This window comes from Barbatula barbatula (assembly GCF_947034865.1).
Source record: "Barbatula barbatula genome assembly, chromosome: 17".
In the NCBI taxonomy this organism is placed as follows: domain Eukaryota; kingdom Metazoa; phylum Chordata; class Actinopteri; order Cypriniformes; family Nemacheilidae; genus Barbatula; species Barbatula barbatula.
Genome location: NC_136780.1, coordinates 14,946,283 through 15,071,338, shown reverse-complemented (window position 1 = coordinate 15,071,338; position 125,056 = coordinate 14,946,283). Strand labels below are relative to the sequence as shown.

General features: G+C 40.3%; 6 protein-coding genes across 9 annotated transcripts; 3 read left to right on the top strand and 3 right to left on the bottom strand.

The window, feature by feature from the left end:
• The first annotated feature begins 22,628 nt into the window (after positions 1-22,628).
• Positions 22,629-49,526, top strand: LOC306906930 (alpha-2,8-sialyltransferase 8E-like). 3 transcript variants are annotated; one of them, XM_079478685.1, is made up of 7 exons: positions 22,629-22,774; positions 38,817-38,888; positions 42,153-42,236; positions 44,774-44,918; positions 45,642-45,754; positions 46,101-46,181; positions 47,209-49,526. In XM_079478685.1, exons 1-7 carry the CDS (start codon positions 22,641-22,643, stop codon positions 47,669-47,671), a joined length of 1,092 nt encoding a protein of 363 aa, XP_079334811.1. In that variant the 5' UTR covers positions 22,629-22,640; the 3' UTR covers positions 47,672-49,526. The 3 variants fall into 3 exon arrangements, with proteins under 3 accessions (XP_079334811.1, XP_079334810.1, XP_079334812.1); XM_079478684.1 differs by having other exon boundaries at positions 42,150-42,236; XM_079478686.1 differs by having other exon boundaries at positions 22,662-22,774; positions 37,973-38,888; positions 42,150-42,236.
• Positions 49,527-58,982: 9,456 nt separating this feature from the next.
• On the top strand, positions 58,983-67,974 carry LOC306906373 (alpha-2,8-sialyltransferase 8E-like). The gene is made up of 7 exons (XM_079477719.1): positions 58,983-59,185; positions 61,431-61,502; positions 61,807-61,893; positions 63,752-63,896; positions 65,007-65,119; positions 65,481-65,561; positions 65,800-67,974. Exons 1-7 carry the CDS (start codon positions 59,085-59,087, stop codon positions 66,260-66,262), a joined length of 1,062 nt encoding a protein of 353 aa, XP_079333845.1. The 5' UTR covers positions 58,983-59,084; the 3' UTR covers positions 66,263-67,974.
• A 4,579-nt stretch (positions 67,975-72,553) lies between these two features.
• On the bottom strand, positions 72,554-81,272 carry tgm1 (transglutaminase 1, K polypeptide). Its single transcript, XM_079477947.1, has 15 exons — positions 81,137-81,272; positions 80,468-80,546; positions 79,737-79,975; positions 79,465-79,653; positions 79,096-79,347; positions 78,897-79,015; positions 77,840-77,947; positions 77,160-77,337; positions 76,784-76,922; positions 76,438-76,630; positions 75,596-75,749; positions 74,590-74,871; positions 74,093-74,253; positions 73,735-73,871; positions 72,554-73,301 (listed from the first exon to the last, which is right to left on the bottom strand). The coding sequence occupies exons 3-15, from the start codon at positions 79,972-79,974 to the stop codon at positions 73,157-73,159; spliced, it is 2,295 nt and encodes a 764-aa protein (XP_079334073.1). The 5' UTR covers position 79,975; positions 80,468-80,546; positions 81,137-81,272; the 3' UTR covers positions 72,554-73,156.
• Positions 81,273-85,032: 3,760 nt separating this feature from the next.
• On the bottom strand, positions 85,033-98,518 carry rabggta (Rab geranylgeranyltransferase subunit alpha). The gene is made up of 17 exons (XM_079478471.1): positions 98,343-98,518; positions 97,968-97,991; positions 97,681-97,791; positions 97,479-97,603; positions 96,710-96,897; positions 96,376-96,624; positions 96,205-96,288; positions 96,034-96,116; positions 95,866-95,961; positions 94,590-94,695; positions 94,444-94,495; positions 89,898-89,986; positions 89,695-89,783; positions 89,341-89,457; positions 87,135-87,248; positions 86,915-87,002; positions 85,033-86,636 (listed from the first exon to the last, which is right to left on the bottom strand). Exons 2-17 carry the CDS (start codon positions 97,968-97,970, stop codon positions 86,488-86,490), a joined length of 1,743 nt encoding a protein of 580 aa, XP_079334597.1. The 5' UTR covers positions 97,971-97,991; positions 98,343-98,518; the 3' UTR covers positions 85,033-86,487.
• Positions 98,519-99,515: 997 nt separating this feature from the next.
• stxbp3 (syntaxin binding protein 3) lies at positions 99,516-110,271 on the bottom strand. 2 transcript variants are annotated; one of them, XM_079478469.1, is made up of 19 exons: positions 110,144-110,263; positions 109,026-109,075; positions 108,620-108,701; positions 108,225-108,301; positions 107,881-107,953; positions 107,537-107,637; positions 107,314-107,459; positions 107,134-107,227; positions 106,295-106,419; positions 106,073-106,168; positions 104,320-104,377; positions 104,132-104,197; positions 103,919-103,999; positions 103,674-103,809; positions 103,480-103,586; positions 102,308-102,412; positions 101,570-101,655; positions 100,137-100,285; positions 99,516-100,041 (listed from the first exon to the last, which is right to left on the bottom strand). In XM_079478469.1, the coding sequence occupies exons 1-19, from the start codon at positions 110,187-110,189 to the stop codon at positions 99,941-99,943; spliced, it is 1,779 nt and encodes a 592-aa protein (XP_079334595.1). In that variant the 5' UTR covers positions 110,190-110,263; the 3' UTR covers positions 99,516-99,940. The 2 variants fall into 2 exon arrangements, with proteins under 2 accessions (XP_079334595.1, XP_079334596.1); XM_079478470.1 differs by lacking the exons at positions 99,516-100,041; positions 100,137-100,285 and adding an exon at positions 101,021-101,180 and having other exon boundaries at positions 110,144-110,271.
• A 606-nt stretch (positions 110,272-110,877) lies between these two features.
• On the top strand, positions 110,878-121,400 carry LOC306906398 (fibronectin type III domain-containing protein 7-like). The gene is made up of 13 exons (XM_079477770.1): positions 110,878-111,076; positions 111,414-111,677; positions 114,511-114,771; positions 115,838-116,095; positions 116,195-116,446; positions 117,254-117,508; positions 118,123-118,380; positions 118,468-118,725; positions 119,017-119,271; positions 119,368-119,628; positions 120,163-120,192; positions 120,338-120,387; positions 120,748-121,400. Exons 1-12 carry the CDS (start codon positions 111,016-111,018, stop codon positions 120,358-120,360), a joined length of 2,436 nt encoding a protein of 811 aa, XP_079333896.1. The 5' UTR covers positions 110,878-111,015; the 3' UTR covers positions 120,361-120,387; positions 120,748-121,400.
• Positions 121,401-125,056: the final 3,656 nt, after the last annotated feature.

Here is a 125,056-nt window from a genome sequence, read left to right as displayed (position 1 = left end):
GATAGGCTGGATCATTGTGGTCTGTAATAAAAAATGTGTTTTTTGAAATCAAAATCAAAAAATGATTCTAACGCTGCCTCAGCCTCGTCGTTACAGAATACTTCGCCCCCAATGAATCCAGCGGAAGTTTCCAACCTGCAAGCAGCATTCGCCTATCAAAGTGAAGTGTTAAAGGGCTACCAAGATCAACTCACTAAGCTCCAGTCTGTCAACGAACACCTGACTCATTACATCCAGTCTCTTCCATCTGCCACGCCCAAGACGGTAAGCTTTGCAACACCAGAAAAATTTGATGGATGTGCAGAGCAGTGTAGAGGCTTTATTCGTCAAGTAAGAATTTACTTTGATAATCAAGAGGACAAGTTTGTGTCAGATGGAAAGAAATGTGCTTTCATGATGACGTTATTATCTGGCAGAGCTCTAGACTGGGCTGCGGCAGTTTGGGAAACGGATGTACGATTTAGAGCATCCTTTGATTATTTCATCCAACAACTGCATGAAGTGTTTGAATATCCTGCTGGGGGTAAGGATATATCAGCACAAATTCTACAAATGTCACAGGGTAACCGCACTGCTGCTGATAACGCCATCCTGTTCAGAACACTCGCTGATCAAAGTGGATGGAATGATATTTCACTGAGAGCTGTGTTTCAACAGAGCCTCAACCCTGATCTGCAAACAGAGCTGGCTTGTAAAGGAGAGAATTTATCATTTTCTGACTTACTATAAAGATTGATAATCTGATGAGACAAGCACCCAAACGAAGAAGTGTGAAGGAATCCCAACGCTTCCTATCTGCTGTCTCGCAAGCGACAACATCATCAATCACCAAGCCTAGTGACGAACCAATGCAACTCGGTCTATCTAGATTATCTGAGGAGGAGAGAATGAGAAGACGCCAACTTTGTCTATGTTTTTACTGCGGTGAGGCCGGCCATCGCAGTCAAGGGTGTCCACATAAAACTCAAACGACTTCTCGGGTAACTATAGAACATTTCTCACTTCTAAGTAACAAATCATTCAGGTTTCCTATCAAACTAAAGACTGAAGATGCATCTATTTCATTAACAGCGATGATCGATTCTGGGGCAGCTTTGAACCTCATACATAAAGAACTTATCAAGAAATATGACATTCCCATCCAACCATGCACTCCTTCTATCAAGATTAAAGTCATTGATGATAACACAATTGGAGACATCAGACCAAACCATTAACACTCCAAGTGGGTTTGTTTCATCAAGAATTGATCTCCCTGTATGTCATTGACTCCCCTAAACATGAAGTGATCCTCGGATTTCCATGGCTATACATTCATGACCCCATTATTTCATGGCATCATGGTGAGCTGACTAATTGGTCAAATTTTTGTGTAAACCACTGTTTCTCCCAAGTCCCCCAACCATGTTTCACAACTAGCATTGAAAACCTAGAGACTAACAAGACTGTTAATATCGCCAATTATTATAATGACCTGGAATCAAAGCAATGCAATTACCACCTCATCGCCCTTGGGACTGTGCAATTGATTTACTTCCCAATGCCATGCCCCCTAAAAGTAAAGTCTACCCCCGGTCCAGGAGGGAGACCCAAGCCATGGAGGAATATATTGAGGAAGCACTAAGCTCAGGGTTTATCCGACCCTCCACATCTCCAGCTGCAGCCGGATTCTTCTTTGTTGGGAAAAAAGACGGAGGTTTAAGACCTTGTATTGATTATAGGGGACTGAACAACATCACAGTGAAATTCCGCTACCCCCTTCCATTGGTTCCCTCAGCCCTGGAACAGCTCCGGGAGGCCACTATCTACACTAAACTTGACCTACGAAGTGCCTATAACCTAATCAGAATCAAAGAGGGTGATGAATGGAAAACTGCCTTCTTCACCACTAGAGGGCACTATGAATACCAGGTTATGCCATATGGACTTTCCAACTCTCCAGCTGTTTTCCAGTCGTTCATAAATGAGATCTTCCGAGACCTTCTGAATCAGTATGTAATAGCTTACATTGACGATATTTTAATTTACTCAAAATCTGAGAATGAACATATCAACCATGTCACGACCGTCCTCTCTCGTCTACTCGCAAACCAACTATACGTCAAGGCAGAGAAATGTGAATTTCACGTTAGACAAACTTCGTTCCTGGGTTACCACATCAGTCACCAAGGAGTAAAAATGGATGAATCCAAAGTCAAAGCAGTCACAGAATGGCCACAACCATCTACCCTGAAAGAGCTTCAAAGATTTCTGGGGTTTGCCAACTTTTATAGACGCTTCATCAGAGGTTACAGTATGATTGCTTCACCCCTGACATCCCTCTTGAGAAGGAAACCTTCGAAGCTGAAATGGACTGAAGAGGCCAGCCAAGCATACAACACTTTGAAGGAAAGGTTTACAACAGCCCCCATCTTAAAACATCCAGACCCTGATCTCCCGTTTGTGGTGGAGGTAGACGCTTCAGACTGTGGAATTGGAGCTGTACTCTCCCAACGTCATGGCCAACCCGGTAAACTATATCCATGTGCATTCTTCTCAAGAAAGTTAACCTCAGCAGAAAGAAATTATGATGTGGGGAACAAAGAACTTTTATCCATGAAAGAAGGCCTCGAGGAGTGGAGACACTGGCTCGAGGGAGCAATACACCCCTTTCAAGTAATAACTGACCACAAGAATCTAGAATACATCAAGAGTGCCAAACGACTCAACCCACGGCAGGCTCGTTGGTCCCTGTTTTTCACACGGTTCCAATTTACAGTGACTTATCGACCAGGCAGTAAGAATGGCAAGGCAGATGCCCTATCTAGGCGGTTTCGACCTTCCCACTGAAAACCGCACACCAGAATGCATTCTCCCACCTTCTGTTGTCATCGCTCCAGTCACCTGGGACATAATGGAAGAGATACAAAGAGAACAATTACAAGAGCCCGCACCTGACAACTGCCCTCCTGACAAACAGTATGTTCCACAAGATCTACGTCACAGAGTAACACAATGGGTCCACACTTCTGTCAGCTCTGGCCATCCAGGTATATCACGCACTCTTCACTTACTGAAAAACTCATTCTGGTGGCCCTCGATGACCTTATGTTAAAGCCTGCCAAGTCTGCCCAATCTAAAACCCCAAAGAGTTACCTTCTGGTCTTCTCCAACCACTACCTATCCCACAGCGTCCTTGGTCCCATCTTTCCATTGACTTTGTGACCGACCTACCACTTTCCAATGGCTTCACTACTATCCTTGTCATAATTGACCGCTTCTCCAAGTCCTGTCGTTTGGTCCCTCTAAAAGGTCTCCCCACAGCAACGGAGACTGCTCAAGCGTTATTTCATCATGTCTTTCGAATTTATGGTATACCTGAGGATATTGTCAGCGATAGAGGAACTCAGTTCACGTCCCAAGTTTGGAGAGCTTTCTGTAAGCATCTGGATATTAACATCAGTCTCACGTCAGGATAGCACCCTCAGTCTATTGGACAAGTTGAACGATTAAACCAAGAAATAGGCAGATATCTTCGATCATACTGCAGCCGAGAACAATACCGCTGGTCGGAATTCCTCCCCTGGGCAGAATACGCACAAAATTCACTAACTCACTCTTCAACTGGCCTGACTCCCTTCCAGTGCGTCCTTGGGTATCAACCTCCTTTGTTCCCATGGTCTGGCGAACCCTTATCGGTCCCTGCAGTGGACGATTGGATTCAGCGTAGTGAGACGGTGTGGGACAGCGCACACGTCCGGCTTCAGAGAGCTGTAAGAGTACAAGAACTCCAGGCCAACAGACAATGTCACCCACATCCTCCCTACCAACCAGGACAGCGGGTCTGGCTTTCTACCAGGAACCTCAAGCTACGGCTTCCCAGCAGGAAGCTCAGTCCAAGGTATGTTGGTCCATTCAAGATTCTAAAGAGAATAAACGAGGTCACATACCAATTAGAGCTTCCTGCTAACTATCTCATCTCTCCATCCTTTCATGTTTCCCTCCTCAAACCAGTCCACCCGGGGGCTGACCCCAACGCTGAGGCTCGAGAGCTGCCACCACCATTGAACATTGATGGGGCTCCAGCTTACAAGGTGAATAAATTACCCACGATATCCTGGATTCTTCTCTCATCATGAATTTTCATCGTGCCAGACCCGATCGACCAGCGCCACGACCACGGGGACGTCCACGTCAAGCGCCAAGAGATGCTCCTAGAGGAGGGGGTTCTGTAACGCCACGCCAGCAGAGGGAGCCCTCACCGGAGTATTGACTGTATACCGCTTCTACTTTCATTTCCTGTTCTGAAAAGTATTTAGGAAGAGATCTTGTGTCTGCACGTTGCGAAGTATTACCAGTTTCATCTGCCTTACCAACCGTATCTATTGTTTTCTGTCTGATTATTCTGTGTATGATTCTGCCTGTTTTTCTGATCACGCCTGTTGGATTACCCCTCTGCTTTGGTAGCCTGTTTTGGATTGATGATTGTGTTTGGACCTCTTGCCTATTTGCACACTTCTGCCTTTTGGATTACCCTCGTATATGTCGCCTGATTGGACTGCTACTGTGACCTTGACCAATTGCCTGGCTTAACGATTCTGTCTCTAAACCCTAATACTAATAAACATCCGCAAATGGATTCTAACGCCGTCTCAGCCTCGTCGTTACACTGTTATAATTGCCATAACAAACAGCTTATACAGACTTGATATATAGAACAAGCCTTTAAACAACTTTCCTCGCCTCCTTTCTAAAAAAAACATACGTAAAAAAATACAACTTCATATCGTTCTCCCAACAAAGGAAATAACGTAACTTGAACAAAGCAAAAGAGTGCATTGTTTTGAGTATACTGAACAAATTAGTCTAAATGTGGATAAAAGAACAAGTACATATTTACATTATATCAAATATAATATTTAGGTAGTTAGGTCAACTCAAAGTCCAAAGTTGAGTGAACTCAGAAATTTTGTTGGTTCAACTACTTTTTTTTTCAATTGACAATCACGTGACATTGTCGGAGCCGATAGCCTTGCGGTTAAGTGCTCAGGCATAGAGCTCTGTTGCGCTCCGGGCGACCAGAGTTTGAGTCCCGGCTCGAGGTCCTTTACTGATCCCACCCCCTCTCTCTTGCCAACTTCACTTCCTGTCCTCTCTACATAACAGGTGTTCAAATAAAGGCAAAAACGCCGTTAAATAAATCTTTTAAAAAATCATGTGACATTACTCGGTTAATTGAGTTAAGTGAAATACTTGGCCAAAAATGTAACCAAATGTAACTGTTTTTTGATGTATCGTCTTTTGGCAGGGGAAACAAAATTATTTTCACAATGAAACACACATCGTCTCTGCGACAAACTAGGGGTAACTTCAAATCTTTCAAATCAAGAGCTGAAACCAGGGCAAGTCTATCTTATGAGCTCTATATGTTTTAAAACATTTAACCCCCATTTACAGCGTTTCGCAAGACACATTGTCTGCATAAGATATCCATTTCCCTGCATGCTATAGCCATTTTTATTTTATTTGTATGGGTCTTATAATTTTAAGTCTTTGTTTGTGTAAAGTTAAAATCTGAAGCATACCATTTGTTTAACTCTTACAAATCAATGCCCTTAATGTAAAACGGAAACACCTACTGCTTAGCATTCTTGGGTTTTGTTGCTATCGGATGTACAACACGAAAAAATGTCTATGAAGAGGTTTGAAATAAAAAGGCAGTTACTATAGCCTCAGTCTGTTGCAGGCTCATGAGTTAAGCTGTGAAAAGTGGATGTGGGGGGTGTTTTCGAGTCCCCCCAAAAACTCTTCAACCTATTACCATAAACACATCCTTAGCTACAACTCTTTAATCAGAAGCTACGTTTAAAACCCCAACACTGTGAGACAGTCTGCACTCAACAGGATACGTAGAAGTTATTTCACAATTCGAAATTTTTTAAAGAATACGGTAATCAATCTTGAATTTGGAAAAGAGTGTTACAGTTTTTTACAAGACGAGTACCGGGACAAGGGAGAGGAGTGGGGCAAGGGAGAGGAGTGGGGCAAGGGAGAGGAGTGGGGCAAGGGCAAGGGAGAGGAGTGGGGCAAGCGCAAGGGAGAGGAGTGGGGCAAGGTAGAGGAGTAGGGCAAGGTAGAGGGAGGGGAGTTTCGAATGTGTGGTGGCGCTCAAAGAAGGACCAGAGCTAGGGTAACTGATCAAATAAGAGCTACTATCATTGATCATGTCATAAACCACGGGCTATCATACAGAGAGGCTGGTGAACGAGTACAGGCAAATCTCAGCCGGGACACAGTGGCATCCATTGTCCGTATTTTCAGAGAAACCAACATGTAGGATGTGCTTCTAGTAAAGTGTAAATAATTTTACCATTTAGTAGAGTGATTCTATGCCTCCGATCTCTGATATGTAACTGTATTTTGTCCCTCTAAGGATTCAACGTCTACCTCCCTCGGGGCAGAGGAAAGCTCCTAAATGAAGAACAGGAACTTGCTATTGTCAACATGGTGATTGCTGAAAATGAATTAAAACTGAAGGACTTTCAGTCCAGTGTTGTAGAGGACAACCTTGTCTTTGGGAACATTGCAGCAATCAGCATAACATCCATTTCTCGGACTCTAGCTAAACACAGAGTCCGAATGAAGCAACTATACAAAGTTCCTTTTGAAAGGAACAGTGAGCGCATCAAAGAACTCCGTCACCAATATGTCCAGGTAAGGTTATGTAATACAGTCATTACTGTACTATACATTGTGTGTTTTGCAGTAAACTACTCTATAAACCTGGAGAACGTTAGGACATACAGTAAATATACAGCACAGCATTTACATAAACTGTGTAATTACTACACTGTGTAATTACTCAGAGAGTCATGGAGTTGGAGGCCAATCAAGTCCCACATGAAATTTTATATGTTGACGAGGCTGGCTTCAACTTGCCGAAAAGGCGTCGCCGTGAGAGAAACATAATTGGCAAAAGGGCCACAGTCACCGTGCCGGGCCAGAGAGGAGCCAACATCACCATGTGCGCCGCAATCTCCAACAACGGTGCACTCCTGCACAAATGTGAGATTGGCCCCTACAACACCGACCGCCTTCTCCTGTTTTTAGAAGACCTTCACGAAAGACTGGTGCCAGAGGTAGAAAGGGGACAGGTGGAAGACCACTTGAGAATATATGTGATCACATGGGACAATGTGGCATTCCACAATTCCCGTGCAGGCACAGCCTGGTTTGACGCCCATCCAAGGATGATGTCCCATTTCCTTTCTCCTTACTCCCCTTTCCTCAACCCCATTGAGGAGTTTTTCTCAGCCTGGAGATGGAAGGTTTTTGACCATCGTCCACATGACCAAATGTCCCTCCTGGATGCAGGATTCTTCCCAAGATGCCTTGCCAGAGAATATATCAGGTGTGATGTGGATGAGAACATGTGGCCAAATGCAGAAGGCTAACAAGCACTTACCCATACTTCAGATACTTTTTCTAAACTCTTAACACAGACTCACACCTACAAAACACAATTGGCCAAATGGATAATTTTTTTCTCAAAAACACATTTGGTTAAATATATACTAACTCTTCATTTCAAAACGGAACACATCTTTCTCTGCACACACGAACTTTACCAAAACACTGGAAATCTGACTCAAAATGAAATTATTCTGTCAAAGAATAACACTTGTTTTCACTTCACAAGGTACATGGAGTCAATCAAAGTACACCAGGTTTCAAAATACTGGCTATTGTTGACATTACATAAACTGCATAGACTTTTATGTTTTAGTTTTACACGTATTTGCATGCAAACCATGCAATCCACCAATTTCTTGGTTGGGAACTGTATGTCCACATGTACAGTAATGTTCACATTCAAATGCATTCCAGTAAAAAGAAAGTCATGTTTTTTTCATTTACTGTTTACTACAGGAGGTACAGTAGAAACATGGTATGATAGAACAGAAAAAGTTTTAAAGTATTGCTTACAGAACAAAATATCCATGAAACACACAAGAGCATTCTGAACAAAAAAACAACACCAAAAAGCCCAGATAAATGGGCAGGAACTAAAAAAAGCAAAAAATTACTGTATCTAATCTCTGCGATCTTCAGGGTTAGGCCACATGTTTTCATCAACATCACATCTTATATTATCCAAGGCGATGCATCTGGGATAAAACCGCTTGGTATGTCGGATCCACCCTTGGCAAATAATGAACTGTGATGTCCCTGCAGCCAGCATCCATGGCTTCAAGGAGGGACATCTGGTCATGTGGCTGATGGTCATAAACCTTCCACCTCCATGCAGAAAAGAACTCCTCTATGGGGTTGAGGAACGGTGAATAGGGTGGAAGGAAGACACTTACCAGTCTTGGGTGGACTTCAAACCATGTTGTTATCGCTCGCGAATGATGGAAAGCCACATTGTCCCAGGTAATTACAAATGTCCTCATGTTTTCAACCTCCTGATCCTGCTCTGGAACCAGGCGCTGGTGGAGATCATTGAGAAAGGCAAGGAGGCGCTCCGTATTATAGGGTCCAACCTGACATCTGTGAAGGAGTAATCCTGCATTTGCAATTGCTGCACACATGGTAATGTTTGCCCCTCTCTGTCCTGGCACAACAACTGTGGCCCTTTTTCCAATTACATTTTCGTCCACGTCGACGCCTTTTGGCCAGATTGAATCCTGCCTCATCTATGTATACGAATTCATAAGGGGCCTGGTTGGCCTCCAATTCCATAACTCTCTGAAACAAAAGTTTATGTAAATCAAGTCATTATTGTATACCATACTGTACTGTAACCTATTACTGTGTAGGTTACCTACTTGCAAAGTGCAAAGCTTATAGAAATGGATGTTGAATTGAATATACACTATACCTGGACATATTGTCGTCGTAGCTCCTTGACTCTCTCACTGTTCCTCTCAAAGGGAACAGTGTAGAGCTGCTTCATCCGCACTCTGTGTTTGGACAATGTCCGCGTAATGGTTGTGAGGCTGATGCTATCAATATTGTCAAATATCTCATGGTCCTCCAGAATTTTAGTTTTAATTTCATGCAGTTTTATTGCATTATTTGCAACAACCATTTCTACAATGGCAAGCTCTTGATCATTATTGAGGAGCTTTCCTCTTCCCCCAGAGGGTGGAAGACGTTGCATTCTTTAAAGGGGCAAAAAATGTGACATATGCATTACTGTATGGCCTTATTGACATGTGAAGTGATAATAGAAACAATCCATTCTTACCTGTTGGTTTGTTGAAAGATGCATATAATGGAGGCAACCGTTGACCGCCTCAAATTGGGCTGCACTCTTTCACCAGCCTCTCTTAGTGAAAGACCGTGGTTGATTACATGGTCAATGATAGTGGCACGAATTTCATCACTGACTACTGTTCTTGCAGGCCTTGGAATGCCACCACCACCACCACGCATTCTTACACCTCTACCTTGCCCTCTCACTGGGCCTGCTCCTCTCACTGCATCTCTCACTGGGCCTGCTCCTCTCACTGCACATGCACCTGCTCCTCTCACTGCATCTCTCACTGGGCCTGCTCCTCTCACTGCATCTCTCACTGGGCCTGCTCCTCTCACTGCACCTGCACCTCTCACTGCATCTCTCACTGGGCCTGCTCCTCTCACTGCATCTCTCACTGGACCTGCTCCTCTCACTGCACCTGCACCTCTCACTGCATCTCTCACTTGGCCCCTTGCTCTTGCTCTTCCTCTCCCTCTCCCTCTTCCTCGTCCAGACATTACAGTGTTTGTCTGTTTCTGTTTAAAAACATAACTCCTTAAAGTTCTGCTTTTACTGTATAAGTAAAAAACAACCCCTGCCACCGAGTCTAAACCAGACTGGAATCAGCTGTGGTTGGCCCAATTTACCCAACATACATCACCTGTGTGTCAATTATTCGATTGTTTGTTTATTATCAGCTGAGATATATTGTTTTTGAACTGATATCATTGTAGAAGCAGAGGTTTTTATCTTGTTTCTAAGGTTTGGAATATTGTTTTTGCTATTGTGGGATGTTGTGTGTTAGCATTCGTAAATACTACAAAAACAATCCATAATTTTGTTGGAGGTATAACTTGTCTGTTACGAAAATGTAAGCATTGTGAAAATTTGTTCACTGACTGCATATTGTGTGAAAACGACATGAAATGTGTGAGTGGTATGGCCACAAAAGACCGATGCTGTGCTAGTTGTGTTTAGTGTCATGATTCTGCCTAATCTTGTCTTGGTTTTCTGGTCTAGGGGCAGACCCACGTGTTTTATGTGGAGAGAAACATATTATTGTCAATCAGGACATAATATGTGTTCTCTCCAGTCTCGTCATTGGCCCCGCCCCTCTCGTTCCTAGTATTGCTTTCCTCCTGTGTCTCATTACCCACACCTGCCCATTGTTATCTCCTTTGTTAGTCTCCCTATTTAATGCCCTCCTGTCTATTGTCTTGTGCTGGTTCGTTGTACGTGTACCTTGGATATATTTGTATGCCGTTCTTGTACCTCTAACCTGCTAGAGTCAAGTCAAGTCAAGTCAGGTCAGGTCAGGTCAGGTCAGGTCAGGTCAGGTCAGGTCAAGTCAGGTCAAGTCAAGGTCAAGTCTTAGTGTTTTGTATTAGTTAGTCTTTGTGAGTGTTAGTTCTAGTCTGTTTCGGTTAAGTCCTTCTTCGGTTCTTGTTTGTTCTTTTACCCCATTGTGGGCTTTTGTTTTCTGTTTTATATATTCTGTTTTAAGTCTTGTAAACCCCTTCATCTCCGTTTTTGCTGCCTGCACTTGGGTTCTCCTACACAGTTCACAACAGAACGAACCAGCCAGAACTGAACCCAGTAGGCAGCCAGCATGGACGGCTCAGCATCGTTCCTGTGATCTCGCCTTGCCCACTTGCTGTTTGGGTTCCATCAGGGGGATCATGGGACGCGGGAGTTCGCCAGGGCTTTTTCTTCGGTGGCGAGGGATACAGAGTTCGGTGATGCGGAATTAAAGGTGATCTTTGATGGCTGCCTCACCAACCGTCTCACGCCATCGGAGAAGAGGATGCTTAAGCCCCTGGGGTTCGACGATATGGTCAGGTTCGTGATCAACCGGGACGAGGCCAGCGTTCCAATCGGGGTACCCGCCCCATTGGCTAGCGTCCCGGAGGATTGCGCCCTGACTGTAGCCGCCCCGGGGGACTCAGCTCCGCCCGGCTCGAGCTCCGCGGCTCATGTTCCGCCTGGCTGCATCCGTGGCGAGTGGGGAAGGGGAGATTCGGGGACGATGTCCGCTGACTCCTCGGGTCGTGCCCTGCAGGTCGGGGTTCTGGGCATCCCCACACCCTCCGCTCCACCACCTTCAGCCTCCCCACCCGTAGTCAGCCTGGGTGGCAAACGGGGAAGGCGTGAATCCTGGGGGTCCTCTTCGGAGGCCTCTAATCCGGAGCCAGACCTGCCCTTCGTCTCCTTCCTTCAGCCAACCACCGGACGGGTGGCCCGATTGAGAAGGAAGAGGCAAAGAATGAGGGCACGGAAGCAAGCCCAGATGGCGCTGCAGCCCGTGTACAGTGCCCAGTCCAATCCTGCCCAGGCGTCAAGTCCGGTGGTCCCAAGTCCGGTGGTCCCGGTGGTCCCAAGTCCGGTGGTCCCGGTGGTCCCAAGTCCGGTGGTCCCGGTGGTCCCAAGTCCGGTGGTCCCAAGTCCGGTGGTCCCAAGTCCTGCCCTGCCGGCCTTCCAGCCGGCGTCTAGTCCTGCCCTGCCGGCCTTCCAGCCGGCGTCTAGTCCTGCCCTGCCGGCCTTCCAGCCGGCGTCTAGTCCTGCCCTGCCGGCCTTCCAGCCGGCGTTAAGCCCTGCCCTGCCGGGGACTTCGCGCCCTCGAGCGCCGCCCCCCAGGGTGTCCCCTAGGTCCCCTGGGACTCCGCTTCCGAGCGCCAGGGACAAGAACTGTTTCCCCATGTCCCACACCCTTTGGACTTCCTCCCATGGACTCTTTTGTTCCCCCCATGAACTCTGTTGTTCCCCCTCCCCCCCCTCCCTTGTTTGTTATTTTTATTATGTCACCCCAACCCCTTTGTAATTCTTGCTTGTCTGCCCTTAGTTTTGTTTACCATGTTTTGTTGGTTGTTGTCTGTTTCCCAGTCGGTCTTGTCTTGTTAGTGTTCTCCCTTGGTGAACGCCAGGGGGCGTTCATTAAGGGGGGGGGTCTGTCATGATTCTGCCTAATCTTGTCTTGGTTTTCTGGTCTAGGGGCAGAATCATGACAGACCCACGTGTTTTATGTGGAGAGAAACATATTATTGTCAATCAGGACATAATGTGTTCTCTCCAGTCTCGTCATTAGCCCCGCCCCTCTCGTTCCTAGTATTGCTTTCCTCCTGTGTCTCGTTACCCACACCTGCCCATTGTTATCTCCTTTGTTAGTCTCTCTATTTAATGCCCTCTTGTCTATTGTCTTGTGCTGGTTCGTTGTACGTGTACCTTGGATGTATTTGTATGCCGTTCTTGTACCTCTAACCTGCTAGAGTTTAGTAAGTCAAGTCTAGTCTTAGTGTTTTGTATTAGTTAGTCTTTGTGAGTGTTTGTTCTAGTCTGTTTCGGTTAAGTCCTTCTTCGGTTCTTGTTTGTTCTTTTACCCCATTGTGGGCTTTTGTTTTCTGTTTTATATATTAAAGTCTTGTAAACCCCTTCATCTCCGTTTTTGCTGCCTGCACTTGGGTTCTCCTACACAGTTCACAACAGTTTAGAGTTTTGAAAATGTGACAACTGGTTAGACAAACGCTTGTTAGTGACTGAAAAAAACTGTATTATTCCGGTGCTTTTTCTGTTTATATCTTGCAGTAATGTCCTTTTTCAAATAAAGTCTTTACTGCAGCATTTCTGTCTCTGTATTTTTTATCATAAACTATGCATTCTATAAAGCTACGCTGAGATGGTCATTCATTTTTGTATTATATTTCTGCAGCAAAAGAAACAAAATGCATGCATTTACTAAACCCAACAAAACTAAAATGTAGAGAGGCTTCAAAAGAAACTACAGTGCAAAACCCAATCTATGATCAATACAATAAACTGTCTATTGTATAAGGGCAGACCTGACACATAAAATAATGCAGTTTCTGTAAATTCAGCTGATGTTAGTGTTTTTTTGTCATTGTTATGATTGACTAAATGTTCCTGTTGGAAGAGAACATGTGTTAGTGTTTTGAATAATTATTTGATTTTGAAACATGTTTGCAATGTTTTGTTAGACATAGTGTATTGTGTTAGTGAATTGTATTTTGAAAATTAGTTTTGGAGTTTAGTTTACAATGTGTGATTTTGAGCATGAAATTAACAGTTTTGCCAATTGTGTGTTTTAGGTGTGTTGGTGCGTTAAGAGTTTAGGAAACTTGTTAAATGTATTTGAAAAAACTGTCATAGCGATTGTAAAAAAACTGTAAAGTTTTTGCCTGTTGCTTGAACACTATAGACCCATGCTTAGATTAAAGTAACACAACTTGAAGCTTTTGTTACCATACCTCAAACACATGTACCCATACCTTAAACAAAAGCACTGCTTTGCACTTACTTGCAAATCTGAACACCAATCAGCCAGCTACAAAAAGCCCTCAGTTTAGCCATTTCAAGAACTTTGAGAGGAGGAATAGGAGGAGGCAGAGTATTTTTTTTAAAACATACCATGATTACTTATATTGAGATGTTTCAGAACAGTGGATGATACAGTATATACAGTAAAGTACTGTAAGAAAAAGAAGCAAACCGATGAAAATGTGTGGATGTATTTCTCTAGTATGACTAGAAGACCTTCTGGGGGAGAACGCCAACGCCTGTTCACAGAACAGCAGGAACTTGCCGTTGTGGACCTAGTTATGGCAGACAATGCCATCCATCTCCACCAGCTACGACAGAAAATACTGCAGACCGTCAAGTGTTCAACAACATAAACCTGGTGAGAATAACCACCATCAGACGCATCTTCCATTTACAATACAGTATTGGTGAAATCCAGTAGCAGCATATACTCACATTTCTAAATTCTCTCCATGATATAGTTGTACAGAACAGACCAGATCAGGCCAGGTTTGTGGTGGTATGGGATAATGTCAGTTTCCATTGGGCTGCTCTAGTCCAGGCCTGGTTCACCAACCACAATCAATTTAAAGTGGTACTTGCCCCCTTACTCACCATTTTTAAACTCTATAGAAGAATTATTTTCGGCTTGGACATGGTGTGTATATGACCGCCAACCACATGCCTGCATGCCTCTTCTGCATGCAATGGAACAGGTCTGCGGCAACATTCAGGTGACAGCAATCCATGGATGGTTTCGACATGCAAGGGGATATTTTCCCCAGTGCCTAGCGGGAGAAGACATTGCTTGCGATGTCGATGAGGTCCTGTGGCCCAAAAGAACTCAGTGCAAGGCACAAAAGTGAAAAGCGGTGAGTCAGATAGATTTCTAAACAGTCTGGTTAAAAAGGGGAGACTACTCAGCCAAAAAAACTGGTTAAGGAGGGGAGATTACTCAGTCTGGGGGACTACTCAGAAATTATATGGATAAACCAACGTACAGAGAAATGAGAAAAAGGGTATTGGGACGGAAAGTTTAGCAGGGTACCCTATTTAAAAGAAAAAGCTAACTTTCCAGAAAACAGTACATTCGGTACCAGTAAATTAGAGAAAGAAAAGACACATTTAAAAGGTCTAGAAAAGAAAGCGAAAAATATGACAAAGCATGTAAATGTTTAGAATTATGAGAGAGGGAAGAAGTGTTTAAATTTGCCAGTCTAAACTAGCTGTGTTTTCCCTAAATGCTAGTGGCTCTAATGTAAAATAATTTATGTCAAAAGGGTGCAATGCGAGTTGGGGAGTGTCAAATTCCAACACAGGTTTCTCATGTCTGACTGCTGCCAGATAAATTTGCTGGGCAGAGACATAATGTGTATGATGACAGATTGAGCACGATACCAACACGACCCGTGTGCAGTGCTTGTAAAGCTCACCGCGCACCAGTGGTCTCTGTCTGATGTAGAGAATGTAGTTTTTGCTGACAAATATGCGCACGCCATAGAATGTGTTAAAAGGGATGACGTGCAATATTCAAATTATTTGCACGCCCATCGTGAGAATCATGCCTGTCTGTCAGCAACAAGGGGACTTGAAGTGTTTTCACACATGAGTAGTTTAATGATGCATGTTGACATACCAAAAATTTTGGGAAGGTGCCCGTACAACTGTGGGTAATTTTCGTCCATGCAAACAGCAATGCCCCCTCAAATCAGAAGCCATCACACCAGAAGCCCTCAATGGCATAAGGCCAATATTTAACGAGTTTCTCAAAAAAAGGAATGGTTGTGCCATGCCCAAATTTACCGGTGCGCAGGCCTTTGTTTCCAGTTAAAAAGATAAGAGAAAAGAAAACAAAGTAAATGCCTTCAAAGTCCAGCTGGCAAAACAATTTGTTCATTTTTTGGGTCACGAAATTACTGACCGCGGCAGACAGCTGTCTGAAAAGCATGTAGGAGGAAGACACGCCTTCCACTGCAAAAAGGGGTATCCAAGGAGTGGCAACCCCAACCATAGGCCCATAACAATGGCATCCACATGGCTCTTTGCAATGGTCGTGCTGTCTCAAGTGACAGGAGGAGCGGCACTGCTGGTGCTCACAAAGGGAATCAACTGTTCCAGTCTGGACGCATCGAACCCCGAGAAATTAGAGAGGAAGAAGGAAAATACATTTGGTTTCTCTGTGACCCTGTATTCCGAGGTTTTATAAAATGGTATGCGGAGGGACAGTGGGACCCCAAGTCTGCTAGGTACTGGGGAACGAATATGTATTTGTGTAGAGGTACGTGTACCTCATTTGATGTGGTGGATAAGGCAATTCATTTAGAAAATGTGGGCAATTATGTCCCCTGGGACGGCCAAATATACCAATGCAAAGGCAATAAGGCATGTGCATTGGCACTGATGCAAAAGAAAGAGGTTGGAGTGAATGACAGTTGTTGGTGGTGTATGCAACTCGGGCAGGCATGGAAAGTCAGTCCTCTGAGATTAGAGCACCAGAGGAGGCTGAAGGGTCAATTACCCTACAAAGTCACAACCCTGTTGACAGTTGCAAACAGCACCAACAAGGCTGAAGAAAAGACAGAGAACCAGGTGGTAAGTAAAGTACAAAATTGAACAGTTTGGAAGTAAGGAAGTAGTATTACAGAGGAGGTGAGTTTTAGACATGCTCACCGCAGAGAAAAGCGGTGTGCAAAATGCTAGGTTCAGTTGTTGTTTCTACATTCAGGGAGCTGGATGATATGACTAAAGTGGTGGAATTGCCAAGGTTGGGGAGTGGGGCTCAAGCAGGTGGTGTTGCCGATTCTTGTAGGGTTGTTGTTGGTTATGATTATGTTACTATGTTTAATTCACTATTTTAAGAACTGTTTAGATAGAAGAATGAAACCTGTAAGAGAAGGTGCACTGCTCATCTTACAGGTCAAAGTATAAAAATTTGGGTTATCATATATGATAAAAGGGGGGAATGTAATGGAAATTTTCTAGTCTTGCTTCTTGATGTGTCTGTCTATATGTTTATGAAGTTTTTATCTTTGTTTTCTTTAGAATGTTATCATGTTTTTCTCAATACGCGTAATACCACTCTGCCTTTGCCCTCGAGCAGGGGCCAAGATGTTCTGTTTGGAATAACGGGCATCACTTCTCGTAAACTAGCTCGGGATTCTTGCTGGGGCAAAGGGAGGGGGTGTCACGTTTGAATCATATATAAACTCTGTGTGCAGAAGGAAAGAGGGCCTTCTCTCTGCACCATCTCATTGCTTATGATGCAGATTAAACAACAATAAAATACTTTGCAAAGTACCTGATCTCTCTGTGCATCGCGTTTGTCTCGGCTGCCTCACCTAGTTTAAAGAATATGAAAATTCATGAAAATGTGTTCAAGCAACGGGCAAAAACTGTAATATCTTCATCTTCAATTTGTTAAATTCTGCACTGTTTTCTATAATAAATGTTTAGTCTCAAGATCTACAAAATGGTTAGTGCTACCACCTAGTTTAGTTAAAATACAATTGTTTACAGTTTTTTACAATCGCTATGACAGTTTTTTCAATACATTTCACAAGTTTCCTAAACTCTTAACGCACCAACACACCTAAAACACACAATTGGCAAAACGGTTAATTTCATGCTCAAAATCACACATTGTAAACTAAACTCCAAAATTAATTTTCAAAATACAATAATTCACTAAAACAATACACTATGTCTAACAAAACACGGCAAACATGTTTCAAAATCAAATAATTATTCAAAACCCTAACACATGTTCTCTTCCAACAGGAACATTTAGTCAATCATAACACAATGACAAAAAAAACACTAACATCAGCTGAATTTACAGAAACTGCATTATTTTATGTGTCAGGTCTGCCCTTATACAATAGACAGTTTATTGTATTGATCATAGATTGTGTTTTGCACTGTAGTATCGTTTGAAGACTCTCTACATTTTAGTTTTGTTGGGTTTAGTAAATGCATGCATTTTGTTTCTTTTGCTGCAGAAATATAATACAAAAATGAATAACCATCTCAGCGTAGCTTTATAGAATGCACAGTTTATGAAAAAAAAATACAGAGACAGAAATGCTGCAGTCAAGACTTTAAGGACATAACTGCAAGATATACAAACAGAAAAAGCACCGGAATAATAATAATAAAAGTAATCTTCTAATCTGCTCGGTCTTCTGCATTTGGAATTGTTCTCATCCACATCACACCTGATATCTTCTCTGGCAAGGCATCTTGGGAAGAATCTTTTGGCATGCCTTATCCACCCCTGGCAGTGTTCAGCTGTGATGTCTTGGCATGCAGCATCCATTGCATCCAGGAGGGACATTTGGTCATGTGGACGATGGTCAAAAACCTTCCATCTCCAGGCTGAGAAAAACTCCTCAATGGGGTTGAGGAAAGGGGAGTAAGGAGCAAGGAAATGGGACATCATCCTTGGATGGGCGTCAAACCAGGCTGTGACTGCACGGGAATGGTGGAATGCCACATTGTCCCATGTGATCACATATATTAGCAAGTGGTCTCCCACCTGTCACCTTTCTACCTCTGGCACCAGTCTTTCGTGAAGGTCTTCTAAAAACAGGAGAAGGCGGTCGGTGTTGAAGGGTCCAATCTCACATTTATGCAGGAGAGCACCGTTGTTGGAGATTGCGGCGCACATGGTGATGTTGGCTCCTCTCCCTTGCCCTTGCCCCACTCCTCTCTCTTGCCCTTGCCCCACTCCTCTCCCTTGTCCTGGTACTCGTCTTCCTCTCCCTCGTGCAGGCATTTTCTTTCTTTCTCTCTCTCTCTTTCTCTCTTTGTGTTGCTCTATATTGTTCCTTTTCCACACAAGATCAGCCCAAAGAGTCCTCTTTTATAACTTATGGTCATGCAATTGAAAGAAACTCAACACCTGAGTGTGCTTCCTAGATGGGAATCAGCTGTGATTAATATATTTGCATAACTTCAATAAGCTTTTTCTCATTAGCAATGGAATAAAATACAGGGAATATATTTGTGTTTCAATTCACAATACGAACAGCTGTTTACTTTGACTTTAGCCTATATAAGTATTGTTTAGAACATGATGTTATCTGTTCTGACATACAGTGTGAAAGCATTTGGAAATTTGGCTGTAAAATTACATTGTTTTTTTATTGGTTGAGCTTGTGTGTAAAAGAAGTTCAAGCATTTTAAATTTGTGTTAACTGTATGCATTTTGTGTCATAGCAACAAGAAATGTGTTAATTGTATAGCCTAAAAAAGACGGATGTTGTGCTAACCGTGTTAAGAGTTTAGGAAACTTGTTAAATGTATTGAAAAAACTGTCATAGCGATTGTAAAAAACTGTAATACATTTCGTTTTATATAATGAATTGAATGTTGGTGTTTGTTTAGATTTAAGGGCAGTGATGAAGGCCTTTCCAACTGTCCCAGTCATAAGCTTTGGGACTTCCAAAAAATAAATGGCAATTGAAAGAGAAGGAATTGGGTACCCAGAAACTGTAATCATCAGGGCTGCGTTTCCCGATAACTTTGTGTCTTAGTGCTTAACTCCAGTTATACCTTTTCTAGGCGTGTTTCCCGAACTATACCTTAGGAGGCTACTCCGTTTGAGACACAAGCACTGGTCACCGGACCACAATTCTTCGGCGCTGCTGCCAACGCTAGCACACTCAACGCCATGTTCACATTGGTGTTCTTCGGCTTTCTACGATGCTCAAAGATCTCCACTACATCCAAAATCGACTCTTCAGTTCACTCCACCGTGTCCGACCTCCAAGTGCTGGATTTGGAGACAATTTCTTACTCGATTAAGCAGAGTAAGACGGACCAGACCAGGAGAGGCTATTGCCTCAGTTTTCAAAATCCAGTCCAAGGCTACGTCTTCAACCTCCAGTCCAATCCCCTCTTCGTCAACAAATTGAATCGCCCGACCTCACGTTTCTGGTTTCAGAAGCACCTCAAAGCCGTCCTGCTCCAATCTGGCATCCCAGCAGACAACTTTTCCAGTCACTCCTTCCGCATAGGCGCAGCCACCACAGCCGCCCAAAGGGCCTATCTCAGCCACAGATCTAAGCCCTAGGCCGATGGTCATCGGAGGCTTTTAGAAGCTACATTCGGACGGACCTGTCGCTCATCAGGGAAGCCCATTGAACACTCCTTTCCTGAATCGACTGTTAGTTTAAACTTCCTTCACTTTGACGCATGACTCCCCGAAGGTTGCATCACCTTCGGGGTTACCGGTTGTCCAGTTTTGTCACTCGGGACACCTGATTGCCAAAATTCAGGCCCGGTGACTCTCACGTGATCCTGAGACCCCGGCCGGCCTACGTGCCCAAAGTTCCTGCCACTCCCATTCGGAAACCAGGTGGTGAACTTGCAGGCACTCCCCCACTGGGAGAAAGACCCGACCCAGTACATGTTGTGTCCAGTAAGCGCACTGCGCCTCTACTCGAACCGCACGGAGAGCATCAGGAGCTCTGAGCAGCTCTTTGTCTGTTTCGGAGATCAGCAACGGGGAGTTGCTGTCTCCAAACAGAGTTTGGCACTCTAGATCGTGGACGCAGTCGCTACGGCACACTCCACTCAGGGTGTGGCTTCCTCGTGGGCACAGGCTCAGAGCGCCTCTCTGGCAGACATGTGCAGAGTTGCGGGTTGGGCTACGCCAACCCCTCACTAGGGATTTCAACCTCCGCGTTGAACCGGTGTCAGCTCGAGTCTTGCCTGTTACCAACAGGTGAGACCGGCGGCCGGTAGGGCGGATGCCTAAGAAAAGTGTCATCCCCCTTCTTAGGTGGGTCAGTGCGCTATTGGCTACCTCCCTTCTTTCTCCACTGGTGAAGAATAGGCAGTCCATCCATCACTAAGCACTCAGGGCAGCGGGATGGGCGGAGCAGCCCTGTCGCATATGGCCGGGTATGAAGCCGAGGTATCCACATATAGCTCTAACTGGACCTAGTGCCCCACACGTAGTAACCCCTCAACAGGTTGGTTTCCGTCTGAGATATCCTCATGAGATGGTTCCCCTCATGGCAACCCATGACCTCCCCCAGGTGGACATCCACCTTGCGTCATTTCCGCACATACCTCTCATGAGTTCTCCCCTACCGGTGAGACCATGTTGGTGTCTCCACTGTACTCCCCCCTACGGCGGGAAGTGGTCCTCGTAGCGCACATCCCCATTGAGGGAACAGCGCTTATCCAGTGGCCCTGCGGTACCGGACGGCTTCTCACCATTAGAGAAACAATGCCTCCGTCTGTGGTGGGGATGTTATATATGAGCTGCGCACGTGCGCGGCCGCGAGGACTTGTTGAAGCTGAACATCCATTCATGCAGCAGAAGCAATAGAAGAAAGTTTACAACTGCTTCACCGTCTCCCTTCCGATAAGGTCAGAGTTACGCATGAAAGGAGTTAAAGCTGTAAATGTGTTAAAGCATTAATTTGAGTCACGCATCTTCTGAATTGTTTAAAGTAAAAAAAAGTCAAACAAGTTTCCCTGACAAATAACGAGGCCTTGTTGCATGTTGCATTCCTTATTCTCGGCAGAAAAAAGTCGATAATTTTCATTTTGCTTATTCACGAGAAAGACAAAGGATCTCAGAATTATACAGAATCTCTGCAACACAGAGAATAATAAAAAAATAATAATTCGATAATCTTGCAATTACCATAATACCTTAGAAATGGCCCTAGCAATCACCCACAATGCCATAGAAAGGCATTGCAACACTCTTACAACTACCAGAAAGCCTTAGCAATGGCCTAGTAACCACCCAACACACCGCAAGACACTGCAAAGCAACACTTTAACAACCACCAGAATGCCTTAGCAACGGCCTAGAAACCACCCAGAACACCACACAAACTGCATAGTAACACTCTTACAACCACCTGAATGCCTTAACAACGGCCTAGCAACCACCCAGAACGCCACACAAACTGAATACGACACTCGTACAACCAGCCAAATGCCTTAACAACGGCACAGGAACCACCCAGAAAGCCACATAAAGCCATATATAAACATTCTTACAACCACCTGAATGCCTTAAAAATGGCCTAGCAACCACCCAGAACAGAAACTACATAGCAACACTCTTACAACCACCAGAAAGCCTTAGCAACGGTCTGGCAATCACTGAGAAGAACACCAGAGAAACTGCATAGCAACTCTTTACCCAGCACAGGTGCGTCAGTAAAACGTGCTAAGGATCTGGAAATCTGGAAAACCTCTAACATCTGAGAAAGAGAAGTTTCACATCCATTCTAAATCATAAACATTTCATAAACATATCCTAGATGCCCATTTGAATTTAGGACCCTATGATTTCCGCGATGCAGAAAACACGGACGGAATCGCTGAATACAGACATAAAAACGAAATTTACTGCATAACACGGATTGTCACGGAATTTGGCAAATCTTTTATTAAATAATTTTCAAAACCCATTATAACCAATTTACAAATACCTGTTCTTTGCCATGGTTTCATTAACTGACAAATAAACTGACATAAATGCATATTCCCTGTTTGTATGGGGCGCCGTATATGTGTGATATGTGGCGGAATTACGCCATATTTATAAACATTTATTCAAAATTGAGACGATAATTTCGGACAGACCATCTGAGACTGTGATGTCTTCCAAAAACTGAAAAAAAGTTCTCTCATAAAGTAGGCTACTGCAAGCAAGGATGCAACCTCAAAATGAAAGCATCCTTCGTCAAACCCACTTACCTCGCGTCTTTGAGCAACACACACATAAAAGCATCACTTCTCACCGGAAAACCACAAGCAACTAAAAACTTAAATTTGTCTTTTCGGGCTCCTACCTTAATCTCTAATATATGCGCGCACGAAAGACCAACGTTAGGGCTGGCCGGCCGGCGTGACAGTCTTTTTCAAAGTGATCAGTTGTGGATTATAATCCATGCAAATATCTGGAAATGGTTCTATCACCCGTGTCAATCCCATACGAACAAGCGCAAACAGTACTGCACATTTAGCACATGTAACACGGTCAAATCTGTTGAATCGCTCCGCCTATCTTCTGTTGGTTGCTCTGGTGATGTTATCTTTTTCACATTGCCTTCAAACTGTCACTCTGCTATGCTGTATGAGTATCCACCCATTCTTCACTGCAAAGTTTCAGATGGACAGATTGTTTCTTCAACGGACCTTCGCACTGCTGACGCTTTGCATAACCTTTGCAAGTCTATTTTTCATCTTCGAAATAAACAGGACAAGCAGGTAAGAGATAAATGTATCATGTATGTCTTATTTATTAGTTCAATATTTGGGAAATGTGCTTGACTTAGCCTGGTTCTCACACAAATTTAGCACAAAAATGACAGCATATGAAATTCTAGGGTCATGTTCAAATTCATGTTTCTTTAATATTATAATGTATTGATGTATAAATATAATATGTAATATTAAAAAGAACACGCTATTTTTACAATTGCGTTCAAGTTCGGCACCATATCATGCTACACTAAATGCTCTCAAACCGCCATGAATCTCGTTTGGTTTGAATATATTTTCCGTTCTACACTACTTTCTTTATATTTATTTTCAGAAGTTCAGTCTCGCTATAGAGTAACATTTTAATATGTTCCATTGGAGATCACCAAGTAAAATGATAAATGAGTGCATTACTAACGCTCTTGAAAATAAAGGTTATTTAATTTAAAGAACCATCTCTTTCTTGACATTTTATATCTAAAGAACCTTTTTTATCACAACCTTTTTTTAAACAGAAAGGTTCTTTAGATGTTAGGGTACTTTGTGGAACCATTTAGACAAAAAGGTTCTTCTTTTGCATCGAATAACCGTTTGAAGCACCTTTATTTTTAAGAGTGTAGTGTGTAGTCATGCAAAAAAAAGACAACCCATGTCAGGTATTTTGCAAAGGAACTTGTTTGTTGGCATGGAGGAAGACTGAGAACTAAAACCGTAAAACCAACTTCCCGTAATTAAGTTACTTCTGCTTTTAAAAGACATTATTTAATAACGCTCTTTATGTTGCCTAAAACAGAATATTTTACGTCACGAATAAAACTCTTTATTGATGTGCAGTTTGGTCTCCTATGATCCTGTGTTTGCCAAAAGTTTGATTTCAATCATTCATTTCACCATGATTTCACATTTGACACGGCCCTGCTGGTTCTCAGTCATATCAGAACGCATGGCAGGGAAACATCAGTTGACTTTGACATTTATTATATGGACTTGTGGCTGTTGTTGTCACTTTGTTTTAATTGAAAGATTAATGTAATATACATTTTAACAACAATAACTTGTCTTTATTCTGCATATTCTTTCTTATTTATTTATTTTAGAAATAATTACAATAGAGAGTGGATATATATTGGAGATTGAGCCCCCGTAATATTGAAAACAGCTGAACTTCGCGAACATGGTGGTGTTCTCTCTCTCTCCCACGCACAAGTGAAAGAGACCTTTGCGCATGCTCCTTCTCCCGGGTTGATGCGCGGGCGTGCTGCGTGCTTTTGCGGGAGAATTGTCCAACAAGCAGACTTAACTAGAAAAAAACCTAACTGGTAAAACGAGCCACCAATCACAGTACATCACGCGCTTAGTTTTGAACTTGTTATGCCCCTGTTGTCGCCTTGGTAACATTATCTTTTTAGCGCAAACATACGATTCAACATCATCAGATTCAGTGCAACTGTCTGCAACAGCATCACATTTTGACTGCCAATGTCTTTATAAGTTCAATCATGGAAGAAACTACCGAGTCTAACTTGCCACAACACCCATTTTTTTATTGTTGAAAAGAAGAACTAGTCTTTCATTTATAAGTCTGAGTGAAAAGAATGAGAGAGGAGGAATACACCTGTCTCATTTATCAGGAATGAAGATGAGCTAGATACTTACATAACCAACAGTCTGCTTTCAAGAATTAAAGTTGGAGAAATGTCTAATGACTTAGCGAGAACGTACTGTAATATGGTTAAGTGAATCCACTTAGATTAGTACATATGTGTTTTTATGATCCTTTTGTTCCATTGCAAGTTTAAGTTGAAATAAAAACTTGGATTAGTGTTACAAATAAATGTTTAACCGAAACTGCTCTCAAGTCCTGTTATTTCATTTTGTTCTAAAGGAAATTGTTTGGCTTCAAGGTTTTGGCCTTATGCAAATTTAAATAGACATCAGTGTCTGTCTGACTAATGAATGTAATTTTATTAATAGATTGGTGTGCCAAGAGTGACATTAGAGTCTTCACATAGACTGGGTTAGGCAAGAGTCTTGTGACAAAAATGATAATAGGAAATTATAGCCAAAAAAAACATTGTACTTGGATACTTGAGTACATTTGAAGGCAAATACTTTTGTACTCTTACTCAAGTGAAGGTTTAAAGGCAGCACTTGTACTTTTACTTGGGTAATATTTTACCTTGGTTTGTGTAGCCTCCTTCATCCACCACTGCCAACAAGGGACTAGAAACATGATTTTTCAAGTTAAAAAAAAACTTTCCAAAACCTGTACGAGCTCTGGGTGAGTGTATCAAGCACAGCAATACAACACGTTTAACAAAGAAGTCAGAATGCATGACACACTGTTGCGAAACACCTTTAAAATTGAGCTGCGTGAGCTGTTATATTAATATAATTATGTTATAATATAAATAAAACGTATTGAATGTGCATGTGCAGGGCTCAACGCTAAGAATTTTTTCTACTGGACCTGTCGGGCAAGTGATTCAAATTTTTACTGGCCCAACCACAAAAAAGTATAAAATAATGTCTAGTTATAATTGTTTTACCTATGTAATCTTAATAAATATGGGTGTAATACCATAAAAACTTTAAGCCTACAACCTTTATTTAGATTAGATAAGAATCACTTCATGACCATTGACCCAAATTAAGACCAAGTTAAATCTGTACCTTTTTTGATATGTGGCCAGAATTGTTTTTTAAAACTAACAGAACATACCTGTTCCTCATTATTTGACTAACTAATAACTGTCGTTGATATCATTGTTTTGAAGATACAATTCAAATTAGTTGTAGCTTCTGAATCATTTGGTCATTTAATACACTCGTAATGAGTTTACAAACTGTATCTTTCTTTTTGATTTCCAAGATGTAGGGTGGGATATGGTCAGACACATCTCATATCCCTGTGTAGAAATTTCATAATTTTGTGTCTGAGTTATTCATAAATATATAGCCAATTTTGAGTGCATGAGTCATGAACTGCTCTGAATGTGAGATCCAAATGCAGCTTTAATTGTGGGCAATCCAAAGGCTTAATCAAAAGCAAGGATTCTGAGCAGAACCAGAAAATATGATCATATCACACCAGTCCACAGGTCTTTACACTGGCTACCAGTTACATATAGGATAGATTTTAAAGTTTTATTACTGGTATATAAATCGTTCAATGGCCTAGGACCTCAATACATTGCAGATATGCTCATTGAATACAGACCCAAAAGAACACTCAGGTCATTAGGATCGCATCAGCTAGAAATACCAAGGGTTCTCTCCAAGCAAGGAGAGTCTGCATTTAGCTATTATGCGAGCCGCTGCTGGAACCAGCTTCCAGAAGAGATCAGATGTGCTCCCACAGTAGCCACATTCAAATCCAGACTCAAAAGACATCTGTTCTTTGCATTTGATTAATGTGCCACTGTGCCTCTGACCGTCCGACTGTTTGTGCTGTACTTTATCTTATTTATTTTCTATTCTAAACTATATTTTATTTTATTTTTATTCTTAACTGGTTAATTTTTATTTTTCTTATTTCTTCTAAACTATGTTATTTTATGAATGTACTTTTATTTGTCTTATTACTTAACTGTTTTATCAAATTTATATTTTTAATTTCTTCTATGTAAAGCACTTTGAATTGCCATTGTGTATGAAATTTGCTATACAAAATTAACTTGCCTTGCCTTGCCTTGCCTTGCCTAATCCAAAGAACAGGCATGGCTCGTACACAGACAGGCAGTCCAAACAAAGAAACAAACCAACAAAGAAACAAAGAAAACAGGCAGGGACCTGAGGCAAAAGGGCAAGGTAACAAGGCAAGAAATCCAAAAACTTTAAGGCAAGAAATCCATAAACCAAAAGACACAAGACCAGGGAGCTCAGAGATGCAGTGTGACACTAAACAAAACTTCGCAGTGTGTGAATAAGTGAGCATGGCATAAATAGACTGAGACTAACAGGGTGATGAGACACATGAATGCAATCAGTGATAATGAGCCCGGGCAGTGAGTTAGAGGTCTTCACGGGTCCACTTAGATCCGAAAACCCGAGGTCCGGCCCGAGACCCGAGCGGGTTCGGGTCTAAAAGATTCATAGGAGCTTCGGACACGGGTCGGGTATATTATTAGTGTCTTCGGGTCTCGGGTAATATAAAGTAAAACATTGTTTTGCTTAATTGACCCGAGGAAGACCCGAACTATCCTGTACAATAACAGCGTGTCGCTTGTGTGTGTGCGTGTAGTTACCAACTCTCCTCCAACCCTCAGCCGATCGGTTGAAAGCCACGCAAATCTTCCGAAAATCGCGGTGATCTGAAATCACCTTAGAATTGAAATCCCGAAGTTTCCAACGCTGCAGGGGTTTGCACTCGATGTAGATACCATCGTATTCAGGAAAAACATACTTCCACCAGGCGGCCAGAAGTAGATATTAAAAGACTCGCACATTTCAGTACTACGCAGTTTGGGACACATTGTTGAGACAGAATGTTCGCGCGAGTGGTTGCCATGTCGTCATACCTACTTATTTAGATTTGATTCAGCTAAAACTGGCACAACCCATTTAGCCTCCGTTCGCGCAATTTGCCAGAGCAAAATAAGAGTATCAACGTGTTCATTGCCATATCAATTTCATTAATACACGTCGGTTTACATTCAGGTCTAGTCGGGTTTAAAAAATATATACGATGGGTCGGACACGGGTCTAACGTTATCGGGTCTGTCTCGGGTCGGGGCTTTAAAATAAAAACGTTATCGGGTCTGTCTCGGGTTCGGGTAAAAAAGTGATTAGGGTAATTTCAGGTCGGGTAAAGATCTTTGGACCCGAGAAGACCTCTACAGTGAGTTATGGGAAATGTGGTTTGTGAGTGATGTGGAGTGCCCTCTGATGGTTCTCAAGGGCACTCCAATTGGTGACCGTTACAGCATGCGTGGGAGGCTGAATAAAAAGTAAATAGCTGGTGGCAGTGTTTCCCACAAAAGTTTGTTAAATTTGTGAGACTATGGGGGCTAAACTTATTTTCCTCTACGGGGTCAGGGACATTCTCCCCCGTAATATGTATTTAGCATATTTTAAAGTTAAATGATACAATCTGGTGCATTTTAATAGCAAAATTAAGTGACTAAATCTATAAGAATACAATAGCTATAGTAGTAATATAATAATTGGCTCCATAGATACAAATGTGGATAATAGGGCACAACACATGGAAAAATGGGAGTTCACAAACAGTCCAAACATGTAGAGCATGAGCTATCAAAAAATTAATTAAAAAATTAAAACAAAGTTGAAGTTTATTTATTACCACACTGTAAAAAATTCACTTAGTCAAGTCATCTTGTTGTTGCATTTAGCAAACATTAGGTTTTAAGTTGACTCAACTTATATGTAGTTGTCGAAATAACATGCAGTAAATTGCGTCAATGTACTGTATCAATTAATGAGCATTTAGAATTTTAAGTTAAGTCAACTTAAAATCAGAAATAAATTTTTCATGTTCTCACAATTGACGTGAAATTTTTATTTTTCTTCAACACCATAACTTTACTATTTGAGTTTACTGGACTTAAATTGTTTTGACAGGAAGTTCTACCTGGAACCAGATTACTAAATTGAAACTCTCAGCATTTATTTTAAAAACAGATATATTACATCCAAAAACAGATACAATACAAAGAAAAATACATTGCAAATATCCATCCAGTAGGCATCCGTAACAGATGCCCAAGCCACGTCAGCTGACCCCTCTCGATGTGGAGGAGCAGCGGCTCTACTCCGAGCTCCTCCCGGGTGACCGAGCTTCTCACCCTATCTCTAAGGGATCGCCTAGCCACCCTGCGGAGGAAGCTCATTTCAGCCGCCTGTATCCGGGATCTTGTCCTTTCGGTCATGACCCAAAGCTCATGACCATAGGTGAGAGTAGGAACGTAGATTGACCGGTAAATTGAGAGCTTCGCCTTGCGGCTCAGCTCTTTCTTCACCACGACGGACCGGTACATCGACCGCATTACTGCAGAAGCTGCACCGATCCGTCTGTCAATCTCCCGTTCCATCCTTCCCTCACTCGTGAACAAGACCCCGAGATACTTAAACTCCTCCACTTGAGGAAGGAACTCTCCACCAACCTGAAGTGGGCAAGCCACCCTTTTCCGACTGAGGACCATGGCCTCGGATTTGGAGGTACTGATTTTCATTCCAGCCGCTTCACACTCTGCTGTAAACCGTCCCAGTGCATGCTGAAGGTCCTGGTTTGAAGGGGCCAACACGACAACATCATCCTCAAATAGCAGAGACGAGATCGTGTGGTCCCCAAACCTGACACCCTCCGGCCCCTGGCTGCGCCTAGAAATTCTGTCCATAAAAATTACGAACAGAACCGGTGACAAAGGGCAGCCCTGCCGGAGTCCGACATGCACTGGGAACAAGTCCGACTTACTGCCGGCAATGCGAACCAAGCTCCTGCTTCGGCCGTACAGGGACCTGACTGCCCTTAGTAAAGGACCACAGACCCCATACTCCCGAAGCACCCTCCACAGGATGCCACGAGGGACACAGTCGAATGCCTTCTCCAAATCCACAAAACACATGTGGATTAGTTGAGTAAACTCCCATGAACCCTCCAGCACCCTGTAGAGGGTGTAGAGCTGGTCCAGCGTTCCACGGCCTGGACGAAAACCACACTGTTCCTCCTGAATCCAAGGTTCTACTATCTATTCTACTATGCCGTATTCTCCTCTCCAGTACCCTGGCATAGACTTTCCCAGGAAGACTGAGAAGTGTGATCCCCCTGTAGTTGGAACACACCCTCCGGTCCCCCTTCTTAAAAAGAGGGACCACCACCCCGGTCTGCCATGCCAAAGGCACTGTCCCCGACCGCCATGCGATGCTGCAGAGGCGTGTCAGCCAAGACAGCCCCACAACATCCAGAGACTTGAGGTACTCAGGGCGAATCTCATCCACCCCCGGTTCCTTGCCACTGAGGAGTTTCTTGACTACCTCAGAGACTTCGGCTTGGGTGATGGACGAGTCCACCTCTGAGCCCTCAGCCTCTGCTTCCTCAATGGAGGACGTGACGGTGGGATTGAGGAGATCCTCGAAGTACTCCTTCCACCGTCCGACGACATCCCCAGTTGAGGTCAACAGCCTCCCACCTCCACTGTAAACAGCGTTGGTAGGGCACTGTTTCCCTCTCCTGAGGCGCCGGACGGTTTGCCAGAATCTCTTCGAGGCCAGTCGATAGTCCTTCTCCATGGCCTCACCAAACTCCTCCCAGGCCCGAGTTTTTGCCTCCACAACCACCCGGGCAGCAGTCCGCTTGGCCTGCCGGTACCTTTCAGCTGCCTCAGGAGTCCCACAAGTCAACCAGGCCCGATAAGACTCCTTCTTAAGCTTGAAGGTTTCCCTTACTTCCGGTGTCCACCACCGGGTTCGGGGATTCCCGCCTCGACAGGCACCGGAGACCTTACGGCCACAGCTCCGAGTGTCCGCTTCGACAATGGAGGCGGAGAACATGGTCCACTCGGACTCAATGTCTCCAGCCTCCCTCGGGATCTGGTTGAAGCTCTGCCTGAGGTGGGAGTTAAAGATCTCTCTGACAGGAGACTCGGCCAGGCGTTCCCAGCAGCTCTTACAGTACGTTTGGGTCTGCCGAGTCTGTCCAGCTTCCTCTCCTGCCATCGGATCCAACTCACCACCGGGTGGTGATCAGTTGACAGCTCCGCCCCTCTCTTAACCCGAGTGTCCAAAACATATGGTCGCAGGTCAGATGAAACGACCACAAAGTCGATCATCGACCTGCGGCCTAGGGTGTCCTGGTGCCACGTGCACTGATGGACACCCTTATGCTTGAACATGGTGTTCGTTATAGACAAACTGTGACTAGCACAGAAGTCCAATAACTGAACTGCAAATATATATATTACAAAAAAAAGATCCATCTTAAAGTCAAAATAGTGCAGATAACTCTTGTCATTAGCAGACAGGTTTTTACACACTGACAATGGTCATAAGTTAAATGCTTCTTCAGATACGGTTTACTCCTAAATGTGCAAACACAATCTCTAAAAATGCATGGGAGTGGACAGTGAGTTGCCTGATGGCAGTGTATCAGCTTTTAGTGTGTGATTAGGGCACGATGGTTGGCCGAGGAAAATCTGTAAATCTTGCAACACCACCTCATTGCATGGAGTTGTGCTTCCAATCTGCTTGCACTGTACAGATCCTGCAAATAAAAAACAAACAAAGTCAAACTCCAGCCAAGTACACATACTCATGGTACATGCAGAAACAATGTTTATACGTAGCAACCACGTATAAATAAAAATACATATTTGCCTTCAGATCCACATAAGTACACAATATAAAGTTAACTTCCGCTACATAAACACTGTTATTTTTACATATATCAACATTTACTTAACGTACAAACTTACAAAGATGACTTTGTTTTCTGCTTATGTCTCGACAGCCGCTCTGTGTTTAGCAAGCAATATTTTAGTGATCCAAAATTTTAGGTGATAATTCACTTTCAGACATTCCTTCCTGTCCCTGATACTCAAAATAAACATATAATTAGGAGTATGAATGCAACGCAAGTAACATTAACTTAAAAAGTTCACTAAATTGTGTAACATTGTGTGACATATACTTTGACATACAAATGAAAAAAAAAACCTACACTAACCCTCTTCTCTCAACAGGTAGTGGTCTAGCTTTTGTTGAAACTTTGTATTAGCACACTATTGCTCTTTGTATGACATATCGCTTATTGCTCCACGTCGCTTTGGATAAAAGTGCCTGCTAAATGACTAAATGTAAATGAATTGAGACATGCTGTGTCTGGGCATGAGTGTAAATTACCATTAAAGAGAGCAGAAATACTCATGGTGGTATAGTCAAGTGAAGTGAAGAACTTTATGTATATAGGGCTTTTATATATTTTTTTGTTACAAAGCAGCTGTACATAAAACACATTGACTATAAGCAAAACATTTATAGTGATACAAGTAAAAACAAAAAAGGTAAAAACACAGAAGACAGACACATAAACACCGGCTCAAGCACACCCACATATAAAACTGGACTTACAACTCCACACACACAATATACACACATACAAACACACACACAGACACACACGTGGACGCGCACGCACACACAGGCACGCACACACATGCACAGTGGTTATCACAGAGAAAAACACATTTAAGATAAAGGAGAGAGAAAAACAGGTAAAATATTAAACAGACCATAAATTCAAATCATATTTATTATCAAATAAAATATACGTTACTCATTTAGTTATTTGCAGTCCACAAAGTCCATCTTTAATAACATTTCAAACGCGGGCTCTTCATCTTCTTTCAGGATTAGAATGTAGAGTATGGGCCACGTGCGCATTGCACAGAAAATGTATAGAACCTATGTTTTGTTGTTTTTTGAACACGTAATTTTAAGTTTTCCATTTCAAGTTGACAAGTTGAGGTTGTTATAACTCATCAGATTGTGTAGTGACACACTGCAATTTGAGAGGAGATGATTTTACTTGTCCACCTGACTAAAACTCAGAATCATTTTTTAAGGCCTTAATATGAAAACGCGGCCCGGGCAGGAATTTATCACAGTGCCATTGTCCCACTACCCCGCATGACAGTATCACTTTTAAATCCCGATTAGAGCATGCATACATTATTAAGAATGCGGAAACTGTTTAGAGTTAACGTGTAAGAAAAGAACTCCAGCACAGAAGAGTAATGTTAAGTTTGCCACAAAACCAAAAAAATTTCCTGTGATACAGTTTCTAAGGTATGAGCTTTGTTAATACAAAAATAAATAATAAAGTCATGTAATGCAATGTTTTATGTTTTATTATTTTAAGACTTTATTTTTACCTGACAAATATGTTCTATAAATGTTGGTTAAAAATAGAATGCATTTGTTTCCAGTTGAAAAGTGTTTGTATATGCAGACATTTGAAAATAAAGCATTTTAGTTATGTAATTGCAATATTGTGAAACTGTGACAAAGCATTTTAGTTATGTAATTGGAATATCGTGAAACTGTGACACAGTTGCTAAAGGTCATCATACGTATAATATAATACCTAACGGTGACACAGGCAGCATGTATTCATGTTGCGCGCACACTTATATAATTTTTCTTAAGGCGACAACCAAAGTTAAAGGAGGAATTTAAGCAGACTCATGCCCATCATGCATTAAAATCCCCAAAATTCGCGCGGTTGGCAACCAAACTGTGTTCTGTGCCTAAGCAACAAACAAAAATACTAAAATCTTTCTTCTAAACTAGCGTAATGAAACCTAACCTAATAATTTACAATTAAAGACAAAAATAAGCAATTTTTAACATTTTATTTTATTCTAAATTAAAAATGATTTATTCTAAACTATTTTAACAGTTTAAACAATTTCATTCACCTCACTAATTCAAATCTGCGTTCCAGTGGCTGACCCGAGTCCGGGCACACACCGAGCCCGGTGCCCTCTCCCCGGACAAGGGGTAGGCACTCTGAGTTTGGAGGAACCACAGAGCTCTTAACCCTCTCCCTTGGAAAGCACAGCAAATACGCATAATATCGCCCCCCCCCATCTGTAGTTGTTATATGAGAGGCAAACTCTTGAACCATACATTAACATTCTTAACAACAAGAACAAACTTTATAACTAAAAACAACAGACTTCCAAGTCCACGGTTTAACATGCAGCCTTCCATTCGAGAGGAGGTCCTTTAGTCTGTCGAGGTCCTCTCTTCAGTGCAGTAGAAAACACTCTCAGGTGTACAGAGCACTATAATGGTTTCGGAACTGTTCCCATTCAATCGGTTTCAAGATTCAACAAGGTTCAGAAAATAATAATAATCATACATCAATAATCGAGAGAATCTAGATTAAGCAAGCATTGTCCCAAGTAGGGATGTGCAAGTAATCGCAATCGCAAAAAGATTGCGATTTAAGCACATGCGATTTCTAAACCGCACAAAGCTGCGATTTTATTAATAATTTATAACTCAGAATAGCAAAACTGTGTTGTGCGCATGTTTAAGATGTTAACCTATCAGAGCACATTCTGCGAACTGCGCAAAATACGAAAAAAGCAGAGAGGGACAAGAACAGAATAGGCGAATGGGAGGAATCGATAGAAAATATGGATGCAGGTCAGAATAACAATGATTTGCTGTCAAAAAGAAATTCAACATCAGTCGTTTGGGAGTCTTTTGGATTTAGGAGAGAAGATGTGTCAGAGAGCAAGGTAATCTGCAAGATCTGTGAAATGATTATTGCAATGAAATGGGGCAATACAACAAACCTGTTCCAACACTTAAAACAGCGGCATAAAAAATTATATGATCAATTCATGTCAACAAAGTCTGTCGAACCTAACATAAGCACACAAAAAAGCCAGGCATCTAGATCACCTATCACATTTGCAAAAACATGATGCCTGCATACATCGTCAGTAAAGACGGTTTCAAACACTCGACAAAATATACCAGCTGCCCTCGCCGCACTCATTTGAGACGTGTTGTTATTCCCGAAATGTATGTGAACTGCATAGGCAGGCGTTGAATGCGAATTTAAGCAGGTAAATACGCCAAGACCACAGATATGTGGTCCAGCAGAACGATGGAGCCGTATATGGTGCATTATATTAATGACAACTTTGAAATGAAAAGTCGATGCTTGGAAACAGCATACATTCCAGAAGATCACACTTTTTGTGACAAGTTTATTTTAGGAATTTAGGTAAGTTAACCAGAATTTATTTTATGTTGTCTGTATTAAAGACATTTATTTAAAATTGTATTACTGTTAATACTATGTTATTTCATTGTGGAATGTTTTGTTATGCACTTCAGGTACATTTAGAATGGTACATGCTTGAAAAAAGTAAAACAATTACCCAAATCGCAAATAAAATCGCAATTGCAATATTCCTTATAAAAATCGCAATCTGATTATTTTGTCCATATTGCACAGCCCTAGTCCCAAGATAGAGCGTAGACATTCTTACAACGATTAGACACCAAGGGCCCTATTTTCATGATCTAAGTGCATGGTTTAAAGCGCACGGCGCAATTGCACTCAGGACGTGTCCGAATCCACTTTTGCTAGCGGCAGAAAAAGATAGGGAGAGGAAAGATTTTCTAGAAAAGAAACGGTTCTGCTCGTGCGAGAGGTTAAAGCATGCAAGCAGACCTACAGGACAAGCCGGATTTTTATCTGTATGTCAACAATAATAATCTTCTACATTGAATTCATTTTTATAAGTATTTGGCATTATTGTGTGCTTTTGCGCGTCCCTCTGTGTGTTATAAGTAGAATGTACGAGCGCTGTGCACCCGCCTGTAGGCTCACATTCCTAACATGCTCCTGTAATAACAAAAATAATATTGGGGCATTACTTTATGACCAACTTTAGACCAGGTTTAAGTTTGGTCTATGGCGCATTCTTTTTTCAGTTCCTCAAAATAGCAAGGTGCCAACAATGCACCTAAGCACACCTCTTTTTTAGACCAACACGCCCCATGGGCGCAGAAATGAGCAAAAATGCATTTGCTATTTAAACAACACAGCTCAGAATGGGAAAATTAGATCTGTGTCGGGCGGAAACTAGCAAAAACACTTGCGCTGTGCCTTGCGTCGGGTGTAAAATAGGGCACGAAGACATTCCCCCAACCCTGTATCACTCCAAAGCATGTAACAGACACGCTGTTCCACTCGAAATGCGTGTCAATGTCAAGCTTTGCATCCTTTAGGCGTTAATATGTCCAATTTCTCCATTTATAGCAAATCCCAAAGTCTGTCTGGTTATTTATATTATCAGTCATATTTATAGTGTCATTCATCAAGGTTTATATTATAAAGGACTATGTCTTCTATCACTTATCTTGTTAGGTACAAATGCACTCTTATTTCACTCATCAGCACCCAAAGACCCAGTGTTGTGAACGTGGTGGAAGATGGAAGAACTGAAGTGCAAGGCAGCGGGGATGAAGGGGTTAACAAATAGACTTTAATAACAAACAAGAACAAAACAAACACCCACGATGGAGAAAACACTAACTAAACTAAATACAAAAACAATCACTTCACAAAAGGGGGGCAAAAATAACCAAAAACAAAACGCATTAGATAATTTAATATATACATACAGCAGACCGGCACATGCACAAAGGAACTCTAAGTACAGGGCAGGAAACATGTAAAACGAACAAGCACAAGCCAATAGACAAGAGGTCATTAAATAGGGAGACTAACAAAGGAGATAACAATGGGCAGGTGTGGATAATGAGACACAGGAGGAAAGCTATACTAGGAACGAGAGAGGGGGGTGCCAATGACTGGAGAGAACGCATATTATATCATGATTGACAATAATATGTTTCTCTCCACATAAAACACGTGGGGCTGTCATGATTCTGCCACTAGACTAGAAAATGAAGAGGCAGAATCATGACACCCAGGCCTAACCCATTGGGAGCTCTGTCATTTTTCCCTTATCCGATATAGTGTAGTGCAGCGTCGATCTGATCCTACCCGCTTTCATGTTGCTATGTTCTGCTGTTCTCTGTATCAGAAGAGTCCAAGTCTTTAACATTTTTCACCGGAAGTCAGCAGTCAAAGCAGCATATTGACTGATCACTGTAAAATGACTAACAAGGTAATAGACCAGATAAGGGAGATCTTAAATGCAGAGAGATAGCAGAGCTTCATTTGAACATTTACTGCAGATAACTATTTAACAATGTTTATAGCTCTTCGATAGAAACTTTCTAAATCTGCTTCTGTGTGTTTGGCTGATCTGTATCGCCTTCCAGATGGCAACAGTTCAAACAGTCCATGACCAGAGTGGGAGCAGTCTCTGGAGATTCTTGTGATTATGATACCTAACAGTAATCCTTTATTGTACACACTCACTTTGCTTATTTGTACAATCTCTTAGTAGTTTTAACTTTTTATCAAACTCAGCTAGCCTACAATGTAATATGCAATGGTAAGAACAGGTTTTGATTAACTCAGGTACATTTTTCAAACACGGCTATTATGCATGTAGAGTTGTCTTATATGTGTAACGTTTTTATGAACTTTACATTTAACAATTTAACATTTCTAGTGCAAACAAAAGTGCAACATTTTATCAGAAGTGCAAAACAAGCTGCCGTCATGAAGTGAAATGGGGGCTATGGTCAAACCTCTCTTCCTGTCAGCTGCGCACACACACATACGCTTTTTTCATAAAACACTTTTTTTCGTATTGGTTTTGTTGTATATTCTTTTTGATGCATTTTAAGAAATATTGAGGGAAACAAACCAAAAATATGTCTCAGATTAGTTTTTTACGCACGGACCATCTGTCTTCACTGTCGATGTCTTTGTTTTTTTTTCTTTTTCATGTTTCGATACTGTTTTGCTTTTACAGTTTTTGCTTCTCCCCTTCCATGATCACTTTCAATCTAATTGAACTTTCTAAATGTATTTTCCAAAGGGATTTGAGTCAACCGATTCAGAGGGACTCTTTCAAGCAGCTATCTGTATTAGCACCATACCGGAAGTCTGTATGTGCAATAGTTGAACTATTCATGTACTGTGTTTAACCTTTTTGTGTTTTTCTTATTTTCCCCTGTAAAGCTGCTTTGGAACAATGCAAATTGTGAAAACCGCTATATAAATAAAATTGAATTGAATTGATGCATGGGCGTGCTGCTTGCTTTTCCGGGAGAATTGTCAAATAAGGGACTAAGGAAATTTGTTCTGTAATGATTTGTTTTGTTCTAAAAAAACTTTCTGAAACCTGTAGGAGCACTGGGGGAGTGTATCAAGCACAAAAATACTACTTTATACGTCCAACTCGTCTTTTGACAAGTTGACCATGTTAAGCATGAGAAGACAACACGTTTAATATTGCAAAGAAGTCAGAATGCATGAAACACCGTTGCACCACCCCTTTAAAAAGTTTGCTCGCCTGCTGTTAGTGAGCGTGCAGCGTTTCTTTAGCCTGAGTTACTTTCTTTTCTGAACAAGAACATGACAAACATGTTTAAACATGTTAAACATATGAACAGTGGAGTGTTTGTGTGTTTTGTGCATCCGTTAATATGGACAGGCTGCTTAGTAGCTGCATTTTAATTTTCGTTTTTTGTGAGGGGAATAAACTTACATTGCATTATCCTATACATTTTACATAGGTTTCTGCAATCCCCTGGGATCGAACCCACAACCTTGCATTGTTAACGCAATGCTCTTTACCACTGAGCTCAAGGGATGCGAGGCCAGTGCGTGAGTGTTAATGAGTGTCAGCCAGTGTGCGCCTGGGTCGAGGTGGGGTGGTTGCCGTTGGAGCCATCACCGGCCGCCAGGGCACGAAGACCTCGCTGCCATACTTCTGGGCCTAGGTGGGGTGGTGGCCGTAGAAGAGGGAGCGGAGTAGTTTGGGCCGTTTGCCGGAGCCTTCTGCTGTCCACCAAGGAAAGGTGAGGAGCAGGGTACGGAAAAGTTCCTGCAGGCTGCCCTCAGCCAAAGAAGTGGAGGCGGAGGAGTGGGATCTTCCCCCGGCGTCCAGCACCACCGCATAGCACAGTGAAGAAGATCCTCTCGGCTGGGCTGAGGACCGAGCGACAGCGTGTCTGGGAACCGGACCAATTTTCTTTCTTTTCCTCTGTCCCCTCTCTCGTCCCTGTCGCTCCTGGTGCTCCCACTCTGTCCTCCCGTCTCGTCGGTGCATACCCCAGGCACTGCCAAGGCCGAGACTGGCTCCCCGGGGGGAGTAGGTACAGTCTCGGTGGTGCCCCCCGGCCTGAAAGGGTCGATAGGGGTATGTGGTGAGGATTGGAATCCAGGCCTGGATTTTATGTTGTGTTTTATTGTTAGTTTATTTAATTAAAAGTTATTTTATGTTCGCCCGGTTCCCGTCTTCTTCCTTTCCTTTTATGGATCTTGTGTTTAATTGGTATAATGGTCCTTTTCTTTCCTTTACTACTGAGAAATAGATTCTGCTGCTGTGAAATACATAAAACTTTTTTTATTTTACAGAGTGTTATATGGCATCCCATCAGTGCACTGCATGGAGCTCCGTCAGAAGTTTTCAATCATCGCTTCAGATAGGTTTGTGCATTAACACAATAATTCATCAATATGGACAAAAGTTTAACATCAGTTCCCTTTCAGTCGGTCTCTCGACGTTGTTTTGAGAGACTGACTGGGGTTTGATCTTGAGAACCTATCATCTCAGAGAGCAATTTTAAAATGCCAATGGGTCTGGCAAATGGCACACGCACGCCAGTCTTCGCCCCGTACATACGGGTATAAAAGGAAGATGGCGGCGGTCATTCATTCATCAGCAGACTTCCCCTGGTTTCGGCAGCGAGCTGCAGACCAAAATTAGCAAATTTCTCACGGCTGTTTTGGTGGTTTCGTTGATCTGGGTTTCGCGGCAGTAGACTGTCCCATAGCGGGCAGACCTCACAGAGGGATGAGGACAAACTTTTTGTCATTGCATCGGACAGCTAACTTCTGGCATCTCTCTGAGCTCCTACCTCCGGGCGGTCAAACTCAAGATGAGACTGAGATGTCAACCATGCTTGCCCGGGCAGCCACGAGTATTGGGTGGCAGGGCGTTACTCAGGGGATACAGGGGTAATCCCTCTCGGGTTGATGCACATGCGGCCGCTTCAGCAATGGCTTTAGAGTAGGGTTCCCTGGCACCAGCACCAGGCGGATTACGGTAACGCCTCAGTGTCTGCGCACCCTCAGACCCTGGTCAGATCTGACCTTTCTCCGAGCGCGGGGTCTGCTCAGACAGGATTTGAGGTGCGTCTTGGAGACAACGGGCACCTCCCTGAAAGGGCGGGGTGTAGTGTGCAATGGGCATGCGGTGTTTGGTCGGTGGACGAGTCCCCGACCGCAGTTGCACATCAACTGCCTAGAGTTGCTGGCTGTCCTTCTGGCACTGAGGAGGCTCTGGCCCTACCAGACTCGACTCTAAGACCTGATGGGTCTGACGACAGCTCCCCCTGACCAATTCCCCTGACAACCTTCTGTCCCAGGGGAAGGCACGGGTTGGCACCCCAAACCAGGCTTCGGGAATCTCCATGACTGGCCCTGAGGAGACCTTGAGTGGCTTGCCACCAGCGGTCGGAGCCCGTCCTACAGGCTAGAGCCCCGCCCTAGGCATTTTACGCTTATAAATGGCACCTCTTCTCGTCTTGGTGTTCTTCCCAAGGGGGCAACCCACGGAGTTGCATTTAGGTCAGTGTTGACCTTCTTACAGCAGAGGCTAGAGAGTACTTCTCCCCATCTATGATGAGAGTGTATGAAGCCGCTATTGTTAATAACCTCGGCTTGTACCCTCTCTGGACCTTATGTAGTCTTACAGGGCCTACGGGCCCTGTTGAGCCCCTCAGTGTGCCAGTCTTCCTCATCTGAGATGAAGGCCATGCTCTTGATGCCGCTCGTTTCAACAAAGAGGGTGGGGGACCCCCAGACATTGTCCGTGTCCCATGGGTACCTTGAATTCGGGCCTGTTAACTCTCGCGTTATCTTGAGCGGCCCAGCTACATGCCCAGTGGTTCCCACCACTCCCTACCTGTCCAGTTTGCACACTACGCCTCTATTTGACCACACGCAGAGCCTCTCTGGCAGACATTGCAGCGCTGCGGATTGAGCTATGCCCAGTACCTTCGCAATGTTTTACAACCTCCAAGTGGAACCAGTGTCAGCCCATGTCTTAAACGCCACCAGCATATAGGACAGGCGTCTGGCTTGGACATACGTCTGCAAAAGCGCCTTTTCTTTGAAAACGGTCTAGAGCTATATAGCCTCCCTACTTCCCACTTAGGGCGAAGTGCAGGCATCCCATCCATCACTAGCATTGGCATTTTTGGTAAACAGACCGGGCGGAGCAGTCTGTTGAAACCGAGTTCATTATTGGAAGAGTCGCCCCTGCTCAGGTGGACCCCGATACTTGAGCTATTGCCCCATACGTAGTAACGCCCCTGCAGGGTCGTCCCGTATGTTGACCCCGTCACTTTTGAGCCCATTTGCGTTTTTAAATTCCTCTAGGAGGTAATTGTTACGACAAGGACTGGAGTCAGATGCAGGAGTCAAGGGTTTCTTTAATTCCAATTAAATCAGGTGCAATCACAGAACAGTATTCAGACAATGTAGGCAGTCAATGAAATAATATTCAAAAGGGGATCCCCACAGTAAAGATCACAATGACCGAGCGCTCAGTCAAAAAACCTTCCAGTCTGTCAGCAGCACCGGACACACCTGACTCGTAAATAATCCACCATATAAACACACGGGAAAGAGTTCACGCAAAGAGTCAGGGAAATGTAGTCCCCGGAGCAGAGTGATAGTTCAACCTCTCGAATGTGCCTGAGAGGGATAATCCATTGAACGCGAAACGCGAAAATCCGAGGAATGCTCGGGTCTCCTCAGCGCTCAGCAACGCAAGTCCCGTGCAGAGGGGAAGAGAAGTAGTCTCCTCCGTAGAACGGGAGGTGATGATCAGTGACACCCGTCCGAGTGGCGCGGCAGCTGTCGGCAGCGGAGATCCATAGAGAAGATGCGTCTGGGCAACCAGTACACAGGGAGTAATACCAAATACTAGATAGCGATCTAATGGGATGACGGGTCACGAAACATGGTTAGTAAACTTCTAGACAAGAGTGATCCTCAAAACAAGACTGATATCCAAGACTAGACAAGACAAGACTGATATCTTAGACAAGACGAGATTTCCTAGACAAGAGTAATAATTCAAGGAAGGTGACTAACAGCCACGGGTCAATAACGCTAGAAAAACGAACGATCTGACAGTGAGTGCGAATCTTGGCGGGGACTAAATAGTAGGTGAGTTAATTCGTAGAGTGGAAGCAGGTGTGCGAGATGAGTGGAAAAGAGTACCAGGTGTGTAGGGAGACAGAGGAAAACACTGGGGCGGGGCAGTCACGGACTCCAAACATATGGTGAGCTGACAGCTCTCCCATGCGATCGACAAAAACAAAGACAAACGAACGCCACCAGTGCAGATCAGACCCGAGTCCTGACAGGTAATAGGTTATCAAGAGCAAACTCAAGTCAGTCTCTCAACACAATGTCTCGTTCCCTTCATTAGGGTTTGCAGTCGTAACCGAGACGTTTGTGCAGGGCCCTTTTCTATTCCAACATGACAATGCCCTTGTGCGCAAAGCAAGATTCAAAGAGAAATGCTTCATTCAGTCTACTTGCGTTGAAAAACATGTTCTGCATAAAGCCAAGAGCTACACCCATCTGAAATTCTTTGTCCCAGACATTCTTAAGAGGGAATTATTAAAAAGAAATATGTATATATAAAAAATATGTATGTCTTTACTGGCTCAGCAGTGATATCATGAACTTCACTGAGGATCTTTCAGCATTGATGAACTGTCCACCTCTGCCCAACATCACCGCTAAAGAGTTACACAGGTTTGTTTCACACCTTACACCTTCTCCCACAGCATAAAACTGATGTACATTTATAGAAAAAATATGAACAATTACTTTCCTTGTATTTAATAAGCTATATTACACACAATTGGTAATATGTTCCCAGTGTGAACCACAACATCATAATTTGCCATTTAATATATATCGTACACAAATTACAAGTATTTTGGCAGTCAGCCTGCATTTAAAGCTTTAATCTGTTTTATTAATTTTTCACCAAAAAGTAACAGATTAAGGCTTTAGGCTCCTGCGAGGCTGATCAGCATTACAGGCTCAGTGTGTTAAAAGGATCCTTGGGTATATACATTATGTATGGCTTAATATATAAACAATGGTATTGACTTTATAATTGTGAAATCAAAAAACAGTGTAACTGTCACAGTATTCATAAACTTTGAAAACTGATTTTTACTTGTAGGCCGCCATTGTTTTGAGTCATAATCCGTGATGTCAAATGGTTGCAACCTAAACCTGTTCCCTTTCGCAACAGTGAAGCACACACGTTTTCCATATTGAACAGTAAAATATGAGAAGTAAAACATACGATCAGATCTATAAATATATATTTTGTATATTACTGAGGTTTGCATGCACAAATTTTCACATTCAAAACATCATCATTATGACAATAAACTGTTTCCAACACATTAAAGGTAAACTGAAGACAAAATCCCGTAAAATGTCTTTGATAATTCTGAGATTATCTTTGAATGTCCATTTCCATTTGGGCTTTTCTATGCGCATTTTCAATAAATCTAAATAGTTACATATAAAAACCCTCAGAGATTGCACATTCCTTTACTTCTCCCCACCCCACAAATTTGCCGGATCTGCCACGCCCACTTATTCTGGCACCTCAGAATTTACAAATTAAGCACTTGAATGTAAAACAAGATGTTATTGGGTCATATTTAGTCACTATTTTATACTCGTTTTATGTCTGACAACAGAACAGATAACATGTGAACATAGCATTCTGTTGTGTTAAAATAGCCTACAATATAATGTGATCATAGAGTAGAAGCGAAACAGATTTCACTTTCCAAAACTAAACCAAACACGATGTGATGACATCACAAATATGCGAATTAGTTTGTTAAGCCATCGGCGCCACAGTCTCTCAAAATTATGTGGGAAACACTGGAGTTATTGGAACAAAATATTTCTGGCAGAATGTGACACCCAACAGCCGCATAATGACAAACCGATCGAATTCTTTATCAGTAAAAGTAACAATAGTCTTTCATTCAACTTAACAAAAAATGCTAAAAAAAATTGGCTCAACTTGGACTTCATGAGACGCATTTAACCTTTATTTTAATGAATTATTTTATGCAACAATAAACAATATGTAAATGAATGTCTATGTAGATCACAGCATGCAAATATTTGTCCAGTACATCCTCTTTCCATTTTATTATGTGCATTTTAGTGCCAATATCAAGAAATGAGTTAAAACAGATTAATTGATTAATTCCATGATAGACAGATGCCTTCTGAAATACATAAAATATATTTGCAAGTTGTGTCGTGTGGGAAATATTTATTTGATTATTTTGCACCCTCAATAATAGTGAGATTTTATAAAAAGATTATATATATATTAGTGCTGTCAATCGATGACAAATTTATATGATTAATCACACAGTTGTTTTCTGTTATTTATCACGATTAACCCCACATAACATTGATGTTTTAATGTTCGGCATAGGGCACTAACAAACTTCATATAATTGAAGGAAGGATGAATGGACAAATGTACAGAGACATTCTTTATAAAAATCTGCTGCAATCTACCAGAATGCTGAAGATGAAACTAGGGTGGACATTTCGGCAAGACAAGGATCCCAAACACACAGCCAAGGAAACTCTCAATTGGTTTCAGAGAAAGGGAATAAAGCTGCTAGAATGGCCCAGCCAATCAAACTAATATTCATGTTTTTAATGTTCATCAAAAAACAAATGACGAAGACAAAAACAAAAAACACACAAGACTGAGTGTATTGATTGAGTCAGAACAGCTCCTGACTGATTAAATTATATCTTACAGTAAGATTGTATCTATATTTCATTCGAAACACTGATTATTTGTAATTGTATATTTACTACAAAATACTTTGATTACTTGTTCTTATTTTATCCCTTACTGGTTAGTTGTCTTCAACAATATTTAACATTTATGTGAAACCTACTTGTTATGTTATAATTACCGTATTTATTAAGATTACATAGGTAAAACAACAAACAAACAAATGACTAGACCATATTATTTATTAAATACTTTTTTGTGGTTGGGCCAGTAAAGATTTTGGCTGGGCCAGTAAAAATCTAATTCACTTGCCCGACAGGGCCAGTAGAAGAAATTTTTAGCATTGATCCCATAATATACTGTATATGAAAAACTAAATCGGTCTGTGCTAAGAACAGAGCACCCAACACTAGTTAGGTAAACAATACAAATACCAGTATTGTGAATATGCTGTACATTTACTCACTCTTTTTTACTGTATTTACAGAGTCAGACTGTTAACCTGTTGTAACGCAACAGGGGTTTTATACTTCACAAAACAGAACTCAGCTGTCAATGACAGTATTCCTTATGAGACTAACTCAAAACGGAGCTACAAAATAAACACTGAACTTCACGACTTGCTGCCTGAGGTATGAGGTGTGTGTTTGTGTTCGTGATAACTTTATCTTTTTATAAGGATAAATATTGTTCTTATGTTCTGTTAAATAAAAAAAAGTTTCAGTTTAGATGTTTTAGGAAAACGTACTAAAACTTTATTTACTCAACTTTGATTTCTTAACTTTCTGAATTTAACAATCCTCCCTAGTTAAAAAGGTTCTCCTGTGTCCTGATTTGACCCGGTTATAGATAACATTAAGAGTTAAGACTTAGGACAAGAACACGGTATCCTGGTTTGCATCAACATATGTCATTGAGTCATGATTAGGAGGTGGGGGTATACAAGTACAAAGTGTTCCTGACACCATGACCAAGGAAATAACAATTCTGTACCCGAGATAAGAATGACTAAATATGGTATGTTTGTGACTTTCTGTTAACCAAATATTTTGGATCTGTGCGTATCTGTGCGTACTCTCATTTCCTCATTTAGGTAACAGCATTAAAAGGCTAGCCCCAAAAAATATATATTTTAGTTTGCCATAGCTAAAATTGATTGTATAAAATAACCCCAGGCATGGCTCATATAGATGGTCAGGTGCCTCACCTAAATCCACCTATAATCAGTAGCTGCTAGTGCCAAATATGGCAAAATAAATATTTCAATTTTTTTGTTGTTTTATATGTTCACAAAATAGTTTTGTAAAACTTGTCCAGTTCAGTTCTGAAAGATGAAGATTTGTTTTTCTTTAAAGGAGTTTCCCTGGAGTAAGAAAGCTCTCGGCCGTTGTGCGGTAGTGGGCAGTGGAGGGATTCTGAAGAACAGTAGTTGTGGAAGAGAGATTGACAGTGCAGACTATGTCATCAGGTAAAGATATTTCCCATGATGCCACATTATTGTTTGTGCTGTGCAAAACCTTCCATAGAGCAGATGCTTTGTCCAGTAGAGCAGGAAAAAATATATAGGTAAAACATACTGTACGGTATCTTGTTATCTTAAGATAATGTGACGTTTTGATCTTGAGGAAAGAAGAAAGAAAAACATTATCGTGTGGCATATGAGGGCAAGTGAACAGTCTGTATTTTATATGAGCACAATTTTCTTGGGTGTGCATTGCAAATTGATCCCTCTGCCTATAAAAGTGTATACATTAGCTATGATATATATATATATATACATGTTTTTCCATTTATCTTACTGTTGTTTTCTGCAGGTTTAACATGGCTCCCATTAATAACAGTGATGTTGGGTTAAAGACTGATCTGCTCACCGTTAATCCCAGTCAGCTCACACGGTGAGAATCCTATTGCACTGTTTTTATGGCAATAGTCAACCACTTATCGCGTGATATTTAAACTTCCTAAAATTCATCATAAAACTGTAACATTATCATCTAATCAGTAGCATAAAATATTAATAAAATGGCAATCGACTATCGCAATTATTTCTGATGCAATATACCACGAAACAAACAGTTGCTATCGCGACAGGTAAATGTTATACAATTCATTTAAAATTAGCAAATACTCAAACTCTGTATTAAATATTTTTTATTTTTAAATAAGTTTATACTAAAGCATTTTCGAACAGAGCGGTTCAGTTTGTAAAAGCGCATTCAGAGAGAAGAAGATGAAATGAGTGAGAAGCAGAAGATGCATTCAGAGGCAGCCAGATGATAGTACATTTATGAAGAAAAAACATACTGGATAACTGATAATAACTGATTAGACATTTACATTTAGAGTCAACAATCATTTTGCTCAGTACGTCATCATTCCCGGATATTCTCTATGGTCAACATCCTTGTTCCAGGCAATGATCATATTTTAGAGTTAGGTGTTGTGTGGCTTGTAAATATTTTATATCAACTTCTTGTTTCCCTTTAGTTTAAGAAGTAGGTTATGATTGTGTTTAAGGTTTAACGATAATATATTGATAAACGTATAATACACATTTCTACTACTATCTAGTAATGAAGAAACAAAAATACATTGTATGACTGAATACAGTTTTAGGTTTTTGGTTATAACTTATTTTTAACGTCATAACCTTCTTATTGTTGACCCAGGAACATTTCCTACTGGACTTAGCAAAATCAGAACACTATAGAACACATAGACAAAACAGTCAAAGATATTCATTTGCATGCGTACATATACCAACATATAAAAATGGAAATGCAATGGGAATGCAAGAACGTGCCCTTCGTTTTTACATTTGTGATTAATTTAATAACTGTTAATAACTGTGAACTGTTTGGCATATCATTTCAAAACATTGCTTAAGATAACCAGCTATGTGTCTTATTTGTATCTCTACAGCTACAAAATTATGAAAGTTGGTCCAGATAAATTAGTGCAGCGTGTGAGTGTGTACGGTAACTCATCAATCATCATTCCAGCCTTTTCATATTCATACAACACTCAGCTAGCCATCAACACGCTCAAGGTGCTCCGGCCTATCAGACCTCACCAGCAAGTCGTCTTCTTTTCAGCGAACTACCTTAAGAAATTGGCTGGTTTCTGGAAGGGGCGTGGCTTGAAAGTGATCCGCCTCTCTACAGGTTTTATGTTAATTAATGTGGCACTAGAGCTGTGCGATCACGTGCACGTTTATGGATTTTGGCCATTTGACATCAATTTGCAACAGCAAGAGGTTCCACATCATTATTATGACAATGTTGGACCCAAACGTGGTGTTCACTCCATGCCAAAAGAGTTTCTCAACTTACTGCAGCTCCACAGCCAGGGGGCGCTAACACTGCACATACAGCCCTGCTCATAACTGAATATCTCCTGTGTGTTGCTATCTAAATGTATGTGATGGTTGGGGGATAATGTGAATATTTCTGTTAACTATTGTCTTCATTTGCTTTTTAACAAGTTTTTAAATATTTTCGAATAAGTGTTAACCTATATATTTAACCCCTTAATGGTTAGTCCCCTTTTTTTGGGGTGGGGCTTGAAGGTGATTTCAGCATATACATTAGTGTAACTCTGAAACGCTTTGGGCCTGTTCTTCGTATCTGGCTAACTCAGTTAGCTGGATGTGACTGTTGGCGATTTAGCTTGATCTTGGATTGTTTGGTTCTTCGATGCTCATCCTGGACTTGATGTCTCACCCTACAAGTTAGCTTAAACCTGCTCCAGAGCAGACTTACTTCATGTAAACAGGATTAGATCCTGACCATGATGCAGTCAAGTCGGCTTCATTCATGCGAAAGCAACTTGTTGCACAAGGTGCAGAAAGAGCTTGTCATGATTCTGCTGCATCATGTCATGTTTCTCTTAGTATAGTGGCAGGATCATGACAGAACCTCATGTTTAATGTGGAGAGAGGCAATTATTGTTGTTATTGCCTTCCATACTCTCTCTCCGGTCTCGTCTCTGTTCCCATCCTCTCGTTATTGATTAATGCCCTTCACCTGTTTCCCTTTTGATTTGCTCCCTTATTAAATGCCCTTGTGTCTTCTGTCTTGTGCTGGTTCATTCTGGTTTGTGTGGTGAGTGCCTGTGTTGTGTTAGTTTAGTTATTTGTAGTTTATGTCAAGAGTGTATTCAAGTCTTGTTTATGTGTAGTTAGTTTTAGTCCAGTTCTGTCTTGTCATTATATTCCCATGTTTTGTTTTGTTATGTTACCCCCACTTGGGTCTTTGTTTTATTATTTATTAAATATATGTTAACCCCTCACCCGCTGTCTGCACCTGGGTCCTCTGTCTGTGTCTCACCACCCGAGAATCATGACCGAGCTTTGCCAATTTAACATGTAATAGACGTGATGTTTTGCTTTTAGAACAATATATATTGAAAAAGAAAATTGTTCTAAATATATTATATCCTATCTAAATTTTTATAAACTGTAAAAAATCTGCAAGGAGGACCGTAATGAACAATGAATGAATCAATAAATAAAATATAGTTTTTTTACTTGAGAAGGAGATATTTGCCATACTATTTTGTTGGACATTCATATTAAATGTATCTAAAAGCACAAACCCATATATGATGCAGGTTTTTTAATGCAGTCTGTCCTGCCATAAATTTGTGGTATTTCAGTCTCTTAAGACCCCAGCTTGTTACACTTTTTTTTCTACCAATAAATATTAAAGGGATCTGGTGCATCTATTGCACTGTAACTTCAATAACTGAGTCAATACTTCACTGTAACCTTATTAACTGCATTTACTCATCTTCTGGACTGCAACTTATTAACTGCATTAACTCATATACTGCACCATACCTTTAATAGCTGCATGACTCATCCACTGCACTGTAACTTCAACAACTGCATTAACTCATCTATTGCACTGAAACTTTAATAGCTAATGTCTTTAATTTATGCACACTTAAGTCACTTGCACTATTGTTTAGTCTAAATTATTATCTGTTCATAGCCACCTGTACATTAATGTTCATAGTGTTAATGTTCATAGTATATAGTCATCTGTATATATTGTTCATAAGAAAATACCCACTCTAAAATATTTTTCATAATCCATATAATATTTTCTCAATATTGTATTCTGTATTTATTCTAACTGTATATCCTGTATTTGCTAACTGCACTTCTGGTTAGACCTAAACTACATTTCGTTACACTGTACTTGTCTGTGTAATGACAATAAAGTTGAATCTAATCTAATCTAATGTTACTTTTTATTAGTCCACCTCCCTGGTCACGGACAACTGTAACGTTAAACTCTGGTCCATTTCTCACAAGGATGAGTCGACAAAGTTATATCGAGGCAGATCTTTTAATCTCGTAATGCGAAAGTCCATACCTCACAACAGTCGTTTTATTCCCGGGTGGTTTCACAACTTATTTGGTTTTTAAACAACAGTCTCCACGTTCTCATAGATGCTCGCACGGCATTCTTAACACGTTACTCTCCCGCACAACATTACCCACAAAACCTTTCCATATTTGGACTACGAATCCCACACTCTTAAAGGAGCACTGCCCATATTCCTGCAACACTACCCCCACTCTGGATGGTGATTAAATCTAACACCACTCCAGCACCATTACATAACTGATACACAATTATTAAGATTTCACAGAAATGTTCAGAAACACATTCAAAAATGCAAATAACAGGTAAGAATGCATGCAATACATAATCTTCCCATTTTTTTTTTTCCTTTCAGTCCGAGCACATTTTCCATGACTGAAGTAATAGTCCACAAACTCCACATGAAAATCTGGGTTTATGACTCAACCCAACAGATGGGCAGACAGTCCATGAGGTAGGGGGGGGGTAGCACGTTACCGGGAAAAAAATAAGGCAAAGTGAGATTGCAAATTTCACTTTAACAGTCCACTTTGAATCCAACGTGGCGTAGTGTTTATAGTCCATCATGGGTTAGCATCAATTTGTCAATTCTGTATTGTCCTGTGGAAATAAGGGTTAACAACAGAAAACAATGCATACTATCAAAAGTGATGTATAGCAAGGAAACAACTTCAGTAAATCAAAATTATTTTCTTAAAAGTGCATAACAAAAACCACCCGGATTACATGAGAGAACATTACTACTTTGACAGGTTTGTTATATAACATTTGACATGCTTTTTTTTCAGAACAATGCATGTGAACAATACAAACATTTTAGAAAGTCCATTCTCCAAACCGCTCCGGCGGTCTTTTGACTCGTAGGGGCCTTCCCCCCTTTTGACCGTAAACAGTCCCTGTTAATTCCTGTGGAACTGTGCTACCCCCACTGAGCTCAACCTCCTCGGGCCCAAGCTCTGTAATCGGCATATCACAAGTTGTATCAAAAGTGCGTGTTTCATCCTGGGCAATGCAGTCCACAAGTTCCTCTGAAAACAGGTTGTTTAGGCTTAAATCAACATTTTTAGGATCATCTTCTAGGCTGGGAGGAGCCACTTCCAGGGGCTGCCAAGAATCTTTGAACACCCAGCTGTTCTCCAACGGCTGCCGAGCATGGTAAGGTTTCAGTTTGTCATGATGGACAACTTTCACTTTCGTCTTTGGACCCTTCTGAATGCGATACACAAGATCGTCCAGGTGCCCCAAAATGAAGTAAGGGCCCTCATATGATGGAAGGAACTTCCTGATTTTGTTTTTTACTCGTTTCGTCCCTTTTATGAGGTACCACACAACATCACCGATTTTGTATTGTTTTCTCATGACTGCCTTGTTGTACTGCCTTTTAGCACGCTCCACAGATTGACCTAATGCCTCTCTGGCTATTTGGTGTGCCCGCTCCAACCTTTCTCTCATGTGAACGATGTGTTGTGGGGGGGTCTGAGCAGAGGTCTCGTTGGGGGGCATTCCAGCCACCAGGTCAATGGGCTCCGTTACCTCTCTACCGAAGAGCATCATGTTCGGTGTGAAACCTGTAGCGCTGTGTTGGGTGGCTCGATAAGCCATCAGAGCGTAAGGAATCATGAGGTCCCATTCCCAGTGACAACGCTCTGAAGTGGTAGCCAGGATCTTCTGGAGGGTGGCATTGAACCGTTCGACTTGCCCATCAGATTGGGGGCGAAAAGGCGTCGTCCGAGTCTTGTCAATGTCCAGCAGATTGCACATTGCTTGGAAAACCTCAGACTCAAAGTTGGACCCTTGGTCACTGTGCAAGGCCAGCGGTGTCCCAAAGCGACACACCCATTCGGAAACTATGGTCTCTGCTACAGTAACGGCACGATCGTCAGGAAGGGGATAGGCTTCCACCCATTTGGTAAAGTAGTCTTGTACTACAAGAATGTATCGATTGAATCGGTCCGTCTCATTCATGGGACCCATCAGATCAGCAGCGATCCTTTCCATGGGAGCTCCCACTCTCACCGTTCCCATAGGTGCTTGAGGTCTCTTTGTTGGTCGGGCCTTGGCTGCGCAGCTGGTGCATGTGCGACACCACAGCGTCACTTCCTCCCTCATCTTATACCAGTAATACCTTGTCTGCAAACGAGACAACGTACGTTCCACTCCAAAATGGCCACCCACAGGTCCCTCGTGCATATGATGCATGACATTTTTCATAAACACTCGCGGCAAGATGATCTGGGGGTAGAACTCGGGGCCTTCCATCAGGTAGAACCGACGTAATAGGATGCCATCTCTTAGGTACAACCTGTTCCATTGGCTCCAATAGGCTTTGGTAGCTGGTCCGCAGGGTGACACGCTCTCCCAGGATGGTCGTTCTCCTCCTTCCAGCCACCTTTTGATGGGCACTAGGCATGTGCCGGTATCACTTTTTCATGCTGCGATTAATTGAGAGAGCATTTATCACGGTATACGGTATTATCACGATATTGTAATTTTACAAGAGAAACAGGTTAAAAAAAGAAAAACTTCAGTGTTGTCCTTTTAGTAACTTGAATATCTTTTTAATGAACTAAAAGTAACTCAAACATTTAAATACAAATAAATATAAATAAAACAATATAAAATATAAAAGTAAACTGAACAATTATATCAAAATGAATCATGTGCAAACTGCAAAAGTACAACATTTGCAAAAACAGAACGATACACAACTATAAAGTTGTGTTGGGCTTCCTGGCATTTATTTTTGGAACCCAAAATATTTCCAAACCTCTGACTTTACCCTTTTAGAAGGGGGATAAATTGTCGGCAGCGTTCCTCCTTCCGCCATGCTTCTTCTTCATGTGAGAATTTGACTGCGGCGTCAGTGGCCGTGGCGCGCACTGCGTGCAGTGTGATTCTACTGGTGACGTGAACACTGTTTACATCCGGGTGCGCTCACGTGTTCTGCGCAGCATATACGCAGTGTTTGCTCAAGCGGTTGATGGAAAATAAGCTGTAATGCACGTTCTAAAAATAAAAATTCGGATCTATTATTTTTTACGGTATTTTGAAGTGCCCACGATAACAATATTGTGTATATTCATTATCGTGATTTATTGAATTACCGAAAATCGGCACATGTCTAATGGGCACTATATCAGCATCAGCCTCCTGGGCAGAACGCAGCTCCTCAGGACTCCACCCGAAGGGTGAGGTGACACTGGCAGTACTGATGGGTTGAACTACCCCCACTGAGCAGGACCGTGAGGTTGATGTTTCATGTTCATGGTCTACAGAACTACCATTTAAGTTACACTGCACGGCCTGGTGACAGAATTGTGGTTTACTAGGGCAGGGCTCTTTAAGGTTGCAGGGACAGTTTGAACGACAAGGACGTCTGGACAGCACATCTGCATTTTCGTGGTGTCGTCCAGGGCGATGCACAACCTTGAAGTCATACTCTCCCAGCTTCTCCAGCCATCGTGCTAATTGTCCCTCTGGTTCCTTTATCTTCATGAGCCACTGCAGGCTGCTATGGTCGGTGCGTATGGTAAAGGATCTGCCAAGCAGGTACTGGCGAAAACGTGATGTAAACTCCACAACGGCCAACAACTCTCTCCTGGTAGTGCAGTAATTTCGTTCAGTGGGCGTTAAACTCCGGCTACCATAAGCCAGGACTCGCTCCTCTCCTTCCTGGAGCTGAGACAGCACAGCCCCGATGCCAAAGTTACTGGCATCCGTGTCGAGAATTAAGTCACCGCTATCCATTGGGTAGCTTAACACAGGAGCAGTGGTAAGCAGCTCTTTGAGTCTATTGAAGGCTTGTTGGTGCTCAGGAGTCCAGTGAAAACGGGCGTGCTTCTTTAAGAGATCATGAAGGGGTTTAGCGATTGTGGCAAAGTCCTTTACAAACCGTCTGTAGTAAGAGGCTAGACCTACAAACTGCCGCACCTCATGAACGGTTGTTGGTGGGGGCCATTCACAAATTTTCTGCACCTTCTGCGGGTCTGTAGCGATGCCATGCTCAGAGACGATGTGCCCTAGGTAAGCTACCTGGTGGCGAAAAAGACAACATTTAGATGGTTTGAGTTTCAGATTAGCTTGGCGCAATCTTTCAAATACTTGGGACAATCGATGGATCATTTCCTTCACATCCTTCCCCAGCACAATGATGTCATCCAGATAGACTAGGCATGTCTCCCACTGCATTCCAGCCAGGACGCGATCCATTAAGCGCTGGAACGTCGCAGGGGCGTTGCAAAGCCCGAATGGCATGACATTCCATTCAAACAGCCCCTTCCTGCTACAGAACGCAGCAGCCCGCTTTGCCTCAGGGGTTAATTCCACCTGCCAGTAGCCTGAGGCTAAATCTAAAGTGCTGAACCATTTGGCTGTAGACAACGTGTCCAACGTGTCTTGGATACGCGGGAGTGGGTAGGCATCTTTAATAGTGCGCTCATTTAAAGCTCGGTAGTCCACACACAGCCGATATGTTTGGTCTTTCTTCTGCACCATTACAATCGGTGAAGCCCAGCTGCTGTTGCTTACAGAGGCTAGACCAGAATCCAGGTTCTGTTGAATTTGTCTGTCCGCATCTCTCTGTTTCTCACACGCCATTCGACGAGAGGGCTGCTTCACAGGATGACCTGGGCGGGTCTGGATGTCATGCTGTACCAGGTTTGTGCGACCGAGGTCTGTTGGGCCAGAGGAGAAAATATCACGATAAGCAATAAGCAGCTTTGCGAGATCATGCTGTTCTACCTCTTTTAAGCCTGTGACACTCTCTGCATACATTGACTGTAAGTGGCTTGGAACCGTTGTGTGAATTAAATCTGCAGGCGATACTGATGAAGTGGGTGCTACTACATCTGCCAACTGGAGAACTCCCGCCACGACTCCCTTCTTTATCTTCACATCAGCAGGGCCAGGGTTATATAGCCGGACGGGGATTTGATTATCTCGCTGGGCATCAACCACAATCCTCGCCACAAGCACCTGATGTTTCTCCATGAAACCCTTAGTAGGACTCAGCAGCACGTTGCCCTCTACATGCTCCCGGAAGTGTGCATTGCCAGGCACAATATACTCACGTCCCGCTTCCAGAACAGTAGTACGTGCAATCCGCACCACATGTACTTTGGGTCTGTCCTTCGGAGTGAAGTAGGGTATCTGTTCGCCGAACAGTATGATTCTTCGGCTACCGAAATCAAGACGTGCTTTGGCCTGTTCCAGAAATGGGTGTCCCAGAATGGCTTCCGTTCCCTCTGCTACATCTGCTACAATGAAATTAACACTGACCGTGTGAGTTCCTATTTGAATTGGAACATCAACCTCACCAAGAACATCGACATTCAAAGAGCTGATTCCCTGCAGTGCCTGTATGGTGGATAGCCTGAGTGGGGGTCTGACATCAGCTGTAATGTTCTCATAGCAGTGCCGAGGCAATACGTTTCTCCTAGCTCCACTGTCTAAAAGGACGCACATTTCCATGTTATACAGCAGAGTGTGTATGCACATTTCAGGACCGCTCCCCTTGACTCTGAGAACTTCTGAGGTAGGTTGAGTTTCTGGGGTTCGATGTAGTGCTGGAGCTACACGTTGCAGGTTGAGCCTCGGTGAAGGACAGTTCCGCATCATGTGACCGATGCCCTGGCAGTTGTGACAGACAATTTCTCCCCAGTTTATTTTCCCTCGCTTGAAGTTTTGTGCTCTGGTTTTCACAGGTGTGTATTTGTGTTTTTGTCTCCATTCAGGGGTTGGTAACACAAGGTTCTCCTCGTCGCTTTCACTCTGGTTAGGGCACTCCCGTAGCGCAGCAGCTCTGGTTCTCCGCTCCGCTGGTCTTGTGGCAGATTGCATAAGCTGTGTTACACTAGTGGCTGTGCGACGTGTGGTTTCATACCTGTGTGCAATCTCGTAAGCGTGGGCCAGTGTGCGTGGACGCTCTTCCAGCAGCCTCTGTACAATGTCAGCATCTCCCATAGCATTAGTGAACACCTCAACACTGATGGAGTCCTGTTCTCTCTCGGTGCGATCTGCATAGACAATGGAGACTTTCTCATATATCTCATCTCTCAATACATGAAGTGGCTCACCTGCTTTACGGACTCTGTGCCTAAGTTCAATTCCAATGGCAGCAGCGTGTTCTGATGACGGCCCATATGCAGCTTCCATTTCCTCCACTATGCGGGCATAATTCCATCGGCTTGATCTGGGGTTTTTGTGAATCACAGCGCCTGCAGCACCCACTAAACAGAACCTCATCTGCACCGTCATTGTTCTATCCGACCAGTGGTTGGCTCTGGCGCAATCTTCAAAGCGATTCACAAATTCCCTCCAAGGAATGGAACCATCAAACTGACCTGGTCGGAGCGTTGGTATTCTTTCTTTTACATGACTGAATTCCTCACCACTGTCTGATGATGGGTCATAGAACATCTGGCGTAGCTTCTTTCTATGTTGTCTGGATCTATTCAGCTCAAGAAAACAATGCTCGTCATCATTGGTACACACAGTATTACTCTCATGGTCATTCACAACATGCGGGGCTGCATAGGTAGCACGTTGGCAGGGCTTAGGATGCATTACGGGCATGCTCTGGGAAATAACTCTGTTTGTTTGTTCACTGTACACATCCTGTCGAAATTTTAAGTTTGCTGGTGTACTTTGCACATAGCACTGCGTATCAATTCCACTGTCTTGTATCTCATTTCCCACTCTACTTTTGAAAGGATTGGTTTCTGTTACTGTTCGTGGTGAAACAGCCGGTTCATAACAGTACGTGGGCGTTTTGGCTGTAGCTGCTTGCGAGCATGCCGTATCGTTCTGTGCAAAGGGGTTTTTACTGTCATTATTTAATGCTTGAGCACTTAATTCGCTTAACCAATCCGAAAATGACATAGACGTTCGTTTGTCATCATGCTCTGTTGGCATCGTAGCATTCACGTGGCCACCCGGATTAACATGTGCGTATTGTCTCATCTTTTCGCGACTTCATAAACTTCGCCTTTAGAATCGAAAATATCCATGCGACTCACCACATGCAAGAGATCCCGAACGATGCCCCCAATGTTACTTTTTATTAGTCCACCTCCCTGGTCACGGACAACTGTAACGTTAAACTCTGGTCCATTTCTCACAAGGATGAGTCGACAAAGTTATATCGAGGCAGATCTTTTAATCTCGTAATGCGAAAGTCCATACCTCACAACAGTCGTTTTATTCCCGGGTGGTTTCACAACTTATTTGGTTTTTAAACAACAGTCTCCACGTTCTCATAGATGCTCGCACGGCATTCTTAACACGTTACTCTCCCGCACAACATTACCCACAAAACCTTTCCATATTTGGACTACGAATCCCACACTCTTAAAGGAGCACTGCCCATATTCCTGCAACACTAATCTAAAGATTTCTGAAAAGAAATTATAATATTTGCATAGTTATTGTATTAAGCGAAAAGGAATTGAACCAATAAGGAAGCTGATCGACTGATTAAATCTCTTAGGTGTGTGAACAAAATGACCTTTTAACAATATAAACAATAGTCAGCAAGTCACATTTATGTTGGGAATGTGTTTGAAGACACCCTTCCTTGATCAAGGTTTGAAGGAAGTTTGAAGGTCGAACCTGACAGGGACTGTGTTTTGTGCTACACTACACACACCATCAGAAAAAAAGAAGAGACCTGCGGTGAAGAGACAGCCTGATGATGATCTCCAAACTTTTGGAATACCATTTCTTTATAATTCTTAAATAAATAAAAACACAAACATGCTTTGGCCCACATGCATTTTTTTCCATTATGATTTTTACTTGGCAACATTCAGTGGCGGTTCTACATTGAATTGCACCCCGGGCGAGACCACATTTGAGCGCCCCCAGCGCACACATAAAATGATGACAAACCGTCATATTTTTTAAAACTACATAAGTGAAAGAGAAAATTATATTTCTCAATTGCACAAATTTGTTTTTTTTTGTGCACCTGATGGCTTTGACCTTTTCCTGTCCATCTCTGTTTATTTGGCACTCGACAATCTACAGATCCCCCCCCGCCCCCCAAACACTGTCACTCAGGAAACGAGTCACGGCCATAATCGTTTATATTACTTATTTTTTATTAGCCTTTTCACACAATTCAGAAAAACCAAAATGTGCAGGAACTATAGGCCTGTATTCATTGCATTATGGATAAAATGTGCGTTATTTGGAAGAAAGTCGAGGTGGTGTGACTGACTTTAGCCCACTAATTGAATTCGCGTCATAAATCATAATAATTTCTTCCAAATAACGCACATCTTCGGCGAATACCTGACAGACAAAAAAAACACGTACACTAACACTTCTCTCAACAGGTAGTGGTCAAGCTTTTGTTGAAACTAACTTTGTATTAGCACCTATACTGCTCTTTGTATGACAGGCTATATTGCTCCCTGAACTCTTTGTAAGTCGCTTTGGATAAAAGCTTCTGCTGAATGACTAAATGTAAATAATCACGGCAGTATAGAGCAACACCTGATGGGCAGCGCGAATTTTCGCCAAAGTTCAGATTTTTCAACTCGCGCGAATCACGCGAAAGCTCAATCGCCTCATTCGCGCGAATCGCAACGCAAGTAGGTCATCGAGTCTTTGAATTGACTTAACATGTTAATCACTCGCTCATAATGCTTATTTCGCCTTCGTGAACACCCAGAGGTGAACTATCCCCTGCGTGCGCCCATCCCCTTTCCCCTTCACACACACGGCACCTTCTCAGCATGCAGGGGCGCCAATTTGCCGATTCCCCACACAATGAATGAATGATAGATAATAGAAAACTGCTTCGCGGCGGCCCAGTGTTTTTATTCACTGCTCGTACCGGTGCCGCCCCCCATGTGAAATGAAAAAATGCCGCCCCGGGACTGCCCGGTTCGCCCGTGCCTAAAACCGCCACTGGCAACATTGAAAGTTATCAAAAATTGTGCAAACAGGACAACCCACGATATAGAAACGAGTATTCTACGTTAGGACCTTTTTAAAAATGGAGTTGAGTAAAACGTAGTACATTTTTCTTTCAAATGTAGTGAAGTTATGTTCACAAGTATTTAGAAAAAAGAATGCTCAAGTAAAGCACATATACTCAAGAAGTGTACTTAACTACAGTAGGCTACTAAGGTAGATTTACACCATCGGTGTTATCAAGTGTTTAACAGACTCGATTTCCAAACAAGTGAATCTCTGGTAATTGTTTGATCCACGTTCATTTAATATGATCAAACAGTGTCTTACTGCACCTGCTGTCAGGTGTTACGCTCCGCCTCTTCTGTCGCATCTCCCCCAAACATACAGACCGACAACGAAAAAGGAGAAGAAGAAGCAAACACTCGATGCCGTTTCGTCTGATATTTAAACCCACTTTCAGCCTCACTACAGCCGGACATTCAGATGGACCAGAGGTGTCTTAAACGGGTCTTCACACTGCTGACAGTTGTGGTCATCTTTACGAGTCTTTTCGTCATTTACTTCGAAATAAACACGACGACAAGGTAAGAGATACATTTAACACTGTGTTTTAACATTTCACTTTTGACCAGTGTGCTCGTCTTTATGTGCTCAAGCACTGTTAAATATAGGTTGAAATGGTCACTAGTTGATAACGTAGCCTAACATTCGCCTGGCAGCATTTCTTCAAGATGGTTTATTTTACGTCTTATTAAAAAATAATCGGCTTTACCATTCGTAGTGATGATGATATGTAAGTGCAAGAATTTATATTTTATAAAATATTGTGGGGTTAGTAAAACCAGCTTTGAATATGCATTACTATCAAATACATAAAATCTGAAGTTTCCATGTTTTGTCTCCCATGAAACGGCTTTTAAAGTGAAGGAAAAGGCAATTTTCCAAATGGATGTGGGCATCCCTATGCCCAACTTCCTTTGAAGGGCTGCGTGAGCCCTTGAAAGGAACTCTTTGAAGGGTGTAGGCATACGTAGTTTCACTTTTTTGCCTGGAGGTGCACCTACCGGCAGACCACAAGCTCAGATTTGTTTGAAATACCATACTATATTTTCTACATTTCAATGATTTATTCCCTATTTAACTTATTCTGCATTTATTCTGCATTTACCATCATACTCCCCTGCTCCTGTTTGGTTCCTATTCCGAAAGATTATGTGCAAACTATAACTTAACATAAATGTATTCAGGTAATGTTGCTTGGTTACAGATGTGAAATCAATTAAACATATGTCTGTTATTTTATCATCAATGTCGTAGTTATCAAGTGCTTATCAAGACAGACTCGTTTTTTAAAGTGGTGCCGGCTTTGCGGAGCTTTACACACCCTATGACGATTCTGCCAATAACACATTCAGAAGAAACTATTTTAGTCTCTGTAACTAAACTAGTATTATCACATTTCTTTATCTCACACTTTTTATAATGTAAACATAAAGACCAGTTGATATGTGCCCAAATATTATGTTCTATTATTTTGTATGTTACTGTACATGTGTAAACATAGACAAATGTAGACCAGTTTAAGACTGAGTAGGTCATTTGTGTCTACTTTGAACTATACGATTAGAAAATGTTCAAAATCTGTAGAAAATAGCAACAAAGTCCAGAAAATTTCTTTAAAGAAAACGTAGCTTTAACCTGCCCCAACCTGACATAAAAATTGCCTGTCCAAATAAATATCTTTAGCGATCACAGTTGTGTTTAATCATTTACGCAAGAACTAAAACAACCAGTATTGAACAAATAGAACCACCGGCACAGAAAGCATTTATTTAAATGGACTTTGGAAACAAAACCTATACTGGTACAAAACTCATTGAGTTACTGATATACAAACCCTAATAAATATTCCCTGTCTGTAGGGAGTCAGATAATGAAATGATTTCTCATGGTATTTCCATGTGAGAAGATTTCAAGCTGTTGATACTGGACTAGTGGGTGAGGCAGACTTTTTTGCACAACATAGATGACTTTGACAAACTGAACAATGGTAAGATGAATTTCAAATAATCTGCGGATTTCATGCAATACCTACTCCTATAGATGGGGAGTGGAGTTGTTGTACTGGTTGTTCAGCTTTGTACGCCTATGAATGTAAGGTCACAGGGGAAGTTTTGACTTATCTGTATTAAAATGAAAAACAGGTTTTCTGCCCACACGTGTAGCATGGAATCCACTGTAGTTCTGATACAGACTGATAGAAACTTCACAGTAAAATCGAACCATCATGCTGTAAGATATTAAATGTATGTTAAATGTTTTTTGTTATTACTGTCATTTAGAAAGTGTGAATCTATATGGATTTATACAAATCAGTAAAAGCATACGTCAAATTATGTGAAGCATAAATGGGAGAAAGAATCTATCAAATGAAAGAGGACGATTACAATACTTCACGGTCTCATTCGAACATTTTAGTACGATTTGCTTTCGTGCCAGTGATGTTAGGGTTGGGGTGGGGTTCAGCTTCCGTCTTGCCTTTAGGAGATGGACTTTTCATTTATTTCATTTTTTGGAAAAATCCATCAAGTATTGGGCTAAACGGATTGTGTACACATACCATTGTATTGTCTTGACTTTGCAATGCTCACGATGACCTTTAGTCATTTTATCCCTTGATTTTTAAATATCAATGTAAAAAAGAAAGTGTGAATCAGATGTGCAAGTCAACAAAATAGGAGTGTAGACTTAAGCTGATGGTCCTATTCTTTCCTCTGCTACTGAGAAATAGATGCTATAAAATATATAAAGCAGTTTTTTATTCTTCAGTGTTTTAGATGCCATCCCACCATTGTACTGCCTGGAGCTCCGTAACAGGTTTTCCATCATCACTTCAAATAGGTTTGTGCAATGACAGAATCCATCACAGTAAAAGTTACGTATATGCATATGAACATTATTAATGGATTCGAAATAAATGACCAAATGTACCTCTCGAAATACATTTTAGCTGATGTCCTCAAAAAATAAACACAGCCATCAAAACATATTTTTTGTGATTTAATCATTGTTTTAAATGTATTCAATAATAGCCATACAAAAAATATATTTACTCAAAACATGAAGTAGAATACTTTAGAGTCATATTTGGTCAAACGAAAAGGAAATGAAAAAGATTCTTACAAAATGTTGTTGACTGTCTCAGAATTGATCTCAAAAGCTTCACTGAGGATCTTTCAGCATTGATGAGCTGTCCACCCATGTCCAACATCACCATGAAGGAGTTACACAGGTTTGATCCTCACTCGACACTCTTTCCTACAGCATAAAACACTTTTACATCAATTGAATAAAATAAACAATGATTTATTTTAAGATTTGACTCCTCTCGAGTACAGGGATGATTTTAAAATCATGTGTTAAGTTCATGCAAACTTAACCCAAACATAACATGGTACTGGTAGCCACTGAAATCAGGTTCATGCAACAGGCCTCAGGCATGGACAAATAACCTTGATTTTAACAGCAAACACACATCACTGAAATGGCTTTTGTGAGGGTAGTAAATTACCTGTTTAACCAGTTACTTTGTGTCGGTCACAACTTTCTTTTCTATTTATTTCTGGTTCTGACTTTTCCTTTTTCTTCACCTCTCCGATAGACACTTACATTTAAATCTTACTGTCCCAATAAAGCAAGGCATCCCTCAGGGATCAGTTCTTGGTCCATTATTATTCATTTTCAACATACTAACCCTTGGTCAGAATCTAAAACAACAACATGTTTTTTACTGTCATTTCAAATCTAATGACATCCCAATTTATACTAAATAAATGGAATTTCTGTTTGTGTTAATTAAATTACTAAGTAACCAACTTTCTGAAACTAAAGATAGAAAAAGACACCAAAACTGCATTTTCACATATGTGGCTTTGCTCATCACTATCTCTGTAACCTGCTTCTCTTTTACAAACCAACTCAATCATTTCATTCCTCTGACTGTGGCTTTCTCTCTGTCCCCAGGTTTCACCTCTCCTAATGGGGGTATCTCATTCAGTGTTGTGTACATTGTCTTTGTGCTTGAATATATGCTGCTATGTGTTGAATTTACTACTGTCTGTTATGTTTTTGCATCTGTAATGTTGGGTATCCTTAAAGGAATACTTCACCCATTGCTTGTAACAGATTTCCCCCCATTGACTCCAAAACAAGGAAAATTACTTGTTTTTGTTCTGCACAAAAGAAGACATTTTGAATAACATAGGACAGCAAACAGTTCCGAGGCTCTTTTTCCTACTATGGTAGTCAATGGGGGGAAATCTGTTTGGTTATAAGCATACTTCCAAATATCCTTTTCTGTGTACATCAGAAAAATACAGATTTGAAACAACTGGAAGGTGAGTAAATGATGACAGATGACTGTATCCATTTAAGCTATGTAAAGCTGCTAGATAATTTAATTACTGGTATTATTATGGTTTACAATTAAAAAACAGTTTATAATTGAATTGTAAAAAAGAATCTAGATGTTGCAACCTACCTTTACATTCAAATGTGTACATGTTACCACTCACATGAACAGTATAAGAATTTTAACACTCAAACACGTATTACCAGTTATGGCTGTCAGTCTGTTTCTTTTGGTTTCAAATGCAAATGTTTAAGGGAGAGGTTTAAGGTCGTTGTTTGAGCCCGAAATCAATTGGAATGCTTAGTATGCTCATTCTTACAAAGGTATTAAAAAGTATATGGGGTGCACAGAATATGCCTATGAAGTTTCATCTCAAAATACACCCCAGATCATATATCTCAAACACAAATCATGTTGTCACACCACTTTTTTGTAACATCTTATACCTGGCTAAAGCTAACCTATATTGTTCAAATAGTTCAATCAATTTGTCTCACTGGAAAAAAAGAATAGGTAACTATATGTAAATGTGATGATTTATTAATACCGGCATATGGAAGGTGACATTATTGTAATGTTGAACAGGGCTAGAAATAAAGGCTCAGACAAGTAACAACAATAAATGTTGGATCATTTACAAAACTATTTTGTTAAAAAATGCAATGTGAAACTAATACACTAATTCTGTATAAAAAAAATTATATACATTTTCTCTATCCGTTTGTGGCTGTATTTACAGAGTCAGACTGAATCACTGCTGTAACGCAACAGGTGTTTTATACTTGACAAAGCAGAACACAGCTGTCGATGAGGGAATTCCTTTTGAAGTTAACTCACAAAGAAGTTACAAAATAAATGATGCCATTCATGACATGCTGCCTCGGGTATGTGTGCGTCAACTTCCTCTGCTTGTACAGGTCAATACAGCATTTTAAAAGAACAATCAAGTAAAAAAAAGAGATGTTTTATTAAAGTGTCCCTTACTCACACAGTTTCTGTATGTCTCAAGTTCTTTCTGAATAGTATCCCACCCTTCAAATATTTTCGCAGTCTTTCGTCTGATCACATTTATAAAAGACAGATACTGCTGTATGATTATTTCAGAAAACATGTGACGCTTATGGGGAGGAGGGGGCGAAACTAAAGCACGTGCGCACACATTGCCAAGAAATCACAGACATCAGTTTCACTCACCGCGTGCAGTTCATGTCCAGCATCTTTTAGCGCTAGGACCGCCGCTCCACCTATCAGTTTCCAACAATCTCCAGCATTATATCCACCATTTATATAACATTCAAAACCCAAATGCAGCGAACAAACAACACAGCTGAACTTCGCAAACATAGTGCTCTCACTCTCTATATCTCTCTCCTGCGCACAAATGTAAGTGACTTGTGCACATGCTGCTTCTCCCGCTCTCCATGCTTGATGCGCAGGCGTGCTGCATGCTTTCCGGTGAGAATTGTCCAAGAAGGGACTAAGAAAAGTTGTTGTGTAATGATTTTTCATGTTCGCAAAACACTCTCTGAAACCTGTACGAACACTGGGGGAGTGTATCAAGCACAGAAATACTATGTAATACGTCTTATTAAGCATGAGAAGACAACATTTTTAACATTGTTAAGAAGTCAGAATTCATGACACACCATTGCACCACCCGTTTAAAAAATATGCTGCAACTTTCATTTCCTAAGTGTAGATGCCTCTTAAAAGACTATGATGTTTAAAAAATCGCTCACTAACATTTGACATACATGTTAGACAGTGGCTGCCCACTTTCAGTCCTCCAACAGCTATTTGGTTGTGCTATCCCTGTTGAAAAAACACAAGTGTAACAAGGAATTGATAAGTGTTATAATGTATTAACTAAGTTGTAGTTACTGTAGTTACAATTATTCATAAGACATCACAATGCATTATAAGGTGCATCACAAGGGCTAATTAATACAACTTTTATAATGCATTATACAGGTATGCTTTGTTTTTCTTTAAAGGAGTTTCCCTGGAGTAAGAAAGCTCTCGGCCGTTGTGCGGTAGTGGGCAGTGGAGGGATTCTGAAGAACAGTAGTTGTGGAAGAGAGATTGACAGTGCAGACTATGTCATCAGGTAAAGATATTTCCCATGATGCCACATTATTGTCCGTGCTGTGCAAATTCCTTCCCAGCATATAGAAAAATAGCAGTTCTTAGATGTTAAGAACAGCCAGAGGTTTAAGTCACTATATGTATAAGGTAAGAACATATTTCATAACCAGATGTTTGAATAGAAGGAAATCTTTACATTTGTTGTTCACAACATGCTTTTAGTGTATTAGAAAAGAGCCAAGTGAACCTTTTTTAAAACCTCTTTTGTGTTCCAAAGCCAAATCTATTTGAATGTGACTTTAGTAAATATTAATTTAATAAGACCCATTCTTTTTAACGTCTGTCTTTCCCTCTATATATCATCCTTGTCTTTTTTTCTATAGGTTTAACATGCCTCCTATTAATGACAGTGATGTTGGGTTAAAGACTGATCTGCTCACCGTTAATCCCAGTCAACTCAAACGGTGAGAATCCTATTGCCTTAGAATATACAGTATGTTATATGATTAATGCAATAGTAAATTATACCAGTTTTGATATGCTGAAATACTGTTTTGTCTGCTACAGTACATCATGTAACGGCATTTGTTCGCAAATTTTGAGCATAGCAAACAGTTAATTTGGCTTGTTCTTTTTCTTTAGAAAATATAGAAAATTGTTTAAGAGAATCTTTGAATATGTCTCTTGTATGTATCTCTACAGCTTTGGGAACATAAAAGTTAATCCAGATCCATTAGTGCAGCGTGTGAGTGAGTACGGTAACTCATCAATCATCATTCCAGCCTTTGCATTTTCACCGTACACTCAAGTAGCCATCAACACACTCAAGGTGCTCCGGCCTATCAGACCTCACCAGCAAGTCGTCTTCTTTTCACCGAACTACCTTAAGAAATTGGCTGGTTTCTGGAAGGGGCGTGGCTTGAAAGTGTTCCGCCTCTCCACAGGTTTTATGTTAATTAATGTGGCACTGGAGCTGTGCGATCACGTACACGTTTATGGATTTTGGCCATTTGACATCAATTTGCAACAGCAAGAGGTTCCACATCATTATTTCGACAATGTTGGACCCAAACGGGGTTTTCACTCAATGCCAAAAGAGTTTCTCAACTTACTGCAGCTCCACAGCCAGGGGGCGCTAACACTGCACATACAGCCCTGCTCATAACTAAAAGAACTAGGACCTGATCTATAAACGAGGCGTACACACAAAATGCGCATCGAAATGTCCATACGCTGTTTTCCACCCGGATTTGAAAAAAATAACTTGGCGTAAATATGCGCGCACTAGTACATATGCTCTTGACTGTGTGTACGCTTCTTTTCCTGGAGTGAAAAAGTAATGAAGTAGACAAGGATTTTTAACTCTGCTTTCATTTTGATATACACAGCTACATTAAATATTCCACTTTTAAAGTAAGTAAATACTTAAGATATACTGCAAAAGTTAAACAAAAATTTATGTACATTTAGACATATTTATAGTGGATGTGCTTGATCACTTTATGTGGCATGCTATGTTTCAATGGCAGAACTGCATGTTAAAGGTGCACAATGTCCCAGGTTATGAGAAAATATAAATATTAAGTGTGAACAATGATCAATGATGCACACTTACTGCAATATTATGGTGGACCTGCTGGACTCGGCAGTCGAAAGGTCCCTTGCTCGGTTTGAAAGGTTCTTATGATAATAGTTTTCTGTACAACCACAGCTAGAGGTTAATGTCGTGTGAAGGTATTTCCAGAACATTATGAGAAAGTCCACTGTATTTGAAGGATAATTTACAGGAAACGATAAAAATTGCACTTAAACTTTTAAAAATAAGCTGAGTCAGACAATTGTGGGTTACATCGCAGTGTATCTTGTTTTCACTAAAATAGCTAAAAGATGTTCACAATATCAGCAAACTGGATAAATCTATTATGATTTCTATTTTTAAACAATTCAATAATATTTGGACCGCGGAAAAGAATGATATTACTAAAATCTTTATCTAAGGACTATATTTTTTATATATATTTATTGTTAAATATTTCAACGACACTGGATAATTTTTAGCCATGTAATATTTATCTCATAAATCGCATTTATAGGCTAATCTGTATAAAATGTACGTCTGACGGTGTTAAACATTGTGTAACGTGGATTGAGATGGGGTGGAGATGCTGCGTATGTGCCTGGGATGTACAATAGGATTTTTGCCCATGCTGGCGAATGCATGGTTTTATAGATCTGAAAACTTTTGTGCGTACGTACATGTAATAAAGATCCATAAAAGGAAGGAAGGAGGGGGGAACCAGTGACATTTACCAAACTTTAATAAAATAAAATAAACAATAACAGAAGGAAAAGAGACTTAACATAAATAAAAACTTAACAAATGTCCGGGCCCGCTCCTCTCTCGTCAGTCCTGCCGCTCGTCCTCTTCAGCTCCCGATCTCCTCCGTGAGATATGCGGGACACATGAGGCCCCTGTGTGTGTTGTTTATCTGACTGTATTTGTTGGTTGGGAAAACTGAATGTTTTTGTTTACTTGTGTCCTCTTTATTATTTAAAAAGTATTTAAATATTTTTTATTTTGAATGGCATAAAATATTTTTTAATATAGATAACTTCTGGTGCTTACTGTTCTTATCTGTGCTACTGTATCTTTATTGTGAAGCATTTTGGCTAAATGTTTGTAGAGAACATCTGATATTTAATCTACATCTGACAGTCCAGCTCTGAAACATAGACTTGTAGGGTGCACCACTGACATGTTTTTTTCTTTTCTTGGACAGTTTTATGCACTTCCTGTCATGTTAATGTAAGGTTGAGATGTGAGAGGGGTTTGGTGCATGGTCACTAGGAAACTGCAAATAAACAGTTTATAAACTTAACAGAGATCTTAATATCAAATCTTTAAAAACTTTCTAACTTTCTAATTAAGATTGTATACAGAACTTAATTTACCCTCTAGACACCCAAAGAGAGAATATTATCGATCTTATCTGCTCTCCATTCACCTGGCCTCAGCCTCTGCCTTGACAGCATGTCTGCTCCCACATTCTGGACTCAAGGGATGTACATCGCCCTTAGCGATGTAAACTTCTCCTTGGCCCATAGGAGAACCTGGTGTGCCAGTCTGTAGAAAGGGGCGTGATCTCAGGCCCCCCTGATGATTTATGTAAGAGAACACTGTCATATTGCCTGTTCTGACTAGAACATGATGACCTCTGAGGACTGGCTCAGGAAGTAGCTCAGTGCTTGTAGTTCAGCTAACATCTCCAGGCAATTTTTGTGCAGTTTGTGATGCTGCTCTCTCCACAGCCCACTGGCTGAGCGACCTTCCACTATTGTCCCCTAGCCTATAAAGGAATACATCCGTCGTCACCATCCTCCTGTGACACTGTGCCCCCAATTTCAACCCTTGATCAGAAACCATGGTGTCTTCCATATAACCAGGGAACGAAGGCATCTGCGCGTAACCCTGATCATACCGAACGGTTTGCCTCTCGGGGAAAAACCCTTTGCCTTTTAGACACCACTGTAAATGTATCATATGCAGGAGGCCAAAAGGATTTACGTTGGACGCTGCCGCAATTAGATCCAATATTTTTTTTAAATGCTTGACAGTGTAGGCATGACCTAACTTGATGGACCCCCCTGTCAGGATCGATTCGACAATTTGGCATTGTGCTTTAACCCCAGACCCTTCATGTTGTTGAGAACGAGATCTCGATGTCGAACTACCATCTCGCGAGAATGAGTTAATATTAACCAGTGTCGTCAATGTAATGTAGTATGCAGATCCCTTGAAGTCTCAATGGAGCAAGGGCTGAATACATGCATTTTGTGAAGGTGCGTGGGGAAAGAGCAAGGCCAAATAGAAGAACTTGATATTGGTAAGCATTGGCCCCGAAAGTGAACCTGAAAAAGTTTAGACTTTACATACTCTATGGCCCCTTTCACCAAGAGAGACAACACTTCCCTTTCTAAAACCCTATCCTTTTCGGGGTCTACCTTGGTGGAAAACACCCCCTTGAAATTTGGAGGGCGTAAAACGAACTGAATCCTGTAACTCTTTTCTATCGTCGAGAGGAGCCATGGTATGAGATTTGGAAGCTCTCTCCACCGGTTTCACCTGTCTAGATGGTTTAGGAGGTTGCTGCCTCTGAGGGGGCATGCCTTGCATGCTCTCTGAGGGGGAGTATGAGTAGCTACACTCTGTTTCTGCTGCTGCCTATAGGCTGGGGCTGTCCTTGGACTGCAGACCCCTGGGGGTAAGAGCGGCGAGGTAGAAATTTATGTAATGCCGCAGCCTGCTGTTTTGTCCCCTTAAAACAGTCGATAACTATGTCGACCGCACCACCAAAGAGGCCTTCGGAGGAGAGAGGTGCATCAAGCAGCACAGTCTTATCTTTCTCCTTAAAGCCTGATAGATTTATCCACAGGTGTCTCTGTGGCTACCAGTGCTGAAATGGAGCCAAACTAGCTCCTATCACATTCAAAGCATTTGAGGATATGGAAGATATAAGAGATAAGTAAGGCTTTTTCCACGATTTGGACTCCTCTGAATGTAAATCGGGAAAAAATGGCAACCCTTGACTCTGAGGCTGTACCCGCTTTTTATCTAATTTACTGACAGACAAAACCTCTTGTTTTTCAGGGGCCAGTCAACACCAAGTCTTGCTACCGCCTTAAGTCTTAATACAATTAAATATACAATAAAATATGAATACGATAAAATATGAATATCAACATGTTATGTCTTAATGTAGACAAGAAGCTGGAAACTGTAGATTCCTTTAAGTAACTTTATTAACGGCTAACACATTCAGGATAACATGCATGTAGCAGCTCAGCATATCTTAACTTCTTCTTCTGATCTCCTATCTCTCTATGCAACTGAAGTAGTTCGAGTGCCACCTAGCGGTACATTAATGTAACACCACAGAATCCCCTTTTAGTTGATTGATGCTCCTGTAACCAAAAAGTAACACGGAACAGAATCAAGAACTACAATCAATTCTACAACAATGTCACCCATAATGAATCACATAAAGCAACACATGAAATTAATACAAAAGAGCATTTAAAGTAACTAGCGATATGAACCAACTACTCAATTACTATTCAGCACTTGACTTTCATGTATGTGTATGATGTATGTGCAACGTCCATTTACATTTTTGTGACTAATAAACATAATCATTTGGCCAACCTGGCTCACGTCTTTGACGTTGTTCTCTTAAACCAGCTTCAGAAAACACTAAATTTCCAGACAATGGACATCAGAGGGCATCAAGTTTTCAGCATTGGCTGTCATTCCATTATCCAGCTCTCTCATTGGCACGGGTTCAAGACACGATGCTAGCCACTCTTTTCCGTCATCCAAGAGGTAATTGTAAGGACCAATTTTCTTCCTGACCTCAATTGGAGGAGTGAACTTCGGATAAACTTTTGGTAGATGTACAGACTTCTTAATGTACACTTTATTCCCTGGTCGAAAATAGAAATGTCGCACTCGATGCTTGTGGTCAAGATTTCATGACATCCGGACGTGAGGAAACACGTTTCTGCAGTGGTGTTGACTCATGTCCATAAGGCAAAGGTTTTGGGTCAATTAGACGGGTACGCATTTTCCTTCCATGAAGCAATTAGAATGGGGAAACACCTGTTACAGCGCGAGGTGTACATAAATGACAGGCAGCAATTTTCTGCTGTTCAAAGTTCCTGATCCAACTGAATACCCTGCGACGTCACACTGTGTTGCCTTGAAACCTAGCCTTCCTTGTGGCCTTTTCTGGTGGTGCTCTCCATGGTGCTGAAGGTGATTGTGTGAGAGACAATGTTGACCACAGTATGCAGCTCACAAAATATATACACAAGACATTTTTTTTAAGTTAAAAAGTAAACCGAGCCAACGATAAACAATGTGCAAACATGTGTAGTGTAAAAATGTATATATGAGCTACATAAAAATATATAAATACAAAAATGTAAAAGATAAATGGTAAACTTTTAAAAACTAGTAAAAAAGTGACAAAACAAATAAATATGTCCTAAGAAGGTTTTTAGTTGGGCTGAGAGTTCTGTTCTCACTGGCCATTCATCGCCTGTACAAGCATCCCCATGACATTGAGGAAGGCTTGATTGAATGCAAGTTGAAGTTGCTTCACTGTTCTTTTCCCACTCCATGACTATCTGGGGTAGCATTCAGATGCTGCAGTGTTCACATTGAACGATGGATCGGCAACATGAGATTACACAATGCAAGACTTTAGTATAGGTCAGAATCACCGACAGCTGTCTAGGCTTGTTGCGATAGTCGGTGTCACCGGTGATACGCAGTGTCCACCCACCAGCCGACTACATCATTTGTCCACCGCGGCAACGACCCCACAATCATTTAAATGTTTTTTAGCAATAAATCACTTAGTTTGTTGCATCCACTCAATTCAGTGCGTCCTCTTAGGGCGAGACACTTAAAACTGCTAGACTGATCCCCAAGTCTAGACTACAAATTTGTAATTCGTCCTCCACAAAAACGTCCCACTGCTTCGCCTACAGCAGCTGATAGTAATGACCCAGGCATACTGGACCCAGGTGAGGAAGCTCATCCTCAATGCAAGCCCATGGCATTTTTGGAGCGCAAGGAAAAATAATTGACACACCACCATGAGGGAAGTCACAGCTACTGAAAAAAATGTTTGTATACCAAAAATCTGCAAAGCAAAGAAAGGGCATACAAATGCAGAAACTTTGATTTTGACATATGTAACAGAGATTGTCAAGAAATTATTTGGTGAGGATAAATCAAAACAATTGGCTAAGATACCATTATATAATAATACGGTCAAACGTATAATCGCTACAATGTCAGAAGATTTGAGGGGTCAGCTTTCAGCCCGACTTTGTTGTTATAACTTCGCACTTCAAATAGACGAGTCTACCGACCCGTCAAAAATGTCAAAACGTTCTTTTGTCTTGATTTTTTGGTCTAGTGGCAGAATTATGACAGACCCACATGTTTTGAGTGGAGAGAGACATATTATTATCAATCAGGACATAATATGGCTTCTCCCCAGTCTCATCTTTGGCCCCGCCCCTCTTGTTCCTAGTATTGCTTTCCACCTGTGTCTCATTCCCCACACCTGCCCATTGTTATCTCATTTGTTAGTTTCCCTATTTAATGACCTCTTGTCCATTGTTATGTGCTCGTTCGTTGTTCAAAGTTACTAGTTCTTGTAACCTGACACCTTGTATGTATATTGTGAAGTATCTTGTTCGTTGTCCCTGTTTGGTTAGTGGTTTCCCCCATCGTGGGTGTTTGTTTTGTAGTTTATATTAAAGTTGTTGTTACCCCTTCATCCTCGCTGCCTGCACTTGGGTTCTTCCACCCCTGATCACGACAATATACCAAGTATTTGACAATATAAAGTATTTGAAACTTTAAAATAATAAACAAGATTTTCAGTAATCATCTCAGCAATTTTTCTTTATTTTTACTGCATCTGTATTGTTGTAAATGGTAGAACACTGTGTAAATACTATACATTAATATTTGCTATACTAAAGTTCAAAAACATTATACATACTTTTTTAGCAGCAACAACATAAACAAGCTTCCAGGAGACATCCGCAAAGAATCAATAAAATTAGTTTAAATAGAATATACTGCAATTAATATAAAATAAAATATTGATATCAATATATATAAAATAAATTGTTATGCTGTTGACTAGACAAGGTCAACCTTGAGTTGTTTTTGAATGTGCTTTATAAATAAAACTCTGACCAAGAGTGGGTGGTGGAAAAAGAAAATGAATTGGGTTATTTTCTGTTATTGAGTGTGCACTTCATTAAGCCCTGAAATGATAAATGATGATGTTATTGTTGGAATCCCCCCACAAAAAATAACACAATGCTTGGCTTGTATTATTAATATTCATGAATATTCAAAAATCACATATTCCTGAGAAAATCTATAAATTCATAATTAAGTTGTAAAAACATTTTTTAAATATTAAAAAATGTCCACTTCCAAAAAAGCAAGTTTGTTTTTCTTCGAGACATTTCACAATGCTTTGACTAAAATGTTGGCGACTCCATGAACTTGAGTTAGCTGCTGGCAGTCAAGTGAAGCAAGAAGCTTCTGTGGTCCAGCCTCTGTAGGAATAAACTTCTCTGTCAGCGTCACCTTGGCCAGACTATCTATGTTGCTGAGAAAATGAATAAGAAATGAGAAACATTTTGATCACAAATCAAACTATTTCTTGAACTAGGGAGTTCAGGTATATTGGAAGACATTTTGATATTGAATTGACGAAAGATGTATTGCAGTGTGCCACTAAACTACTACTGTAGGCTCTGTCTAAACAGTATTCTTTGATTTAAGTAAAATAAGAAATAGATACTGCATATTTCGTAAATGTACAGTTTTCAAGTTTTTCAAGTTTCAATAATAAAATGTTTGTGATATTATTTTCATTAAATTACACAATTAGTCATATAAAGAACATTATTTTATGCATAAAAAATTGTATAACAATACAGAAATAAAACTCTGTCTGTCTGGACACAATGGGTTTTAATGAAAATAGCATCCATTAAAATCACCCACAACAACATTAATTGGAGAAATTGAGGTCTTACCCATAGGAAATCTCTCTAATGCTTTGCAGTCCCAGTCCTTCAATGCGAAACTTGACATTCTTCAATGTGTAGCTCAGCGGATTCCGGAAAACAATCTTAACACTCAACTCTTTACCAACGACAGCGTCTCCTTCAGGCTAAGAGAAACAAGAGCACACATTTACAACACAAGTATGATCCAACTTGCCATTAAACCTAATGTTAAGAACTATGTAAGGTTCACGTCAATAGGCTAAAGCTGTTTTATACTATTAATTTCTTAATCTTAATTTAATTTACCATTCCCCCAAAAAATATTCCAATTCATAATATATGTACTGTATTTGAGGGTTAAGCCGAAGAAGCCTTTTAAACTCACAGTTATCAGAATATCTGGTGTAAGCAGTCTGAAACTGAACTGGGTCGCCAGAACCTGTTTAGTCTCAGTGACCCGTCCAGTAAGAGTGAGCATCAGAATCGCCTGATCCATCAGCTGACCTTTATAGTCCTCATACAGTAGAGTCCAGTCCACAGTCTCAACTGTAAAATTTAAATGAAAAAGTTTCGTATTGCCTTAATTTATTGGTGAAACACAATAAAAGTCTTTATCAGGTCATAAAAGTAATACATATCATAATATATATCAATATGACTTTGGATCTTTCATAGCTTCGAAACTGAAGTCATTATTTAGTAACAGGTGTAATTCTGTAATGTTGAGATTTGTAATATTCCTATGCTTTCATTGCATAAAAACGTGAGACAGTAATATTTTAAAAACATTTTAGACAAAAAAGAACATTCCATTAAGGAAAGGCAGAGATAGACTTTCGCAACATTGTTTTGTGAAATTGTGACAGGTATAAAGTCTCTCACCTTCACCGGGTTGGAGGTCGATTGGTACCTGGTCCTTCTTCACTGTAGCTTTATGTACCCCTGTGTAATACACTACTTCCACCTGACCGTAGAGAGTGACACTGCGTTGTTCTGAACTCGTGTTCTGTACGGTGATTGATAGTTTAGCATCAGCACCAAGCTGAGGTTCTTCATCCATTGTGATCTGAACAGTGACATCCTCGGTTCCGAAGGGAAAGTAGATTCCTTTTTTCGTGCCATATTGACAAGCTGTTTCCACAGCAATACGCTCCTCCTCTGAACCTACAGATATCATTTTTTGTTTAAAAGTGAAAAGGAGACTTCAAACTGCAGACTGCATTTAAAATAATATGTTCTCATATGCAGATAAAGAAATCCTCCTAAATCCGGGGTTCTCAACCTTTTTGACCCACTGCATTCAACGATATTCAAAGGCCCTCCTGCCGCTCACAAAAACTCTGCATTTCTACCCAATAAAATATTTCAGATCTTGAGATTAACTGGGATAAAGTTTAATATAATAACAGATTATAATGGAATTCAGCTGCGGTCCCCTTGTGGGACACGTTCCCCCTGTTTAGAACCACGGCCCTTAATGGTCCCAAAACTTTATCAAGCAAAAAAGCACAGCTTTTAGAAATCATTCTTATCATTGGTCTCATTATGTTTGCCTGTATGCATTTGAAAGAGCTCTAGTTACTTACTGTTTGGCCTATGATGAACCAAACATTTCAAAACTAAGTATATACAAAAACAGACAAAATATCGGAAACACCAACGCTGCAGATGTATACAACAACCAAAACATCTCATACTGTAATCCGGTTGTGATGCAAAAATACAAAACAAATTGCCTTAGAAGTACAGGCTAATTGTTTAGCAAACTCTTCGTTGGAACAAACTTCTTGTACGCTAAGTTAGTATATTAACTAAACAGATTTAATTTAATTTAAAATGTATTGTTTTAGCTTTTGTGTGTATGTGATTGTTGTCTATTTGTTTTTACCTTCTGGGTGTTTGTAGAGGTGTGTGATGTCTTCACGGTCATCAGAGCCGACAGCTTTTGTGCTGATGTAGTGACCCACTGCCTGCTTCTCAACGTTGACCTGAATGAAGGTCCCATCAGTTTTCCTCTGCCAGAAGACTTTATCACTGTTCACCTAGAGTACACAGACATGTACAAAACATTTCATACCAACAATACACCACAAACATGGTGTTTGAAAAGATGAGAAGAACACACTGTAAAAAATCTGACTTGCTAAATGTTCTCCCAACAAAGATAAATAAGTAACTTGAACCAAGCATTTTTAGTTAAAGGAGTCGAAAGATTGTTTTGCATATACTAAACAAAATAACAAAACATGTTTCTAACAAATAATATTCTGACGCCAAAATGCGTCAGAAAGTTTGGCCAACTTACAAAACAGTGTATTCTGGACAAACAATATTGTAAGAGTTTGAAAGTTCCCAAGATGCATTGCAGCATGTTCAATTCTGTGTTTCTGTTGTTATTTATTTTTCTTTTAAAGATCAGTGTTTTAGTTCTTGCCGGCTTCATTTATGTTTCAATATAGTTGTTACTGTTAGTTATCTGTTGAGTTTAGAGGTTTTTTTATGAATGACGTTTATGAGTGTTACCGTGGTTGAGGTTTGTTTGATCGATGTTGAGGTGTTAGTGCAAGACGCAACAGCAAAACTGTTATACATTCATTCAAAATAAACTGTATAAATAGTTATTTGAGCAACGATTTGGACTGTTTGAGGTAGAAAACCAAATATAACAACACCGACTGAGGCAATTCGACCAAGAAACCTTTTCAACTTGTAATCAAAACAGAAAGTTACCTCTGCAAACACAAACGGCGTGTCATGCTTGAGGTAAACATGTCCACTCCGGACAGCAGTGATAGACGTAGGGCCGCAGCAAAAGATGCCCTGACTGGTCTCCTGAGGAGTGGCATCCACGGCTTGCCACCCCCCCATACCCGCAGGTAGATCAGGGCGGGCCATCCAACAGTCATTCCACACATGGAAGTTCCTGCAGAGTATAGGGATGGAGGTTAGTAACATTTGTAGATTTAACGTCCTTTTTTGTCCAACACCCGCTGATGTCGTCTGTGTAAACAAGTGATAGTAACTACATTTCAAAACACAATGTCACAAATACGTAACATTTAACAAATGAGCTTACCATATAGAATCTTGATTGAGCTCCTCAATAGGCTCATAGTTCTCATCTAAATAAACATCTGTGGTCAGGGAAACATCGGTGTCATGAGCCGAGTTGAAGTTTGTTACACAGCGGGTGGGAATTCCTAAGCATCTGAGCACTGATGAAAAAAAGGTGACAGAGAGATGTTTACAATCATGTGAATCATGGACATACTGTATCTTATAATAAAAAAATGTATTAACCAATGCCAGGTTGTCTTAACCCATTGTTAGGTTGAATATAAACTTTTGGTTTAACTCTACATCTGGGTTTGCCCCTTTTTGATCCAATGCTTAAAACATTTGTGCTGCATTATTACTGAATGAGACTCGATGTTTCTCAAGAATACTCTAACCTGTGGTGGTGACTCCAGAGAAGACCCAGCACTGTCCATATTTGACAGATGTTCCTCCATTTTCATGATACTGTCTGAGGATATCACTGCTACCAGTCCAGACCGTAGGGGCCGTCCCATCCTCATATTTACCCGACCAATTTCCTTCCAACAGACCATTGTCATCGGGCGCGTTAATCTGATGTAAAACATAAAACAAGTTTGAACTACATTCATCTCATCTACTGTATAAACAGTCCCCTTTAGATATGTAGTGAGTCTGCAAAACCCTGTGCTGTTGTGTGTATTAACTACCTGTGGCTCTGTATAACCATTCAACAGATCTCACCCCAGCATTAGGAAATGAGCTATTGGTAATTCTAGGGACCCAATCTATATATATAAGAACATTACTTTATTGGACTTTTTTACTTGTTACATTGATATATGCAGGGTCCGACAAAAGTACAAGGTATAGGAAATGATACGTCCTCTTGCCTTGATATGTCATTATCAGAGGTGACCTTTAAATGATCTTTATGCCTCACTTTAGTGCGTCACCAAGCTTCCAACAGACTATGTTTTACATGTAGTCAATATTTGAATTAAAATATCGAAACACAAGAATCTTAAAACTGACAAAATAAGTGGATCCCACTAAACAACGTTATTATATCACCCTTTGAAATGTTTAGACTTACCAGTGCAGACACGAGTCTGACCACACTGACAGGATCTCCCCATCCCGATGCTGGAGCACCGCTTCTCTCCAACAAAAACATACACGCCGACAGGACATCCTTATCAAACTAACAGATGAAGAGAAACCATGTCCACATACACACAAGGAATTAGTTGTGGTGACATTACCTGCATCTGTTTCAACTACATTAAATCCCCAGTTCACTTTACCCCGTGTGTGGCATCGTCCTTCAGTCCCGATGTGTTACACTGATATTCTATTTCATTTTTTGTTTCTTTGTGGTGAAAACTAAGAATGATTCGATATATTCATCAAATTTGTATAAACAGAACAGTTCGTCATTTTGCAAACAAATATACGAATATGTTCTTTAAAATTGTGATTTGCCTTTACCATCTTTGTGGTGTTGCATAAAGAAATTAAAATCATATAACAATGCCTTCATTTAGTTTCAGACCCTGTTTCTGAATTATTTTTCACCTATATATATATATATATGCAATATATACCATTTCATAAATTGTAACCCACAGAGGTAACCTCATATGGACCCTTTCTACAGCATAACAGGACGACAAATCATCTAAATACATTATATACTTTTATTTCAACTATTTAACTATCAATCCATTATTTATTGTTAATAAATAGAAAAACTGCAAACTTCATGTGAACGAAATAAAATATGTTATAAAAAATAAAAATATAGGCACCAGTTTGTATTTTTTGTTTGTGGAAATTTGTTGATTTAAGAATTGCAACATTGTAAACTATTTTGGCCATATTTCAGTCAGAGGACAGAAATGAGTCTTAACAGATGGCAAAGCCCGATGATGTGATCCATTCACGTTGTGTATTGGCAAGAGTTGAGCAGGTCATAAATTATAAAGATTATTTTAATACGAAGGAAATCTAAGCGAATCTTCAGAAACAAAAAATATGCCATTTTTATTGGTTAGATCCATTTTTATTACATATCAGCCTCCCTGAAAGACTCCCTCACAGACCATCAGTGCTTTTTTGGATCTTATTTGTAGAATAAGGTTTACTCTCACCTGTCCAAAATGCCACGCTCTGTCTCCGATCTGGCTCTCGGTCCCGTAATAGATTATACCCATGTCATTCAACACGTATTCTTTCTTCTGTTCAACATCATCCATATACACAGAGTCATCTAGGAGAAGAACAGTACATGTATGAGGAGGAACTCAACTGATAGATTTTCTGTGTGTCTTGAACCTTGACCCCTCGTACCTTCACACCAAGGGTTGAACAGCATGTAGATGTCATTCTCTGAACAGTACGTCGACACGGTCCCATCTGCCAGGGACTGTGTTATAACCGAGAGTTTGTATTTGCCAATAGCAGCGCATGACAGGGAGTTGACGGACAGTTTGATTTTTCTGCCCGTCTGTTCAACGATCTTGGCCTCCCAGCAGTTATCATGCAGGTCCTCAACCAAAGAAACAATCACAAGCGTGCCTTTAGATACATCTGGAAGATTCCCTGATGGATAGAAATGCAAAATCCTTTTAAATACACTCCTCCCATAAATAACAAAGCACACGCACTCGTTTTCACTGCGTGTCTTTAGACACCCTGAAGTAACTAAAAGAAACTGACCTAATCTGAGCTCTAAATGGAGTTTATCTGTGTTCGGGTTGAAAGGTCGCGAGAGCTCGATCAGCATCTGAAAAGTCTGTCCCCTCCGGATGATGAGGTTTTCAATATGGTAGAGATCTGTGTGATGCTCCAAACGGTTCCGTTCAGTCTTAGATTTGAGAAGGTCTATGGAACGTGCCTCCAATAAACCTGAAAGAATTACAGAATGTTATCGGATCTGATCTTGATCATATCATTCAATTACTTCTCAATGTGCCCCATTTGGGCCATACCTTTCATCTCATAGTTTTCTTTAGGTTCTTCAGCAGTGGGATTGGGGGTAACAGTCTCTGTGACATCGTCTGTTTTTCCGCGGCCGCAGCAGCCGCGGCAGCACTGCTGGATCCAGCTGCCACATGTCCATTTCTTCTTCCCTGCCTCCACATTCTTTGGCTCGTCCAGAACAAGAGTGCCGGATGGAAAGCGGCCAATGGCCGAGCGGTTTCTGGTTGATAATGTCTCTCCACGCATTCTGTGAAATGAATTACATTTAGGGTTTGATACAGAATGAAGAAAGTGAACATGCAAATGTGTAAAAGGAAACATTCTTATGTGTCTGTGCCACAACCTGAGATGAACTGATTTAATTTTTATAGACGTGTGTATCTATTGCTGGAAACATGTAAAATACAATTTGATCTCCATTGAATGCATCTAAAGAGAAAGAGAGTGTGTGAAGCAACAGCATGAAGGTGTGTTAGGAGGAATGTGACAGGCTTGTTTTCATTCTTTAAATAGTTGCATGCCTAGGATTGCCCAATATTATGCTAACGCCACATTTCTCCATTTTAAATCAGTCTGACAGATCCTTGTCTTTCTCTGTTTAGGTACAGTTCAACAGTACAAGTCACAATATTAAATGATGAAAATAACAAAGACTGAGAATCAGACTCTCTGTTGATAATGCGTAACTACATTTTAAGATTTATCATATCACACATATCAAAATAGGATTTTTACATACCTGACTCAACCTGATGTCCACCACATCAACACTTGGAAAGAGATTAAAAAAACAATGCAAGTGAATGGGGGCCTGTGATCTGCGGAAAAGAAGAAAGTCATACAGGTTTAAGGGGGCAAGAAAATGATGACAAACGTTTTATTTTTGGGTGAACTATCACTTTAAGTAGTTTTGACGTGACTCAGATGGCACAGTGGTGTCAACAATTGTGTCTGTATAATCTCATTTGTTTTAGCGTGGTTTTATATTCCAGGAGTAATGCAGATGATTAAGTCATTATTATGGCAAACAGTGTGCTGTGAATGCAGCGGCCCAAAACTTGTTATATAAAAAAATGACTAAGTGTCTTTGCATTAGATTATCGTATCTTTAAAGACAAAACCAAAACACATTTGAACAAAACGTTTCACCTAGATTGAAAACAATGAAAACAAAGTATTGGCAGATGTTAATAGACCATGTTCGGTATTAAATGAGTTTACAAACAACTATGCCAACCAAAAATACCTTCAGGACCCTTAACAATATAGTATAATAGTAATAGTAGCGCAGACCTGTGATATTTGCTGAACATACGTTACCATTGTAACTTTGGGAGATGATTCTACTCCGAAAGATTTCTGTTTTTAAAATAAATATTTCAGGTCATTCAGACAGTTTTGAACTTACTTTTAGTTCTTGTTTGTATGTTTGGCAGTCCTGTTTCTGGTCAGTCTTCAGTTTTAAAACACCAGCAGTAATCGCGTCTCTTGTGTATACATGGCAGCTGTTCAGTGCGACTCACTTTCATTTAGTGTTAAACTCCAGCACGCTTCCAGCTTGTGTACCTGTATATGTAGGGTAGGGCCAAGGAAGGGCAAAGAAAATGCAGTGATGTGATTTGTCATAAATGAAGCATGAGAACAGGTTTAACAGAATAACGTGTTTCTCCAAGTGTAGTAGTAGAAGTTTTGTAATTCTTCATATAAAATGAAAAAAAAGGGTCTATTTAAGAACGGCTCAAAAGTATACGCTACACTTCACACGGTAACCCGGTTGCAGCAAATCATTTTGACATGTTTTATTGACAAATTAAATATAAACATGTCTTTTAATAACATACTGTTTATGACATTATATTTACAAATGGTTAAACCAAATTGCCTTTTCGTGATAATTAAACGTTGTTTCTCAACTTAAAACCGAAAATAAACGACTTTTCAGTCTGCATTCCGTAAAAATGAGCTATTGAAAAAATGCTAAATCACATTTAATGTCCAGTTTTTTCTCATGTGGCACGTAGCCGTGTAATAACAGGATAATGTACAAGCAGCCGGCTGTTATAGAGAAATAATCCCCTTCTGCGATAACAACCGGCAGCCTGTACATTATCCCTTACATAAAATGCTGCAAAACTCCATCAGCATTAAAGCAAGAACTGAAAATGAACTAGAAACCTAATGTATTTAATGTATAAGAAGAATACGAAATTTTACTTAATTATTAGGACATATGACTTATTAAACCAAGACATAAAAGTATAAATAAAAAAAGTCAAATCATAAAAAAAATATTTTTATTTGTCAAGAATTTGTTTATTGTTTATTTTCACCCATTAAATATCGTTTACCAAGGCGTGAAAGTATAAATAAATACATTTAAATATTTATTTGTCAAGAATTTGTTTGTTGTTTATTGTTTATTTTCACCCATTAAATATCGTTTACCAAGGCGTGAAAGTATAAATAAATAAGTCAAATCATTTTAATTTTAATTTGTCAAGAATTTGTTTATTGTTTATTTTCACCCATTAAACATCGTTTACCAAGCCAACCAAGGTGTGAAAGTATAAATAAATACATTTAAATATTTATTTGTCAAGAATTTGTTTGTTGATTATTGTTTATTTTCACCCATTAAACATCGTTTTAACGGTAAACAAGCCTATAATAAGCATTAAAATAAATACAAATAATATAAACATGAAAAAATATAGTCAGATAAGTAGACAGGTAATACGATGACCACCACATATATGCTTTGTGAAGGTCTGTGTTAGTGTAGGTGGGAGGAGCACAGTACTCAAGAAGAGACAGTATCCACCTGAGAAACATTTTAAGTGTCATTTTAGGATTATTGGTATATTTAGTTTTTTGCCACATCATACAGACCAAATGTTTTGGGTGGGCTCATCTCACTTTGACACAATGAATTGTCTCTACTTATAAATGTTCCCAATGTTCTCTCGGAATGTTTTTCTTGAAGAAATAGTTTTTTAAATTCTGTCATCCATGTTTTTGGACAACAGGTCAATGTCGTTTGAAGTTTTAACCCTGTAACATCAAGTTCCCAAACGTGATTGTTTCTTCCAATTGAGACATTACATTACCAATAATACAACACTTCTTAGCAATTGTGAAATATCAACGGTTGAGAGGTTGTCATTTTCAACTTCAGGAAAAATATCTTTGAGTAGATTTTATGGTGCTGCGTGTTCATTAGCTTGTGACATTACACAAAGGGTTAAAACTACATAGAAAGAAGAATTAGACATCAATATTGTTATTGATGGTGAAACATGGAATGACATTTGGTCATACGCTAAGCAGATATCTGTAAGAGAAATGCAATGAAAAATCATTCATAGAGATCAATTTCCCCTCATTGCAGGCATCGTTTCAATTCCTCTCGATCGCTTGTACATCCAAAATGTAAAGTTGAGATTGGTAGTTTAACACACTGTCTGTGGTCATGTGCTAGATTACAGAGATATTGGGTTTTGGTAGTAGGGGAAATGGAAAAGATCTTTAATGTCCATCTGGATCTGGACCCTGTCTAATTTGCTGTTGGGCATGCCCAATGGACTCATTGATACATCTGCTGGAATTCAATGAATAAATATAATCTTCTAACCTTCGCTGCCAGAAACCAGAAAAATATTTCGCTAAATTGGATCAATAATAAAGCTCCATCATTTTAAGGTTGGCGTAAGACTATTTTATATATTTTATTTATGTATTCAATCAGAAAACAGGCCAGTTTTTTAAGGTCTGGACCCCCAATCTAGACTGTTTGGAAACTCAGCTTTGTTTTATTGAATTACAAGGTGTACTAAGATTGCTATAACCATGTGTATTATTTGTTCTCCATTTTGTATTGTTAGTTAATTATTAAGGATTTGTTTTATATTTTTAATCTGAGCTGGTGTTTTTTGTTAGTTACTTAGTTGTTGTCCTTTTTGTTTCCTTTGAGATATTTTTATCTAACATTCGATAAAATGGGGGGGGTAATCATTTACTCACCCTCGAGTTGTCCAAATCTGTATAAATTACTTTTGTTCTGATCATGACTACAGTACCATAGTGGGAATAATTACGATAGTAGTCAAAAGTTCTCCAGAACAGTTTGCGTTCTACAAAATATCTTCTTTTTAGTTTCAACAGAGAAAGATATTTGGAAGAATGCTTGAAACCAAACAGTTCTTGGCCATCATTGACCATCAAAGTAGGATAAACTTTGTTCTATGTTCAACAAAGAACTATATACAGACTTGGAACAACTTGTAGGTGAGTCCCATAAATTAAGAGAGAATTTTCCCTGGTTGATACAATTACACTTGAACAAAAATTAGTTTTAATAAAAGGAGACAAACAACGTAAGTAAACAATAAACACAGTCATATCAGTTGAAAACCAGTTCTATACAAAAGCAGAAATGAGCACACGCAAGTGTTATGAATCACCACCACAGTATTATAGCAATAGTTAAAATCATCAACTGTTAATCCTAAAAAAGGATGATTACTGTGTGTTAATGCCCTAAATACCTGCCCGAGAATGATAAAGAAAGGAATGGCTTTTTCCAAGATGCTGTTGAAGGAACTAGCTATTCACAAGGTTGAGTTCCATTCACGTTTTAGCCGGTACTGGTACCAATACAGTATCTGGAATTCGGTCCCGGTTCCAAACAGTACCTTTTTTCAGTACTTTACTCTCTGTGTAATAAAAATAACATTTATTTCAGTGAAGTCCAGATCTCTCAACTTTGTAACATTTTACACTAAAGAAATAAAGACTATTTAACTATAACTTCTTTAACTAGATTTTAGAGAAACATTTTGATACTTCTGTTAAGGCTTATATACAGTATGTGATGGAAACACTTTGGGCCTGTTGACACAAGTAATTCCACAGCTTCTCCGTGTTGCTGACCATGTTCACCAACTATGGATCCCCCCATTTCAACAATGCACAATGTCACCAAGCAAAAGTCATCTTAAACTAGTTTCCCGACAATTACAATAAATTCAATGTTCTTCGGTGGCGTTACCTGATTTGAATCCAACTATTGGAAGTAAAGTGAGTGATTCACATGAATCAAGTTTTTTTAATGCAAAGGGAACCCTACCATATATTTCTAAAACAAAAACAGTCTAAAAAGTGTATGGGTCAATGGATTAAAATAATTCTCAATTATTTGTTTTTCATAGTTAACTAATTTAATTCCAAACACATTAAAACAAAATATTTTCTAATTATATGAACATGTTAGTGATAATGTACAGTCAGCTGGTCGCTATCCCAAAATGAAACTTGACAGGGATCTGATGCATTTATTTTGTGATAAATATTGCAAAAACACCTGCTGTCCTTTCGCAATGCATACACTGTTAACTCGTAAGGGATTTGCTGGATGAAGATCAAGCAAAACAGTTATAACTGTCACAACAACCTTAAAGTGATCACCCCAAAATAAAAATTGTGTCATCATTCACTCCCCCTCTTGTCATTCAAACCTGTATGACTTTATTTCTTCCGCAGAACACAAAAGAAGATATTTTGAAGAATGTTGTTAACTAGACTCCATTCAATTGCATTGGTTTTGTGTCCATACAATAGAAGTCAATGGGGTCCAGTGCTTTTCAATTACCAGTTCTCTTTAAAATATGTTTTGCGGAAGAAAAAAAGTCATACAGGTCTAAAATGAGTAGAGGGGGAGTACATGATGACAGAATTACATTTTGGGGTGAACTATCACTTAAACAGTTTACAGTACTACAACCAAACATTACAGTGTATGGCATTCGTGCATCTGTTCCCAATCTGACTGAAATATAAAACTACGATCAAAAAACATCCTGATATTTACATAAAATATATTATCAAAACGTATAAATGTACATTATCTGCAATGGAAACAAAGACTCGGAGATAGATGGAAGGCAGTAACATTTTTCTTTATTGTAGTGGAGACACAAAACATTTTTTTTATCTCATGTTGAGTTTGGCCCTTTCTGCTCGAACATGACCTTTAAAATGACACTTTAAGACTAAAAGCATCTCTATCAGCATGCAGTTTGGTGTTTACAATAAATGTATGTAAAATGTGAACCATTATTTATCACACAGACAGAAAGACACACAGCAGTGATTTTAAAGGCAAAGCTCACTCAAAGATAAACAATCATGGTTGTCATTGTTTACTCATTTATACTGTTTTCCATTAAAGTCATGTTGCCATTTCTCTTTTGCTTAAAGTCTGTTCTTTTTGTTAACAAGTAAAAAAGACCACATTCTGAGGTTTGCGATGGCATGGAGGTGAGTGAGTAAATAATGACAGAAATGTCATTCTTCAGCAAAATGTATTTAAGTCTGATTAGGCCCAATACATGAGGTACATTAAAAACAGCAGTACACTTAAAGTGATAGTTCGCCCAAAAAAAAACTGGACAATTCTGTCATCATTTACTCACCCACCTGTCATTTCAAACATATATGATTTCCGCAGAACACAAAAGAAGATATTTTGAAGAATGTTGTTAACTGGACCCCATTCACTTGCATCGGTTTTGTGTCCATACAATAGAAGTGCTGTTTAGTTACCAACTTCCTTTAAAATATCTTCCCTTGTGTTCTGCCGAAGAAAGAAAGTCATAAAGGTGTAAAATGACAAGAGGGTGAGCAAATGAGGACAGAATATTCATTTTTTAGTGAACTATCACTTTAACCAGACTAACATACACAAACACTTAAAGGTGTTTATCAAAGAGACAGGGAAGTAACCATTGGCAACAACTGGGCTAACTGGGATTGTACATCTGCGATTTCGCAGACATGGTTTCCACACAGATCCAGTCTGGTCAATTTGGGGCAGGACGCCAAGACTTTAAGATCAGATAGTTTACAGATTTCTAGAAATGCATTGAGAAAAATGTTTGCTTGTTTGGTCACAATGAATTACAGTTCCACCCTCTATGAGACTTACAGAGTCGGAAGGATATTATCATTCAAATATAGAGCAATAGATATTATCATTCAAATCATTAAATACACATTTAATACAATTGATTCAACTGTTATTTGTATCACGCTAACTTTGTAAAAGCTAAACAATCAATAAATATCAAATATAACAAGTCTAGGATAGAGGTATGAGACAAGCAGCTGTATTTCTTTGAGGAAAGGATACGATTATTCTTCAGGGAGATTTCCTCCAGTTTAGGCAGATTGTACACGCCCTCCAGATTTTCAATGGCATTATCATCTGCTTCCAGAACCTGTGTTTGACAAAATAATTGCAGAAACAACCTTCAATTATCATCATTCATCATGACTCACATCATTCATACAAACGGGACGATTCAAACGAATGATGGCATAAGATTGTTTATGTGACAGCGCTGTTTCACCTCTAGACATCGCAGCATGGCAAACTGAGGCTGCAGCCTCACAAGCTGATTGGAGGAGAGATTGATGTGCGTCACCAAGAGAAGCTGATCAAGGTGGCACAGGGTCGTCAGGTTCTATGAAAGGATACACATTAATATCATCATCTCAGACACATTTTGCTAACCAACGTTTGATGGAGGCATGTAAAATAGTTTACAAATAGTTTTCATGTGACCGTCACATTAGTCACAGTACTAGAAGTCACAGAAACACCCAAGAAAGTTTCGGGAAATCCAAATGTTAGGTGCAATAATACATAATGGGCAGGCGTGTCTTTGTAATCCCTTTGGTTTGGTAAACCAGGTGTATCTGCTATTGTTACTAAGCTGGCAGAGTCAAGGAAGAAATGTATTTTGCTTTCTCATTCAGTTGTCATGCACCCCCATTCAGAACACACACACTCAAAGGATGTTTCTATTCAAAGGGGTATGAGGCTGACAGTAAATCCCTAAACATTAAATATACAGACGGGAGTATGTCCTTTCACATGGCGATGGTTTATTAAGATTGACATTGTTTGATACCGAATAATACTCATGTTCATGTCATTAAATTTGTGTAAAACATCAACCCCCTCTGTTGGTAACCCTCCACAAAAAACGAAGAATGCGCAATTTTCTCTGAAATAACTTGAAACTGACAGAAGCAATTGGAATCCACCATTGTATATTTCCATATTTAATAGAAATCAGACTTTGTTTTTTATTTTTTTAAATGTAAATAATAAACCAAATGGACGAAAATGATGGGACCCCTAACCTAATATTTTGTTGCACAACCTTTAGAGGCGATCACTATTGAGCGTTTTCTGTAGCTCTCAATGAGACTTCTGCACCTGTTAACATGTAGTTTGGCCCACTCTTCCTGAGCAGTTCATGGATCATAGAAGGCCACTTCAGAATGGTCCAATGTTTTATTCTTATCTATTCTTGGGTGATTGTAGCTTTGTGTTTTGGGTCATTATCCTGTTGGAGGACCCATAACCTGCGACTGAGAGCTTTCTGACATTGGACAGTACGTTTCTCTGCAGAATGCCTTGATAATAAAATCTCAAGACTGTGTCCTGCACAGGTTCAAGGCACCCTGTGCCAGATGCAGCCCCAAAACATAACCGAGCCTCCTCCATGTTTCACTGTAGGTATGGTGTTCACTTCATTGAAAGCTTGATTTTTTACGTCTGTGAACACAGAGATGATGTGACTTGCCAAGAAACTCCAGTTTTGACTCATTTGTCCAAAGGACATTCTCCCAGAAGGATTGTGGTTTGTCAATCTGAATTTGAGCAAATTCCAGTCTGGCTTTTTTATGATTTTCTTTTAAAAGTGTGTCTTCCTGGGTCTTCTTCCATGGAGCCCACTTTTGCCCAAAGAGCGACGGATGTTGCGATCAGAAACTGACGTACCTTCACCTTGGAGTTAAGCTTGTATCTGTTTGGAAGTTATCCTGGGTTATTTCTCTGCCATTGGCACTATCCTTCGGTTCAATCCGGGGTGGATTTTCCGCTTTTGATCACGCCCAGGGAGGTTGGCTACAATTTCTTGGATCTTAAACTTCTTAATAATATTTGCAACTGTTGTCACAGGAACATCAAGCTGCTTGGACATGGTCTTGTAGCCTTTACCATGCTTGTCTATTATTTTCTTTCAGAGCTCCTTTGCTTTCTCTGGTCCACGTTCAGTGTGTTAAATACAATGAGACCAAAGAGCACAGTGACTACTTTTCTCCCCTTAAAAAGGCTGAATGACTGATCACAAGATTGGATACATGTGCGATAAGTATTTAAGAAACTAATTATTTTGAATTATCACTGTAATCCAATGATGTATAATCTTTTCCAAGGGGTACAAGCCAATGAGTAAAGGGTATTTAAGAAAATCTTTGTAGAATAAGCTTCTTTGTTTTGTTCTATGAAATACGAAAGGCATGTAAGTATACAATAGCTTTTAATTTCATCACTCTTCAGGAGGAGTGAAGCATTATTTCAATGAGCTGTAAGGATACCGTCAAATTTGAGCACGTCCTGTCAATGGAAATGTTTACAATGCAGCCTTGCATGGATTCATCCGGTGTACCAGGAATCTTTCACTTCACATACTGAGATATTTCCCTTTTCATAACGTGCGAGAAATGCATCTTAAACACACTCACCAGGCTTCGTGCCTTTACCTTATTTGACAGACTGAACACTCGAACCTCTGCATACTCCATTTTCAGAATGGTGTTTTCAATCAGAAACTTACTGCACAGGTCACTGTAGTAGGAAGACCGCATAGGATCCACCTCCTGTTTTACAGAGAGATGACTTTTCATTGAAAGCCTTTCAATTATATTCTGACTTTTTTTAGAAAAAATCCAGCTAAACTTTATTATGTACCCATTGTTACAGGGGTTAATTTGAATTGTTTAGGATTTATACTTTGTAACTGTATATACTGTACGTCAAAACAAGGTTTTAAACAAGTTGTGACAGAAGAATCTGTATTCAGCAGTAGTCAGTATAACAAGTGTGAGTGTTCTCACTATAAGGGTTTGAAAATGAGCCAAAGTCTCCTTCTCGTGACCCAGTGGATCCAGAGCTCTCATTAAGAGTATTATCGTCAGTAGACACCCTAAAAAATATATGTCATCTGTAAGGGTCAAGTTAATAACTGAAATGCTATGTCAGGTATGCATGTAAAAAACACACTCACAGTACAAACCACACACACGCGTGCTTTACTCACATTTGTTTTGTGGTTCGAGTTCCAGCAGTTGGTTGCAGGACTGAAGTTCAGCCTGAAGCACTGAGGTCTTCTCAACAGATAACTCACTCCTGACACACCCAAACGCACAAACACAGTCATCAGTACATCCCAATTACAAGATTGTGTCTGTAATAGACTTATTGGCCGACACGTGCAACATAATTTGTAATCTTTTGTTCTTCAAAATACCAGTGTGTTTATACACATGCACCTTTAGGAGTCATTAATTATCAATTTCATATTCACTGTGAGTGTTTCAGCCTAGTGAATATGAGAGAATCCAGGTCAAACAAAGAATAAAAGTGATTCTTTAATGGATTTAATGAAGTCACTCATGAATGAATGTCACTCATGAATGTCATATCTGAATTTTTCTAGCTGGCCGTTTTTAAATGTGGCCAGGAACGCAAATGAATGGAGCTGAGCAGTAGATGGCAGCATGTACGCAGGACACCGATATGCCATTTGAAAGAAAGAAAAAGAAGAATGAACGGAACGGGATCTGTCCGGAACACAATCGCCAAAACTGCATTACACTCACATGCAAAAACAAATCATTTATTGTTGCAATTCCTAAAAAAGCTTTTGATGTACAGTATGTGGCCTGGTGGTTAGAGAGTTGGGCTTGTGATCAGAAGGTTGCCAGTTCTAATCTCAGGGCCAGCAGGTCATGACTGAAGTGCCCTTGAGCAAGGCACCTTACCCCTGATTGCTCTGCAGTAATGTGTCACTGTAAAAAACTACTTGTAAGTCGCTTTGGATAAAAGCGTCTGCCAAATGAATAAATGTAAATGTAAATATTCAGGAAGTCATTTCTGAAGTTGTTAATCCGAGGCGCTTTACTAGTCCGCTGCTAAGAATAAACAGGTTTGTTTGAATGCTCTCTATTGGTTTCCCGCTGTAATGACGTTGTGGTGAGTAGATGAAACCGGAAGCTGAAATTCTAAGCTTCACATAGATACCAACTTGAGTGGGTCATTCGCAAAGTGCGGGAATTTGTAGGCGCGTTTCCCACCAGTTTTGTTAGCGATTTTGCTGCATTCACTCACAAAAATAAAGTTTTGATATATTTACGGTAGGAAATTTACAAAATATCTTAATGGAACATAAAATTTACCTAATTATCCTAAAGTATTTCGGCAATAAAGAAAATTCTATCATTTTGCCCCATACAATGTATTGTTGGCTGTTACTACAAATGTACTTTTGCTACTTAAGAAAGCTGTGTCGTAAAATAACCAGCATTTGTAGAGATATGTAATCTATAGAGCCTGGTATTGCCAAATGTTGGATCATGCTATGTCATAAAACTTTCCCCTCACCAGAGTTTGGCAGCCCTCGCTTGGGGTCGCCTAGATCAGAGAGAAGTCGGCTCAAAATAGACTGATACCTGGTGCTTCTCCAAAATTATGACAAGCATCTCTCCAGGGGTTCCAGAAGCCCTTTTTTAGCAGTAAGCCGTTAAAGAACATATCACATATTCCTCCGTCTAATGCTAGCCAGAGGAAGTTCTGTGACAAAACCACACTAAACTGTACTTTTCTATAAATATATGTAAATATCCTTGTTGTGTTTGTAATGATGCAAGTTTGATTTACGCTTTGTTGTATTCATACGTTGGGATGATTAACAGTTAATTCAAGGCATAGCATGTTTACTATGTAACTACTTCCCTATCTGATGAGCTGTGTTATAATACTATTATTATAACAGTTCCGTTATTAGGTGCAAATTAGAGCTATTTAAATAAGGTGCATGAAAAACAAAGGAACTTTCTCTGGCCCTCTTATCGCCTTCATGGCATTGGGTCGCAATTGGCATTGGCCTGGGTGCAGGGCAGGAATGTACCTAAAAACACTATCACCGATACAGTCTGGCAGAAGATAATCCAGAAAAGAAAGCAGAAGAGAATCCAGAAGAGAACGCAGTAGATAATCCAGAAAAGAAAGCAGAAGAGAATCCAGAAGAGAATATAAAAGAGAATGCAGTCGAGAAACCAGGAGAGAGTCCAGAAGAGAATGCAGTAGAATCCAGAAAAGAAAGTAGAAGAGAATCCAGAAGAGAATATAAAAAAGAATGCAGTCGAGAAACCAGAAGAGAGTCTGGAAAAGAATGCAGTAGAGAATGCAGTCGAGAAACCAGGAGAGAGTCCAGAAGAGAATGCAGTAGAGAAACCAGAAGAGAATCCAGAAGGGAAACCAGAAGAGTACAGAAGAGAATGCAGTAGAGAAACCAGAAAAGAATGCAGTCGAGAAACCAGAAGAGAGTCCAGAAGAGAATATAAAAGAGAATGCAGTAGAGAATGCAGTCGAGAAACCAGGAGAGAGTCCAGAAGAGAATGCAGTAGAATCCAGAAAAGAAAGTAGAAGAGAATCCAGAAGAGAATATAAAAAAGAATGCAGTCGAGAAACCAGAAGAGAGTCTGGAAAAGAATGCAGTAGAGAATGCAGTCGAGAAACCAGGAGAGAGTCCAGAAGAGAATGCAGTAGAGAAACCAGAAGAGAATCCAGAAGGGAAACCAGAAGAGTACAGAAGAGAATGCAGTAGAGAAACCAGAAAAGAATGCAGTCGAGAAACCAGAAGAGAGTCCAGAAGAGAATGCAGTAGAGAAACCAGAAGAGAATCCAGAAGAGAATGCAGTAGAGAAACCAGAAAAGAATGCAGTTGAGAAACCAGAAGAGAGTCCAAAAGAGAATGCAGTCGAGAAACCAGAAAAGAATGCAGTTGAGAAACCAGAAGAGAGTCCAGAAGAGAATGCAGTCGAGAAACCAGAAAAGAATGCAGTTGAGAAACCAGAAGAGAGTCCAGAAGAGAATGCAGTCGAGAAACCAGAAGAGAGTCCAGAAGAGAATGCAGTAGAGAATGCAGAAGAGAATGCAGTAGAGAAACCAGAAGAGAATCCAGAAGAGAATGCAGTAGAGAATGCAGAAGAGAATGCATGAAAGAATGCAGAAGAGAATCCAAGAGACATCCATGGCCTGGCAAACTTCGGACACTTGGGCTACACCTCAAACTCAGTGCAGAGCTTGCAAGTATCCGATTCTATATGCATAGAATAGCTGCATTTAAAGTTTGTTCAGAAATGTTTTACCTGCCTTGCTGCCATGCGCTCGCCCTCTCGCTCGCCCTCTCGCTCGCCCTCTCGCTCGCTCGCCCTCTCGCTCGCTCGCCCTCTCGCTCGCTCGCCCTCTCTCTCTCTCGCCCTCTCTCTCTCTCTCGCCCTCTCTCTCTCTCTCGCCCTCTCTCTCTCTCTCGCCCTCTCTCTCTCTCTCGCCCTCTCTCTCTCTCTCGCCCTCTCTCTCTCTCTCGCCCTCTCTCTCTCTCTCGCCCTCTCTCTCTCTCTCTCGCCCTCTCTCTCTCTCTCGCCCTCTCTCTCTCTCTCGCCCTCTCTCTCTCTCTCGCCCTCTCTCTCTCTCTCGCCCTCTCTCTCTCTCTCGCCCTCTCTCTCTCTCTCGCCCTCTCGCCCTCTCTCTCTCTCTCGCCCTCTCTCTCTCTCTCGCCCTCTCTCTCTCTCTCTCGCCCTCTCTCTCTCTCTCGCCCTCTCTCTCTCTCTCGCCCTCTCTCTCTCTCTCGCCCTCTCTCTCTCTCTCGCCCTCTCTCTCTCTCTCGCCCTCTCTCTCTCTCTCGCCCTCTCTCTCGCCCTCTCTCTCTCGCCCTCTCTCTCGCCCTCTCTCTCGCTCTCTCTCGCCCTCTCGCTCGCTCTCTCTCGCCCTCTCGCTCGCTCTCTCTCGCCCTCTCGCTCGCTCTCTCTCGCCCTCTCGCTCTCTCTCGCCCTCTCGCTCTCTCTCTCGCTCTCTCTCTCTCTCTCGCTCTCTCTCTCTCATGTATGTATTGTTTGTGTTCATGCGATCACCATTATGTTAACTGTGTAGAGCAGTTTGAATAAACATCCATATATTCACTTATGCTGGGTCTTCTGTGCTCAACGCTCACATACTCGGTCCCTTAAATTGTGTTTTCGGTCTATGCTACAGCTCTCAATCCTGTTTGGTAAAGTCGCGTTACTCATGACCATGATACAACATTAAAGTGTATAATATCATTGATGCATTTCCTGGACGAATACATACAAGTATTGTTATCACTACACTGCTAATCAGAAACTGTAAAATATGTATATTTGATGACGATTATTATATGTATTTTCCTTTGGGCTAAACTAATTCCCTGACTGAAATTGATGTTTTAAATAATTAATTTCTTGTATGTGATCTTGATAGATCTGGTGGAGAATCATATTTGGTGAGCTAAGTTCATCACTATTTTAACAACAGCTAAAACCGCTACAAATCCATATTGACAAAATGTGGAAAAAGGTTTTTGACTTAGGGAGTCTATACATCCAAACCAACGTTTTCAACCAGAAATCTATTGGCCAACAAGGAGAATCATGGCAAATTAAGTGTCACCAGACATCATCTCGGTTCTGTTCTGTGTCACCACTTGAAAATCGGGGTACTGAAGAAATAAAACAATAAGAGCCACTGATCTGAGCACCAGTATGCAGAAACACACAGTGCTGTACCTGAAGAGTTCCTGGTCTGTGGCGGAATCTCTGCACCAGCTTTCAACAGAACCTACAATAAGACAAAAAAGTATTTCAGGCATCATTCTCCACAAATACACAAACAGCTGTTTCTCACCGAACAAATGTGTTATTGTGTTCCTCACCTGTGTAGAGAGCACAGTCTCTGCGTGTGTGTTTCTCTGTCCAGTGGACGGTCAGGTTGTGTTCATTATTGATGTCGCTGATACAGCCGGCCGGAAGGTCACAGAGCTAATGGACACAGTTAACATGTTGTGTAGATAAGTGGATCATTAAATATTCATTTTTTTTACTGTGCTGCAGTCGTGGCATCATTTTGTAGGCCAATCCCTAAAATCAAACTCGTCCTACAGTCGATAAATAAATATAAATATAAAACAAATAATAATAAATATTTTAATTGAATGCCAGAAATAAGATGTTTTATGATACAAAGGGCTGTGCAATATACATCAAAATTATTAAACTATTGCAAATGTGCATATCGCATTATGCATATTGCAAGTGATTCTGGACCTGTGTTTACATCTTGCGCAGTGGTCTATAGTCTTTACGTTTAAGGTTGATGCAGATTGTAGCAAGATTGTGTCTGATGTGTGGAAGATGATCAATAATCAGAAATAATGTAAAATATGTGTGTTGGTTATATCATTTTCAGTTTTTAAATATATATTTTACTAACTTGAACCATGTTTGCACAACGCATTATTTAGCAAATTGTTGTATATCACATTTTTCTTCAAAGAGTAAATATGTCGTGATGTTTAAGGTCCTACTTTGGTTTATGCAGTGTCCGAGGACAAGTTTACACAAATACACGGTGTAAAACACTTTCGTTTTCTAAGGATAGCCAGTAATTGTTCCCTTACTTCTTGACTGACTCTCAAATGATTCGTTCGGCGATTAATCTGTGTAATCCCTTCCTTTCCGTCAGACCGCTCTCATCTGATTGGTCAGATGGTCTAGTGTGTTGTGATTGGTCCACCGAGTGCGCTGTCGCAAATGGAACGTAGGCGGGCATTACACCGAGTGACGCAAATCTGACCCGGAACTGAAATTGGAACGACAGACGAGTGCGTTCGCGTGATTCGGATTCGACTCCATCTTCCCAAGCCAATAACTTTGTTATTCGTTCACTTTCGGCTTTACAATTTGGCAGACTGCTTACATTCACACACTGCATGAAATGCCATTTTAAGGACATTATAATATTTACTCTTTAATATTGTGCAGCCCTACTGGTTATATGATTATTTCGATATATTTAAAAACTATTTAAATCGTATAGCATTATTTAACATGCTATCGCACTTATCTTTTTCTGTAATATCGCACAGCCCTAAACATGGGGGTAAAACAAATCTCTTCAGAAAATAAATGAGTAAATTTGCTGAAGAATACCAAGACAGGGCTATGACGAAAACGTGGATGAGCACTTCTCCAGTCCACCTGAAGAGGCTGACCATCTAACACCAACATCAGAGCCACAGACAGAGCCTGAGAGAGACACATGAATTCAGTCATGTTATGTTTAAATAAAACTCATTCCTCATCTGTCTCGGGACTCACATGAAGAGGTTTGGAGAAAGCAACAGCGACCGTCTCGCTCTGCCTACTGACGTACACACAACTGATCATCTCCTCTCGCTCCGCTACAAAACACACAAAGCAGTGATAAGGAAGCTTGTCTTTGATAACGTGTAGGAAATCTAAACGCACACAGTACACACACACACACACCTCTGCCCAGCAGCCAGCGATAGTAAAACCAAGAGCTCTGGTCATTGGGGTCGGTGAAGAAGGCGTTTTGCACCAGCTCATACTCTAGAAATTGAAAGAGAATACTTGATTCTGATTGGTCAACCACAACATTCGGCGTGTCTTTGTATAATAAAGAAAGAGTTGATGTACCTTTAAGTAGCTGTTCCTCACAGACTCTGTGTGAGTATTTTTGAGGCGAGGCTGTGGGGGAGGGTCTTGCACTGGGGGCGGAGTCAGACGCAGACTGTGGGTGGAGCTGCGGTAACAGCGTGCTTCGGTAATGCCAGCTGGAGTAGTTGGAAAAATTGGAGCCGATCAGACGATCTGTAAACTGCAGCTCCTGCTCGACAGAAACGCCAGATGCTTTGACCATCATCCGCCTGTAATCCCAGCAATGAACTGAAAGAGAAAACAAAGACAAATACTCTTAAGAATCTATTTTCTTGTCGGCTCATTGTTATCAATCCCATTTTCGCTGTCTTACAGTTGCGTTCATCCAGGCTGAGGCAGCGATCGCAGAGGCCTAGTTCTCGTGTCCAGTCGGGCCTGGGCATGCGTGCCGTGACCCAGGTGCGGTGGTGCCAACTGCCATAAGATTTGGGGTTCACTTTCAGACAAGCCTCGATGAAGTTCAGCTCAGTCTCAAAGAGCTTCTGCACATCATCCTTTTCTCTAGAGGCCATATTAGAAACATCCAGAGAGAAATATGTTTGAACAAATACATCCCGCTGAAGCTCAAAACACCCTGGTTAGTTCAGAAACAGCTTTTATTGACACCAAGCTGCCAACACGCAGATTTTGTCTCCGTATGACGTCATAATGCAATGACCTCTGCAGAAGATGATCAACGCCTACTTCTACATCCTTGCCCCTGTTGTCCCACCCGCCGATTCTCACATGTAGAAGGAGAAGAGATGCAAACACAGGATTCCTCAAACAACAAAGCGATAAAGATGCGTCGGAAGATAACAACATGCTGTGCATGGAACTCCTTGTGATCACAAGACACTTTTATCGGTTCGCTTTATTTAACTGCAAAACTGCCAATCGTAACTGTGACATCTGTCAGAGTCTCTCAAAGAGAGGGACAAAACCAGGATAGAAAATAGCTAATTCTTGTGAACTCTGATGTAAAAACACACATAAACAGAGACATTTACATTAAATAATTTTCCAGACTCTCTTATCCAAAGTGACTTACAGAGACAACTGTAAGCCACCATTAAGTACAGGTCTAAGCGGCGTTCTTTTACCGTAACGTCTCCAGGTGCATCAGAATTTCTCTCCTGTAGTTCCACAGGGTGGCGAAGTCTGGGTTAGAGGACAGAAGCTGCTGTGTCAACTGCAAAGCCTCCTCATCGTTTTCTCCAGCACTCCTCTGACAGACAGAAGTAAACCACTGCTAACCAACAGACTCGACCCTTGACTTAGGTACTATCCCACAACGCAACACACCTTTTTAAACACAGCATCTCGAGCAGATACGAACACTTTTAACTTTTTCTCTCGTTCTTTCCTCTTTTCCTCCTCCTGCTGTGCTGTCGACTTCACTTTCACGCGTCCGTGCTGAAATGAAATGAAAAGAGAGGAGGTCTGGTACTCTTGAAGAATGAAAAGAACAAACAAAACAAAACGATCCCTACATTCCCTGACATCAGATGTCATATAAATACAATAACAATGATGCAAACACCATTCAAAACCCAGTGCTATAAGTATACAGTATATAAGGGACAACTCACCATTGTTGACCACAGGAGAAAGACCTATAAACAAAAGTGGACAGAGTCATGTTATTGGCTTGTGGTTGAATATATTCGTTAATGAAACTATTTTAGGACACGACGTGGACGTGATGAATATAAACGTGCTTCTGAACATGTAAAATCCACGCGCATTAACACGACAGACAGTTTGTTTTGAGGTCTGCGTCGTTCATGTCAGCGCATATTCCTCATCAGCATTAACAAGTGAATGACATCTCTGAGAACACCGATGTGTCAAACGGATGACATGTAAACCAGCATAAGGAACACGTAGCGTGTCATGCGTGAAACTTCACAAGACTCATTCTGATGCTTTTGCTGTAAACGGGTTTGAATGATGAAATGTTTTACCTCGATCTTTGACGTCAGGACGATCTGTACCGCTGCACTACAACTGACTCTTCCGGCGCATCTTACAGACGTCACGTGATGTCATGCCAGCGCACGAGACTGCTGTCGACCTCTTGTGGTTAAAAGTTGCGTGGCGATCTATGTATGCAGATCGCGGATTTCAGAAGAAACATGTCAAACAGGTGTAGTTATTTTTGTTTAAAGTGTCGATAAATTAATAAGCGATTCAAATTAAAATGGGGCGGGGTTTATTGGCTCAATTTAGCTTTCTTATCGCTTACAGACAGAGATGAATGAGTTGCAATCGATCCATAATTGCTGCTATTTTAAGTGTGTTTTGATAGAGATGCTGGTTTTTGGATTGAGCATATTTTAAGTCATTTATTGTACTCGTACATCGGTAATACCATACGCTGCCTCTAAGTGGCAGGCGTTCCCGACACATACAGACTATATAATTTCCTGTGATCATATCCATAGCTGTGGTAACGTATACAAGCTTACGTAGAGCACGTATTCACGTGTCTTCCCAAGCATCCGTTCACGACTACAATATAGCTAAGGCCCTAAAATAGGACAGATTTGATACGATTAGAAGTAACAGGACCTTATCAAACCCTCCGAGAGACTCCGGGTTATTATGTTTACACGTCCCAATAAATCTACAGTAATCAGATCTCACCATCACAGCACAGAAACAACACAACAATACTTTTCATCTAAGCTCATGTGTCCTCTGGTCTCTCTTATATGTGGGAAAACACGCTGTACTGTAGAAAGCATGATCTAGTTTCCTTCACGTAAATTGTGAACTATGCAATTGTTCATCCATCAATTAATTAAAACTAAAGGGCAATTGAGCAGAGCAACCGATCACATACAAACACATTATATAGGCAATGCATGTTTTATGTTGAATTAAAACAGATGAAATTAGACAGACCCACGGCACAAACAGTTCTATGAACATTTACAAAACAATCTGGAAATTGAACCACATCATTCATTCAAGTCAGTTGTTCAATTGCAAACAATGCATATATTACATTTGTTAAAAACTTTCCTTTGTTCATCCATGAATATGTTTGTTATACAGGCAAAACACTACTATAGCAAGGAGGCAATGAATACTTATTTACATATCATCAAACAAGAACGGCAACAACTATAAAAAAGATTCAGAAATAACTATTTAGTGTATGAAACATAAATACATGAAAGTGTTACAGAACGTCCAGCGTGAGCTTTTCGACATCACCCGAAACACAATCAGATTGAAAATAAAGTCACTAGTGTGTAAGGCACCAGTACATTTCCTGTCCTGAAGTCTGCTAGAGTCGTTCATCTGTATTAATGTGTTATGATAAAATAAGTTGTTCATCACAGAGTCCAGATCAGTTCACAATGGTATTAATAGATTATGTATTTGATAAGCCAAGCTTTTTTATATTTATTTGTTCTAATATTTAAAGGTGTGTGAACACTAGTTTGAGAAATTGCTTGACAGTTAATGCGGAACAAGACGCCACAAATGCAGCTCCTTACATTCCCTTCAATCCTGTGTGCGGGAGGGGGTCAAGGGTCACTCTGGGAGCTGTTCAAGGCTTCTCCTCCATCATGGTAAACGTTTCAATGGGCTGTCTGGTCAGGTCATAAATGTCATTCAGTAAGCTCCTTGGAGTGAGGATGTGTGTAGAGCCTTAAGAAAATTAGAAACGTTTTCATTATTAATCATAATAATCATATTTTTTATTTCCAAAACAAAGATCAGTGAGCACTTGTATAGAATCTTACCGATGATGACCTCACAGGATTTATTGGCCTGTGTGACTTCATAAGCGCAGCGCATTTCTGAGTAACTGACTCCACCCAAGACGAAGATGATGAGTCGCGAGCCGTTCCTGGGATCATCTGGAGAACTGCCCTTGTGCTTCTGCCGTGCACTGAAAAACAAAGAGAACAAGCGAGAAACGACACAAATAGCAAGCGAGACGAAATGTTTTTTATGCTTAGTTCAGGAATCTGAAAGTGGTTTCTATGAAGTTTTAGAATAAGTGAATGTTTTAAGCAAACTCAAAGCCATTTAAAGCAAAGTAATAGCAAAATCTGGCTTCTAAATATATGTTTTTGGTGGAGAATGTGTGTTGTCTTATTTCTTTACTTTATGTTTTATTATTCAGCTCTCATGGCATAAAGAATTAAAAGGCAATAGCCACTCAATGATAAACTTCCCTAGCCTTATAGTGTTGGTTTATTCTCCTCAAACCTAAGTTTGTCAGTTCTGTGGAAAAATGATTTTCAGGGCACAGACTTCCTTCAAACAGGGTAATGTTTCATAGCTCAACAGAGCCAAACTAAACTACATATGATAATCTTACAAATAATAAACATGAAGACGATCATTTACGACACTACGTGGTTCACTTAAACAGGTCTGAATTTGCTTTATTTAAAAAACGTGAAAAGCCCCTAAAACTTCCAGGATCATATCAAGAACAATGAGATCATCAGTGACATTAAAACCACACCACAAAATGTGAGGTACACAAGTATGTGCCAGGGATGTGTTTCCTGACCAGAGCCGACTTGACCCGACAAACAAAATGCACGAGTATGCATCAGATCTGGATGTGAGAGTGATTATAGGCTGCGAGTCAGACACAGTTCTAACATTTGACAGTATCTGTGGGGTCAGGTCACAGGCTCTTGTGTTCAAACCTCTAGAATGTGCACACACAGAGAGGGGAACATCATCACGCTTGCCTTACCTTACCGCCCTGTGGGCCCAGCCAAACAGAAGAAGAGACAATGCCAAAATGTTCATATTAAAAATTATGTCTGTGGAAGTAGTTTAAAGGGCCGTTTACACAAAGAACGACAACTATAAAGAGAACTATAACACAATACCATCAACAGCAAGGGTGATAACTTTATTATTATTTGAAGCGTCTTAAAGGTGCTGTGTGTCCTTTTATCGGCATCAGACAGACGTTACAGAGGTATTACCGTACAGTGAGATTTTAATATTGTTACATCCCTAATAGATATGTCTATTATATTGCATTTCTGTCAATAGGTCCTCCAAAAAACTACACACTGGTCCTTTAAATATAGAATGATTTTCAAAACTGTATTCTTTCAGTTATTGTCCTTAGTGTGAACAGGCCATTACTTTGACTGTAACATGAATTGTAAAAGACAGAACGAATCAAACTGTCCCACCCTACCTTACGGCACGTGAACCGTTCCATGCTGACGAGCATTCGGACAGGAATGGCCAGTCTTTGATATCCAGTTTGTTCTCTAGGGCATCCTACCATTCGCACACAGAGAGACATTAAAGCTGATTTAACTCAAATATGGAAAACAACAAGAACACAAGTGATGAATGCTAATAAATCGGTCTTATTAAAAGATTATCCATTGAAACATCATTGCAGAAACATTTTAAATATACAACTTAGCGACAGAATCATAAGAATTGTGTTCTGTACGTTGCACAAAGAACAATTAAAACATGGGAATGAATTATTTTTGCGCTTTATATTTTAATTTGCAACCAACTGCTGTGTGACATTTGATCTGTCAGTCAAGATCTGGGTCGTAGTCAATGTCTTATTATGGTACATCAAAACTGTAAGACAATCTCTTTATATCCGTAAGCTGTTCTTTTGTGTGTCTATATGAGTCACGCAGCATTAGTTTCCGTTTATCATTAACTAAATCCTCACATAGATCATAAAACTGGAGGCCCAAATACAGAGGGTCGGGGCCTGACATTTGAGTGACATGTTTCAGTGAAATCCTGGCTCTATTAATCTCTCTGCAGCCTTTGTGTTGCTTTATAATAGCTTCTAAAAGCAAGATGGTTACTGTCGACGTGAGTAGGTAAACTGGAATGAATTTCAACCGTTCAGAAGGTATAAAGGCAAGACTGGAGTATAGAAAGTGTGCATGGTGCTCACCTCCATGACATCTTTGAGAACGGGTGTCCAGCGGGACACCTTATAAGTCTCCTCGTCTGATCGATCCCTCCGGGTCTGTTTTCGAAATGAGAAGAAACTCGACGACTGTTGTGAGAAGAGATGCAGAGGGAAATAAAGAACATAACAGCAAACATTTAACTTTGTAAACTTGAGGGACAGTTCATAAAAAACTGAAAATGTCCTGTTAAATACAAAAGATAGTTTGAGAAATGTCTCTGTGGATTTGTGTCCATACAATGGACATCAAAGGGAACAATGTTGTTCGATTACCAGCTTTCTTTAAAATATCTGTGCACTTTCATGCAAATGTCAACCTTACAATAAAACGATTTTACAAATGCTTTTCACCATATTACATTTATGTATTTGGCAGACGTATTCATCCAAAGTGACATACATTGCATTATCCTATACATTTGTTGCTAAGTATGTGCAATCCCCCGAGATCAAACCCATGACCTTGGCGTTGTTAGCACCACACTCTTACCACTGATCAGAGTATTTACAGGAATCATGGAGCTAAATTAAATACTTAAGACTTTTTTTAAGGTTCTTTCCATACATTTTAGGACCTCATCGACTCTAATCTGTTACATTGGCGACACTTCATCTTACATTTACTACATACTGATAATAAGGAAGCACAACTAAACAATCTTAGTTGCTTATTAATGCAACATAATTCAGAAGGGTGGAAAGGAAGCACAAGAGAATTCATTGAGTGACTAACCCAATGCAAGGTTTATAAGAAAGAGAAACAAGGCTACGCTAAACGCCTTCTGACACACAGAGCACCCAATTTAACGGTTATTCCCAGAGACGGCCCTCAGCCATGGCTCCAACTGTTAATTCACCAACCATTTGCAGGAAAACTTGCATTTCCCCATTAGTTAAACATGTTGTTTAACAACTGGGTGTAAGTGGACCTCCCACTATTCGCCTACGCAATGATTTAATTCAGGCAAACTTTAGCATGTGACCTCTTTGGACAAATATGAAAATATGACAATTTAATACTTGGGAAAATGGCATTTAAGACTTTAAAAATTATTTTTAAGGGCCTTAATTGATCAACTTTTAATAATTTTTAAGACCATGCAGATTGATGTGATTAGGCATTGGTGGAGGAAGAGAGACAAAGTCATACACACCGAGGAGAGGATGGGAACTCCAAGATGTTTCCAGTTCAGGATAAACTCGCTCTGATTCTCGATGTTCACGTGTTGTATCAGTTTATTCAAATTCTCCTCTGTCGTTCCTGCTCATCACCCACAGACATATAATAACTGCTAAATCAATCTGACAGATGTTAGACAAAAATTTACAAGAGAAGAAAAGCATCTACCGTTGAGACTGAAAATGTAAAGGAGAACAGCTCGGATCTTATCGTAAGTGTCATGAGGGTGCAACAGCACAGGAAGTAGTGTCCTCATGGGATCCTTGACCTTCTGACCCTCAGCGTCTGCACCTACAGCCAGATCCTACATAAAACCCCCCAATAAAATCTTCATTATACAATCTTATACATCTTTCTATCAAGTAATCCAAGTTCAAGCCTGGACTGAAAAGCCTGGAATCGTGGGACTCCACCTGTTCAGCTTTGCAGAGTCTCTCCACGTTCTTCTGGAAATCATTCATTAGATCCTCTGCTAAATGTAAGTGGACAGTTTTCTGCGAGAAACAAAGGGGAAAAAACTTTCCGTCAGTCATTCAATTGACATTAAGTGAATCTTAGGCCTTCGATGTGACAACGGAGCGAATATGTGACCTTGAGCGGTGACTGTCAAGTGAATCTTTTATTACCTGAGCCACCTGTTTACGGAAAGCGGGCATCTTCTTCATGAGTTGTGATAGGGCTCCAATTGTGATCTGTCAATGAAGGTGAAATATCAAATGATCCTAAAAGGTATCTATGACATAGCCACAAGAGAATCTGTAAGTGAACACTGGGAATGTTCTCTACTGCAAATTAACTGTGAAGGTATATGTACCTTCCCATCAGCCTGCTGCTTACTGGCAGAGATTTCCTTCACCAGCTTCGGGATTTGCCTTTGAAATACATACAGAAGAAATTACTATCTATTTTAAGAAGTCAAGAATTGTTGTGTTTTTGAGCTGTGCCTACTGCGACAGCAACTAGACAGCATTTTAAGGTATTATTAAAGGAAGAGTTGAAACAAATATTAAAATTCCCTCATAATTTCCTCACCCTAATGCCATCCTAGATATGTATGTATGTACGTATGTATGTATGAATACTTAAGAAGCAAACAAATAATTTCACATTCAAGTCAAGTTATCATCTGATTCAGGGCTCAAAATGGTGCTCCAAAGCACATCCATTGATACCTCATTAAAATATTTAAAAAATAATAGCCCGTGTTCATATTTGACTTCTTTTTTGACAAGAAAAAGTAACAAATAGCAGCCATCAATGTTCAAGGATAACATTTGTTCAGGAAGGCATCTCTTAGAGAGTCAGGGTTCATAGGTAGCATAACAGAATTATCTTTGAATTATAAACAGAGAGCGTCTTTCCTATACCAATATCAACTTCAATACTAATTTCTCGCTAGAAATGCAATCAAAAGTTATTGAAAGTGAAAATTAAACTCACATTTATACTAGGGATGAGCGAGTACAGCATTATCTGTATCTGTATCTGTTAACCATATGAATTATCTGTATCCGTATCTGTACTCGGACTGGGCGGGGCCTAACCTGGAAGTGGGCGGGGTTTAACCCGGAAGTGGTCGGGTTGTCTTGAAAGGGGCGGGGCTTTAACCAGTATGTTATTTTTAATCATGCAATTGCTAGCAGACGTTAATAAAAATTAGATGACCAGCGGAGGGAGGGAGAGAGAGAGTGTGTGTAGCTAATTAATTTGAAATATTATAGTTTTATACGTGAAGTCAAAAAACTGGTTAGAGTCAGCAGACGGTTAAAAAAAGAAAAAAAAATCTCAGACAGGCAGAGACGCAACGCTAGTCGCGTTCTACCAAGCACCACGTCTGAACAAACCCCACGTTTACCAGAACTCTACTGGTTAATAAGTACTGCAGAAAAAAACGAAATAAAAAACAAACCTGAAGCTGAAGAAACCCTAAACGTTAACGGAAAAGACCCGCAAACCTGAGTGACTGAGGGAGAGACAGAGAGAGAAAGAGAGAGAAAGAGAGCTGTTCTGTGTGTGAGTGAGCAAATCTGTATGTGTAAGGGAGGGGCGCTGTGACTAGCCTATCACAGAACGCAGACACAGTCAGCTACCCAATGAGGATTTTTATTCCATCCGAGCACAGATATTGACTCGTATTACTCGTATAATACTTGTACTCGGCAAATATGCTTTATCCGTACCGGATACTCGTTTCAGCCGAGTATCCGGCTCAACTCTAATTTATACAAAACTATGCTCCAATGGGTTTGGCCGCCATTTAATTTTTTCGAGCTTGAGCCTTCTCGACCAATGTTGTTATGGAAACGACGGGTCTCGGTCATTGGTTAACTGTAAAAAGGTGCTTGGGCGTTTTTTTTCTTCAGAAAAGCTCTACTTTCAACACTGAGAAAAAGACACTGGCGATTACAAAAGCTCTCAGCACGTTTTGAAAACGCGGTTTACTCCATAGGATTACAATGTAAAATAGACGCTAGCAGCTTGAGAAAAAGAAGTCAAGTCTGAACACGGCCTTAGAAGAGTTGGTTGATAAACATCCTGAACTCTAAAGTAAAAGCGACTGGACTCACGCAGTGACCTCAGCGATATGCATATGCCGTAACTTGACCCATAATTCATCCTCTTCATTCAGTAAAGCCTCTTGTGTACAGTCCTTTACTTTGTACCTAAGAGACAACACATTACACAAAAACATCATTGCAACATCAATGATAAAGAATCAAGGTGGTTCCTTAAAACTGGATACATCTGGCCTTTGAGAAGTTAAAAGTGACTGGTGAAACTTCACTCACTCATAGATGTTGTCCTTGATAGGTATGAGGTCATAAGCCATGGCCTGGTAGGTCAGCGTATGAAGGATTGGGCTTACAGGGTCTAGTGCACGATCAATGATCAGAAGCTGCGCCTGCGTCTTTCCCTGCAGATGAAAGGTGCGGAACGTTAGTATGACTAAAGCCAAAAACCTTTTCTTTGACGACAGAGCAGCACAAACCAAACTATGGTACAAACACCAAAATAATATCCCTGTATTATTCTAGTTACTCATTCCATGTAATCAGGGTCGCCAGGTATGACAAATTGCAGCATATATTTATGATTTTCATCAAGATTAGTGTGTAATGCATAACAGTAACTGTACAATGTGAATGTTAGGTATGGAAGTGACATATTTTGAGTTTTGGTATTTGTCTAGGGTTAGTGGGCTAGCTTTCATAGACCACTGCACTGGTCTTGTTCCGCAGATCTGGCAACTCTATGTTTCCTCACCTCTTCTGCACATTGCGCTACACCGTGCACAGGTTTAAAAATCATCTGAAAATATGAATAAACCCCAAACTGACTCTTTATATTTAATCTTGAATCATTATGTCTTGCTTGTGAGCTTGAAACCATGTACAGGAAGCTATGAGCTAAAAATCCCTCTTTGTGCCGGTACACTTGACAAAAAGCTCTTTCTGATTTTGACTTTATTAAGAGAAATCGAGAGGGCAGACGAAAATTATACTTTTGTTTTGCAGGAAAGACACGATACGCTTTTGATAAGGAGTGAATTATTTTCATTTGTATGTGAGCTAATTTCATAAAAGCAAAATAGGACCATAAATTGCATTATTCAATTCGCCACACTCACCGTTTTTTTCCAGTTTTCATCCAGCTCAAAATGCTGTGCCAGTTTATTATCCACTAGTTCGGCCAACTTCCTTCCATAACTGGGCTCTGAATCTCTGCATAGAAGCGTATGAAAAGTCCATTTTAATATCAGGTGTCATTTCAGCACGTGTAAACCGAGAAAGCTCATGCTTTACTGTACTTCTTATATCGCACTCCAGGGTATTCCTCCAGCGTGGCACACAGTGTTACGATCTGTTTGGCCAGTTGCTCCAGAGTCTGATCTCGGACCTTGCTCTCAGGGCTGTAGATGTTCTTGAAGGCGTCTGGGACCTCACAGGTGAACACCTGAACAGGTGACGAAAATGCAATGCTATGCAATAAGGTATTTCATTCTTGTACTTCCAGAATGCAGAGATGCTCACCTGTGCTTCCAGCGGTAGAAAAGAAATGTTGATCTCTTTGCACAATTTAATGTATTTGGCACAGTTTTTCTTCATCTTGTCGAATAGATCATCCGGACAGTCTGGAAGAACAGTTTACAAACAACGTGATATAAGCTATGAAGTAGCATTTTGTGCATTATAAATATTTTTTTGCTTTATTGCTGTGTTTTCTTTTGTCAGTTTGGTTAACAAATGTTTGTTATACAAGTGTTTCTTTAGCTCAACTTAATAGAGCAACATTTAAATTCCCGCATTCCATTCTTAGACCGTACCTGCTAAAAAGATTATTTGGGAGAAATTCAGAAATGACCCGGTGTACTTACAGTCCGTGAAGTAGATGTATGCAACTTTATACTTGGGTTTTGATTTAAAGTCATCAATGAATAAATCAATACACTGTAAAAGAAAAGAAACAGGTTAACAGTAAGTTCACTACAGTAAATTAGAATATTCACAATACAACACATTTTTCAAAGAAATACATTTATTATTATTTAGGGATTTTTTTACTAAATAAGGCAAAACAATCACAAACACAACTGCAAAATGTCTCAGATTGTCTTTTTATGCTGTTATGGCAATTTAACCCATTCTTGTAAGGTTTAGGGGCGGGGCTTCATTATAGCTTTTTTTCTCACAACTGGACAATTCACATTCTTGTTCTTACCTTGGCAGTGGGGGTCATAAAGTAAACAGCCTTCATTTCCGGAACAGGTTCTCGGCTTTTGTAAATGTCTTCAACAACTGTAAACAAACCGCTGGAATATCAATTTCACTGCAAACTTTAAATGATGGCAAAAGTAAAGTATTGAAATATATTTTCGGTAGTAAATCCACCCTGAACAATGAAAGGTAGCGCATGTTTACGAACATTACCATCCTGCATGTTGTATGTCTATGCTATATTCTTGATAAGAGAGGAACTTGGAACGCTTTCCTTCTGAATAACACGGGAAGGAAGAGCGGCCGGCTCACGTCGCACAATAAACATCAAAGAATGAGAAAAAAAATACGGATGCTTTGCTTTCCATCTCACACACAGGATGTTCAAATCTCACTCACTTGTGATGCCCTCTGACATGAGATCAGACATTTTGCAGCAGGAGGAAAGAAGGCGGGTGGTGAACTGGTCCAGGATGAGGATCTGTAAGAACAATAACAGATGACAATAAATTATCTGCTTGAAACATTACACGGGTTGCTCAAGAGCTGAGCTGTTTTCAAAAGTTTGGTATGTATTATTCCTATAGAAAAAAGTTATGGATAGCAGCTTAACACTTTTTCAATATATTTCAGTGAGTAACTGGGCTCTCTGTAGGTGCCCTTCTCTGATGCCAATCGTGTCAAGCAGACTCTGTGTTTAGTACACAACTGTGGATTTTATTTTTACAGAAGCAAACATTACTTGGCTCAAAGGCCTGTCAGTCAAACCAAGGGAAAATGTCAAATAAAAACAAAAAACACTGACCTTCCATCCATCTGACTTTTTGCAGTCAGCAAAAATGGAGTCCTTGATTCCTGTGATAACACATAAAAGAAACGTATTTATTTATAACACGACTTTGTTCCTTTATTGCAATATGGAACAGAAAATCAAGAATATTTCCAAGAACGTTCAATTCCTCTTTTGCGTTTTGTTCTGCAAGAGAAGGGCAAAGACATTTAAACAACTGTTCATTTCACATCATGGTGACCAGGCATGAACTATCCACGATGAAAACTAGAACTATAGTAAGTATAGTAACCATGTTTTACATGTAGTAAAACCATAGCAACAACACTATGGTGTCACCATAGTATAACCATGACATTTAAAGAACGGCAATCAAACATACAAAAGACTGCTTTCACTATAACAACACCATGGTTCATTTGGATGTTTTAAATAAATATAAATAAATAGATTTTAGCTTGCAAATCAATGAATAGCACATGTGCGCTTGGTGTTCTTTATTTCAAGGGAATAAGTGAAACTGTCAACAATCGAGCGGAAATCAATGGTGCATTTCCCCTCCAGATAGATCGGGGTATGACATCAAAGTATCGCGAGAGTCGGATTTTTAAAGCGAATTTCCGCCGCGACTCTCGCGGTACTATGATGTCACGTTCATATTCATCTGCCCAACGCCGCGTGAAGTCTAACACACCTTTCAGCAAACATAAAACAAGTCATAACATCATGTTAACTCCCTCAAGAATCAACCTGTTCTCGGCTAAACCCTGCAACAACTTATACAGAAATGTAAAAGCGAGCACTTAAACTCGAAAGGATAGGCTAATGCTAGCAACGAGGCTAACGGAAAAGGTGACTCAAAGAGACATGCCTGACATTTAAAGCGACAAATATAATTCGCGCACGTACGCGAGACGCGCCCATATAGGGCTGTGTTCTTAATAATGACAAAACAAATTTGACAAAAGACTGTCAAAAGCATGAAACTATTACAACCCAGTCCAGATCGCCCCAAACTATCGTGTGTCTGTCTTTACTATACTTTAAACCCCTGACAGCGAGATGGAAGTAAGCAGAACGATGTGCATTCGAGAAACGTGCGCCAAAAACATCAGCTTTCAGAATAAACTTACTTTCCCAAACTACTTTTTTCAAGCCGTGTTCTCTTCCAGTTGCCATCTTGAATTGATGAGGCTGCGCGCTCACGTCACTGGAAAGGTGCGTGTGTACGCGCACGAGGGTTTGGTGGATCATTCAGTGGGTTTGAGAAAGACCGTGTTAATAATTTAATTGTAGGATAAGTTGTGCTTTTTAATCGTCAGTACATTTTATGTGATTTAATTTATCTTGTATCTTAAAAATATTTTAGTTGGGATATTTCCCCAATACAGATACTATAAACTCGTTTTGAAGCAAAATGACATGCAAATAATCTTTCCTGAATTAAAAATTCTTACATTGTTGAATAGTGTGTTCATATTTGCTTATAAATGTTGAAAAATTAAAAGGTCGTCTTGCTGCTTAAACTAAAAAATAGTCATAGAAAGGCTCTGGTCTATGATTACACAAAACAATTTGCAATACAAAAACTTGTAATGGCTATAACATTGAAATAATTTTATTAACAGTATCACTTTGAGACATATAAAGGTAATAAAATAGACAGTATAGATAAACAATAGCATCAGGAATGAAAAATGTATGGCTTAAAATTGAAATAAGTATACAATTAAAAATAGCTACATTAGTGTAAATGATCTGCATTGTTCTCCCACTAGTTTTCTGTTACCCCTGCCTGAAGATGTTTCATCCCCTTTTCTGATTGGCCAGCTAACTTTTATATCTAGGTGTGATTGGTCAGCTCTCTTGAGTGGGTGGGGCAAGGCTAAATTATCTGAGATGCCTTCAAGAAAAGCTCCTAAAAAGTATATTCAGACGAAACAGAAGAAACAAGAGACAGTGCCGTTTTTACATATAAATAAAGGATTTCAGACTGAATAACAAGATGGAAGGCCTTGGAGGAATGAAGTGGCTGGTGTTTTTGCTTGGAATAGTTTCACAGGTACGTTTATTTACGTTTAATGTATTAAAATTGTAAGAGGCACTACATAAGAGCAAAATGTTGAAATTGTAATAAAGGTAAAAAGTATTATACTTTTAAGAATGCTGTCATAAATAAAATATGCTGTTCGTGAGACGAAAGTTTATGTATACAAAAATCTAAAAATTGTAAACTAATAAAGCTCTTTGTTTATTGTCTTATTTACAGGTGTCAGGTACTGGATGAAACATATCTTCACAAATTCATCACTCTTCTTAATGCAATGTTTTTGGTTGTTATATATTTTTTAATTGTCTTCAGCATTGAAAAATAGCACGTTTCTCCCATAATTTTTTCCTCAGGCAGCACAATGACTGTGAGTATCTTCACGGTGACATCAAAAAGTGTGGTTGTCCGCTGGAGCAGATATGAAGGTGCACAGTCATACAGAGTAACAGCTTCTCTAAGGAACGCTGCAGTCCCCGTGGTCTTCGCCACCTTCGGACCGAACACCGTCATGGGCTCTGTTAATTCACTGACCCCCAACACAGCGTACACCTTTCGGGTGGAGGCAATGGGAAACCTCAATAACATGATGGCGGATGTTAATGTGGACGGATCTACTGGTGCGTACTTCCTAAAGAGTAGTGATGATGTAGTAATATGTTTTTGTGTGTGAACATTTGTTTTACACCAGCACCATTTCAATTCAGCATTTTATATTCTTGCATGATGTAAGTTGGTTGTACTGCACATAGTGTGTAGAGCAGTGGTTTTCAAACCATGGGTCGCGACCCTCGGCTGGGTCGCGCAAATTAAAAAATGGGTCGCCAGGATGAAATTTTTTATTTTTTATTTATTTTTTTTATTTTAGAATAAAATTAATTTTTACTAAAATAATAAATTCAATTTTATTATACAGGAATAACGATAAAATACACTGAAAATACACTTAAAATTATTTAAATACAGGCAAAATAAGTCCATAAATCTAACACGGTGTCACCGGACCCTCTTAAATTGTGCGCAGTGTAGTTGACGCAGCCATTTTTCTGAGATGATGCAAATAGTTATTATCAATAGCATCAGCGTGACATTAGTAGCAAGTCTTTATGCTAAACATGAGCAAGTCAAGGCCAAAAAATACCATTTATGATTTTTTTAAAAGTAAAAGAGGGCCTGAGACCGAGACCTTTTCAAATGAAGGAGCTGAAAATGCCGTCAGCCGTCCATCCTTGTCTCCTGAAGCACAGCTCAGCACGAAAGACAGCGAGGGCGATGCACAGGAACAGCATAGCAGTTATGTCCCAGCGAAGAAAAAGCAGAAATCTGCAGCAAGGCCATATAAAGATGACTTCTTAAAGTTCGGATTTGTCAACTGTTCTGACGCATACCATGCTGCAATACCAATGTGTGTAATTTGCGGGGAAAAGTTAGCAAATGAAAGTTTAAAGCCAGCGAAGATGGAAAGACATTTAAGTACGCGCCATGCCGAGCTGGCGGACAAACCATTGACTTTTTTTCAGAGGAAGGCTCAAGAAATTCAGTCGTCAGCTCAGGTACTCAGCAGAAGCATAACTCACAATCACAAATTGCACCTGGCATCGTACAAAGTTGCATATCGTATTGCCAAAGAAAAAGCGCCACACACAATTGCAGAGAGATTAATATTGCCTGCTGCAATAGACATCGTTAATACAGTTCTGGATGAAAAGGCATCTGAAAAGCTAAAACTAATTCCTCTTAGTGACAATACGGTGTCACGACGAATTTGGGATATTGCCCAAAATTTGGAAAACCAGCTTATAGCAAGACTAAAGTCAGCAAAATATTTTGCTATTCAGCTGGACGAAAGCACGGATGTTTCATCAAGTGCTATGTTACTGGTTTATGTCCGTTACATTTGGCAAGGTGAATTAATTGAAGATCTTTTGTGCTGCCTAACGTTAACTTCGAGCACGTCAGGAGCTTGTATTTTTGAAGAGTTAAATGCCTTCATGACTAAATGCGGACTGGATTGGGCTAACTGCAAAGGCATCACCAGCGACGGCGCAGCCAACATGACTGGCAAAAATAGCGGAGTTGTCAGAAGAATTAAGGATGCAGCAGGACAGAACATTGTTTGGAATCATTGTTTTATTCATCGCGAAGCTTTAGCATCAAAAGGAATCCCACCGGAACTTGAAGTAGTGATGAAAGACATTATTAAAGTTGTGAACTTTATTAAAGGCAGTGCCCTTAATAGCCGACTTTTCGAGGCCTTGTGTACTGAAATGGGAGCCGAGCACAAACATTTACTCTTTCATACAGATGTGAGATGGTTGTCAAAGGGAAGGGCGATTACCCGAGTGTACGAGTTGAGGGATGAAATACATGCTTTTCTTACTGAGAAGCTCTCACCTCTCGCAAACAAATTTCGTGATGAGAAATGGCTTTTAACACTGTCTTATTTTGCCGACATATTTTCTGTTCTAAACGAACTGAACCTTAATTTGCAAGGACGGGAGGACAACATTTTCAGACACTGCGAACAAATTCAGGCTTTCCAAAAATCACTCGAACTCTGGCAGCTGCGACTCAAAACTGCAAGCTACTATATGTTTCCAACAATGATGAGGCACATTGAAGAAAATGATGTTTGCAAGAAATTGGTCACTAGTCTGACACGTCTCATTCAGTCACATCTGGATGCACTGATGGGTCGCTTCTGTCGCTACTTCCCCAAGGAGAAGTTTTGTGAATTAAAAGACAAGGAGTGGGTGAAAAATCCCTTTGACTTTGAAACTCCAGAATCAATCGCTAAACTGAATTTAACCTCCGAAGAAGAATCAGAAATGCTTCATCTTACTTGTGACAGCACGTTGAAGACTCGTCACAAAACGGTAAAATTGTCTTCGTTCTGGATCGGCCTTTCCACGGAGTATCCAATGCTGAGCAAAGCAAGCATTTTATTGCTACTACCCTTCACAACCACATATATGTGTGAAACTGGATTTTCAGTTTTGACCAAAATGAAGACGAGACAGCGAAACAAACTGAATGCTTCGCCGGACATGCGTGTTGCCCTTTCGTCTTGTGAACCAGCTTGGGAACAGATTGTGCAGAATAAGCAGGCCCACCCTTCTCATTAAGTAAGTTTTATAAACACATAGACACGCGCACATACTCATTATTTACCCCGGTCTCGCTCCGTAGGCTAATATATATGTGTAGCTATTATGTGTAAGCGCGTTTCTGTATACGTATACATATAAGAAATGCGCGCACAGGTAATTATATATTATATAATGTATATGGTGGGTCGCCAAATCTTTTTTGATTTTTTTAGGGTCGCTCTTTAAAAAGTTTGAAAACCACTGGTGTAGAGGGTAAAGATAGAGATGAGAGACATTTGTCTCAGACTTTGTCTTTTTCTGTCCACAAGCAATTTGTTTTGATGAATATTTATTATGTGTTTAGCTCCTGATGTGCCCACTATCGTCATGGCCTCCTCCAAACAAAGCCAGAACATTACTGTGGAATTCTCAGAAGTATCCGGCGCAACATCTTACATCCTACGTGCCGAGACCAGCGATGGCTCTTTCTTCTCGGAGACCCCTGTACCAAGCTCTCCTGGCACTGTCAGCAACCTCCAGCCTTACACAGACTACACTCTCAGCGTTATGTCTGTCAACAGTGCAGGCAGGAGCCAGCCATCCATCTCCGTGGAGGCAAAGACAGGTATGGTTTTCTCCCATTTCTCCACCCTCATTGACCCAGAGGCCAAAGAAATGATCCATTCATGCAAGGACAGTGTTGGCTATTCTCTAACCCTCAGCCGGGGCAGTAACCTTATCTTCTCATTGAGATTAAAAGAGGAAAGAACAGGATAAGCCACATACAGTAGCTTATCTCAGAGGCTTGATTTGTAGCAGCACACATGGCTTGTGAAATACGTTTCTCACACAGGTATATGTAAGTAACATGATCCGGCTTTGCTCTGCGGGTAAAATATGAGACACTGAGCAATGACAATAGGGCGGTCCCGCTCAAGGGGTTTGGGCTCAGAAAACATCTTTCAGTTTATGCTCTGCATCTTTGTGATTTTGTTTAGGTTGCACGCTGAGGAGGTCACATGAAACTACCAGAGGAAGGGACCTTATTGCTCGGAACAGCCTCAATCTGAAACCATATCACTTACAAATATACATAGAATAACGTCATGGTACAGTTTACAAGATGACAATGGGATAGGAGTTATCTTTGAAGCATTTAAGCAATCTGAGATGAAAACTATTGCGTCAGTTTATCAAATGGAAACTTAGCCTTGACTAGCAGAACACGAGACCTGTGGTTATTTAAGAACAATTTTGTGGATGAACCTAGAACTAAAAAAAGTAACAACATCAAATCCAATGAGGAAAGGAGAAGGGAATGAAGGCCAAAGAAAAGAAAGTAGAAAATTGAAAGGGATGAGTGTAAAATAAAATAAATGAAAGGGAAATGAAACGGAAAAGAAGTGAGAGGAAGTGAATTGGTGGAAGGTTAAGGAAATGAAAAAAACTAAAAAAGAGGGAAGGGGTAGTGAAGTGATGGAAGAAGGAAAGGAAAGGGAAGGGAAGGGAAGAGGATGAAGGTATATAGAAAAGAAAAGAAGGGGGAAAAGGTAAATTATCCATCCATTCTTCAAAGCCGCTTATCATCTGCAAAGTTGTCGGACAGCTGTACCCCAGCATCTAGGGCCACAGACTTAGCCTATAAATCTTTGTCTGTAAATGTCTTTTCTCTCTTTTGCTGTGGCCCACAGTCCTCCCTGCTCCTCAGTTCAACATCAGTTCTCCCAGTAACAGCAGCATCCTGGTGAGGTGGGAACCAGTGGCTCATGCTGTCCTCTACAGCCTCAGCATCATCAGGGATGGCTCGTACACCCAGAACCGCCTCAACACCACACAGACTCAGGTGCCTTTTGAAAACCTGGAGGCTGGAACAATTTACTGTATTAAAGGAAATGCCTGGAGTCCTGAGAATATCCCTGGAGATGACTTCAATGTCTGTCAGATTACACGTAAGGGAAAGAGTTCCCTTGATTCTTTTTCCTTGAACATAAGTTTGTGTTGAGATATCAAAATACAGTAAAACATTCACACCATGTGTGCCTCCATAGGACCTGCCAGCACTCAGATCACTGAGATGGTGGTGTCCAGCGTCTCTGCGGCTGGTATTGTGGTGTCATGGAATCCAGTCCAGGGCGCACAGCAATATATCGCTTTGAGTTCGACCAGCCAGAACTGTTCGTCGTCCAGTAACTCATGCACTCTGAGCTCTCTGGGTTGTGGAGAAACCCATTTGGTTAAAGTGACTGCTATCAACCAGGCCGGACCCAGCGTCCCCTCACAGCCTGTGCAGTTTATTTCTTGTGAGTGCAAATATTCACATACATACAGTACACAAAACATAATGATAGCATCGCCGTGATCACTTTCAGAGTGAATGTTTTCTAGCTGATGAACATTTAAAAAAAGGTGCTTCAAAAGGTTCTTCGATGCCATAGAACATCTCTTTCTCAAAAGGTTCTTTAGGGCAAAAAATGTTTCTTCACATTATAAAAACATAAGAAAGAGATGTTTCTTTAAAGAACCTTTGGCTGATTGGTTCGCTGTGAAGAACCTTTTAAAGGGTTTAAATGACTTTTTTAACCGAATATGACCGAATATGACTTTCTTCTTGAAGAATAATGCAGTCTGAGTTATAAACCCATGTATCATTTTAATTCCAAGCAGTGAATAAGTTCCGGTGACGTCACCATCATTTGCCGGAAAAACAAGCCTCGGGTCTTTGATCCATTGATGCACTTTTTGGAGCTTTAAAAATGTGAAACCCATTCACTCCCATTCTACATTACTCCGCATTATTCTTCAAGAAGAACGTCATATTCAGGCAGGATGCCTTGAGGAAATTTTGTTTCTTGCCTGAAATATCCCTTTAAGCAACTTTATTTTTAAGAGTGAACAATAAAACATAGACAATCAATCATTCGAATTTTAAGGGCTCGTACATTCAAAACTGCAGCACACGAGCTTGGAATACACAATGCTAATATAGTAAACAATGTAGTTCTCCTAATAGTTACTGTTATTATTTTTACAGACTTTAAGAGTTACTTTCTTGATAAAAGTTGATCAAAAGCATCATACTGCACACAATGTGATATGTTTTGTGTTAGTTCCCTGTCCCCCACAGCCCATCTGGGTGGAGGAGAGGGTAGCTGGTAACTGCTCCGTCATGTGGAACTCCGTCCCTAACGCTGAGGTCTACACCACCTTTATTAAGAGTGATGATGGCATAGAAGGAATGTGCAACTCCAGCCAGACCTCCTGCCAGTTTTCCTGCCATTGCGGATATTCCTACATCATGACCGTGTTTGCACACAACCAGGCCGGATCCAGTCCCCCAGGCCCCGTTCTCAACTACACCACCTGTAAGAACCTTAAAAATTCAACTTAAAAGGAATAGTTCACCAGAAAATGAAAATGACCACATTATTTAATCACACACATGCCAGTCTATGTGTATACGGGACTTCCGCCATCCGAACACATTCAGAGTTTTATTAAAGTTCCCCTGAACCAGAAGATGCGATTGTTTTACTTCCGTATTTTGACGGATTTCCAAGTGAAAAAGCTTTCGGCTTTCCCTGCGATTTGATTTGATATAAAAACAGTAGCAGACTGACAGTTGAAGGGGAGGAGTTAACGGATTCTCTGCCCCAAGCCAACTAACAAACGTCATTTAAGATGGATAGTCATTACAGGATGAAAGTGCATTTCCAGATTTTAACTGAAGATTATGACACGAATTTAAAAAAGAGAATGACCCACATCGATTTAAGTCTTGTCCTAGATGTGTAATATCAAACTCCAAAAAACGCATACAGTATATGCATCATAAGAGTACCCATGTGACTCCAGGGTTTACTAATTCACTTACATATTTTACTAATTAAGTTGACTAATATCTAGTTATTTATCTGAAAATTATGATTGTCTTTTACAATAACATAACATAAAAAGTTTTGTTTACTTATTCCCACAGTGCCTTGCTGCCCAGAGAACACAACAATTTCTCTGGAGTCCTGGGAGACTCTGAAGATAGAGTGGTCAACTGTGCGTGGGGCAGATCTGTATGAGACCCGCGCTGTGGACGCCTCCGAGGTGATTCTGTGTAATGACACGGCACCTGTCTGTGCCCTTTCTGACCTCACGTGCAACACCAGGTACAGCGTAGTGGTCATACCGTGCAACGACATTCGGGGCTGCAACCTCACCTGTAGACCACAAACACATGAAACAGGTATAACTACACTCACATGTTCACTAAGGCACACATATATCACGTGTTTGTTGCAAAATACTTTTGTTTGTTGCCTTCTCTTAATAGCTCCGTGCATGCCTGAGAGCATCAGTGTGAATCAGAGTAACAGCTCCAGTGTTCTGGTTTCCTGGAAGTCCTCCAACACAGCTGCCAACTACAGCGTCAGTGTGATTGGCTCGGTGGGTGACACGTACAGCTGTCAATCAAACGGCACTTCCTGTCAGTTGCCCAATCTGCCCTGCGGCTCCATCTATGATGTCAGCGTCACTGCGTCATCCACAGCTGGGGAGAGCATGCCTAGCTACACCGTTCCATTGGAAACAGGTCAGGGTTCCATGCAGTATAATATTAGAAATAACATAATTTTGGTCCCCAATTTAAAGATGTATACATTTTTCCTGATAACCGCATTCGCCATTTAATCCACCAATGCCAATGTAATTACCAAAAACAAACATTTTCTCACAAAGTGTCAAAACCAGTGACAGATTCATTTACGCTAGATTGGAAATGCTGAGAGCCGAAACCCTGATAACTTAGCTTTTTTCCTTCTTCATTTTAGCTCGTAATAAAATAGTCTGAAAGTCTATAAATACACTATGTCTGTTTTCTCAGCACCTTGTTGCCCACTAAGCCTCTCAGTGGGTCAGGTGACCCAAGCCGTGAGCAACGTCACCTGGTTGCCAGCCAATGGCGCCCAGACCTACATCGTCTCTCTGTCTTCACCACGGGGCAATGCACAGTGTCACACCATGGAAACAGAATGCCTGATGGGATGCATCACCTGTGGCACTAACTACACCGTCTCTCTGGAAGCGATCAGCCGTACTGGGCAAAAGGCCGAGTGCACCTTTCATGGCTTCTCAACCAGTACGTTCTCATTACAACCCTGGTGCCATTAGTGGTAAAACAATGTAATAACCGTGCCTCCATCAACATCTGAACACATTTCTCTTGTCTCTGAAGGTGAGTGTTGTCCAACGGGCATTCGGCTCTTCAGAGGGACCAATAACACGCTGCATGTGCGCTGGAGGTCCAGCAGCCCTCTCATCAACTACACGGCAGAAGTTTCCGGAAGCCAGAGCACTCACACCTGCAGCCCACTGCCCGGCAGCAAAATGTGTGAAGTGTCAGAGATAGTGTGCGGTCAAGTGTACTCTGTGGTCGTCGCCCCACTGAATCAAGACGGAACGAAGGTCCAGTTCTGCTCAAGGAGGACGTATTCAGGTAATGTCTTTTAAAGACGTACTAATATCTTCGCATTAGGTAACATCATATACTGTACATAAACATAAACAAATGATGTAAGATCTTTATGATTTACATTTGTCTCAGCCATGTTGTAAGTACTTTCAACCATTCCGATGTGATTTTCTGTGGCTGTATGAAGTCAGTTCACACAGGGGGCCTAAGATAAAAATATAACTTCATTACACTAAATATATGTTTTATGTGGGAATTTGAGAAACTTGAACCTATCACATTTCAATATAACACAATATATGTTTTTTGTATTCAGCATTTTATATTTCCAACACATTATAATTTATATATTATAATAATATAAATTTGGTTGCAAAATGCTTTACTTGAAAAGTGTTCTTGTGCCCTGTTATCCCCAAAGTAAATGTTACTTATACTATATTTGTTTCAGTCATATATGTTGCTCAGATTCAAATACTTCTATGATTTAAATGAAAGATGAAGTCATTAAAAGTTATATAGCCGTGCCTAATAATTTTGTCTATTTCTGTCTTCCAGTTTCATGTTTAGGCAATGATGTAGGAATGGGTAAGGTTCACAACATCTTACATTTCAAATGAACTACATGCAATTCTCAATAATGCAAGAAAAGGATATGAAGTATGGAAAAACAATGCTTACATTAAGTGAAAAAACACACTCCCCTGATTTAACTCTTTCCTTTCATTGTCAGTGCTTTATCGGGGAAGAAGATAATGATCAGACGAGTGTCCACACAATGAGGTATGAACAGTGAAAAACAGGACTAGGGACATTTCCCCCCAGATTTTCGTTGAGCCCCTCCAAAATGTCTGCAACAAAACAATTAAATACTTCTTAATGTATAATTGTCTATGAAATGATGATCTGTCAATTTAATCACAGAAAATGTGAAAATAATTTATTGTATTACTCAAAAATGGTTGGCCAACTAGAATATTCCCCGGGTCCAACCAATAGCCTCATCACACTATTAGGTGGTCAGTTATTGAACATCTATGAGCACCGGTATAAATCAACCAAATCTTGCCTCCATACACATCCGCAACTCGAATATCTAGTTTCATTGATTTTGTTTGACTTATCGGATTTTCTATTGTACAGGTTTCTTATAATATTGGACAAATGGACCCTTCAAAAAGAACCCGGACCAGAAGAGAATAAATTGGATACTTCACAACACACTTCTTGAATTCTCAGCTTAACACATGAATAATGCTTAGTCAGGATCTAATGATGCCTAATAATATACAGTAAAGATGTCATGAAACGTAAGAGTATGATTTGAGGTTTTACTTGAAGAGTTATTGTGAAATATGAGTAAAACATTTGAAGTTTATACAAGATTTAAAAGCTTTAATTACTAAATGAACAAAATCAACAAACAATCAATGCATATTGTTCAGGGATTTTGACAATTTGTCCAGTGTTAACTTAAATTCTCCATCAAAATTCTCAAACCTGATGCTGTGAACTTGAAATTGTCTTATGATGAAGCATTTGCATTAAATCTGCAGATAAAACAATATTTTGAAACATACTGACATCTATTTCTCTGACTATTTTGGTCGACTGAAAAGAATTTGACATTAAAAAAGATTTGTTATGAAGTCAATATACTCCCCTATGTATCGTGCCTCTGAGGGAACTATAGCTGCATGCTTTAGTCATTGGACTTCCCTTGGATGTTTGTGAAACCATCATCTTGTGAGTTGTGAATGCAATTCAATTCCTTTGACATTAAAACTCACTGCATTAAAAAACGTTGTTCGGTTTGTGCTTTCCTATTATATAAAAAGTCAAATCTCTAACTATTAGGCATGTTTTAGATAGATCTACTGAAATTAGTTGTTGACTGCACATTCTCCATGTTTAGATGACATCTAGTGTTCAAATAGATGAACAGAAGGCGTACAGTTGTATAGTCCAGGGCTTCCCAAAGTAGGGATCGGGACCCCCCAGGGGGTCGCAAGGCCGCGAGGGTGGGGTTGCAAGATGATTTCCAGAAATAATTTGTTTGTTATTAGGAATACCGTATTTAATCGATAAGTGTAACTTATAAAAATAGCAGTTAAGTTACAAATAAAACCATGCAAATAAAAAACATCCCCATACTCAGATTCTTTTTCAGACTTTATGTTTGGGATTTTTGTCGAAATTAAACATTGGTTAATATCGACCAGAGATAACGCAGGGAGGCCAGCGGAGGGGAACGGAGAAGGTACGAAAAGAGGACATCCATCAGCACTCGAATCAGTTTGATGAAATTTGACCATCTGTAGCAGGCCTAATAGTTCATGGTTTGTCTATAACAACAAGTCAAATAAAGAGTAAATAACTATAAAGTCATATTATGTTAAACTGTGTTTTTGTGTTGTCATTACGCGCGTGTTTGGATAGACCTAAGCGCATGCGCTCAGTTGCGCGCAATGTTTGGAATAATCCAGAGTCTCTGGCACTGTTATTTTGGGAGTCGCCACTACTTAATATTTACACAAATACCTTTACAATTAAAACAATTTAAATAATATAATGAAATTAAATAAAGTAGACAACCATTTACAGTTCAATTTCTCATTGAGACCAAGTTGCTGTAACTTCGCATTCATTTAAAGAGGATTCCAATCAAAAAGAAAGTAACTAAACTTTATATCTTCAATACTATTTTGCTTAATTTAACATTAACATACGCTTATTTTAATAAAAATGTATCAATTTTAGTTTATTTGTCCAATGTAATTTAGGCCAAATGTGCCACAATACTGAAATTCTTAAAATCCTCTAAAAATAATCTTCTGCAATCTGAAAATGTTTTGATAAGCCACACTGATGTGATTTCCTGCTGTCTTTTGTGTTGTTACCTTTGAAGTAATGTTGTTTGTGAGAGTGTTTTGGCATGAGAAGTGATGAGTTGCCCAAACAAACCATCACATCTTTTGTGCTGTAAATTCTCCCCAAGGACCTTTTCTCAATGTTTCCCTCATCTTTAACATTTCCCCACGAAACCACCTTTTGTGTCTTGCTATTATTACATCAGATGTACAGTAACTGGGCCTTTTTGTGTCTCCAAATCAGGAAACAAACCCCCTGGGGACACGGATGAAAAGTGTTTAGCTGTCTTTTGATGGAAAGCTATTTAGGATCTATGAAATCTTTTAACCAGCCAGAAACATGTTGACTTTCGAAAGTCTGAGAAAGATTTTTGAGTTTCAGAGACCTTTGGTATAAACTGTCTTGAGCTATTTTGAGTAATTTCATGTTGTGTGCATTGTAAATGGGAAATCCACATAAAGTCATACGCATACAGTAAGGTCTGGGATGATCAGAGAGAATATTGTACCACCTAGTTATGAAATACAGCAACAACTCCTATATGTTTTTTTTTGTCCCTCTGTGGGTGTGGGAAACTCAGTGCAACTAAGATTCTGCTTGTGTGGCCCGGTGTATCATATCACATGGATTTTGTTGCTTCTTTGTTGACAACACAATCGACCAAATCATGTTTCTGAGATTGAACAGAGGGTGGCCCATTTGAGTCGATAATAGACATTTAATCTCATGAACAGAAATAATAAAGTCAATGCTTTATGTTGTTCGCTTCACATGGATCCATTGACACGTTTAGCCTGCAGGAAAAACACCAATAAATAAGAGTCCCCTCTCATTGTTACCAGTTATTCAGCTTCCCTTTAAACAGTAAATGTGAATGATATTTATCATCCACCAGTAAAATTACCACCTAAATAAAACACGTACTAATACTAGTAATATGTAGATTTAGACATTGTTTTAACAGTGGGTTTTTTAATGTTTTATGCTTTATATGGTGTGTTTGGATAACTGAATTTAAAGCTTCATGGATTTGTTTCAGTTTTTTTCTTTGTCTTGATCTAGACTAAGTATAAGCTTAGAGAGCCATTAAAGGTCGTAATTCCATTTACATTTTAAACACATATCAATGGTTATGTGGCGAAATGTTATATATTTAGAGTTTGGTTCCAAAATGAGATAACTCAACTTCAAAAATCATGTTTTTTATTGTGCATTTCAATGAATATCAATCAAACTGCAGTTGGTTTGCTTTGATTTAAGCCATAATAACTTAAAAAATACAGCCAACTAACACAATGAATCACATTAAAAACATGATAAAATAATAAACAACATGAGTTTTGACTAATTTTAAAAACGCAGTTATCTCATTTTGGAACCAAACTCTTCATATATACAGTATACATATGAAAAAATTTATAGACTATAACAAAATTATTTTCAGTTTTTCTCAATTTACTAGATAAAATAATCAGAAATTTGTATTTCATTTTGTGAACTACTACATACATTTATCCCACATTTAAAATAAAAAACATTCCCATTTGAATTTATTAGTTGTTAACAAGTGAAAATAACTAGACTACTTTCACATTGCTTTTGGATGACTTTGCCATACCTCAGGTTTCTACATACAGTTTACTGTATGAACCTTCTCCAATTGATCAAAACCACTTTGAAAGCGTTTAAATGTGGAAATTAAATTAAATCACATTTTCGTACAGTCATGCCTGATCATTTAAATGCCTTTACTTGAATTTCATTTCGTTAATATCATCATCACAATTTTTCGTGATATAGGAATCAAATATTTTTCTATACTAGCCTTACATAACAATTCATTGACAATATTTTTATTCAGTTGGATGAAGGCGAGTTTGAAGAGCTGTGTGTTTTATTCAGTTGCCTTCAGCCAATGAGTGATGTCATTTCTCAGCAACAGAGAGATTGGCATCTAAGTTTCAGGTGATGGCTAAAAAAAACGTTGTGAGCTTAAGAGAGTTAAAATGGTAACTGTTTACAAGAGTCTTTGTATCAGGAGCCCATCTTTGATGCCTCAAACGTTCCCTTGGTTGAAAGCTTATGGGGTTATCAGACAGCAATAATGATATCAGATTTCATGATATCAGATAACCCATACCGTGATCGAATTAGGTCACCTACAAATGTTTCACATACCTGGAAACATGCCCATTTTAGCACACTGGAAAAGTGAACGTTATACAGAATCAAAACCAAAAGTGAAATCCTCTACTATTATGTAAATGCATTTTGCTTATTTAATTAAATTCGACATTTGTATTGTAATTTTTTTAAGTACAATGTGGTCTAGCATTAAACTGACAATATTTGTTAGGTTGGAAGTTTTTGCATTTATCTTACGCAAGGTCAGAATATTTTCAGATGAGTAACTTTCATAAAAAAGGCATCCATACTGTATAATGCATCCTATATAATCTATACGATATTCATCTCTCCATCCATTTGTTCTGAGACCCAGTTTCCAAAGCGTTTCTCCATCACGCTCTTCTCAAAGCTGGAAGCCCCTCCCAACCTTATCTGCTTCTTTCACAGGTCAAGC

Bases quoted from the DNA above. Each gene is read 5' to 3' on its own strand.
- tgm1 (XM_079477947.1), bottom strand. From the start codon at position 79,974: ATGCGTGGAGAGACATTATCAACCAGAAACCGCTCGGCCATTGGCCGC. The intron at 77,338-77,839 runs GTAAGTCTAAAC...GTTTTACATCAG, and splicing joins TCAGACTCGTGTCTGCACTG to ATTAACGCGCCCGATGACAA. The intron at 75,750-76,437 runs GTAACTTTCTGT...TGTGTACTCTAG, and splicing joins CGCCGTTTGTGTTTGCAGAG to GTGAACAGTGATAAAGTCTT.
- LOC306906930 (XM_079478684.1), top strand. From the start codon at position 22,641: ATGAGTATCCACCCATTCTTCACTGCAAAGTTTCAGATGGACAGATTG. The intron at 42,237-44,773 runs GTTTGTTTCACA...CTGTATTTACAG, and splicing joins ACCGCTAAAGAGTTACACAG to AGTCAGACTGTTAACCTGTT. The intron at 46,182-47,208 runs GTGAGAATCCTA...GTATCTCTACAG, and splicing joins AATCCCAGTCAGCTCACACG to CTACAAAATTATGAAAGTTG.
- stxbp3 (XM_079478469.1), bottom strand. From the start codon at position 110,189: ATGGCAACTGGAAGAGAACACGGCTTGAAAAAAGTAGTTTGGGAAA. The intron at 106,169-106,294 runs GTGAGTGAAGTT...GTTGTCTCTTAG, and splicing joins ATCAAGGACAACATCTATGA to GTACAAAGTAAAGGACTGTA. The intron at 104,000-104,131 runs GTAATAAAAGAT...TGTTTCTCGCAG, and splicing joins TCCGTAAACAGGTGGCTCAG to AAAACTGTCCACTTACATTT.
- rabggta (XM_079478471.1), bottom strand. The intron at 96,898-97,478 runs GTAAAAGAACGC...TATGGCCTCTAG, and splicing joins ATGCACCTGGAGACGTTACG to AGAAAAGGATGATGTGCAGA. The intron at 87,249-89,340 runs GTAAAGGCACGA...ATCCTTTCATAG, and splicing joins TGTTCAGTCTGTCAAATAAG to AACCTGACGACCCTGTGCCA.
- LOC306906398 (XM_079477770.1), top strand. From the start codon at position 111,016: ATGGAAGGCCTTGGAGGAATGAAGTGGCTGGTGTTTTTGCTTGGAATA. The intron at 118,381-118,467 runs GTATAACTACAC...TTCTCTTAATAG, and splicing joins ACCACAAACACATGAAACAG to CTCCGTGCATGCCTGAGAGC. The intron at 118,726-119,016 runs GTCAGGGTTCCA...CTGTTTTCTCAG, and splicing joins CACCGTTCCATTGGAAACAG to CACCTTGTTGCCCACTAAGC.
- LOC306906373 (XM_079477719.1), top strand. From the start codon at position 59,085: ATGGACCAGAGGTGTCTTAAACGGGTCTTCACACTGCTGACAGTTGTG. The intron at 61,503-61,806 runs GTTTGTGCAATG...TGACTGTCTCAG, and splicing joins TCCATCATCACTTCAAATAG to AATTGATCTCAAAAGCTTCA. The intron at 65,562-65,799 runs GTGAGAATCCTA...GTATCTCTACAG, and splicing joins AATCCCAGTCAACTCAAACG to CTTTGGGAACATAAAAGTTA.